This window comes from Rana temporaria, chromosome 9 (genome assembly GCF_905171775.1).
Source record: "Rana temporaria chromosome 9, aRanTem1.1, whole genome shotgun sequence".
Taxonomy (NCBI): domain Eukaryota; kingdom Metazoa; phylum Chordata; class Amphibia; order Anura; family Ranidae; genus Rana; species Rana temporaria.
The window spans coordinates 136,536,811-136,680,989 of NC_053497.1; the positions used below are offsets into that span (position 1 = coordinate 136,536,811).

The window sequence follows — 144,179 nt, forward strand, 5'->3', positions numbered from 1 at the left end:
TTCGCAGACTCGAGACGCATGAAGCTAATCAGGCTCAGGTGATGCGTTTCCTTCAGGATCTGGCTTCCCGCTTTGATCAGCTTCAGACCTCGTTGGGAACCCTGAATCCACAACCCCAAGTACAACCAGCAGCTGCGCCTGTCGCACCAGTTGCAGAGTCACATTCGCTGAAGCTACCACCTCCAATCCGTGTTTCTGGAGACTCCAAGGCCTGCAGGGGGTTTCTTAGCCAGTGCACCATCCATTTTGAACTTCAGCCTCAAAACTTCTTGTCTGATCAGGCAAAGGTAGCCTATAATATTTCCCTCCTTTCCGGTGAAGCTTTAGCCTGTGCTGCCCCTATGTGGGAGAGGAATGATCCAGTAGTTTCCAGCCTTTTCGACTTCCTAAAGCTCTTCCGGAACATGTTCGAAGAGCCGGCTCGGGCCTCTTCAGCGGCCAGTGCTCTTCTACGTCTCCACCAAGAATCCTGTTCAAGGACGAATTAGCGGGAAGAACCATCCCCGTCGGTCTGGACGATGTCATCTCCCTATGCAACCAGATCGATATTCGTTTTCAGGAGAGGTCCATAGAGAAAAGACGCCAGCACTCCCTAGGTCTTAGCCAGTCTGAGCTCCCCTCACTTTGTTCCGTGGACCATCCTCTGCCTGCTGAGGAACCTATGCAGCTGGGCCAGACCAGACTAACACCCGAAGAACGTGCTAGACGCAGAACTCTGGGCTTGTGCCTCTATTGTGGAGGCAAGGGCCACTGTCGTGACTCCTGTTCGCTTTGCCCGGGAAACGCTCGGGTCTAATACATTTAGAAGGTGGAGTATTGGACCCAGAAACATCACCTTCCCGTCTGCTTCTTCCGGTGTCCCTTCATGTAAGCACTTCTCCCCTATCGATCTCTGCATATCTGGATTCCGGGGCTGCCGGCAACTTTATGGACTGGAGAACTGCTTCTTCTATGAAGCTTACGCTTTCACCCCTTACTACGCCGCTGGTAGTCTCGGCAATTGATGGCACTATTCTCCCAGGGGTCCTATTCGCTTCCAGACACTACCTATTAGGATGTCGATAGGGATTCTCCACCAGGAGTGGATATCCTTTCTCATCCTACCCAAAGCCTCTACTCCCATTGTATTGGGCCTTCCTTGGCTACAGCTCCACTCTCCCCATGTGGACTGGGCTTTTGGGCAGATCCTGGCTTGGGGCCCTTCATGTTTCTCGTCATGTCTTTCCAAGGTGACTCCCAAGGAGAGACTTCCGGTTGCTACCACATCAGTATCTTCGGATCTTCCCACTGCATACAGCGATTACCAGGATGTGTTCTGTAAGAAATCAGCTGAGGTGCTTCCTCCCCACAGATCTTTTGACTGTGCCATTGACCTTGTTCCTGGAGCAATCCTGCCCAGGGGTCACACATACCCTTTTTCATTCCGGAGACCCAGGCCATGTCTGAGTATGTCGCAAAAAACCTTGAGAGAGGTTTCATTCGGAAATCGTCATCGCCTGCAGGAGCAGGGTTCTTTTTTGTTGCCAAGAAGGATGGTACCTTGAGACCCTGCATTGATTATCGAGGCTTAAACGCTGTTACTATTAAGAATCGTTACCCCTTACCCTTGATATCTGAGTTGTTCGATAGGTTGAGGGGTGCCTTCATTTTCACTAAGTTGGATCTCAGAGGGGCGTACAACCTCATTCGAATACGAGAAGGTGATGAGTGGAAGACTGCGTTTAACACTCGAGACGGCCATTATGAATATCTGGTCATGCCTTTTGAGTTGTGTAATGCCCCAGCTGTGTTTCAAAACGTTGTCAACGAAATCTTCAGGGACCTGATGTACCAGTTTGTTGTCATCTATCTGGATGACATTCTTATCTTTTCGGAAAATCTGTGTGTCCACAGAAACCATGTCCGCACTGTACTCCAGCGCCTTAGAGAGAATAATCTCTATGCCAAGCTGGAGAAATGTTCCTTTGAATGTTCTGGAGGTCCGGTTTCTAGGATGCTTTGTCTCAAGCTTGGGCCTTCGTATGGATCATGGGAAGGTCTTAGCCATTACCAACTGGCCTCTTCCTGCTAGCCTCAAGGCCACACAGCGCTTTCTTGGTTTCACAAATTATTATAGGCAGTTCATCAGGAATTACTCTTCCATTGCCGTGCCTATTATCGCTTTGACCAAGAAGGGTGCTAATGCCAAAGACTGGCCCCCCGAAGCTGTCTCTGCGTTTCACTATCTGAAACAGGCTTTTGTCTCTGGACCTCTCTTGAGGAGACCAAATCCTGAGGAGGCATTCTTTATTGAAGTGGACGCTTCTTCAGTGGGAGTGGGAGCGGTGCTTCTTCAACTCTTTGAGAAGAGACGTCAACCATGTGCGTTCTTTTCCAAAAAAAATTCTCAGGCAGAGAGAAATTATGCCATCGGTGACCGGGAACTTCTCGCAATCAAATTGGCGCTAGAAGAGTGGCGTCATCTTTTGGAGGGTTCCCCTCACTCCATAACGATCTTTACCGATCACAAGAATCTACAGTACTTACAGAATGCTAAACATCTGAATCCCAGACAGACCAGGTGGAGTCTCTTCTTTTCCCGTTTTAATTTCACGATTACGTACAAACCTGGTTCCTGCAATGGTCGGGCTGATGCACTCTTTAGGTCCTTTGACACTTTGGACGAAGAGCCCACTCTTGAACCTGAGCCGATCATTCCAACTTCATGCATTGTTGCCCATTCTACCACCCTGGACTCAAAAATTCCTCCTGGTAAGACCTTTGTCCCCACTGAGCTAAGATCCTTTGTTGAGGACATGATTCCAAGGTGGCGGGCCACGCTGGTTTCCTTCGGTTCTTCCTACTCATTAGTCGTCACTATTGGTAGCCTAATCTCCGTTCGGAGGTCAAAGACTATGTCAAGGCTTGTCATGTCTGTGCTCTGTCCAAATCCTCCACACAAGCTCCTGCTGGTCTCCTCATGCCCTTGCCCATTTCTAAGGAGCCCTAGGCTCACATTGCCATGGATTTTATCACCGATCTTCCACTGTCTGACGGTAATACGGTCATTTGGGTGGTAGTCGATCGGTTCTCCAAGATGGCACATTTTGTTCCCCTTCCTGGTCTTCCTTCTGCTCCTGCCTTGGTCCCCATTTTTGTTCGAGAAATTTTCCATCTCCATGTCGTTCCTTCTCATATTGTTTCTGACAGGGGTGTTCAATTTACGTCTCGCTTTTGGAGAGCCTTTTGCAAATCCCTCAATATTGCCTTGGATTTTTCCTCTTCTTACCATCCTCAATCCAATGGGCAGACGGAGAGGGTTAATCAGGAGTTAGAGGTTTTTCTTCGTACCTTAGTCTCCGCTCATTATGACGATTGGTCCTCTCTACTTCCATGGGCAGAATTTTCCCATAACAATCATGTAAATACCAGTTCGCAGAGAACACCCTTTTTCTCAGTTTATGGAAGACATCCTCAACTTCCGCTTCCCATGACCTGTTCTCCGGATATCCCAGCTTTGGCTTCGGCTCAGGAGTCCTTCAATTCCATCTGGAGTGACGTCCATGATTCCCTCCGGGCAGCTGCCGACAAATTCAAAGGCTTTGCTGACCGCCACAGGCGTAAACCGCCTTCTCTTCAACCAGGGGACAAAGTCTGGCTCTCCACCAGGAACATCAAGCTCCGAGTTCCTTCTCTGAAGTTTGCTCCAAGATTTATTGGTCCATACACCATCACGGCTAAACTGAATCCAGTTTGTTTCAAACTTCAGATTCCCAAAAGCCTCAAAATCTCTAACTCTTATCATGTTTCCCTTCTGAAGCCTTTAGTCCTCAATAAGTTCTCTCGTCCTCTCCCTACCATGGCGCCAGTCTCTGAGGATAATCAGGAATACGAGGTCAGTCAAGTTCTGGATTCCCGACTCTGTAGAGGCGCTCTTCAGTACCTCGTTCATTGGAAAGGCTTTGGTCCTGATGAGAGGTCTTGGGTTGGTTCCTGCATCAGAGGTCTTTGCACCTCGTCTATTGAAGAACTTTCATCTCAAGTTTCCCTCTAAACCCGGACCCAGGCGGGGAAGGGTGAGGCCTCGTAAGGGGGGGGGTACTGTCATGGATATGCAATAGCTGTCATGGATATGCAATAGCCTGGCAGCTTACCTGTGTTTCCATATGTTCAGTAGAGGCCTTACTCTGTTCTGGTTCCCTTTTTATCACTTCCTCTTCCTGTATGGCCCCACCCAGGCCAGCCCAGGAAGTCTTTATTAACTGTTGCTCTACAGGTCTGCAGTGCTGTTCAACAGTGTAGTTTGCTAGTTCCTGTTTCCAGTGTGCTACGATCATCTTTCCGTGTACCGTTTTGGCTTGTTCCTGACTTCTCCTGCTTGCCTGTGCCCCTGACCATTTGCCTGTCCCACGGTTATCCTTGTCTGCCTGTTACCCTGACCTCGGCCTACCCATCACCACCGTTTGTCCTGCTGGCTGCTTCCCCTCTCTCCCTGCGGAGCGTGACCTAGGGAATCTCGGGGACGTGACCTGGATCCAGTTGTGGCCAAGACCATCCCCACCATCAGGGGCCCTAGTGAATACAAAACTGGATCTTAGACTCCGCGCCCTGGGTGATCTTGGGTTCACACTTCGTTCCTGCTTGCAGCAGTCGGCTATAGGGTTCACCACCCTGTAGTGCATCCCGGACCCCAACGGGGTGCACTTGTCGCCTGGCCACAGGTGACCTGACAGGAACATGTGATAAGTGTGTGGGTCCACCAACATGTGAATGTTTTGTGTCATCCGCAGATGTCCAGGAGGGAGCTGGGCCATCTGGTGCCTCTGCCCATCCCACACCTTCATCCCCTGATCATCATGTCCCTGACCCCCTGGGAAGCCAAGAGGCATTGGTGGAGGGGAGTGGTGCCCAGACCTCCACTGAAGAGGTGATTGAGGAGGATGCGGAACATCTGGGTGAGGAGGTGTCCCTATATCTGGAAGAGTCCTCACTCTCGGCTGATCCGTCCTGGACGTCGAGCCTCATCTCATCCAGCCCCTCTGGATCCATCCCCAACCCACCCACTCCCTCAAGTCCCTCCCCCTATGCCAGGCCTCAAGCCTCTCCTGGCCCCAGGAAGGCAACCAGGAAGACCAGGGGGGTTCCTGACTTCCTGCCTGAAAATCTAACCAGGGCCCAGGACTCTCAGACCCGCCATATGGGTGAGATGGCCGTGGAGATGAGGCGAGTGGCAGACAGCCTGGCCTCCACGGGACACATCAATGACACCCTGCAAGATGTGTCTAGCAACACTGCAGCTGTGATCACCTGCCTGGGGGAGCTGCAGGTCACAACGGCTACCCTCGTGGCAGAGGTGAGGTCCCTAACTGAGGCCATCCAGGGCAACACAGCTGCCATTGAGGCGGAGGGGAGACAGTCGCGGCAGGTGCAGTCAGAGACTAACACCATCCTCACCCGCATTGCCGTGGCTTTAGAGGGCAGGCCTCCAGCCATGGAGAGACCAGTGGATGCTCCTCCACCTGATGCCCCCCCCCACCTGAGCCTTCTACCAGGCAGTTATGGAGCCGAGGCCGTGGCCATGGCAGCAGCCAGGGCAACTGATTTTTTTGGGTTTGCCTTTTTTTGTGCTCTGGTGAAGAGCATTTTTATTTATTTAGTGCTCTGGTGAACAGCGTTTTTATTTATTTTGTGCTCTGGTGAACAGCGTTTTTATTTATTTTGTGCTCTGGTGAAGAGCGTTTGTTTTGTTTCAATTACTGCACACAGTGAGACGTGGAGATTATAGTGTGACTGGTGTGTGAATGGGGGGGTGACACTCCTGCCAGCAAAGGGGTGTCACCCTTGGTCGTTGGGGAGAAGTTATCCTCACGACCCGTGTGAATGTGGTATGAATGGTCAGCGACATAATTGGAGCCTTGGCGTGGCGTTGCTGCTCCCAAGTCCTGCATGTTGGACTTAGGCTAATCCAATGTGATATGGATGTGGTGTGTGTGAGCTAGGGACCACAGTGGTGTGCATGCATGCATTCTCCTTGTGCCATGATGAATGTGTGTGTTTAACGTGCAAAGATACGTTCCACGAGACAACTCCTGACTGCTTTTCCCTCTGCAGACGGGGTAGCCTCGGGCAGGGGGGAATGTCTGGTTCGGGGGTCAGGTCATCACGTATGTCAATCTCCAGGCCCTTTCTCTCTGCAAAGTTGTGCAGAATGCAACATGCCCCGATGATCTGGCACACGAAGTTTGGGGAATACAACAGGGTCCCCCCAGACTTATCCAGGCATCGGAAACGGGACTTCAGGATGCCAAATGTGCGTTCCACCACTGCACGGGTATGTATGTGTGCAGCATTGTAGTTTTGCTCTCCTGTGGTTTGGGGATCCCGGAATGGAGTCATGAGATGGGGCCCAAATGCATATGCAGAGTCACCTGTAAGGGAAAAGACAGGAGGATGTTAGCCATGCATGTGCCCCTCGTGATGTCTGCATCATGGGGTCGGACAGTCATGCCTGACTCCCATGTCACTCACCAACCAGCCAGCTGTCCCTGTACATGTTCTGTTCAAATTCTGTTGGGATGGTGCTTTGACGGTATATGTAGCTGTCGTGGCTGGACCCTGGGTGTTTGGCACGGACGTGCCATATGAGGCCTTGGCCATCGACTATCACCTGTACGTTGATGGAATGCCAGTGCTTACGATTGCGGTATATGTGCTCTGTGGCAGGGGGGGCCGTAGTGCCACATGTGTGCAATCAATGGCCCCCACGGTGCGTGGGAATCCTGCAATTCTGACAAAATCCGCCATTGCCTTATTTCGCAGGTGCTCCTGGGTGGGTCTGATGATGTGGTGGGACATGCGTCTGAGGATTGCGGGGACAACCTGGTGCACACATCTGCTCATGCTGGTTTGTGACATCCCAGCCACAACTCCACTTGTACGCTGAAAAGATCCACTGGCAAGGAAATGGAGTGTTGCCAGTACCTTGACCAGTGGCTGCACTGCATGTGAGCGGTGTGTCTGGCTGATGATGTCATCCTGCAGGGTTGTGGCTAGTTCCACGATGGCATCAGTGTTGAATCTGAAGATGCGATACACCTCCGAATCACCCATGCCAAAGACGTTCATGCGTGTTCGGTATATCCTCTCCCGTGCCCTCCTCCTTCTACGCGCCTGGGCACACACTAGTAGTGCTATGACAATGCCTACCCCTGGCATGTTGGCATACAGATGTGTTGCCCTGCAAGTGTGGTTGCTCAGCTCGTCCCTAACGGTGCTGCTGAAGCTGCTCTCCAGCTGATCAGCACACGTCTGGTGCAAAGTTACCCCTGCTTTATGAGGGGTAACTTTAGGCCGGACGTACAGCTTACGCGCACCGCGCATAGCCTGCGTCGGGCGGACGTACGTTCGGGAATCGGTGTATCTCCCTCATTTGCATATTTGAATAGGAAATCAATGGGAGTGCAAGATGCGCCCAGCGTAAATATGGGCCCACGCTACGCCGGCGTAGAAAAGTTACGTTGGTCGGATGAAGCCTATTTTCATCATGTCCCTGACCCCCTGGGAAGCCAAGAGGCATTGGTGGAGGGGAGTGGTGCCCAGACCTCCACTGAAGAGGTGATTGAGGAGGATGCGGAACATCTGGGTGAGGAGGTGTCCCTATATCTGGAAGAGTCCTCACTCTCGGCTGATCCGTCCTGGACGTCGAGCCTCATCTCATCCAGCCCCTCTGGATCCATCCCCAACCCACCCACTCCCTCAAGTCCCTCCCCCTATGCCAGGCCTCAAGCCTCTCCTGGCCCCAGGAAGGCAACCAGGAAGACCAGGGGGGTTCCTGACTTCCTGCCTGAAAATCTAACCAGGGCCCAGGACTCTCAGACCCGCCATATGGGTGAGATGGCCGTGGAGATGAGGCGAGTGGCAGACAGCCTGGCCTCCACGGGACACATCAATGACACCCTGCAAGATGTGTCTAGCAACACTGCAGCTGTGATCACCTGCCTGGGGGAGCTGCAGGTCACAACGGCTACCCTCGTGGCAGAGGTGAGGTCCCTAACTGAGGCCATCCAGGGCAACACAGCTGCCATTGAGGCGGAGGGGAGACAGTCGCGGCAGGTGCAGTCAGAGACTAACACCATCCTCACCCGCATTGCCGTGGCTTTAGAGGGCAGGCCTCCAGCCATGGAGAGACCAGTGGATGCTCCTCCACCTGATGCCCCCCCCACCTGAGCCTTCTACCAGGCAGTTATGGAGCCGAGGCCGTGGCCATGGCAGCAGCCAGGGCAACTGATTTTTTTGGGTTTGCCTTTTTTTGTGCTCTGGTGAAGAGCATTTTTATTTATTTAGTGCTCTGGTGAACAGCGTTTTTATTTATTTTGTGCTCTGGTGAACAGCGTTTTTATTTATTTTGTGCTCTGGTGAAGAGCGTTTGTTTTGTTTCAATTACTGCACACAGTGAGACGTGGAGATTATAGTGTGACTGGTGTGTGAATGGGGGGGTGACACTCCTGCCAGCAAAGGGGTGTCATCCTTGGTCGTTGGGGAGAAGTTATCCTCACGACCCGTGTGAATGTGGTATGAATGGTCAGCGACATAATTGGAGCCTTGGCGTGGCGTTGCTGCTCCCAAGTCCTGCATGTTGGACTTAGGCTAATCCAATGTGATGTGGATGTGGTGTGTGTGAGCTAGGGACCACAGTGGTGTGCATGCATGCATTCTCCTTGTGCCATGATGAATGTGTGTGTTTAACGTGCAAAGATACGTTCCACGAGACAACTCCTGACTGCTTTTCCCTCTGCAGACGGGGTAGCCTCGGGCAGGGGGGAATGTCTGGTTCGGGGGTCAGGTCATCACGTATGTCAATCTCCAGGCCCTTTCTCTCTGCAAAGTTGTGCAGAATGCAACATGCCCCGATGATCTGGCACACGAAGTTTGGGGAATACAACAAAGTCCCCCCAGACTTATCCAGGCATCGGAAACGGGACTTCAGGATGCCAAATGTGCGTTCCACCACTGCACGGGTATGTATGTGTGCAGCATTGTAGTTTTGCTCTCCTGTGGTTTGGGGATCCCGGAATGGAGTCATGAGATGGGGCCCAAATGCATATGCAGAGTCACCTGTAAGGGAAAAGACAGGAGGATGTTAGCCATGCATGTGCCCCTCGTGATGTCTGCATCATGGGGTCGGACAGTCATGCCTGACTCCCATGTCACTCACCAACCAGCCAGCTGTCCCTGTACATGTTCTGTTCAAATTCTGTTGGGATGGTGCTTTGACGGTATATGTAGCTGTCGTGGCTGGACCCTGGGTGTTTGGCACGGACGTGCCATATGAGGCCTTGGCCATCGACTATCACCTGTACGTTGATGGAATGCCAGTGCTTACGATTGCGGTATATGTGCTCTGTGGCAGGGGGGGCCGTAGTGCCACATGTGTGCAATCAATGGCCCCCACGGTGCGTGGGAATCCTGCAATTCTGACAAAATCCGCCATTGCCTTATTTCGCAGGTGCTCCTGGGTGGGTCTGATGATGTGGTGGGACATGCGTCTGAGGATTGCGGGGACAACCTGGTGCACACATCTGCTCATGCTGGTTTGTGACATCCCAGCCACAACTCCACTTGTACGCTGAAAAGATCCACTGGCAAGGAAATGGAGTGTTGCCAGTACCTTGACCAGTGGCTGCACTGCATGTGAGCGGTGTGTCTGGCTGATGATGTCATCCTGCAGGGTTGTGGCTAGTTCCACGATGGCATCAGTGTTGAATCTGAAGATGCGATACACCTCCGAATCACCCATGCCAAAGACGTTCATGCGTGTTCGGTATATCCTCTCCCGTGCCCTCCTCCTTCTACGCGCCTGGGCACACACTAGTAGTGCTATGACAATGCCTACCCCTGGCATGTTGGCATACAGATGTGTTGCCCTGCAAGTGTGGTTGCTCAGCTCGTCCGTAACGGTGCTGCTGAAGCTGCTCTCCAGCTGATCAGCACACGTCTGGTGCAAAGTTACCCCTGCTTTATGAGGGGTAACTTTAGGCCGGACGTACAGCTTACGCGCACCGCGCATAGCCTGCGTCGGGCGGACGTACGTTCGGGAATCGGTGTATCTCCCTCATTTGCATATTTGAATAGGAAATCAATGGGAGTGCAAGATGCGCCCAGCGTAAATATGGGCCCACGCTACGCCGGCGTAGAAAAGTTACGTTGGTCGGATGAAGCCTATTTTCAGGCGTATCTGGTTCTGTGGGTACGGCGCATAGATACGCCGGCATATATATACACTTACGCTGCGCATCTCGAGATACGCTGGCATAACTTCTTTGAGAATCTGGGCCTAAGTGTTTTGCGGAAAATGCAGTACTTGCGGCGTGTTCATTTGGGATAGTGTCTGTTATTTGTTCAGTGCAGTGTCATAATAGAAGATACCTAATTAATATTTGTTATCTGGTAGGCTGCACCAGAGCAGAGATGGCCCTTTGGGACCTGCCGTCTCCTGACACTATTACGTGATTAAATAACAGCTCATTGCAGTCACTGACTATAAAAATACATAATGCTAACAATTGCCTTAAATCACCATTAACCATCGTAAACAGTATAAGAGGGATTCGCTATAATCAGTCAGAATTAGCTGTAAATGAGAAATCTCTGTTTGTATATTGTGTTTTTTTTTACAGCGTACGCCATACTTCCTGGGTGTGCAACTAGACTTAGATACCCAAGAAGATAAAGATGCCTTCTACGGTTTCCTCAACAGGAAGTTTCACTTCTATAAATTGCCTTCTAACGTTGAGGTAGAGGCATATTGCTGTGCTTATATATAGATTCAGACTTTACTGGTACCAACCTTCCAATACCATTAAAAAATGGGGATGCTTAACTCTATCCCGATCCTTCCATTCATATCTATATCTGAAACCAGACACATTTTCTTAGAAACTCAAAAAACTCAGATTATTGCTAAATGTCAGGGACCACCTTTCAACAGGAGATCCTTCTTCTTGTGTCCTGTGTCCTGTAGTAAAGCAGGAGCAGGTGCCAGAGCAAACAGCATCTCACATTGAAGACACTTTCAGGATGTTTTTTTCCTTTTAAAAGAGAAGTACAGTTTAACCTTGGATTATGAGCATAATCAGTTGCAGGAGAATGCTTGTAATCCAAAGTACTCGCATATCAAAGCAAGTTTCCCTATTGAAGTCAATGGAAATGAAAATAATTTGTTCCGAATTGACTTCAATGGCATGCAATACCGCATGCGGCCAGAGGTGGGGGCATCGGAGAGCCTCCGTAACGGCCGTAAAGGCCCAAGGACAGTTTAATACTCCGTTCACGAGCCTTTACGAAGGTTTGCCGAGGTCAGCCGAACTGTCCTCGTGCCTTTCCGGCAGTTTCTGATTGGCGCCGTTTGGCTTCGGTACCCCCCACCTCAGGCCAAACGCGGTACTGCATACCAATTTGGCCTAAATCCTGCTCGTTTTGCGAGACAACACTTGCAAACTAATTAATACAGTCTCCTATTGCGAAACGCTCGTTAACCTAACCGCGTTACTCGCAATCCGAGGTTCCACTGTATATCTAGAGCAATTTTGGTCATACTTTTCTTCTGGGCTACAGGAGTGCACTTATTTTTGCTCTCCTGTGACCCAGAGTCAGCTTATAGTAGGATAAAGCCCACTGTCAGCCAGGGCTGGACTGGGACAAAAATTTGGCCCTGGACTTCATCCAGACTGGACCACTTTGACAGGTCTCTCCCATGGCGGCCGGACAACTCCCGCACCCCCCCCTCCCCGGCCACCCAAGCCCCCTCTACCCCTTCACTAGCCACTAACCGTTCTACTTTATTAGAGTAGAACGGCTGGTACTGGTACTCTTATAGGCAGTACCAGTGGGGAAGCTAGACATTATTTCACCCGGGGCAAAGAATCAGTTTGGTGCCCCCCCTTATGGGACAAGATTAGGCAGAAATAAGAAACTCCCAGGCCATAGCTGTTGAGTCAGCTGTCTGTCCCCTCCCCAATGCTCCTCTGTCCCCCCCTGCTCCTCCCCCTGCTTCTTTGTTCCCCCCAGGTGAGCGCTGTGGGCAGGGAGTGGAGGTGAGCGCTGCAGGAAGGGAGAGACAGAGGAGCGGAGGGGGGCGGCGGTCGGCTGTCACTGAAGTCGGCCCACTGAGCCATCGGCCCACCGGGAAACTCCCTGTAGTCCCAATGGCCAGTCCATCCCTGCTGTCAGCTGATGTCACAGAGCTACTCCAAGCTCTGGAAAAACCTCAACCATATTGTTGGGTTGTACCTAGCTGCCTGACTGACAGCTGGTTCCGGGTTCCAGTGTGTGACAGAGCTTGAGCCAGCTGTGCTCATTCCCTCTCCAGCCTGGTGCTCCAGGGAGCTCTGGGGGGCAGAGTGGAGAACGGTGACTGATAGACACTGCTCTCCACTTTGACAAGAACTGAGTGATCAGCAGTCATGTGATCGCTCAGTTTCTTGGCTTAAATACGGTGGAGGATGGTTGCAGCATCACACCAATGCTGCAGCATAGAGGTACCTACATCAAATCTACACCCTAGTGAGGTCCTGTCCATTCGCTATGATGTTTGTGTTGCACATATGCTGAAAGTATGGTCAATAATTCCAATGTGCGAAGGGAGCGGGTCGGGGGAAACCAGAAGTGTTTTTATTGAAACGTTTCTGCAATGACACAAACACATGACCTTCAGACTGATACTTGGTAGCAACTGTTATTGTGTTCATACAAAATAATACACATCGATAGCTATAATAACATTCACATGTACAGGGATAATGTCCTTAAAGAAAATAAACAATTGTACATGTGTTGATTTGTTAATTATTCACACAATTAACCGCTTCCCGACCGCCGCATGTAGATATACGTCGGCAGAATGGCACGTACAGGCACATTGGCGTACCTGTACGTCCCTGCCTTTCCGCGGGTCGGGGGTCCGATCGGGAACCCCCCCCCCCCGCTACATGCGGCGGTCGGATTCCCTCAGGCAGCGATCCGGGACGACGGCGCGGCTATTCGTTTATAGCCGCTCCGTCGCGATCGCTCCCCGGAGCTGAAGAACGGGGAGAGCCGTATGTAAACACGGCTTCCCCATGCTTCACTGTGGCGGCGTATCCATCGAGTCATGCCTTTTATAGGGAGACTCGATCGATGATGTCAGTCCTACAGCCACACCCCCCTACAGTTGTAAACACACACTAGGTGAACATTAAATCCTAACTCCCAAACTGCAACTGTCATTTTCACAATAAACAATGCAATTTAAATGCATTTTTTGCTGTGAAAATGACAATGGTCCCAAAAATGTGTCAAAATTGTCCGAAGTGTCCGCCATAATGTCGCAGTCACGAAAAAAATCGCTGATCGCCGCCATTAGTAGTAAAAAAAAAAATAATAATAAAAATGCAATAAAACTATCCCCTATTTTGTAAACGCTATAAATGTTGCGCAAACCATTCGATAAACGTTTATTGCGATTTTTTTTTACCAAAAATAGGTAGAAGAATACGTATCGGCCTAAACTGAGGGACATTTTTTTTTTATATATACGTTTTTGGGGGATATTTATTATAGCAAAAAGTAAAAAATATTGCATTTTTTTTTCAAAATTGTCGCTCTATTTTTGTTTATAGCGCAAAAAATAAAAACCGCAGAGGTGATCAAATACCACCAAAAGAAAGCTCTATTTGTGGGGAAAAAAGGACGCCAATTTTGTTTGGGAGCCACGTCGCACGACCGCGCAATTGTCTGTTAAAGCAACGCAGTGCCGAATTGTAAAAACACCTTGGGTCTTTAGGCAGCATATTGGTCGGGTCCTTAAGTGGTTAAATCACTTTCACCCTGTTTATATCCTTAAATATGCTCCCTCTTACCTGCAATGACACAAACACATGACCTTCAGACTGATAGACTGGGTAGCAACTGCTATTGTGTTCCCACCAGGGCTGGACTGGGACAAAAATGTGGCCCTGGACTTCATTCAGACCGGCCCAGGGCACAACACATCAGGTTACAGTGCACATCAGGGCACGGTACAGAGCTCAGCACATCAGGATACAATACATCAGGGTACAGCACATCAGGGTACAGCACATCAGGGTACAGAGCCCAGCACATCAGGGCCCATCACAGCACATCAGGGCACACCACATTGAGGCACAGCACATTGGGCACGGGGCACATCAGATTACATCAGGGCATAGGCAACATCATACATCAGGGCAGGGGGCACATAGCACATCGGGGCACATAGCACCACAGGGCACATAGCACATCAGGGCATAGACACATAGCACATCAGGGCACATAGCACATCAGGGCACGGGGCACATAGCACATCAGGGCACACAGCACATCAGGGAATGGGGCACAGGGCACATAGCACATGAGGGCACATCAGGACATGGGGCACATAGCACATCAGGGCAGGGCACATAGCACATCAGGGCACATAGCACATCGGGGCACAGGGCACATAGCACATCAGGGCACAGAGCGCATCAGGGCATGGGGCACATAGCACATCAGAGCATGGGGCACAGGGCACATAGCACATGAGGACATGGGGCACAAAGCACATCAGGGCATGGGGCACATAGCACATTAGGGCATGGGGCGCAGGGCACATAGCACATGAGGGCACATGAGGACATGGGGCACATAGCACATCAGGGCATGGGGCACATAGCACATGAGGGCACGTAGCACATCAGGGCATGGGGCACATAGCACATCAGGGCATGGGGCACAGGGCACATCAGGACATGGGGCACATAGCACATCAGGGCATGGGGCACAGGGCACATAGCACATCAGGACATGGGGCACATAGCACATCAGGGCATGGGGCATGGGGCACATAGCACATGAGGGCACATAGCACATCAGGGCATGGGGCACATAGCACATCAGGACATGGGGCACATAGCACATGAGGGCATGGGGCACAGGGCACATCAGGGCATGGGGCACAGGGCACATATCACATGAGGACATGGGGCACATCAGGACATGAGGCACATAGCACATCAGGGCAGGGCATATAGCACATCAGGGCAGGCCACATAGCATATTGTTTACCAGCCAACATGCAGAGTAGCGCAGGTAGCGTGTCTAATAAGTTCTCTCTCATGTCACGGCACTGACGGCACGGCAGTCACGCTGCACCCCGGTGGCCCCTCCTCTCTTCTCATTCATCCCAGATGATGTCACAAGCAAATGGGGATGGACGAGAAGAGAGGAGGGGCCGCCGGGGAGCAGCGTGACTGCCGTGCTGTGCCATGAGAGAGAACTTATTAGACACGCTTCCTGCGCTACTCTGCAAGTTATCTAAATTTTTATCTGCCAGTCAGGCGCCAGCAGTCGGCGATTGACGGGTAGATCACTGCGGACCTCCGACCAGCCCACTGAGCCATCGGCCCACCGGAAATCTCCCTGTAGTCCAGATGGCCAGTCCATCGCTGGTTCCCACTAGGAACAAAGGTCAGTCTTTTGGTTCCCCTGCTATTAGCAATGGTCCCAATACAACGTGCTCTATGTCATTCAGGCTTTTCACTCTATGCTGCCATCTACTGGCGATTTACTAGAAATGCCATGAGTTTAACTTTCTCCATTAGCAAAACTTTAATCCTTTTTTTTATGGGGTACCTGATTTTGACATCCTTTACATTTGCCTTGAGTTGTTGAAGTTTCTTGCTCCGCCATATTACCACTAATTCGCAAGAAAACATTCTGACTCACCACCTTAATAAACCTAAATATGTACACCTAAGCAAGTCAACCCTGATAAACCCCTGTTGTAATCATCTTTATTAACCAGAAGAGCCTCTTCTGTGTTTTATTGTGTTACAGAATTAAGCCACTGATTGGACTGCAAAATAGCAGTTGTCATGGCTCAACCCTGTATGGGTCAGTTTCATTATGAGGGCTTTCAATTCCGTCTGCTGGAATTTTAGTTATTTCATATTATGGAGAGTGTAACGGTAGGAGCTGGAACACACACAGGTAGGCGGGAAAACACAAAAACCTCCTAGGCGGACAAGAACAGACTTGGGGATTGTGATTCGAAAATCAAATTTTTGGGGTATCCAAGCCTTAGAAAGACCAGCGGCTGATCAGGCCATCAGGCTTCACAAAATTTTTATTTTTTTAAGTGGTCTAACCTGTTAATGGCATGCAATTTAAATATTATAACGTTAAAACATTATTAAAAAAAAAAAAAAAGTGTCTATAAATTCTGCCCTGTATCAACAGCAAAAATCCACAACATATTGCCTTCTGTGCAGTTTATCAATCTCCTACTGAGACTCTCACTTTTATCTTGCTTTATAGGTCTCGTAAAATGACACAAGTTGTTCAGGTGTCAAACAAGGCTTTCCTTATAACCCATCAAATGTGAGATGTACCCGGCGGCTGAGCGCTAGTCACATTATACAACCAGTATATTAAGATAGATTGTGCTGGTTATGGCAAATTTAATGTACAGTAATTTCCTCCAGCACAATGTATACTTTCAAGAGAACTTTCCTTGCTTAATCACCTCAGCCCTGGGAGGATTAGCCCCCTACCTGACCAAAGCATTTTTTGCGATTCTGTACTGCATTGATTTAGCTGACAATTGCGGTCGTGCGACATTGTACACAAACAAAATTGATGTCCTTTTTTTCTCACAAATAGAGCTTTCTTTTGGTGGTATTTAACCCCTTCCCGACCGCCGCATGTACATATACGTCGGCAGAATGGCACGTACAGGCACATTGGCGTACCTGTACGTCCCTGCCTAGACGTGGGTCGGGGGTCCGATTGGGACCCCCCCGCGACTTGCGGCGGTCGGGTCCCCTCGGGGAGCGATCCGGGACGACGGCGCGGCTATTTGTTTCTAGCCGCTCCGTCGCGATCGCTCCCCGGAGCTGAAGAACGGGGAGAGCCGTATGTAAACACGGCTTCCCCGTGCTTCACTATGGCGCTGCATCGATCGAGTGCTCCCTTATATAGGGAGACTCGATCGATGACGTCATTCCTACAGCCACACCCCCCTACAGTTGTAAACACACACACAGTGTACACCAAATCCTACAGCGCCCCCTGTGGTTAACTCCCAAACTGCAACTGTCATTTTCACAATAAAGAATGCAATTTAAATGCATTTTTTGCTGTGAAAATGACAAAAATCCCAAAAATGTGTCAAAATTGTCCGAAGTGTCCGCCATAATGTCGCAGTCACGAAAAAAATCGCTGATCGCCGCCATTAGTAGTAAAAAAAAAAAAAATTAATAAAAATGCAATAAAACTATCCCCTATTTTGTAAACGCTATAAATTTTGCGCAAACCAATCGATAAACGCTTATTGCGATTTTTTTTACCAAAAATAGGTACAAGAATACGTATCGGCCTAAACTGAGGAAAAAAAAAAATTTTATATATGTTTTTGGGGGAAATTTATTATAGCAAAAAGTAAAAAATATTGCATTTTTTTCAAAATTGTCGCTCTATTTTTGTTTATAGCGCAAAAAATAAAAACCGCCAAGGTGATCAAATACCACCAAAAGAAATCTCTATTTGTGGGGAAAAAAGGACGCCAATTTTGTTTGGGAGCCACGTCGCACGACCGCGCAATTGTCTGTTAAAGCGACGCAGTCCCAAACTGTAAAAACACCTTGGGTCTTTGGGCAGCAATATGGTCCGGGGCTTAAGTGGTTAATCACCTCCGCAGTTTTTATTTTTTGCGATCTGGGGGTTATGGGCTTGGAGAAATAATGGAGAAGAGATAGCATCCAGACTTAGTAGCTCCTTATGTTGAGCCGGAGTAGTTGCAGACATAGGTGATGTCTCTTGGCTGACTAGTCCGGATCTGAGGAGGGAACCGTGAGCTAAGTATATTGAGAGACCCTGAGTCTTTGATTGCAGCAGGAAATGTTGCTGGATGGGTGCTCAGTTATGCGGCAAGTGGTGAGCTGGACTTGGAGCTCTTGGTGTCATCCAGATGGGCCGGTTAGGTTGGGTAGCTCTCCTGTCCTGCGCTCACAGAGCCATTGGTCGATCTGGATTGCCAGCGTAATTAACGCTTCCATGGTGTTGGGTACTCCAACCCAGGCAAATTTATTCTTAATATTTTCAGAAAGACCTAGGGGAACTGGTGTCGTTCCATTGGGTGTCCCCACTCCAATGTCTTAAATCTGTGACATAGTCCTCGGCTGCTTGACTGCCCTGTTGAAGTACATGAAGCGCTGCCTCGACTGTGGCTGTTCGCTGAGGTTCGTCGTACGATGATATTCCTTGGACTTGTGCATCATTTCTCTCTAGTAGTTGATGGGCCCAGGACCGAGGTTCCCCTTGTAGGAAAGCAACAATGAACCCAACCTTAGCAGCCTCTAGAGAGAATGTCCATGGTTGGAGGGCGAAATATAATTGCCACGCATTGCGAAAAGTCCTGAACTTGCTGCGATCTCCAGAGAATCGCTCAGGCATAGGGATTTTGGTTGGCAGCATCATCACGGTGGCTGGAGGCGTAGCCTGGGCTGTAGCCTGGGCTGTAGCCGAAACTGCCGCAGAACTGGTTGCGGTAGCTAAGGACTACACCCATTCCTCTAACTGTACATAGCCATCCTGTAGAGCCTTGACAGCCTGTGTAAGGGCGGAGAGATGCTGACAAATTTCATTCAGGGGAGAGGGTTCTCTGGCAGGCTCAGTCATGTTGTCTGATACTGTCATGTACCCTCAGATAGAGCCCGACGAGCTGAGGAAAGCCTCTCGTACAGCCCCGGTTCAAGGACCACTGAGGTTGCAACAGCGGCCACAAAAGCGTGGTGGGGTAGGAGTGCCTGCAGTGTTCTCCATTATTAGATATATAGGAGAGGCAGGTAGCAGCAGTAGCTGTGGATGCAGGTGTACTACGGATGCAGGGATGAGGCAGGTGCTGGGTGCTGCGGATGCAGGTGTACTGCGGATGCAAAGATGAGGCAGGTGCCAGGTGCTGCTGATGCAGGTGTACTGCAGATGCAGGAATGAGGCAGGTGCCAGGTACTGTGCATGCAGGTTGGTGGGGTTGAGAAGACTGGTGTAGAGTCAGATAAAGCCTCGTACACATGCACAGTTTTAGACCGACGAGATGTACTCTTGTGGCTAACAGAAGCCGGTGTCCAGAAAAGACTAGAAAAGCTTAACACAAAGGAATACACCCGAGAGTCCACAAAGTCTCATTCAGGTTATAGTTATTCCTAAGCTTTATGGACAGTATACTGACAGGAATGGTACCAGCTAATTGGTAAAAAGTTAATATTTATAGCACTAATCGCTGTAAAAATGACAATGGTGCCAAAAATGTATCAAAAGTGTCCAATGTGTCCGCCATAAAGTCGCAGTCACAATAAAAATCGATGATCGCCGCCATTACTAGTAAAAAAAATAAACTACTACATAAAACTACTCCCTATTTTCTAGACGTTGTAACTTTTGTATTAACAAATCAATATACGCTTATTGCGATTTTTTTTTACCAAAAATATGTAGAAAAATATGTATCAGCCTAAATTATGGAAAAATGTTTTTTTTATAGATTTTTGGGGGATATTTATTATAGCAAAAAAATAAAAAAAATTGAATTTTTTTTCAAAATTGTCGCTCTATTTTTGTTTATAGCGAAAAAAAAAAAAAAACACAGAGGTGATCAAATACCACCAAAAGAAAGCTCTATTTGTGGGGAAAAAAGGATGTCAATTTTGTTTGGAAGCCACATCGCATGACCGCACAATTGTCAATTAAAGCAATGCAGTGCCGGATCGCAAAAAATGCTCTGGTCTTTGGCCAGCGAAATGGTCAGGGGCTGAAGTGGTTAATGACATCTCCAAGAGATGAGCAGACAGAGAGAAACAATAGGTGACCAAATTAACAAAGGGAGTGAGGCACACCAATAGGGCAAATACACACACAACACCTTACCCAGATTATAGCAGTAGACCCCAGTATCTGGTTGCTTTGAACTAATGATATTACCATCTAGTCTGAGTCTCACAGTCTAAAGCAGCCATTGCATCTTTGGGTACTAAGGGGGTAATCCACAAAGAAGCGGCGCAACGTAATTTTTCCTATTTAAGTTACACCGCCGCAAAATTTCTACCTAAGTGCCCGATCCACAAAGCACTTACCTAGAAATTTTGAGCGGTGTAACTTAAATCCGGCCGGCGCAAGGCGTTCCTCTTCTCCAGGGGGCGATTCCCATTTAAATGAGGCGCGCTCCCGCGCCGGCCGTACTGCGCATGCTCGTGACGTCATTTTTCCGACGTGCATAGCGCGAAATTACGTTACGTCTGGCTTTGTGGATCGCGACGGGACAATAAAGTTGCGTCGGGTAAAAAAAAAGATACGGCGCCAAAAAAAAATTTAAAATAAAAAAAAAATTGCGTCGCTAGCAAGAAAGGTCTGTTTTTACAAGGTGTAAACAGTTTACACCTTGTAAAAGCAGCCCTAATTTTGCGTTTGCAAAATAAAACTTATGGAAGAAAAAACGAAGCTGAAAAGCTTCGTGGATCTCCGTAAGTCCTAATTTGCATACCCGAAGCGGCATTTCGACACAAAATGCCCCCAGCGGCGGATGCGGTACTGCATCCTAAGATCCGACAGTGTAATTCAATTACACATGTCGGATCTTCGTCCTAACTATGGGAAACTGATTCTGTGGATCAGTTCCATAGTTAGGACCAGGGATACGACGGAGTAACAGCAGTTACTCCTTCGTATCTCTTTTGAGGATTTGGCCCTAAGGCCCTAAATTTGTATCCTCGTCCTAGAGTCCATGTTTTTTTTCGGGAAGACATGGACCCAAATCTGTAGCAAGACCACTCCAAGGGTCTCCCAGGCACACACCTCCCAAAAATAGAACCCCCACAAAAGCCAAGGCCCATAGTCAGTAGGCAAGAGGCTACCCTGCAGTCCCCTCCAAAAGCCCCTGTTCTAGTTGGGTCTGTTACATGCATTAAAAATTGAATTGAATTTATTCCAGAGAAAAAACAATAATCATGTGAAAATAAATAAATAAATGTGGAACTGAAGTTCAGCTGTAGCAGAAAGCATGCAGTGTCTCTTTTGCAATAAAATTCCCCTACCTGCCTGCTCGCTGTCTCCTCCAGCACTGTAAACTGAGCTGCGCATGCACAGCTCAGCTTACAGTACATGTTGCCGAGAATGTGTTTCTAGCACGACAGCATCTCGCTGAGTCTCGGCGACATGGTGCCGACATCTCGCACTCGCTGGAATAGACAAAGCACATTCCAGCATCATAGAAGCAACGGGAGATCCGACTTGCATTCCCGCCAATTCTAGCTGCGGCATTTGGTACGCATTCCTGAGAGGGAGAACTCCACGCCAAATTTTAAATAAAAAACCGACATGGGTCCCCCCCCCCCCCAGGAGCATACCAGGCCCTTAGGTCTGGTATGGGTTGTAAGGAGACCCCCCTACGCCGAAAAACCGACGTAGGGGGTCCCCCTACAATCCATACCAGACCCGTATCCAAAGCACACTACCCGGCCGGCCAGGAAAGGAGTGGGGACGAGCGAGCGCCCCCCCCGAGCCGTACCAGGCCGCATGCCCTCAACATGGGGGGGTTGGGTGCTCTGGGGCAGGGGGGCGCACTGCGGGGCCCCCCTACCCCAGAGCACCCTGTCCCCATGTTGATAAGGACAGGGCCTCTTCCCGACAACCCTGGCCGTTGGTTGTCGGGGTGTCACGGAAGCATGAATCAGACGTACAACAATAGATAAATGAAATAGGAAGGCTTTATTGAAAACCAAACAGCAAGGTAAAAGTCCAAACGGATGATCAAACAGTGCAGTCTTCCACCGGAGCCAGGGATCAGGAGCCAGAAGGATAGTCCGAACGAAGCCAGGGATCAGGAGCCAGAAGGGTAGTCCGAACAAAGCCAGGGATCAGGAGCCAGAAGGGTAGTCCGTGGAAGCCGGGTCGGTAACCAAAAGCAGCAGCACAATCTCAGGAGCATGTGAATACAAGAGGACCAAGCAGGGAACTGAAGCAACAGACCTCCTATATATATGCAAGGCATCCAGCTCCTCCCAGTGGGAAGGAGGAGCCGCAGGGTGTGGTAAGTTATAAGAAGCCCAGAAACCAACATGGCCGCCAGCACATGTCAGATGAAAGAAGCCAGCAAGAGGTAAGACCATGACAGTACCTCCCCCTCAAGGGCCCCTCCTCCGCGGCGCAAAAAACAGTTTCTGGGGGAAGCGCGCATGGAAGGCTCGGAGAAAGGCAGGAGCATGGACATCTGCGGAGGGAACCCAGGAACGCTCCTCTGGACCATAACCACGCCAGTGGACCAAAAACTACACCCGACACCCGACCACTGACCAAGCGTGAGTCCAGGATATCGCACACCTCATACTCCTCATGATCGCCCACCTGGACCGGACGAGGCCGAGGAACCGAGGAGGTGAAGCGATTGCACACCAGTGGTTTCAACAGGAAAACGTGAAACACGTTGGAGATCCGCATGCCAGGTGGGAGCGCAAGGGCATAGGCAACCGAGTTTACCCTGCGAAGCACTCGGAAGGGACCAACAAAGCGAGGAGCCAGCTTGGGAGTGGGCACTCGAAGGTTGAGGTTGCGAGTGGACAACCATACACGGTCTCCGACCTGGTAGGAAGGAGCAGGTGCCCGTCTGCGATCAGCCTGGAGTTTCTGGCGCTGCGCAGAGACCTCAAAGGACCTCTGGATCTGTATCCAAGAAGCACGTAGAGCGGAAAGGTGATCCCCCACAGCCGGAATATCTTGGGGAGAGAATGACTCCGGTAACACGGCAGGTTGGAACCCATAATTGGCCATGAAGGGAGACGTCCCAGAGGAAGAGTTCACCGCCGTGTTCCTGGCAAACTCAGCCCAAGGCAGAAGGTCAACCCAATTGTCTTGATGATCGGAGACATAGCAACGAAGGAATTGCTCCAGGGCCTTATTGGATCGTTCTGCGGCCCCATTGGACTGAGGGTGGTAGGCCGAGGAGAAGGAGAGATGAATCCCCAACTGGGAGCAAAAGGCGCGCCAGAACCTGGACACAAACTGACTCCCCCGATCCGACACCATCTCCTTGGGCAAACCGTGCAACCGGAAGACCTCCCTGGCGAAAACCGTGGCCAACTCTTGTGCAGAGGGTAATTTCTTGAGAGGAACACAGTGGCACATTTTGGAAAACCGATCCACAATCATGAGAATGACCGTATGGCCTCGGGATGCAGGAAGGTCCACAATGAAGTCCATCCCAAGGTGTGACCATGGACGCTCCCCGGTAGCGATGGGTTGCAGAAGGCCCAACGGAAGGTGCCGAGGGGATTTACTCTGGGCACAAACAGAGCATGCCGCTACATATGCGGCGATGTCAGAACGTAGAGAAGGCCACCAGAACAAACGTGAGACAGCCCAGGACAGCTGATTCTTTCCAGGATGCCCCGCGGTCTTGGAGTTATGGTAGGTTCGCAACAACCGAGTGCGCAACTCCTCAGGCACAAAACATCTGCCGTTGGGTCTCCCAGAGGGAGCACCAGATTGGGCCGCCAAAATCTGCTCTCCAAGGGGAGAGGTCAGGCTGGTGCGAATGGCGGCCAGGATCTGATTAGGAGGTATGACCGAAGTCGGTATCGATTCCTCCCTGGACAGCTCGGAGTATTGACGTGATAAGGCATCCGCCCTGACGTTCTTGGAACCGGGTAGGTAAGAGACCACGTAATTAAAACGTGACAGGAACAGAGCCCATCTGGCCTGACGTGGTGTCAATCTCTTGGCCTCAGAAAGGTAAGTCAGATTCTTGTGGTCCGTCAGGATGAGAACCGGAACCACCGAACCCTCGAGCAAATGCCTCCACTCCTTGAGAGCCTGCACGATGGCCAACAACTCTCTGTCACCATTCTGGTAGTTGCACTACGCAGGAGACAGTTTCCGGGAGTAAAACCCACAGGGAAGCAGAGGACCCTCTGGTGTTCGACGCTAAGACAGAAGGGCGCCTACTCCCGTCTCAGACGCGTCCACCTCGAGAACAAAGGGCAACCCAGGGTTGGGATGAGACAGTATTGGAGCCGACACAAAGGCAGATTTTAGAGCCTCAAAAGCCCGGATGGCCTCGGGCGGCCAGACCTGGGAATTACTGCCCTTCCTGGTCAGATCCGTGAGAGGCTTGGCCAGCATGGAGAAATCCCTGATGAACTTCCGATAATAATTGGCGAAGCCCAAAAAGCACTGCAGGGAACGAAGACCACTGGGCTGGGCCACTGTAAGACAGCCGAAACCTTCTCAGGGTCCATGGAGAACCCTTCAGCGGAAATGATGTAACCTAAGAAGGTTACCTGGGACCGGTGAAATTCGCATTTCTCAAGCTTACCGAACAGCTTGTTCTCTCGTAACCGTTGCAACACTCGCTTGACATCCAGAATGTGGGCCTCCATGGATTCAGAATATACCAAGATGTCATCCAAATAGACCACCACACACTGCTGCAACAGGTCACGGAAAACATCATTGATGAATTCCTGAAAGACTGCAGGCGCATTGCACAACCCAAAGGGCATAACCAAGGATTCATAATGACCGGTCCTGGTGTTGAACGCGGTCTTCCACTCGTCACCAGCCTTGATCCTTACCAGGTTATATGCCGCCCTCAGGTCGAGTTTAGTAAAGACCGTGGCCCCTTTCAGGCGATCAAACAACTCGGAAATCAAGGGTATCGGGTATGCATTCTTGATCATGATGCGATTAAGGCCCCTATAGTCGATGCAAGGCCTCAACTCTCCGCCCTTCTTTTTCACAAAGAAAAATCCAGCCCCTGCCGGGGACGAGGATTTGCGAATGTGACCACGGGAAAGCGCCTCCTTCACGTACTCCTCCATGGCCTCATTCTCCGCAACCGACAGTGGATAGACCCTGCCACGAGGAGGAACGGCACCAGGTTGTAACTCTATGGCACAATCGTATGGGCGGTGCGGAGGCAGGGCAACAGCGCGCACCTTATCGAATACATCCCGGTACCCCTCGTATTCAGGAGGCAACACAGAGTCCGAGGAGGTACACAACAACTTGACAGGCCCATGGATGCAACTAGCCCCACACTGTGGTGACCACGAGAGGATCTCGGCCGATCTCCAATCGAAAGTCGGATTATGCTTCTGGAGCCAGGGGTACCCCAAGACCACCGAGTAGTGTGGAGACGAAATGACCTGAAGGCAGGCCGACTCCCTGTGAACGGCCCCAATGGCTATCCCCACTGGAAGGGTCTCATGAGTCACGTGTGACGGCTGGAGGGGTCTGCCGTCTATCGCCTCGAGAACCAGCGGGGAAACTCGAGCCTGCAGAGGAATGGAGTTGGCGGCAGCGAACTTACTATCAATGAAAAATCCACCAGCACCAGAGTCCACCAACGCCTGGGTCGTCACCGAGCCCCCGACCCAGGAGAGAACAACGGTGATCAGTGGTTTATCAGCACGGGAAACCGGGGACGAAGAGACTCCACCCAAGATCTGCCCCCGACAGGATCTCAGGTGCGAGCGTTTCCCGGACGGTTCGGACATGCCAACCGAAAATGCCCACCGAGACCACAGTACATGCATCGGCCCTCGCGTCTCCGGAGTGCCCTCTCCCCCTCGGACAGGCGAGCAAACCCCAGCTGCATGGGTTCACCCCCAGACATGTCAACTCCAGGAGGCGTGGGAGGAGAGGGAGGCACGGGTGGGACAGCAAACGTAGGCGCCAATCTGTTAGGAGACCTCCGCAGGCTCTCCTTAAAGGAAGGTCTCTCCCTGAGTCTGGTGTCAATCAATATCAGGAAAGAAATAAGAGCCTCGAGCTCCACTGGTAGGTCCTTAGCTGCAACCTCATCCTTCAAGGCATCCGAGAGACCATGGGAGAAAGCAGCGACCAGAGCCTCATTATTCCAGCCCACCTCTGCTGCCAGGGTACGAAACTCAATGGCGTACTCGGCTACCGATCGTGAACCCTGTCTGATGGACATAAGGAGCTTCGCAGCAGAGGCAGAGCGAGCCGGTACATCGAATACCTTCCGAAGAGAAGCAACAAAACCGGAAAACTCGGCAACCACCGGATTGTTGTTCTCCCATAAAGGGCTGGCCCAGGCCAAGGCCTTGTCCGAGAGCAGCGAGATCAAGAAGCCCACCTTAGATCTCTCAGTAGGAAAGTCATGTGGCAGCAACTCTAAATAAATGCCCACTTGGTTAAGGAAACCTTGGCACTGAGTTGGCTCTCCCCCAAAGCGCTGCGGAAGGGGGGCAGAACCGGTCATACCCCGAGACACCGCAGGCGCAACAGGTGTCGGGGTAGACTCTGGTGCAACAACCGGAGCGGCAGTAGGAGCGGACCCAGGAGCGACAACCGGCCTATCGGCAATGGGAGCGAGATGAGCCGTGCGTGCAAGCAGGGTTTGCAACGCCTGAGCGAACTGACCCAGCAGGTGATCCTGCTGATCAAGTCTGGCAACCAGCATGGGTAGCGAAGGTGGCCCTGTACCGTCAGAATTCATGGCTTGGTCCTAATGTCACGGAAGCATGAATCAGACGTACAACAATAGATAAATGAAATAGGAAGGCTTTATTGAAAACCAAACAGCAAGGTAAAAGTCCAAACGGATGATCAAACAGTGCAGAGTCTTCCACCGAAGCCAGGGATCAGGAGCCAGAAGGATAGTCCGAACGAAGCCAGGGATCAGGAGCCAGAAGGGTAGTCCGAACGAAGCCAGGGATCAGGAGCCAGAAGGGTAGTCCGTGGAAGCCGGGTCGGTAACCAAAAGCAGCAGCACAATCTCAGGAGCATGTGAATACAAGAGGACCAAGCAGGGAACTGAAGCAACAGACCTCCTATATATATGCAAGGCATCCAGCTCCTTCCAGTGGGAAGGAGGAACCGCAGGGTGTGGTAAGTTATAAGAAGCCCAGAAACCAACATGGCCGCCAGCACATGTCAGATGAAAGAAGCCAGCAAGAGGTAAGACCATGACACGGGGTCTGCGGGCGGGGGGCTTATCGGAATCTGGGAGCCCCCTCAAATAAGGGGGCGCCCAGATACCGGCCCCCCACCCTAAGTGAATGAATATGGGGTACATCGTACCCCTACCCATTCACCTGGAGGCAAAGTGTAAAAGTAAATAAACACCACGACACAGGGTTTTTAAAATAATTTATTAGTCTGCTCAGGGGGCCACGTGGGTAGGTACCGGAGCATGATGGGACTGTGACATCATAAGAGAGGCCTATATAAATCGGATGCAAACCGCGCACCCATCATTGCAGCAAAAAGAGGCGTTGTGTCAACATCGGGAGAAAGCAGAAGAAGAGAAGAGAAGAAGAAGACGTCACAGAAGAGCGGGCTGGCCGCTGCTAGTAATTGAGCTAACACACGAAGATAGCGGCGGCCAGCCCTGAAGGAGAAGGCACCGGACAGCGAGTGGGAGAAGAACCGGGGTGCGCCGAGTCAACAGCGGAGAGCGGAGAAGATAGAAGAAGACCCCCCGAGAGCGGAGAAGACCCCCCAGGGAGCGGAGAAGACCCCCAAGAGCGGAGAAGACCCCCCGGAGAGCGGAAGAGAACCAGACGGCGGTGAAGAAGAAGCCCCCCTGCGAAAAGAGCTAAAGAAGACAGGGGGGCCCCCGGAGCAGACTAATAAATTATTTTAAAAACCCTGTGTCGTGTGTTGATTTACTTTTACACTTTGCCTCCAGGTGAATGGGTAGGGGTACGATGTACCCCATATTCATTCACTTAGGGTGGGGGGCCGGTATCTGGGGGCCCCCTTATTTGAGGGGGCTCCCAGATTCCCATAAGCCCCCGCCCGCAGACCCCGACAACCAACGGCCAGGGTTGTCGGGAAGAGGCCCTGTCCTTATCAACATGGGGACAGGGTGCTCTGGGGTAGGGGGGCCCCGCAGTGCGCCCCCCTGCCCCAGAGCACCCAACCCCCCCATGTTGAGGGCATGCGGCCTGGTACGGCTCGGGGGGGCACTCGCTCGTCCTCACTCCTTTCCTGGCCGGCCGGGTAGCGTGCTTTGGATACGGGTCTGGTATGGATTGTAGGGGGACCCCCTACGTCGGTTTTTCGGCGTAGGGGGGGGTCTCCTTACAACCCACACCAGACCTAAGGGCCTGGTATGCTCCTGGGGGGGAACCCATGTCGGTTTTTTATTTAAAATTTGGCGTGGAGTTCTCCCTCTCAGGATGCATACCAAATGCCGCAGCTAGAATTGGCGGGAATCCAAGTCGGATCTCCCGTCGCTTCTATGACGGCTTTGTCTCCATCGCGGCAAGCCCGCTCGGCGCTGGCTCCCGTGATGGGGCTCGTAGGTGGTCAATCTCGCCGAGAAAGGGAGCGAGATTGACACAATATCGCGGTCACCTACTGTATAATGCAAAGCTGGTCTCTGTGTGCCAGAGTCATCCAGGTTGCCTGTTGGGGGATCAGGAAGATTATTTTCCCCTCCTGGAGCAAATTGGATTATGCTCGATTGCAGTGGCGGCCTGTCCATAGGGGCGCATGGGCGCCGCCCCCCCAAAGCTATTGGCTAAAAAAAAAATGAAAAAAAAAAGGTCCCTTTTTTTTTTTTTTTAAAGTGCTTTAAGTCTACTCTGCTCGGGCGCCGGCCCCAGTGCACTATGGGAGCGTCTTGTCACTTCAATCCCGTGATTGCAGGCGAGACGCTGTATTTGCGGGGTTTTGTGTTGCTTCGAGGCGCAGAGGTAATAGCCCCAGCATTCTCATTGGTCAGACTTCTGCCTGTCTTTGTATCTGACCATTAGCAATCACTGTAGGCCTTGGGAGGTGCTTTCCACCCGGCAGCCGTGTTACTTTCACTTTCTGTTCTAGTGAATTCGGGAAGACTGTAGCTGGAGGGACTATTTTTTTTTTAATTTCTGCTCCTATGTGGATTTACACTGGCTGCATTTGCCTGACTTGGCTCACACTGCCTGCCTCCTTCCTCCAACCATCTCCATGTGACAGAGAGCAGTTCACACTGAAAACAGAGAAGGTACAGTACACGGAGGGTCAGGACTGGGGGAAGCTATTGTCACTTATGACTCCTGCTACAGCAACATCTTTCACCTCCAACTTTAATCCCCCTACAAGTGTGTAAATCTTCCCTTTCAAACTGGTCACACTGATCTTCTCCCCCTCCTTCACTTTCTGCTGTTTTCTCTCCCCTCACATATATCTTCACTGCTCACATTTCCTGCATCCTCTGTATCAGATCTGACCATGTTGATCACTGCCTGACACACCCTTTCCATTCCAGATTACTTTATATCTCTTTTACCTGTTCAGCAGGGGCTCATTCACACAGTTGGGAGGGGCAGTACAAGCAGGCAGTTGAGCTGAAATTTTACCACCCCTGACCACCCCACCTGAAAAGAGATGCAGCCACTCAGTGCTGTTCAATGGCAAAAATTAAATGGCATTTCACCATGAATAGAATGCACCACAACTACCCTGCAATGAACATGGCTGGGGCATTTGATGGGGCACAGAGGGAGCATTTGATGGGGCACAGTGGTTGCATTTGATGGGGCACAGTGGGAGCATTTGATGGGGCACAGTGGCGGCATTTGATGGGCACAGTGGCTGTGTTTGATGGGCACAGTGGCTGCGTTTGATGGGCACAGTGGCTGCGTTTGATGGGCACAAGTGGCTGTGTTTGATGGGCACAGTGGCTGTGTTTGATGGGCACAGTGGCTGCGTTTGATGGGCACAGTGGCTGTATTTGATGGGCACAGTGGCTGCGTTTGATGGACACAAATGGCTGTGTTTGATGGGCACAGTGGCTGTGTTTGATGGGCACAGTGGCTGTGTTTGATGGGCACAAGTGGCTGTGTTTGATGGGCACAGTGGCTGTGTTTGATGGGCACAGTGGCTATGTTTGATGGCACAGTGAGGCTGCAATTGATGTGGGGTTTTTTTCCCCAGAATTTTTCAGTTTGCGCCCCCCCAAAAATTTTGAGCACCAGCCGTCACTGCTCGATTGGGTTTTTATTTTTCCTCTGGATCAACTGTGGGTATAGGATTGTATATATGGAGGTTTTTTACTTGTGTGTGTATGTGTTTTTTCCCCCTATGTTGGTTGAACTGGATAGACTTGTGTCTTTTTTCAACCAGATTAACTAAGTGGCTATGCAACTTCATCCTGCACCAGCCATTGAAGATGGGCAGAAATTAGCACACAGAAGAAGGTGCCGGTGCCAGCGAGGGAGCATTGGAAAGTTACGTTTAACCCATTTAGATCTGTTTTAAGTATTCTAAATAAAATAATAAAGGATCCAAAATATCTAAAGAATAAGTTCACCTTTGGAACATGTTGCATGTTCCACTTGTTTTTAGAGTGAAACATGTAACACTATTCAGAATCTGCCTCCCCCCCCCCCCCTCCGGGGATCTTCTCCCTGCACCTGCTGTCACAATATGTGTGTTAGCAGATGCTTATGGGGTGTTATTGAATGTATTTATGCTGTTGTATTCATTGCACTGTGCAGTTATGCAGATAGTTCAGGCTGCTCGGGATAGGAAGAGGTTAACTGTGTCTAGACTAATTTCCCTGGCTTTCTGAGCTGTAAACCACACAATTAAAGAGGAAGGCTCAGAGCCTTCTCTCTCTTCCACATGGGATTTTAGAGGAAGAATTGCCACATCATGTAGACCTACTGAAGCACATGGCCCCCTCCTGGGTCACCCTGTGGGCATTCTCCCTGGCCTACCATTACTGGACTTTTGCCTCCTCTTTCTCCCTGTAGCTGCACTGCAGGGGGGTTGGTTCTAGCACATGCACCCCTTTTATCTGCTGTCTGGGGGCCCCCCTGTGTGCCCCTTTCCCCCACAGTGCTGTCAGCATCCCTCCTTTCTCTGCTGGCAGCTTCTGAGGGCACACAGGGGGATGTATCAGGATGGAGAGTGGGGGTGGGGGCTGGTAAGTAATATAATAGTATTGAAACTTGATGATATTAATAAACGCACCACTATATATATATATATATATATATATATATATATATATATATATATATATATATATATATATATATATCAAGAAATACCCAAAGAGCAAGAAATTTCGTTTTAAGGTGCAGAAGAATTGATCAACATCAAATTATCAAATCTTTTTTTTTTTTATTTATTACAGATAATTTAAAATTACTAAAAATAAATCGGGCAGGAATGGCCCTACAGTCACAATACAAAATAATAGTTGCCTCTACATGTTTCACCACAAATGTGACTTCGTCTGGAGCTTCTGTAGGACCCTTTTAATACAATACCACCTTCAATAATAATAATGGTTCCAAATAATCCCTAAACTCCTCCAAGAGGTCTGACGTCTGTGCCAAAAACAGGAGGGAAGAACAAATACCCTCCAATTGAGCCTGTTATTTTAAAAAAAGGGACGTTTGACAAATTTGATCAGTCAATATCATTATCCTTTTTCGTAGTGAGAGCTTTTCGACAGCGACGGCAAGTTTCAAAGTGCTTGTACAATCTAGGCACTTTCCTTCCTTTCAAATTGCCCCTGTTCCTTGGTTTAGTGTCAACAAAACACCTATTAAACTGGGAAGATCAATATTGAAGTTGATCTAACCCAAGGGAATAATCCTTTTTAAACCAGTATTAGGAGCCTCACTGATAACAGGGTGAAATGGCCACAGACATCTCCCGTCTGACCTCTTGGAGGGGTTTACGGATTATTTGGAACCATAATCATTATTGAAGGTGGTATTGTATTAAAAAGGTCATACAGAAGCTCACGAAGAAGCCACATGTAGAGGAAACTATTCTTTTGTATTGTGACCGTAGGTGTAGGGCCATTCCTGCCCAATTATTTTTAGTAATTTTATATTATCTATGTAATAAAAATACATTTTTCAAATTTTTGATAATTTGATGTTTATCAATTCTTCTGCACCTTAACCACTTGACAACTGTGCACTTAAACCCCCTCAATAACCAGACCAATTTTCAGCTTTAAGTGATCTCACATTTTAAATGACAATTACTCAGTCATACAACACTGTACCCATATGACATTTTCTGCTTTTTTTTTTTTTTTTACACAAATAGAGCTTTCTTTTGGTGGTATTTGATCACCTCTGGGTTTTATTTTTTTTGTGCTATAAATGAAAAAAGACCAAAAATTTTGTGAAAAAATGAATTTTTCTTAATTTCTATTATCACACCTGATGTATCGACAGCCTATCTCATTTCTTGAGACCCTAATAAGCCAGTAAAGTACAAATACCCCCAAAATGGCCCCTTTTTGAAAAGTAGACATTCCAAGGTAGTTCGTAAGAGGCATAGTTAGTTTTTTAAAGTTGTCATTTTTTTCCCACAATTCTTTGCAAAATTAAGATTTTTATTTTTTTTCTCACCAAATTGTCATTATAACAGGTTATTTCTCTGACATGGCATGTACATTCCACAAATTACACCCCAAAATATATTCTGCTGCTCCCCCTGAGTATGGCGATACCACATGTGAGACTTTTACACAGCCTGGCCCTGGCCACATACAGAGGCCCAACACTGAAGTAGCAACTTCAGGCGTTCTAGGAGCATAAATTACACATCTATAGCTAGATTCAGGATGGCGAGCGCATACTTGCGGCGGTGTAGCTTATGGCATTTATGCTACGCCGCCGTAAGTTAGCGAGGCAAGTACATGATTCACAATGTACTTGCCTGCTAAGTTACAGCAGCGTAGCCTAAAGCGGGCGGCCGTAAGGGCGCCTAATTCAAATTAGGCTGAGGGGGCGTGTTTTATGATAATTAGGCTTGACCCGACGTGATTGACGTTTTTTTGGAACTGCGAATGCGCCATGCACCTACATTTCCCAGTGTGCATTGCGGCTAAGTCCGCCGCACGGGCCTATTGATTTCGACGTGGACGTAAACGACGTAAATCCCTATACACGGACGACTTACGCAAACAACGTAAAATTTTCGAATTTCGATGCGGGAAAGGCAGCCATACTTAACATTACTATTCCATCTATTTGATGGAATTACTTTAGGCCTGCTAATGCGTTAGGTAAACGCCGTATCTGTACTGCGTCGGCCGGGCGTACGTTCGGGAATAGGCGTATCTACTGAAAAAAATTACACTTTAGGATACGAGGGTGTAAGACACTTACGCCACTCGTATCTGAGCCTAATTTAAGCGTATCTGGTTACCAGAATACGCTTAAATTAGCGCCGACGCAAATTCTGACTTAGGCTGGCGTATCTACTGATACGCCAGCCTAAGTCTCTCTGAATCTAGCTACTAATCTCTCAACCATCTATTACACTTTTGAAGGTCCTAGAGCACCAGGACAATGGAAACACTCACAAACTGACCCCATTTTGCAAAGCTAACACCCCAACGTATAACATATGAGGCATAATGAGTCTTTTGAACGGTTCTTTTCTTTCCAGATGTTTTTGGAAAATGTGGAAAAATAAATGAAAACCCCCTTTTTTTTTAAACAAAGTTGTATATTTATAAGATATTTCCAACACATAGCATGTACATAGCAAAAATGACACCCCAAAATATATTTTGCTACTCCTCCTGCGTATGGCGATACCACATGTGTGAGACTTTTTAACAACCTGGCCACAATAAGGCCCAACATCCAAGGAGCATCAGGTGTTCTAGGGACATAAATTACACATCCAACTTCCTTACAATCTATCACATTTTTGAAGGCCCTTCATATTTCTAACACAGCATGTACTGTACATACCAAGAATTGCACCCTAAAATACATTCTGCTGAGTAAAGGGTAAAAAAAAGATTACCTTTGGTTTTAGTAATGCAATTCTCCACCGGAGGAGAGCCCTGATCCAGGCAGCAGGCAGGGATGTGGTCAGCGACAGTGAATGGAATTGTCCAGGCAGCAGGCAGGCATATTGTCCATAGTCAGTACAGGCAGGAATACTGTCCATATACAGTCCAGGGTCAGTGCAAGTAGAGACATTGCCAGCAGTGCCAAAATATTGGTTCTGGTAGTACGCAGGGACATGGTCAAAGTAGCAGGTCAGGAAACAATGGGGACAGGGGTAGAGGCTTCTCCCACCCAAATCTCTTTGAAGCCTCCGAGTTTCCAGACCCTAATCCGGGAATGAGAAAACTAAAAAAATATTTTTCTTCATCCAGAAAAACAATTCTGGAGCCCCTCACATATGTGAGACCCCTGCGTTCCCACTAGCATTGCAGGGTAAAAGATCAATCCAAGCGGCAGGCAAAAAACTTGGTCAAACAGTCCATGGTCAGTTTCAGAGCAGGCAGAGGTAGGTAGAGTTTAGCGTTAGGCAGAAGCTTGGTCGTAAAACAGGCCAGGGTCGGTTCCGGAGAAGTCAGAGGTATGTACAGTTCAGTGCAGTGACCTAAGGGGTGTGGAGGAAAATGACAGGAAATGAGAATTGCGTTTACCATACTTCCCTAATAATGTAGAGAAGTATGGTAACAGCGGAAACAGTCACCTATACAGAGGCCTGGTTGGGAAGGACAACCGGGACAATAATACACAGTGTCTTTTCGAATTCCTCCTTTGGAGCACACCCGGCATTTCTTCTGACGTCTGTAGCCTGTTTCACGGGTGGCGGCTTTCTCACGGAATCAGAGCAAATTTTTTCTGGTGGACTTTCAGAATACAAAAAGGCGGAGATAACTTCTTCTTGGTAGTGCAGATAGGATACGGTGTTTTCTGTAGATTTTTAGTAAATAACATAAGTGTTATACATGGCCAAACTAAAAAAATAAATAGACACTTTTTTATACCAGTGACGGGATTTTTTTGTGGGAAGGTAGGGTTCAATTATCTGATCGTTGAAGTCCACTCCCCCCATAAACAAATTATAGTCATAGACACTTGTTGGTTTCTGGATTGTGCTGTTTCTTTTGGGGACTTCCACGTAGGTGTCGTTATTATGGAACATTGTGAGCATGTGGACGTTTGACAGCCAATAGCTCCTGGTTCCTCAAAGATGCCGTCTCCCCTCATTGTAGCTTTTCATTGAATAGTTTTTTTGGGAAGCCCTTTCTATTGGCTCTTACTGTGCCACATGCTGGGGTGTCCCTCCGGTGAAGATTGCGGAAGAGGGGCAAGCTAGTATAAAAATTATCCACATAAAAGGTGGTATCCCTTTCCAAGGAGTGGATAGATAAGCTCCCAGACCACTTTTTCACTGGCTCCGATGTACTCTGGGCATTCAGGGGGATGCAGTTGGGAGTCCTTCCCTTCGTACACCAGAAAGGCGTAGATGTACCCTGTGGCTCGGTCACAAAGTTTGTACATTTTAACCTTATATCGGGCCCTTTTGCTGGGGATAAACTGTTTAATGCCCAGCCTGCCTGAGAATTTTACAAGGGACTCATCCACGGAGATATTCTGTTCAGGCATATATAACTGGGAAAAAATTTCAGAGATTTTTTTTTTAGGTGTGGCCAAATTTTAAATAGTTTGTCAAAAGCTGGGTCATTTAGGGGAGTGCACTGGGTGTTGTCATTATAGTCGAGGAACCGCATAATCATTAGGTATCTTGATCTTGGCATAAGGGATAAGAAGAGTGGCATGTGGTGGATGGGTTTGGTAGACCAGTAGGAGTACAATTGTTTTTTTTTTTGAGCGTCCCATAGTAAAAGTAAGGCCTAAGAAAATGTTCAATTCCTCTACGGTTAGTTCTCTCCACTCAAAGGGACGGGCGTAACTAGAACCAGGGTTGCTTACTATGTACTGCTGTGTGTAGAGGCTGCACTGGGCCACAATGGATGATAGTAAGTCTTTGGTGAAAATCAAATGAAAAAAATCAAGCATGGCAAAATCTTCAGTGTTCACCTGGACACCTGGCTGGGCAGTGAAAAGGGGGATATTTGCTGCTCCGGAATTAGGGGGAAGCCACAGGGGGTTTTGAAGGCCATAGGGAAGGCTGGCATGACCCCTATTCCTTTGGGGCTGAGATGACACCCTACTGGTGCCTGGCCTTTGTTGCAGTGGCACTGCGCTTGAGGTGGATGGCACTGCTCTCGAGGTGGACGGCACTGCTCTTGAGGTGGATGGCACTGCGCTCGAGGTGGACGGCACTGCGCTGCTGGTAGTAGGCTGCTTCTCCACACCAGCACCCCATCTTTTCACGGGCACACGTTCCTTTTCGGATTCTGTATCAGACCCACTGCCTGTAACAGGTTCGTAGGCCGAATCGGACTGAGACTCCCTGCTGCTCTCATCGGTCATGATTAGACGCTGGTAGGCCTCATTACTATTAAATATTTTTTTTGCCATACTGGTGGCTGGTGAGGCTGCACTGCAGAGCACTGTTGTGGCACTGGTGGACACAGGCGGCACAGGTGTGGCTCTGGTTGCACTGGTGTGGCACTAATTAGCACACAGGCGGCACTGAAGTGGCGCAGATGAGCACTGATGGTCACAGGTGACACTAATTTGGCACTGGTGTGCACTGTAGTGGCACAGATGGCACTGTTGTGGCACTATTGGGTACTTTTGTGGCACTCTTGGGCACAGCTGGGCATTGCTAAAAGCTAAGTAACTCACAGTTTGGCATAGATGTCTCTCCTCTCCTGCTGCATTGATGTGAGGAGAGGAGAGAGATGAACTTGTTTTGACCCTGCTGTGTTTACATTTGTGATCGCGCCGTTATTGGACGACGCGATCACGTGGTAAAGGGCCTGCTGTCATTGTCCCTTTACCATGATCCGTGTTGCTCTGGGTCCCGTGAACACGGCGAGCACAGATGTTCCCGTGTGTGCACCCCAGGGGGCGCGTAGGAACGATTCTCTGGGAGGACGATATATAACGCCCTCCCAGAGTTAAGGGACCGCCTTGTAGCCGTTATTCGGCTATAGGTGGTGGTTAAGTGGTTAAAACTTAATTTTTTGCTCTTTGGGGGCTGGTAAATGTTGTTTACTGGCCCCTTCCTTTCCTGATGAACATAGTGATTGATTGGTACCAATCAGTTCTGTGTCCATTCCTCACTGATGCATAGTAAATTGTGTTTACTATGCTTCAATGTGTGAAAGAGCAGGAAGCTTCAGAGTGCTTCTTATTCATTAATTTGTGCAACTGAGGCTTCAAAGGACAAGTCTAATAAATCTACAGTATGTCACTTTCAGCCAGGGAACCCTGTCAGGTAGGCTGTATGGGGCCTGTGATTTCTAACAGCAGCTCTGAGTAACTGCCTGCCCCATAGGCGTGCGCACAGGGTGTGCCAGGTGTGCCTGGGCACACACTAATCACCCTGCGCTGTGCAGTTTCCCCATGCTGCTTGGCTACAGAGGAAGGGACTGGGGAATCTGTCTTCAGTTCCTTTCTCTGTCTAAAAAGTGGGACATCAGGGGTCTGTTTGGACCCTAGATATATCACCAAAGCCCCCAACGGGTTTCCTGAAAGAAAAACTGTTGTAAAAAATAATACAATTGTAAATACATAATAAATAAATAATACAAATTATAAAAAATAAACTACTTACACCAACCTCTGCCCTACTTACACCATCCAGTGCTCTACTTACACCAACCTCTACCCTACTTACACCATCCAGTGCTCTACTTACACCAACCTCTGCCCTACTTACACCATCCAGTGCTCTACTTACATCCACCTCTGCCCTACTTACATCATCCAGTGCTCTACTGACACCAACCTCTGCCCTACTTACACCATCCAGTGCTCTACTGACACCAACCTCTGCCCTACTGACACTGTCCATTGGCCTACTACTATATATTTATTTATATACAGGTGTGACGGTATCGGTATGATATCCCCGTCAACGTTCCCTTCTTCCCATAACGAAAATCACCCCAATATTCCACGAGGAGGGATATCCCTGGAATCGCCCAGAAAGCCACACATGAGACAAGCTTACTGCTTGAACAACACAGACTTTAATGTTATAACACACACAGCTTATATGTCATTTCCAAAACTGTTACAATGACAAATCTCCGCCCCCCTCACACTGGGGCTTCCATACAGATGACTAGGTAGACACGACGGGGCCGATGCTGAAACACATTTTCTTTAGACAATGACATCAATGACGCTGAGCACTAGCTGTACTGAATACATCAACCAGACCGCTCGACCCCGCATATAGAGAGATAATTACCACAATGAAGCAATCAGAATAATTAACACAAGCCACTTAAACCCAGCTCTCCTTCACACAACACAATAGATCAATTAACCTTTAGAAATAGTGAGGGGACATTAGCACATCAATAACCTGGCTAGCAGGGAGCAGTAAACTGAGACATATAGGCAAATGTATCACAATGGCCCCCCTTTTGCTCCCTGCTCCGGCAAACCCGGTTGGACCTTCCCTGGTCCAGTAGGGTTGACGGGTTCAGAGCTATTAGTCAGAGGTTAACTCCGTTTGGCATGACTGACCTCCCTTGGCAACTGCTTCAGACTCAGGTATGTCACCGGGTCGTCAGATCACACGCCGGTCAGTCCCCAAGTCTTTGTGCGATCTGCAAAGTCACCAGAAGTCAGTGTGAAGACAGCGAATGGGTCTGTGCGCCGCCGTCTAGGTGTCCCGCTATGGGAGGGGGCAGGTTATGGCTCTGAAGTGACAATCCCAGGAGATTCATAAAAAGAAAAAGTTATATTTGTTGAAATGCTGTAGCACTGGTGCTCAGAGTCCGGGGGGGGAGGGGAATCAGAGCCCCATAAGGTCAGCCACCCCCTGCTCCCTCCGCAGCCGCCGGTTCTCCTCTTGGAGCTTCTCCAGCTCCATCTCCAGTTCATGCTGCTGTGACCTCAGGTGGTTGTTCTCCTCCTCCATGCGGCTTATGCACTCCTCCAGCTCTATGTACTCACGGATCAGCTCCTGCTTGCTCATGTCCTGCAGGCTCTCCACATGGTCCTTCATCATCAGGAACTGGGTGGTGGTGTAAGGGGCCACCGGTGGGCCCTTGGCGAACATCTCGGCACGCATCTGGGACGCCCGCTGCGACTCCCTCTCCTCCAGTCGCTTCTTCTCCTCCCAGGTCAGCTTGTTATACGGCTTCCAGGGCCTCTTCTTCTTGAAGGGTGGCCGGCGGTGCCTCTTTCTGTCCAGCTCCCTCCAGGGCCCCTCCGGCTCAGGGCTGTCGCCCATGACCAGCTGACAATGGTGTTCCCTGTTGTCCGTAATAACAGATTGTACCATGAGGGCTTCGTAAGGGGTGCCCAATGGTTCTTCCTGACCCAGCTCCTTTGGATCCCAAGCCGAGTCTACACAATGGGCTGCTGCTGGTGGGCGGTACCCAGGTTGAGACCAATTTGACCTGGTGTTGTCATTCATGGGGCAATTCTGCTTGAAGTGACCCAGCTGTTTGCACCGGAAGCAGCGTTGTTCGTTGCCCTCCTGGCGATGATAGCGATGGCTAGAGGTCACCGGTCTGTTAGGAGGTTGGTATCTAGCGGCTGGTGGGTGTGAGGGCGCCGTTGGTCGTGGAGGTTGTACCCGTGGTGTGACCTGGTTTGTCTTGCGAGTATCCGCATATTCATCCGCCAACTTCGCGGCCTCTGGTAGAGTCATGGGCCTGCGATCTCTCACCCAATCTTTGACATCCGTCTGGATGTGATTGTAAAATTGCTCCAGGAGCATTAGTTGCAAAATGTCCTCTGCGGTGGTGGCCTGGCTGCTGTTAGCCCAGTTAGAGGCCGACCGGGACAATTGGCATGCCCATTCCGCATAAGAGTCTTTCGTGGTTTTGCGTGAGTCCCTGAACTTCTGTTGGTGGGACTCTGGGGTTACTGCATAACGAGCCAGGAGCACTTCTTTAACCCGGGCGTAGCTATGAATATCCTGATCTGGCACGGTCCGGAAAGCATCAGAAGCTTTGCCTGACAGTTTGCCTGACAATATTGCAACCCAGTCTCCTCTAGCTATTCGGTGCAGGTTACATTGTCGCTCAAAATCCGCCAGGAAGTTATCAATCTCACAGTCCTTTTCATCAAAAGCTTTAAAAGCGCTAAACGGAATCTTCCTTGCGTCTGCTGTGCTGTACTCACTGTTTGGAGAATGTGCGGCTGCTTGTTGGACTGCTGCCAGTTTTAACTGTAGTTCTGCGTCCCTTATTTGTTTATCCTTCTGTAGTTCTGCGTCCCTTATTTGTTTATCCTCCTGTAGCTCTGCGTCTCTTATTTGTTTATCCTTCTGTAGCTCTGCGTTTACTAACAGGTCCATCACTTTCAGCACCACATCTGGCGTTGGGTTCGGGCCGAACCACGCTAGCTTCTCTCTCATTAGCTTGTTGGCTGGCGATTCCTCCTCCTGAATCCCTGGTGTCTCCATCTCTTGTACTGCTGGCGTTGCTGCAATCCCGTCCTCCTGGTCTAGCTCCATTGATTCTGCTATGATGACCCGCTTGGTTTTGTTGCTAGCAATCCTTCCACGAACTTCCAGTAGTTCTTCCAGTGTCTGCTTGGAATCCGGGTGTGAAGGGGAATAGAAGGGAAAAATCCCACTGCTACCAACCAATTGTGACGGTATCGGTATGATATCCCCGTCAACGTTCCCTTCTTCCCATAACGAAAATCACCCCAATATTCCACGAGGAGGGATATCCCTGGAATCGCCCAGAAAGCCACACATGAGACAAGCTTACTGCTTGAACAACACAGACTTTAATGTTATAACACACACAGATTATATGTCATTTCCAAAACTGTTACAATGACAAATCTCCGCCCCCCTCACACTGGGGCTTCCATACAGATGACTAGGTAGACACGACGGGGCCGATGCTGAAACACATTTTCTTTAGACAATGACATCAATGACACTGAGCACTAGCTGTACTGAATACATCAACCAGACCGCTCGACCCCGCATATAGAGAGATAATTACCACAATGAAGCAATCAGAATAATTAACACAAGCCACTTAAACCCAGCTCTCCTTCACACAACACAATAGATCAATTAACCTTTAGAAATAGTGAGGGGACATTAGCACATCAATAACCTGGCTAGCAGGGAGCAGTAAACTGAGACATATAGGCAAATGTATCACAACAGGCATACCCCGCTTTAAGTACACTCACTTTACATACACTCGCGAGTAAGGACATACCCGTGAGTGTATGTAAAGTGCCTTACAAGTACTGTACAGACATTTTGCAGCCGCAGTAGAAGGAGCTGAAGCTCCAAAAGCATAGCCTTCCCTATTCCAGTGTGCCCCTGACACCTCCACTACAGCCCCTGAGACCTCAACTACAGCTCCTGACACCCCTACTACAGTCCCTGACCCCCCACTATACCCTAGAAGTGAAAAAAGTTATTGTTTCACTTTAAGTACATTTTCGTTTTACATACATGCTCTGGTCCCACTGTGTACTTAAAAGTGGGGTATGCCTGTATATATATATATATATATATATATATATATATATATATATATATATATATATATATATATATATATATATATATATACTGTACACACGCGCATTCAAGTTTGATTCTTTGGGGTGCACACCCTAATGCAATAGGCTGTGCACACCTATGGCCTGCCCTTATTGGAGGTACGAGCAGTCTGCAGGAGTCGAGCATTCCACCCACAGTCTGCTGATCATGGGTAGATTGCTCTGCAGGCACCCGAGAAAAAAATAATAAATGCACTTTTTTTTACCTGCAAAAAAATATGCATTTTTTTTTAGAAGATGAACTTATCCTTTTTAAAACTCTGTACAATTCACTGATCATGCTAATGTACCATGAGCTGTAGGTGTAATTATTTTTAGCAAGGGTTTCCCGGAGACCTTAAAAATATTTCAAGTGTATCTTGGGTGTAAAATTAGATCTGCAGGCGTACGAGGATGAATGCAGTAAAAATCTTTTGCAATTCTTTAGTGCAGAACTGCCGTCAGCCATGTAAAAACTACACTACCCAGGACGCCCTCAGTACAGCGGCGGAAATGTTGTGTGTAAGACCAGCTTGATATGCAGGCAGGACCTGCAGCTGTACAGAGAATGAGTAGGGGGAGAGAGGGGTCGGAAGCACATGGGATGCAGCAGCAGCAAGGAGAGGAGACAGAGCAGGCAAGCAGCAGCCTGGGACTTCCTTGAAGGCAAGGACAAGTGTCACCCTCAGGGAGGTTGACTGTCACAAAACTTGATCTTGCACTGTCTCCTTCATCACTGTACGTGACAGCACCAGCTCCTATCACAGCACCCCCTTGGTTGGCTGATGGGTGAGTAATCCATCCTGCAAAGGGTCCCTCCCTAGGGGGAGTGGAGAGGTCTGTCAGCACAAGATAGGTCTGTGATCAGTCTCTTGCTCTTTCAAAGTTTCCTGTGCTGGCAGCAGCACAGGGTGGAGTGTCTCAGTTACAGAAGTGACAGTGACATTATAAGATGCATTGACCAGGACAAACCCGATACAATGCAGATGGGAGGGTGAAGAGACCCTCTAATGGGATCCCCTGCGTACCCCACAGCACGCTTCTCGCTGTCATAGATGCTGCAAGTGACAGATGATTGCAACAGGACTTGTGAGCGAAAAAAAAGAAAAAAGAAAAGTGCAGGCTAATCCCCCCCTTCAATTATTCTGCTCTCAACAGGAATCCAGACGAGGACAGGAGACGGATCGTGTGGCAGGCAACGATCTGCGAGCACCCAAGGAGACTCTGTGCATCTGCATGCCAGCAAACAAACAGGTACTTAATATTCCATATTTTATTTATGGCTGTTGGGTCACTAGTAACGCTCCCTCCTTAGTTTCCGCTTGCCCTCTAGATGCCTTTCATTGCATCCGAATTAACTGCAAATTGGGTTAAGATCTGCAGCCCTTGAAATACAGGAGCTTTACGTTGGCTTGCCTGCGATATGACCAGCTGTATGGTGTTTTTTTTTTTTATTTGAACCCCAGTTCCCTCTGCTGCCTCTCTATGCTTTGCACAGCATTGCAGATGCATTTTAATTATTGTGGGAGACACATAACAGTATGGTGTTTTCCCCGGCTCTGCAAGTAGAGCTGCTGCATTATGCTACAGCGGTTCTGCCACTGTGAAATGCTGATTCTGAATGTACTCAGTATTGTCACATCAGCTGAATGGGCTCAATAGCTTTTGCTCAGTCTGGTGCACCAATTGCATTGACGCCTAGAAAGGAATAACATGCAGATGCAGATTCATTCTCTTCTGAGAGCAAAAAAGATTTAAAAGGAAACACTGGTGATTTTATGTGCAAGTGCATGCTCTGAGTATCAATTGTAACACAGATCAGAAGTTGTTGGTAATGTTACGTTTGCATTTTCATTTGCTTTCTGTTCCATATTTTGATTATTATATTTCATATATATGTTTGTAAATGCGCCCTCTTGTGGTCATCTGTAGGTAGTACACTTAAAAGGACAATTCCGCTTTTAGTAAAGTTCCATGATACTCCCTCATAACAAATATTCTTACTAACCTATGTAATAAAGATTATATAATATTTACCTATTTGCATGCTGCTCCAGTTGGGTCATGTGATCGGCTTCCCTGTTCTCAGCTAGAGGGGGCTTGAGGGGAGAGGATGGAGCACCGACAATGGATGGGCCATTAAAGTCTGTGGGTGACGTCGCCACTCTTGCTTTACCAGCCATTGTTAAGCATTCTCTTCTCCCCTGCAGCTGCCTCTGGCTGACACAGGGGATTTCCTATGACTGGACCGTAGTAGGCTAAAAATAAGTATATATATATATATATATATATATATATATATATATATATATATATATATATATATATATATAGCTTTCTTACACAAACAAGTAAAGTTGTTAGGAGAGACATTTTTTGAAGATTAGTTATCTACAATTCTATTATAAGTCTCTCCCCCACTTTAGTGAAAGTCACCTACCTAAACACTTACCTTCTCGAGATCTTTACTGCAGTGTTTCCCAACTCCAGTCCTCAATGCACACCAACAGGTCATGTTTTCAGGATTTCCCTCAGATAAAACGGCTGTGGTAATTACTAAGGCAGTGAAACTGATCAAATCACCTGTGCAAAATAATGGAAAGCCTGAAAACATGACCTGTTGGTGTGCCTTGAGGACTGGAGTTGGGAAACACTGCTTTACTGTGTGGCATTACTTGGCACCACATGGCTTTAGCACAAAAAGTACAGCCAAACTGTATGCCTACTGCACTTGCACCCTGCTCACCCCATTCATTCATATTCCTCTAAATGTCTGGGGGTGATATGCACAGAGCCAATTAGCCTGGGCGAGCCGTATGCATGCGCAGTAGTACCTAGACATGGTCTGGACTTTTTTTTATATAAAGGCTGTGCTGTGCTGGACAGGGTCACAATGTGGAGATCTTTGGAGGAAGCCTAAGTCAAAAGTACTGTATATCCATATGTGACGACTTCTAAGGAGGCTGGGGTAGATAGAAAGGGAAACTTCACAAAGAGATATTGTTGTTTAATAGCCCTGTTGTACAAGGGTTGCCAGTTGCCTGGCTCTTTCTGGGTTCACTATTCTGAGATAATGGCCTGGAACAGATGCAGAACGCTTTATCTCAATACTTGTTAGTTTGGCAACTAGAACTTAACAAAAGCCATTTGATCAGCATATCAGCTAGAGAAGTGACCCGGGAGGTATTGAAGATATTGGATGAGCATGACAGCCAGGCAGCCAGCACTTTCAGACAGAGAGGCCAGCAATGGCAGCATACGTGTTGCAACATTACTAGTATCCAGCAAACCATGCAGCTGTACTCAAATTAGAAAGTTCTTCCAGTTTATGGTAAAGTGTACAGTATGTAAACCTTAAAGGGGTTGTAAAGGTTCGTTTTTTATTTTCTAAATAGGTTACTTTTAGCTAGTTTCCCTTCTAAATATATTTTTTCTTTGTTTTCTTTGTCTGAATTTCTCACTTCCTGTTCCTCCTCGGTAAGGTGTGTAGTAAGCTGTTCTAAATGACTTTCCACTGCTCGAAAAATGGTGGAAAGCTTACTGAGGAAAAACAGGAAGTGAGAAATTCAAACAAAGAAAAAAAACATTTAGAAGGGAAATTGAAGGAAAAGGTAAGTGCACCAACAATGCACCAGATTAAAGGAACCCATTTAGAAAATAAAAGACAAACCTTTACAACCCCTTTAACAATGAACCTCTTGTATTTGCAATATTTTGTTCCATTGACTATGCCATTGAAAATGGGTTCTTACATCTAGCCAATAAGTGCAAAAGCCCATTGATCCTGCCAGAAATCCAGTACTTTCCATTGCACTCTGCACTTTTATCTCAAGGCCTTGTCTTAGCCCTGCCCAGTTCACCTCTGTAAATTACAGAACACCTCCCCCTATATTATGGAGAAGAAACACCCACTCCGCTTGATGTCCTAGGGTGACAACGCTGCTCCTCCATAGGTGAGTGTTGTCACCATAGGACAGAAAGTGTGTTACTGGCAGGATCACCAAGCGAAAATAAAGGAAAGAAAGCCTGAAAAATGAAGCCACTGCATGTAAGAACTGGCATTTTTCAATATATTGAATTTCTATTCCTGGGTTTAGTTTTACTTTAATACTCTCTCTGTTATCCACTGCAGGCAAACTCCAGAGAGTACCCCATTGGGTCACTGGCAGTGTACTTCCTGAGTCCTGCGTTGTGTCCTCCCTCTACTTTCTGTATGAATATTCACATTTAACACATGGTTCAGTTATATTGGTGGCGGTGAAATACATTTTATTAGTAGTATTTTTTTATATCAAGCCTTCTGTAGGTGAATGAGGGCAAAAAAATTGTTTTGGGTGTGTTTTAGAATAGCTTACCCATATCACTGTGTTTTTCTGCTACCTCCGTAAACTCCCAAGCCTCTCCTTTACCCCATCACTGCTCTATGGACACTACACATCCCATAGTCCATCTAAAGGAATGATGAAGAGTGGATGGCTATGTTCCTACAGTGGGACCATGGAGAATGAAGGTAGCCAGTCTCTAACAGGAAACCACATCACAGCAGAAAAAAAAGAGATTTGGAAGAGGCTGACAGCAATAGAAGCGACTTTTTGAGCTATTACTATTATACAGGATTTACGATATAGTGCCAACAGTTTGCGCAGCGCTTTACAATTTAGAGGGGGGACAGTACAATTACAATACAGTTCAATACAGAAGGGACAGGAGGGCCCTGCTCCTGGCGCTTACAATCTAAAGTTAAAGGGGCTGTAAAGGTTTGTTTTTTATTTTCTAAATAGGTTCCTTTAAGCTAGTGCATTGTTGGTTCACTTACCTTTTCCTTCGATTTCCCTTCTAAATGTTTATTTTCTTTGTTTTCTTTGTCTGAATTTCTCACTCCCTGTTCCTCCCCAGTTAGCTGTTCTGGCTGACTAACCCCCAGCCAGAACAGCTCGGATGAGCTTACCGAGGAGAAACAGGAAGTGAAAGAAGAAAAAAAACATTTAGAAGGGAAATCGAAGGAAAAGGTAAGTGAACCAACAATGCAATAGCTTAAAGGAACCTATTTAGAAAATAAAAACAAACCTTTACAACCCCTTTAACAGGCAGGTGATTGGTTGCTAGGACTGCCCCGCATCCTAGCATTAAATCGCCGTCTTTTTACCTTGAAAAGCATGTCCCGCGCTCTGTCTGGACATGCCGTGCCTTCTACCTGCTAGATTTGTCGGGTTGAAAATTCTGTGATGCATACTCACCCCCGGCAGTATGTAGCACAGGCCCCACACCACTCCCCGCGCTCTGCCTCAACCAATCCTGTCGCTTGCTGTGGCTCAACCACTCTCGGCCTCAACCAATCGCGGCGCTCGCTCGGCCTCAACCAATCACGGCGCTCGCTCGGCCTCAACCAATCGCGACGCTCGCTCGGCCACAACCAATGAAGTATTTCAGTGCAGACTGCTCGCCCGCCCGCTGTTTACATCAGTGCGATTTTGCATACAGCGAGCCTGTGTAACAGCGGGGCGGGAGACTTATGAGGAGGAAACAAATGTGCAGAATGGGGATGAATTGGCTTTGTTGGGGGCACAGTTGTTAGTGTGGCGGGGGGTGTGGAGTTGATTGCTCTGAAGGGGACACAGTTGTGGAAGGGACTTAGTCCGACGGACTTAGAACATGTTCTCTTTTTTTTCCGACGGAAATTCCGTTTGTCTGTATTGAATTCAGACGGAGAAACAATTTCGATGCATGCTCGGAAGCATTGAACTTCCTTATTCTAGGCTTGTCGTAGTGTTGTACGTCACCGCGTTTTCAACGGTCGGAATTTGGTGTGTCCGTGTGTATGCAAGACAGCTTGAGCAGAATTCCGTCGGAAAAACCAGTCAGAGATTATTCCGACGGGAAATCCTATCGGGTGTATGGGGCATTAATCTTATTTCTACAGCCAGGTTTAGGTTTTCAGGACAGCAAAATGATCAACATTATCAAAAGAGTTTGTATACCCTCCAAAAGCTGAAAGAGAACCCCCATCATTGAACTGCACAAATAGCAAAGGGGTCAAATTTATGGTTCCAAAAAATAAAAGAGATAGACAAATGCACTCCCTAAAGAGTTAACCACAATGTTTATTAAAGCTATATCAAAAATATACATACCGTATTTATCGGCGTATACCGCGCACTTTCTTGCCCTTAAAATCAGGGCAAAATCGTGGGTGCGCGATATACGCCGATACCCGCGCTGTGTTTGAACCACCCCGCCGACATATACCGAGCGCAGTACACTCGGGTATAGTCGGGCAAGCTCGGCTCCGCTCGCGGTCACGTCCTGTGTGTCCTTTACGCGAGAGGAGCCGAGCCTGTCCGAGTATACCCGAGTGTACTGCGCTCGATATATGTCGGCGGAGTGGTTCAAACACAGCGTGGGAAGCGGGGATTGGCTGAAAAACACAGCGGGGAGGACACCACGATGGCCGCAGAAGGGCGCCGGACCAGACAAGGCCGCCGATGGATGCCGGGCAAGACAACGACGAGGGGCATCCAAACTGTAAGGCCGCATACACACGGTCATTCCAAACCGATGAGAATGGTCCGACGGGCCATTTCCATCGGTTCACCGCTGAAGTGGCCTGATGGTCTGATGTGCGTACACACCATCATTCCAAAAACCGATCGTGTCAGAACGCGGTGACGTCAAACACACGATGTGCTGAATAAAACGAAGTTCAATGCTTCCAAGCATGCGTCGACTTGATTCTGAGCATGCGTGGGTTTTGAACCGATGCTTTCTGTACTAACCATCGGTTTGGACCGATCGTGCAGCGGTCCATCGGTTCGATTTTAAAGCATGTTTTAAAATTTTGGACCAAAGGAAAACAGACCGATGGGCTATACACACGGTCGGTTTGGACCGATGAAACTGAACCTCCGTCCATTCTCATCGGTTTTGTCCGACCGTGTGTACGCGGCCTAAGTATTTCTTTTTTTTCCAGGAATTTTCCTTCTAGGTTGGGGGTGCGCGCTATACGCCGGGGCCCGTTATAGGAAGATAAATACGGTAAGACATAAAAACTGGTCCCCTATAAAAAATAGGTGAACCTACCAAGATCATTCCCCATAAGTAAAACCCAGTGACGGCATATGTTGGTAACTAAATTAAAATCAATTCCCCTTGAATACAGTGCATCCAGAAAGTATTCACAGTGCTTCACTTTTTCCACATTTTGTTATGTTACAGCCTTATTCCAGAATGGATTAAATGCATTATTTTCTTCAAAATTATACAAACAATTCCCCATAATCACAACATGAAAGAGGTTTGAAATCTTTGCAAATTTATATATATATAAAAAAAAAGAATCACATAAATTTTCAAAACCCCTGCTCAATACTTTGTTGAAGCACCTTTGGCACCAATTACAGCCTCAGGTCTTTTTGAGTATGATGCTACAAGCTTGACACACCTATTTTTGGGCAGTTTCTCCCATTCTTCTTTGCAGGACCTCTCAAGCTTCATCGGGTAGGATGGGGAGCGTCGGTGCACAGCCATTTCCAGATCTCTCCAGAGATGCTCAATCAGGTTCAAGTCTGGGCTCTGGCTGGGCCACTCAAGGACATTCACAGAGTTGTCCCATAGCCACTCCTTTGTTATCTTGGCTGTGTGCTTAGGGTGGTTGTCCTGTTGGAAGATGAACCTTTGCCCCAGTCTGAGGTCCAAAGATCTCTGGAGCAGGTTTTCATTAAGGATGTCTCTGTACATTGCTGAATTCATTTTCCCCCTAGATCCTGTCTCACAGTTCCTGCCGCTAAAAACATCCCCACAGCATGATGCTGCCACCACCATGCTTCACTGTAGGGATGGTATTGGCCAGGTGATGAGCAGTGCCTGGTTTCCTCCAGACATGACGCTTGCCATTCAGGACAAAAATTCAATCGTTGTTTCATCAGACGAGAGAATTTTGTTTCTCATGGTCTCAGAGTCATTTAGAGTCCTTCAGATGGGCTGTCATGTGCCTTTTACTGAGGAGTGGCTTCCGTCTGGCTCCTCTACCGTACAGGCCTGATTGGTGGAATGCTGCAGAGATGGTTGTTCTTCTGGAAGGTTCGCCTCTCTCCACAGAGAAACGCTGGAGCTCTGTCAGAGTGACTATCGGGTTCTTGGTCACCTCCCATGACTAAGGCTCTTCTCCTCGATCGCTCAGTTTGGCCAGGCTGCCTGCTCTAGAAAGAGTCCTGATGGTTCCAAACTTCTTCCATTTATGGATGATGGAGGCCACTGTGTCCATTGGGACCTTCAATGCTGCAGAAAATGTTCTGTACACTTCCCCAGATCTGTGCCTCGATACAATCCTGTCTTGAAGGTCTACAGACAATTCCTTGGACTTCATGGTTTGGTTTGTGCTCCGACATGCACACACACACACACATGGTGGACTCCAATCAAGTTGTAGAAACATCTGTGGAAACCGGATGCATCTGAGCTCAATTTTGAGTGTCTTGGCAAAGGATGTGAATACTTATGTACATGTGATTTTTTTGTTTATTTTTAATAAATTTGCAAAGATTTCAAACAAACTTCTTTCACGTTGTCATTACGGGGTATTGTTTGTCGAATTTTGAGGAAAATAATGAATTGAATCCATTTTAGAATAAGACTAGAACATAATTAAATGTTGAAAAAGTGAAGCGTTTTGAATACTTTCCGGGTTTGCACTGTACACTATCCTATATCCACAGTTGATCCAGATGAAGGCACATTGTCTAACACTTCCCTTCCCCCTGCCCAATGATATGAAGAGAGAGAAAGCTGTTTATAGTTCAAATCAGTAGAGCAGTCTATGGTGACAACACTGCTCCTTCATAGATACAGTACATACAGGAGTGTTGTCATGCTAGGACAGGAAGTGTGTTAATGGCTCCATAACCAGGTGAAATTAAAGAAGTAAAATACATGGTAAAAATGCAGCCACTTTATGTAAGGGCTGGTAGGCTGTAATATATTGTATTTTTTTCTTTGGGTTTAAAAGGGTAAGTTCACCTTTTCACAAAAAAATGAAAAGGTGAACTACAGATATCCTGGCCACCCCTCCTGACCCCGCTGCACATAACAGTCATGATGCCCCCTGCTGTCAGTGTAGGGGTCCACACACTGCACACCACAATACACAGCCCCGGATAGAGTACCTATCATAATGCTTGCAATAACAAGTGCTCATTGGTTGAGCAGCTACGTGAACATGCTAACCAATGAGAATCACATCTGAGGCTTTTTCTTCCAGTAAGGTCTCCCAGAAGAAATAAGATCTTCTCATTGGTCAGAGCGGTCATGTTATTCAATGAGCTAACCAATGAGTACCGTATTTAACGGCGTATAACACGCACAGGCGTATAACACGCACCCTAACTTTTAGAGGGAAGTTTCAGGAAAAAAACTTTCCACAGCCCCCTGCGTATAACACGCAGGCACAGTTTACCCTCTATTTTCAGGGTAAAAAAGTGAGCGTTATACGCCAATAAATACAGTACTTGCCATTGCGAGCATTAAGGTGGATACTCACTCTAGGACTGTGTAGTGCGGTGTACAGACTGCTACACCTGCAACATGGGGCATCATGGCCACTATTTGCAGAGGGGTCTGGAGGAGTGCTAGGATATTTAGAGTTAGTTTATCTTTAAATTTTCGAAGAAAAGGGGAAGTTACGCTTTAACCTTAGTAAGACCTCATCTGGAATATGCAGTTCAGTTTTGGGCACCAGTTCTCAAAAAGGATATCGGGGAACTGGAGAAAGTGCAGAGAAGGGCAACCAAACTGATAAGAGGCATGGAGGAGCTCAGCTGTGAGGAAAGATTAGAGGAGCTGAATTTATTCACTCTTGAAAAGAGGAGAATAAGGGGGGATATGATCCACATGTACAAATATATAAGGGGTCCATATAGTGAACTTGGTGTTGACTGAGTTATTCACTTTACGGTCAACACTGAGGACAAGGGGGCACTCTTTACGTCTAGAGGAAAACAGATTTCATCTTCAAATATGGAAAGGTTTCTTCACAGTAAGAGCTGTGAAAATGTGGAATAGACTCCCTCCAGAGGTGGTTCTGGCCAGCTCAGTAGATTGCTTTAAAGCGGGGTTCCTATTACATTTAAATTTTTTTAAAAATATCACCTTTCATCTTGCGTTGTACATCTCTCTATAGTCTCACTTACTATTTGCAAAAGGCCCGCCGTTCCGCCGAGCTATTTAAAACAAATAGTTTATATTCCTCTCTGCTGAGCGTTTTCATTTTGCTTGTGGGCATTGTGAAGCCCACAAGCAATTACTTCCGGGAATACTGGGGATGACTATTTGAAAGGGCCGCCCGTCCCGCCCCATTCTCGTGCGTCCGCAATAGACCTGCAGCGCGGCGTCGTCAAACACTTGGGTTGCCATCACAATGAGCGGCGACGAAAGTGCCCGCCGTTGTGATGGCAACGCATAAACATCAACAAGCTGGGAGACACAGGGGAAGGCAAATTTTGTGGGACCGCATACCAACAGGCATTTCGAGGTGAGTAAAACATTTTTTTTTTCCTTTTCAGGTCTAAGCTACAATATAAAGCAAAGTTATATTTTTGATGGAACCTCCACTTTAAGAAAGGCCTGGATACTTTCCTAAATGTACATAGTATAACTGAGTACTAAGATTTGTAGGTAAAGTTGATCCAGGATAAATCCGATTGCCTCTCGGGGGATCAGGAAGGAATTTTTTACCCTGCTGTAGCAAATTGGATCATGCTCTGCTGGTTTTTTTTTTCCTTCCTCTGGATCAACTGTGGGTATGGAGTTGGGTGGATGGGATTTGTACTATGTTTTTTATGTTTTTTTGTTTGTTTATTTTTTTTGTGGTTTAACTGGATGGACTTGTGTCTTTTTTCAACCTGACCAACTATGTAACCTTTTTGCTTCCACCAACTAAGATACAAAGAGGAAGCATTCTTATCAAATATAGTAGCCTTAATTGTATGTTCACAATACAGTAAGCCAATCAGGACCAGGGAACAGTGTTAATTTTGTCGACAAAAACATTTTAGTCGACTAAATGAATACTATTTTAGTTGACTAAAATACGACTAAAAAAATAAAACAATTGAGATGACTAAAATACGTGTAAAACTAAAATGGCATTTTAGTCAAGACTAAAATGGGACTAAAACTAAAATGGCATTTTAGTCAAAAGACTATGACTAAAACTAAATTGAAATTTGACTTCAAAATTAACATATTCGATTTTTCACTCCAGCAGTATATAATGAGTTTGGAAATTGTAGAGAAATGTTAACTAATGCATTACAATTTAATTACACCCATTCAATTTTAGACTAAAATGTACTGGAGATTTTAGTCTACTAAAACATAGGACATTTTAGTCGACTAAAATATAATGGAGATTTAGTCGACAAAATACAACTAAAACTTAGGCCTCGTACACACGACCGGATCTATCCGCTGGGATTGATCCGCGGATCAGTTCCAGCGGACAAATCCGGTCGTCTGTATGGCCTAGCGGATATTTATCCGTGGAGATTCCTCCGGCCGATCGATTTCAAGCGGATAGAAATTTCTTAGCATGCTAAGAAATCTATCCGCTTGAATCGTGTCCAGCGGATTGATCCGGTCGTCTGTACAGACTCACCGGATCAATCCGTCTGCTCCCCTCCCTCGCATGTGTCGTAATGATTCGACGCATGCGTGGAAGTACTTCCAGCGTCGCGCACGTCGCTGTGTCATCGTCGCGGCGACGGCGCGGCACGTCACCGCGGATGTATTCCACGTGGATTTTGATCCGATGGTGTGTACAAGCCATCGGATCAAAATCCGGAGGAGGAATCTCCGCTGGAAACGGTCCGGCGGACCGTTTCCAGCGGAGATCCCCTCGTGTGTACGGGGCCTAAAACAATTGCAGAATACTAAAATGGGACTAAAACTAAAATGCCATTTTAGTCCTAAGGCCTCGTACAGACGACCGGATCTATCCGCTGGGATTGATCCGCGGATCAGTTCCAGCAGATAGATCGGGTCGTGTGTACGGCCTAGCGGACATTTCCCCGTGGATTAAAATCCAGCCGATCGATTTCAAGCGGATAAAAATTTCTTAGCATGCTAAGAAATCTATCCGCTTGAATCGTGTCCAGCGGATTGATCCGGTCGTCTGTACAGACTCACCGGATCAATCCGTCCGCTCCCATCCCTCGCATGCGTTGTAATGATTCGACGCATGCGTGGAAGTAGTTGCCTTCCAGCGTCGCGCACGTCGCCACGTCATCGTCGCGGCGACGGCGCAACACGTCACCGCGGATGTATTCCGCGCGGATTTTGATCTGATGGTGTGTACAGCCATCAGATCCAAATCCGCCAGAGGATTTATCCGCTGGAAACGGTCCGGCGGACCGTTTCCAGCGGATATCCTCTGGTGTGTACGAGGCCTAAGACTAATGCCGCATACGCGGTCGTTTTCCGTCATGAAAAAAAAAAACTACGTTTTTCAGCATGTCCAAAAAACGAAGTTTTTCCAACTTCATCATTAAAAACAATGTTGCCCACACACCACCGTTTTAAAAAAATTATGAACAAAGCGCGGTGGCGTACAACACGTACGACGGCACTCTGAAGGGGAAGTTCTATTCGCCTTTGGGCTGCTTTTAGCTGATTCCTTGTTAGTAAAAGTCGATTCACGCTTTTTTGTCTGTTACAGCGTGATGAATGTGCTTACTCCATTATGAATGGTAGTTTTACCAGAACGAGCGCTCCCATCTCATAACTCGCTTCTGGGCATGTGCGGGTTTAAAACGTTGTTTTAGCCCACACACGATCATTTTTTACAACCCGAAAAACGACATTTTAAAAAACGACGTTAAAAAATGCAGCATGTTAGAAAAAAAATTTGGTCGTTTTTCAGAAGCCGAAAAACGATGTGAAGGCCCACACACGATCATTTTAAATGACGTTTTTAAAAACGCAGTTTTTTTCATGCCGAAAAATGATCGTGTGTACGCGGCATAAGACTAAAACTAAATCGAAATTTGCTGCCAAAATTAACACTGCCAGGGAAGCAAGAAAATGTAAAAGAGATGATCCAAGCAGAGGGCAATCTTTGGCCACCAATGGCTGTGTGCCTATAGGATCCCACCATTCCCTAAAAGATATAAGAAGCTGCCAAGTGTTTTAACTCTCCAGCATCTACCTAACCCTGAAATATCCATTTTGAAATCCATTTAAATGGCCGTGTGTTAAAGCTGGAGCTGGGCCCTGGCAATATCATCCATATTTTCATGTAATCTAAGAGACAAACTAGTGAAGGTCAGTAAATAAAATAATCAGATTTAGTATGACTCATAGAAGTTAATCACAGAGGTCATATTTTTAATTACCACATTGCACCGCTATCTATTTAATGGGTAACCTGGCCCAGCTGAAAGCATAAGCGATTTTTCTTAATCACTTTATCTTTTATTATTAATTCACGTTAATATCATTTTAATATATGAAATTAGACTTCATCTCTAATCAAGTGATCTGTTCTATTTGGAAAACAGGATATTGGTTTACACTAATGCCACGTACACACGGTTGTAATTTCTGACAACGAATGTTCAATGGGAGCTTGTTGTCGGAAATTCCGTGTGTAGGCCCCATCGGACATTTGCGATGATTTGCCAATAATTCCAAAGGGAAATGATATCAAGACAATTTTGAGCCAGAATCCGTCGGAAAAAAATCCACGGTTTTGTTGTAGGAATTATCGATTGTCTATAAGCAGCATTAGGAGTTTTTGAAATCAATACATATAATCAATTACCATTTTGACCTGCTTTGCATTCAGCTGGAAGTCTTGACTGAGAAAATACACTGGCTGCCATTGTTGTGCTCTGCTTTTGAAAAGACCAATTGCCTGGCTGTTATGTTACTCTAAAACCCTTTATATTTTCATTTTCAGAGTCATTGTCCTGTAAAAACAGGAAAGTACTGTGAGTTCTGATCGTCTCTGATTCACTAGCTGCTTGCTTGTAATGGAATAATGACTGAGAAAGTATTGAGAACTAGTATTTTAAGCAATGGCAGTCTACATAGTTTACAAAGTATAGGTTTAGCTGAGATAAAATAAGGGACAGGCTTGGGTTCTACCTAATCTCAGTATTGTCCTGGTAAAACTCGACGGAAATCTTAACAAGCACTGAATTGGTTGGAGAAGAACCAATTTGGTGATCATATTAAGTCACTGATGTCACGAGAATCCCCCCCTTTCTGTACGTGAAGCTGCAGGGTGGCAATCTCCCACCCAAATCTCATAGGCCCAGCACTGACAGCTGCCTTCCAAGTTCGGCTGCATCCAAGCTCATCTCTACATAAAATTTAAGGAATGCCCACTGTAATAAATAATGGAGTTGTGGGGAATTGGAGAAATAATGGACTATAAATGATAAAGTATTTGTACAAAAAAAATTCACTTCCTGTCCTGGAGGCACAACAGGAAGATAGAAGAAAGCTGTCCAAATTCTCATGGCCTGTGGTCACCTTAACCACGTAAGGACTGACTAATGTCGATATACGTCGGCAGAATGGCACGGCTGGGCACAAGCACATACAGGTACATTGCCCTTTAAATGCTCAGCCATGGGTCGTGCGGGGCGCTCGCGACTTGGTCCGAAGCTCCGTCACCGCGCCCAGGGGACCCGCAGACCCGGTCGCCGCCGGTGTCCCGCGATCGGGTCACAGGAGCTGAAGAACGAGGAGAGGTGAGTGTAAACAAAACTTCCCCATTCTTTGTGGCTTGTCACTGATTGTTCCCTGTCATAGGGAACGACGATCATTGACGTCACACGTCCAGCCATGCCCCCCCTACAGTAAGAAACACACACTAGGACACACTTAACCCCTTTAGCCGCCCCTAGTGGTTAACCCCTTCACTGCCATTGCCATTTTCACAGTAATCAGTGCATTTCCATAGCACTTTTCGCTGTGAAAATGACAATGGTCCCAAAAATGTGTCAAAAGTGTCCAATGTGGCCGCCATAATGTTGCAGTCACGTAAAAAAAAAAAAAAAACGCTGATCGCCGCCATTACTAGTAAAAAATAAATAAAATAAAAATATTAATAAAAATGCCATAAAACTATCCCCTATTTTGTAAACACTATGGCCACGATTCAGATACATTGTCGTAGCTTTGAGCGGGCGTAACACATCTTCTATGCGCTACGCCGACGTAACATTGAGAGGCAAGTACTGTATTTAGAAAGCACTTGCTCCCAAAGTTACGTCGGCGCACCGTAAATGGGCCGGCGTAAGCCCGCGTAATTCAAAGTAGCAAGGCAGTGGGCGTGTTGTATTGTAATGAAGCGTGACCCCATGTAAATTCATGTCCGATCGAACGGCGCATGCTCAGGATCACGTCGCAAATACTCCCTAAGATACGTCGGCTCAATGCTTTGTCGTCGTGAACGTAACCTACGCCCAGCCCCATTCACGTACGACTTACGCAAACGATGTAAAATACGACGCTGTTCCGACGTTTCCGACATCCGTACCTTAACATAACTTACCCCTGCTTTATGAGGGGTAAACTTACGCCGGACCAACGCCTTATGTAAACGGCGTAGCTAAATCCGACGGGCGCAAGTACGTTTCTGAATCGGCGTATCTAGGTCATTTGCATATTTGACGCGTAAATCAACGGAAGCACCCCTAACGGCCAGCGTAAATATGCACCCAAGATACGACGGCGTAAGAGACTTACGTCGGTCGTATCTTGGCCAAATTCAGGCGTAACTGCCTTTCTAAATAAGCGCATAGATACGACAGCGCTCATTTGGACTTACGACGGCGTATCTGCAGATACGCCGTCGTAAGTCCTTTTTTTTTTATAACTTTTGCGCAAACCAATCAATAAATGCTTTGTGCGATTTTTTTTTTTTACCAAAAATATGCAGAAGAATATGTATCGGCCTAAACTGAGGAAAAAATATGTTTTTTTAGATATTTTTTGGGGATATTTATAATGGCAAAAAGTAAAAAATATTGATATTTTTTCAAAATTGTCGCTCTATGTTTGTTAATAGCGCAAAAAATAAAAACCGCAGAGGTGATCAAATACCATCAAAAGAAAGCTCTATTTGTGGGAAAAAAGGACGCCAATTTTGTTTGGGAGCCACGTCGCACGACCGCGCAATTGTCAGTTCAAGCGACGCAGTGCCGAATCGCAAAAAGGGACCAGGTCCTTTACCTGCATAATGGTCCGGGTCTTAAGTGGTTAACAGGTATCTATTTGTGTCCTGTTTCAGTGACAACTGTTACATTTTAGATTCCTAATTACTTCCTGTCCTGGTGAAAATGGTGATCAGGACAATTAGAGAGAGGATATCTCTTCAGTGGGTGCAAAAAAGGTGATAAAAAGCTGACTCGAGTTCTGACAATTTCACACTCTATCAAAGAAAAAAAAAAATCTTTTGACTAGGGACACTCCTTAACCAATTCTAAACTTTAGGGGCCAGATTCACAGAAAAAGTACGCCGGGGTATCTGCTGATACTCCGGCGTACTTTCAAATTTGCCACGTCGTATCTTTATTTGTAATTCACAAACAAAGATACAACGGCATTTGGCTAAGATCCGACAGGCGTACGGCTTTGTACGCCTTCGGATCTTAGGATGTAATACTTCCGCGACCGCTGGGTGGAGTTTGCGTTGTTTTCCGCGTCGGGTATGCAAATTAGCTGTTTACAGCGATCAACGAAGGTACGCGCGTTTGTCGCATTCTCTTACGTCGTCGCTAGTCGGTTTTTCCCGTCGTAAAGTTGCACTTGCTATTTAGGTGGTGTAATATTAGACAGCCCATGTTAAAGTATGGCCGTCGTTCCCGCGTCGAAATTTTCAATTATTATTTTTTTTTGCGTAAGACGTCCGGGAATACGAAAGGACGTAACGCACATCGCCGTTCAAAAAACACGTCGGGGCGCCGTAATTTCGCACAAAGCACGGCGGAAAATTTCCTAACGGAGCATGCGCAGAACGTTCGGCACGGGAACGCGCCTAATTTAAATGGTACACGCCCCATTTGAATTAGGCGGGCTTGCGCCGGACGGATTTACGTTACGCCGCTGCAAGTTTACAGGCAAGTGCTTTGTGAATCAAGCACTTATGCTTAAAACTTGCGGCGGTGTAACGTAAATGACATACGTTAAGCCGCAGCGCAAGTACGTGAATCTGGCCCTAGGTGTATCACATACACCCTGAAAAACTTGATCTAAACTCTTTAGGTGTGTGTGGTACAGCTTGCTTCTCTTCTCCCCTGGCTGCATTTATCAGCAAATCCCAGATGTCATTTTGACAGCCAGCAATTGTACAGTAACACAAGGGGCAGCTTTTGCCTTTCTTATGTAAACTGCAACTTTCAGAACAGTGTCTGTGTTGTCAGGAAGAGTTACAATGTAGGTAAATAAAAAAATATTGTTCTGGCCAATTGAAGGAATTGACGCCCAAGGGCTTGACATGCCTAAACGTGACTTGAGTTTACAACCAAGTGTTTTTTTATGCCAAAACCCTACGGCCAGGAGAAACATCCAGTGCACATGAGGCCTTGCACACAAGAACCATATAACTTTCACCCAGGATTCACACATTTTTCTAATTTTTAATACCCCAAAAAAACAAAAATCCTCAACACTTGTCTCTGTGTTAAAATAAAAAATAAAAAGCATATTTATTAGACCATGGAGTACAGTGATGTTTTGCTTAAAGCAAAAGCTCTCCCTTCATCCCTCTTTTCAGAGCTGCCATATTTAATTAAGATCTGGACCATGCACACCGTGAGCCTCAGGCCCCATACACACCATAGAATCTATCCGCAGATAAATCCCATCAAATGGGTTTCTGCGGATAGATTCTATGGTGTGTACACTCCGTCGGATATTTATCCGCGGATAAATCTCCCCTGGGATGGATTTCCAGCAGATGGATATTTGCTGACATGCTCAACAAATCCATCTGCTGGAATCCATCCCAACGGATGGATCCGCTCGTCTGTACAGACTCACCGGATCCATCCGTCCAAAGGGATTCCCCGCACGTGTCGTAATGATTTGACGCATGCGTGGAATTCCTTATATGACAGCGTCGCGCCCGTCGCCGCGTCATAATCGCGGCGACGGCGCGACGCGTCATCGCCAGAGGATTTCCGCGCGGATTTCAATGCGATGGTGTGTACACGCCATCGCATAGAAATCTGCTGAAATCCTCGAGAGGATTTATCCGCGGATACGGTCCGCTGGACCGTATCCGCGGATAAATCCTCTCGTGTGTATGGGGCCTGACAGTTTTCAAGCAGAGACCCCATAGTGTGCGTGTGCACATGTGTGAAAACTCGCAAACAGCTCCTGGAATGGACATGGTGCATATGCCAGGAGGCGGTTTATAAAATGTTGCAAATGCGCAAACACACAGAGAAATGCGCCATATATTAATTTAAGATGCGTCTTACATCATTTTAACCTAGGTTGCTAAGGCTGTAAAAAAAGTTTTTACCTATTAAATGTATTTTTTTTTTTGCTAATGTGCAAGAGGAAGGGGAGAGGAGGCAGAAAAGAGGACCTTAAAAATTGGTAAAGTTCCACTTTAACTTGATTCTTATCACAACTTTCACTTCTGTTTCGTCTTAGACATTGAAACAAGATTGTTGTTAAAGGGACACTAAAGGTTCCCGTGTTTAAAAAAAATAAAAACATGTTATACTTGCCTCCACTGTGCAGCTCGTTTTACACACACAGTGGTCCCTATCCTCGTCTTCTGGGGTCCCTCGGCTGCTGTCTTGGCTCCTCACCGCAAGAACTAACCCCCTTCATGGGAGCTCTCTCCCATGGGGGTTAGTTCTTGCGGGTGCACTCCCGTGATACAGCCGGTGGCTATAGCCGCCGACTTTATCACTCGGCCCCGCCCCCCGGGGCACCACGTCATGGGATGTGAGTAACAGCAGCGCGAGCCAACGGCTGCGCTGCTATCAATCCATCCAATCTAGCCAATCAACGGCCAGACTGAGTTGAGTAGAGGATGTCGAGGCGAGTGCAGCAGGTGAACGGGCTAGAGTAAGTAAAACGAGGGGGCTGGGGGGGCGTCATTGCCAGTTTTTTTCTCACCTTAAAGGGGTTGTAAAGGAATTTTTTTCCCTAAATAGCTTCCTTTACCTTAGTGCAGTCCTCCTTCACTTACCTCATCTGTCCATTTTGCTTTTAAATGTCCTTATTTCTTCTGAGAAATGCTCACTTCCTGTTCTTCTGTCTGTAACTCACCACCGTAATGCAAGGCTTTCTTCCTGGTGTGGAGAAAGCCTCTTGAGGGGGGAGGGGGCGAGCAGGCAAGTCAGGACACTCTGCAGATAGAGAAAGGAGCTTTGTGTTAGTGGGCGTCCTGACACTCCTGCTCGCCCCCCCCCCCTCAAGAGGCTTTCTCCACACCAGGGAGAAAGCCTTGCATTACGGTGGTGAGTTACAGACAGAAGAACAGGAAGTGAGCATTTCTCAGAAGAAATAAGGACATTTAAAAGCAAAATGGAAGGATGAGGTAAGTGAAGGAGGACTGCACTAAGGTAAAGGACGGTATTTAGGGAAAAAAATAATTCCTTTACAACCCCTTTAATGCATAGGATGCATTAAGGTGAAAAAAAACTAAACTTTACAACACTTTTAAAGTGGATGTAAACCCACTCTCATCCTTTCTAAACTACTGCCATGGTGCTGATCTATAAGAATATAGATGTCTCCTGCATGTATCCTTACCTTTAAAATGTCTGTTATGAGAACTGAAAAACTGCAGATTCTGTGGGTGGATCAAGTTTGCATGTGCTGCACTATATAAGTTTTCATTCATTCATCTGTTGTCTGGAGCTCGTGGGTGGAGTCGTGATGTCAGTAGACTGCCCCGCCCTCCTCTACACTCCCCTTGTCAACATGCATTTTGTCCTATGTATTTCTTACACTAAATTCTGCTATGATCAGTAACATCCAGTCAAAATCTAGAAAAGTAACCACATGACTTCAGAAAAAGAGTGGGGGTGGGAATTAAAAAATAATGGCCCAGATTCAGGTACATTTGCGCGATATTTGCGGGGGAGCAGGGCAACGATTTTGCCCTGCGCCCCCGCAAATATTTTGCGCTGCCCTCGATTCACGGAGCAGTAGCTCCGTAAATTGCGAGGGCGCGCCGGCAAAATTGCCCGGCGTAAGCACGCGCAATGTAAATGATCCCGCCCCCTAGCGGCCCACGCAAGAATGCAGCCTAAAATCTGCATGGCATAAGAGCCTTATGCCGTGCAGATTTTAGGCTGCAGTCGGTGTAACGAGGTTCCTGAATCAGGAGCACTCGTTACACCGGAGCAAGTAAGCAATTGCGCCGTGTAACCTATGGTTACACAGGCGCAATTGCTTCTTGAATCTGGGCCAATGCCCGTCTCCAAGCTAGTGCATGAGATATGTAAATAATCTGTCACTCACAGCAAGGGGGCGGAACGGACTACGGTTTTTCTCTGTTAGATCCGTTTTATCTCACTGAACAATAAAAAAGGATTGCTCAGAGCTGGATTAACTATGTGTGGCAAGACTGGGCACAGATGATAGGAAATCTTTTACTCTACATTGTGACGGCAAAAAATAAATAATAATTCGGGTTTACATCCACTTTAAAGCCTGTTTGCTTTCTTGATTGGAGTTACTCTTTAACTATTTCTCTGACATGCAGTAAACTGAATTAATGTATTTATTATGAAAAACTTTTTTTTTCTTTCTGCATTTAGAATTCTTTGTGATTCTCTACAGCGTATAAGAAATGTCACACATTGATGTTTCTGCTTTTATCTTTCATGTTAACACCTGTCACCACAACTTCTTATTTCTTCATTCTGTGTTATCTGAAAACTGCCCTATATATCTCGTCAGATATCGGATCCTGAAAGGCTTTTAACTATTTTTAACTCTCCCTCTTCTGTTACTGGAAACCTCTCAGCAATGCCAGTGGCACCCTATGCAAATAAGAACGAGGACGCCAGTTCAGGAGGCAGCTCTGCCGTTAGTAGGGCTCTGCCCCCTACCTAGCTCTGGGCACCATCCCTTGTTTTCACCCCTTGTCCACCTCCCAGTACTGCCCCTTATATAGAATACAGAACCAAATATAATTTTGTGCTACCAAGTCATTTGTATGGAATGTGTTAATAACAGCAAGAAAGATGAACAGTAAAACAGTGAGCAACAATAGTCCCAGCAAGAGTAGACCTCTCCAGCAACAATAGACCCCCCTCCACAACAATAGATTCCCCAAGTAATAATGGACCCCATCCGCAACAAAATACCACGCCAGCAATAATAGACTCCTAGAAGCAACAACAGATCTCCCAGCAACCAGCACCAATAGTTCCTCCAGCAGCCAGCAACAATAGACCTCTCCCTCAATGGTAGATCCCTCCCAGCAACAATTGACCCCCCCAGCAACATAAGAGCCCCCCCACCGGCAACAATAGACCTACCTGGTAACAATAGACCCCCACACAAAAATAGATCCCCACCAGCAACGAAAGATTCCCCAGCAGTAGCCAGCATCAATAGACCCTTCCAGCATACCCCAAAGACTCCTTGCCATTATATACTTTCAGTGCTGGAGGTGCCGGTACTGCGTTTCCCAACGTTCCCGCTGAAAGAAAGCCCTGGCAGTTAGTAAAAGAAAGCAAACAGTTTGAAACAGCACTGTAGAATCGGGTCCTTTGTGTATTCTTAGCAATGAGTGGTTTCAAAAGGTGGCAAATCTTAATGTTTCAAATATACCGATTCTCCTAAGCATATACAAAGGATTTCTCTACACCAAAAGGCCAAATGTATGTGGACATCTCTCCAAATAAAGAAGTTTAGGTGTTTCCACAGAAGGATCTTGTGCTACAGAATACAATGAAGGCCCCTTGATCCCAAAGGGTAAGGGAGCCTTGACTGCAGGGAGCATGGTTTAGAGACAGGAGTGTAATCAAGAGCTATGAATCCAATTCATTCATACGATTGGCTAGTTGGGCACGGGATGAGGGGCTGGGCATGAAATCTATAAACGTTCCTCTCTGATGTAAAATCTTCACGCACCGTTGGAAGAGCAGAAAGAAGAGTTGCCCGCCTGCCCCAACTTTTCTTTCTTTTCAGGTCGGTTGACACAGCTTCCCTGGTGGTTTTTACCTTGCCATCGGTACATTTTTCATTTATTGGGTTATGCCCTTCAGTGGAGGTTTGACCAGTCTAATGTCTATCTGGAACTTATAGTAAAGACAGGCCTTTTAGACTAGGTCCAGGTAAGGCCTCAAGCGGTGCCCAAAGTACAACTGTAACTGCCACTGGTTCAATGTTTATGTTGGAAAATTGCTTCTCTGGAAAAGTTTAATAAAGTTGTGGCTTTGCACTTTCCAACGTAACTTGTCTGAGCGTCGTTTATTGGGCAAGGTTATTGGTAGATATGGTTATTTCTGGCTTTAGGCCTATTCTCCCCAGCAGTCAAGACTTTGTAGACAGTGGGCTTTCATTGGCAACAGTTTGTGAAAGGCCTGTTATTATTGCAGTAAATCCATTTCCATAAAGACATGGTTTGGTGTGGAGGAACTTAACCACTTCATTACTGGGCACTTAAACCCCCTTCATGCCCAGACCAATTTTCAGCTTTCAGCGCTGACGCATTTTGAATGACAATTGCGCGGTCATACAACACTGTACCCATATTATATTTTTATAATTTTTTTTCCACAATTAGAGCTTTCTTTTGGTGGTATTTGATCATCTCTGAGATTTTTATTTTTTGCGCTATAAACAAAAAAAGAGAACATTTTGAATAATATTTTTTACTTTTTGTTATAATAATATGCCATTTAAAAAAAAAAAAAAAAAAATTCCCTCGGTTTAGGCCGATACGTATTCTTCTACATATTTTTGTTTAAAAAAATCACAATAAGCGTATATTGATTGGTTTACGCAAAAGTTATAGCGCCTACAAAATAGGGGATAGATTTATGTTTTTTTTTTTTTACTAGTAATGGCGGCGATGAGCGATTTTTTTGTTAGGCCTGCGATATTGCGGCGGACGTATTGGACACTTTTGACACAATTATGGGACCATTCACATTTATACAGCGATCAGTGCTATAAAAATGCACTAATTACTGTATAAATGTGACTGACAGTGAAGGGGTTAACACTAGGGGGTGAGGAAGGGGTTAAATGTGTATTCTGGGTGTGTTCTTACTGTGTGGGGGGAGGGGACTGACTGGGGGAGGTGACCGATGCTGTGTCCCTATGTACAAGGGACACAGATCGGTCTCCTCTCTCCCTGACAGGACATGGAGCTCTGTGTTTACACACAGAGCTCCACGTCCCTGCTGTCACCGCCGATCGCGGGTACCTGGCAGACATCGCGGCCGCCAGGCACACGCATTGGCTTCCCAGCGATGCGCCGGGCACGTTGTTTCCCCACTGCGTGCCCCCAGCGGCGCGCACAGGGAATGTCAACAACAGGACGTCCAGGGACGTCCACTCGGCACTTGAGAGCCGCGCTGTGGACGTCATTCGTCTATAGCGCGGATCTCAAGTGTTCAAAGAAGGGTTCCGCTCCCCCACCAAAAAATTTTAAGTCAGCAGCTACAAATACTGTAGCTGCTGACTTTCAATATTAGGACACTAACCTGTCCAGGAAACCCACGATGTTGGCACCCCAACTAATTTTTCCCATTGGCTCTTGGGTGCTGTTGTCGCCATTCATAGTAAGGGATCCCGGCAGTGAAGCCTTTCTGCGTCACAGCCGGTTCCCTACTGCACATGCACAAAGCGCACTGTGCTTTTTAACTGGCCCAGTGGTGGAGGAAGGAGGAGGGGGGCTGAGGTACCCGTTCCCCCCGAAAAGTGCCAAATGTGGCACCAGAGGAGGGAGCAGACAGATAAGTGGAGCTTCCACTTTTGGGTGGAACTCCGCTTTAAGTGACCTGCACAGAGCCCTGACCTTAAGGCCCCATACAAACAGGCCCAATATTGGCATGAAATCAGCCATTACTGTAGAAACCATCTGACTTTCGGCTCATGTGCACAGCTGCTATCTGACAGAAGTTGATCTCGCGAACCAGCTTTCGTCAAATGAGCATGCTTGAAAATCAGCAGCTGATCAGCTCTTGCAGCCAATGGCTGCGAGCGCTGATCGGTGTGTTCTGGCAGAGAGGCTTTCCTGAACATTTGGTCATTACAGCAGAGCGTTAACAGTGTAAAGTTCAATCTGGAGCCAGTTGTTCGTTTGGAGAAGGGAGAAGGGAGGAGCAGGAGAGTGCCTTGCCATTCTAGGCTATGGGGCTTTTTGTCTCCATTGTTGAACACAGTGTAGGGAGACACAACTCTAGTCCCTACATGCAAGGATGACTTCATAGGACACTACAAGACAAAAGAGCCATCCTGAAACATGGGGCATCAGTCAAAGCTGGAACAAAGACAAGGATTAGAGCCGGTTCACACTGGGGCGACTCGTCAGGCGACTCAGCCCCCTGACAAGTCGCGTCCCATTGTATTCAATAGAACCGGTCTAATAGGAGCGACGCAAGTCACTCCGACTTAGAAAAAGGTTCTTGTACGACTTCCGGGGTGACTTGCATTGACTTCTATACAGAAGTAATTTTGCAAGTCACCTCTGAAGTCGTCTTCAGGACGCCTTGCCGAGTCGCCCCCGAAGTTGTGCCGCCCTAGTGTGAACCGGCTCTCAAAAGATAAAGAAGCTACATACTCAGTAAGGACTCATTCACATGTGCAGCTATTAGCATTCAAGTACGATCAGTGATGGATAGCTTTTCAAAGCTGGCAGGTGGTGGGGAGGCGATACGTTACCTCCTCATGGCCTGTTTTAACTCTAAAAATGGTGACCAGCAACGGCACAACTGCGTGGCGCGCGGTTGCAGGATTGCTACGTCGTGGGCCCATTTGACATGCTGATCCACCCGCTTTTACCCGACACCCCCCTACTCATCGAACATGCCTAAACGTGTCTAGCATTAATGCGCATGTATGCATGTTCCAACATTTTTTCTACCCATATGCTCCTTTTCTAAACTTGCTGGTGATCAGCAGTAAACGTATACATGGACACATAGGATAACATTGCATTTATAGGCTGAAAAAATAAATGCCAAATGCTTTTTTTTTATGCCCAGTATGCATCATGCTAAAAAATACAGTACAGGTGAGAGCACAGAAAGCTAACAAGATTTCTGGCAGGATCAACTGGAATTTTACGCATTTAACCAACAAATATAATGAAACACTTTTAATGGTAGATTTAAGGAAGAACGTCACCTGGTCATGTGAAAATGAAATGCAAGCTGCTACAAATACTGTAGTTGCTGACTTTTAATTAACAGATTCCTCTCAGTCCACTAAGTCCAGTGCTGTTTTCCTTGCAGCCAATTCCTCTAAGGGTTTTAGATCTTCTGCACTGCCATATTGGCTTTAGGAGCTAGCTGTCACTTCCTGATGACTTACAGCTGGCCCCCTACTGCCTATGTGGTAAAACTGCTGTGAGACTGGTACTTTAGCCTCCTGGAATGTGTAATGTTATTCAAGTAGGACGCAAGTGGGAAATGGCGGGTGTTATCCTCACCTAGGTGAGGAATGAGGAAGTGGGAGCAGGCACTATCAAAAGTGTAGCACCCCCTATGACACCGCAAAGGCAGGATAGTACCTACATAGGTCAGTGACAGGCTAGCATTAAACCCCAGGGCTCAATGGCTAAAATGGGGGGACTGATAAAGGATATTGAGCACCAGTCACTTTTGTCTTTTTAAAGTTTTATTGCAGAAAGGTTAAGGAGGTAAGGATTAGGGGTCCCAGATACCATGGCAGTCACTTACCGACACTCCAGATCCAGATAAATGTTCAGCTTTCTGAGAGACAGGCATTCTTCCTGACTCTCTCCAGCATGGACCCTTCCCTAGGTTTCAACCTTGGGACAGCTTCCTCCAGACCAGGCAGGACAGCTTCAGCACAAATTAAGCCCCAAAACAGACTATTGAAACTAACAGCATACAATAGCAATATCCTAGACCACAGCCCAGGGGAAAAGAGCAAGCACACGGCCTGTCCACAATACTTATCCTCTCCCAGCATGCACCAGTGGCAAACACCTCCTACTGGATTGGCTGAAGGAAATATAAATATTCATAACTTAGTTTTGTTTGTGAAATCTCATACTATGACCAGTGATACCAGTGACATCTACTGGTGATGGTGAAAAATCACAAGCCAACTTAAAGTAGAACTATAGGCAAAACTATTTTTTACTTTTTGCTATAATAAATATCCTCCAAAAATATATATATATAAAAATGTTTTCCTCGGTTTCACGTATTCTTCTACATATTTTGGTAAAAAAAAAACGCAATAAGCGATTGATTGGTTTGCGCAAAAGTTATAGCGTCTACAAAATAGAGGATAGTTTTATGGCATTTTTTTTTTTTTTTTTTACTAGTAATTGCGGTGATCTGCGATTTTTATTATGACTGCGAATTTATGGTGGACACATCAGACACTTGACACCATTTTGGGACTATTTAAATTTTTGCAGCGATCAGTGCTATAAAATGCACCGATTACTGTAAAAATTACACTGGCAGTGAAGGGGTTAAACTGTAGGGGACGCTGAAGGGGTTAAGTGTGACCTAGGGAGTGCTTCTAACTGTTAGGGGGCGTGGCTTGCCGTAACACATCACTGATCGCTGTTCCCGATGACAGGGAACAGACGATCAGTGACATGTCACTAGGAAGAACGGGGAGATGTTGTGTTTACATTAACATCTCCCAGTTCTTTAGCTCTGTGACCCGATCGCGGGACATCGGCAGACATGGAGTCCGCGGGTCCCGCGGGCATGGTCAGGGAGCTTGCGATAGGGTCGTGAGCGTGCCACACGGCCGGCAAATGAAAGGGGATGTATATATACGCCCATTTGCCCAGCCGTGCCATTCTGTTGACGTAAATAGGCATGCGGCAGTCCTTAAGCGGTTACACTTAGGGGAAAACCAGGTGAAAAACTATACAGTCTGAGCCCAGCCAAAAACTAAACTGACATACAGTAAAAGCCCCCATTTATAAAAAGGGCCTACAAAACCCTGTTTCTAGCAAGAACTCATCTATGTGGTCTTTTATTTATTTTTATTTTTTTTGTAAAATATTTATTTAAAGGACAAATAAACGTCAATACAAGTTGCAAATTAGTTGTGGTACATGGCTGTTACTTCTAATCAGAACCGGACATTGTATGGCAGTGATATCAGAAGTCAGTACCCTTTGAAAGGATACCAGGCAACCCGCTGGCAGTTGTGCCAGAAGAGGGGGGCCAAGTCGGCCTCCATCAAACGTCAATACAAGTTGCAAATTAGTCGTGGTACATGGCTGTTACTTCTAATCAGAACCGGACATTGTATGGCAGTGATATCAGAAGTCAGTACCCTTTGAAAGGATACCAGGCAACCCGCTGGCAGTTGTGCCAGAAGAGGGGGGCCAAGTCGGCCTCCATCAAACCTCCTCGGGCTCAGCGCCCAATACGGGAACCCCTAAGGCAAACAGTTGGCAAACAGTCAGTAAGACACCATCCCTCGCAGCAACAAGACAATGTGGCCATAGGTCCATTTAGTACAAAACAAATAAATTAACAATCCAAAATCATGTAGCCAAGAGGCTGCAAATAGTTGAGAAGAAACTAGAGGGAGAGAGAAAAGAAAAGGGTAGGTTAGTGGCGAGATGGAAAAAGAAAGGGGAGAGAGGAGTCAGAGCAGACCTGCGAATCAATGTGGAGTCTTCAAGTCTGCATCGAGCGAGCCACATCTGGACCGGGTCATCACCAGAGGGAGCAGAGGGGGGTTTTTATGATGCCAGAGCGCCGCCGCCCCTGCGGGATCTAAGGGATGGTTCTGTCAGCTCTAACAACGCCAAGTTTAGACTAGAGGATACATGTTCTGGGTTGGCCACATGGGCCATCCAAGGTGACCATACAATATTGAAGCGTTCCAGGGTACACCTGCAGGTCACTATCATGTGGTCTTTTATTAAAATTCTCCAGTATCTTCCCTATAACTATCTATATAAGTTAAACTAACAGGTCTATAGTTACTTTGTAAAGACTTTGATCCCTTTTTAAATATAGGCAACACATTGGCCTTACCCCAATCCAGTGCTACCATTCCAGTCATAAAAGATTCCCTAAAAATGAGAAACAATAGCTTTAAAATGACAGAGCTTAATTTTTAAAGGATCCGTGGGTGGATGCCATCTGGTCCTGGTGCTATATTCTTCTTTATTCTATCTAAATATTTCTGGACCATATCACTTTTTAGCCATTGTGGATCATTTGGGGCAATACTATACCCATTATGGACATGGTCTCCCCCATGCTCCTTTGTATACACAGAGCTGAAGAAATTATTTAGTACATTTGCCTTCTCTTTGTCCCCAGTCACCCACTCTAGATTATTTTGTAAAGGGCCTACATGCTCAGACCTGACCTTTTTACTATTAATATATTTGAAGACTTTTTTGGGGTTTGTCCTACAAACTTTTGCATAATTTGTTATATTCTTTGTAACATTTAAATGGGTTGTTAAAGCGGGAGTTCACCCCAAAAAAATGTTTTAGCATTAGATTGAGGCTCATTTTGTCAAGGGGAATCGGGTGTTTTTTTTTTTTAATCGAAGCAGTACTTACCGTTTTAGAGATAGATCTTCTCCGCCGCTTCCGGGTATGCCAACCTGCCGCCGTATAACTGCGGCGGCTGGTCGGCAAGCAGTTAACAGTTCCAGCAGTGCTATTACTCCAGTCAAAATCCAGGTAGTTAAAATCCCCCATTATTATCACTGTCCCAGCCTTTCCTATCTGTGCAAGGAGCGCATTAACACTGAGAGGTCTATAACAAACTCCAATGACAACCTTTGTAGTACGCACACCCATCTACAGTTCCACCCATAATGCTTCAGACTCGCTTTACACTCGCTTTGAGATCACTTCTCACATAGTGAGTCAGGCCTCGTACACACAATAGGTTAAACAGAGGACAACGGTCTGATGGATAAATTTAACCGATGGATTCCTAACCGATAGGTCAAAAACGATCATTAGTAGGCACAACCATCGGTTAAAAATCATTGAACTTTGTTTTTTTCAGTACGTCGTTGTGTTTTACGTCACCGCGTTCTGACACGATTGTTTTTTTAACCGATGGTGTGTAGGCGCGATGGACCATTAGTCAGCTTCATCGGTTAACCAATTAAAACGCTCCATCAGACCGTTCTCATCGGATGGACTGATCGTGTGTATGTGGCTTTAGACACCACCACCCCTCTGTTTTACCCCGTCTTTCCGAAAGAGATCATAGCCAGGATTATTACTAGCCCAGTCATGTGAAGAATAAAGCAAAGATTCAGAAATACAAATTAAATCATAGTTCTTCTCGTGAAACAGAGCTTCTAACTCACCTATTTTTCTTGGCAGACTTTTAGCATTGGGGAACAAACACTTTAATTCATCGTCACATTTTGTACACTTATTTTGCATATTTTTTATTTTAGTACAAACAGTACCATTTCCAATGGTTGTGTTTAACACGGGAACCTTCATTTCACTTGGTTGCACCCAATGCTGTATCCTGGCCTAGGCCAACAAAGCCCAGGCCTAGGGCAGCACTTTGCAGGGGGGCAGCACAGACAGTGTCCCCGCCGGCTTGCGCTATACTGTTAGGCAAATTAGTTTAGCGCCCCCACAAATCAGCCGCACTGCTTCCAGTATGTGGGCGTTTGGAATTCTGCCACTGTGGGGGGGGAGGGGACGCGTCGCTTTAAATTTTTTACCATCCCTGTCCCATTGCAGAGATTTCCCTTCACTTCCTGTCCCATAGCCAAACAGGAAGTGAGGAAATCTATGCAAATTAAGGGAATCCATTGCCCCCCCCCAGGCCATCAGAACTAGTGTCCCCACTTGAAAATGTCAGGGTGGGTCTTAAACCGCAAGGGGTGTGGCCTTGACAGGAAGGGGTGGGTCATATTTAAATTAGGGGGTGCACGAGTTTAGTCAGGCCTAGGGCAGCACAAAACCTAAATACATCCCTGGTTGCACCCCAATGAAAGATCAGCCCAGTGCTCTAAAAACCCAAATCCCTCCTTTTTACACCGGGTCTTTAGCCATGCATTTAGTTCTCGAATATCCCTCTGTCTTTCCTGTTTTGCACATGGCTCAGGCAATATTTCAAAAAATATCACCTTGGCGGTCCTTCCCTTCAACTTGCAGCCTAGTTCATTAAATTGGTTCTTAAAGGGGTTGTAAAGGTACAATTTTTTTTCCTAAATAGCTTCCTTTACCTTAGTGCAGTCCTCCTTCACTTACCTCATCCTTCGATTGTGCTTTTAAATGTCCTTATTTCTTCTGAGAAATCCTCACTTTCTGTTCTTCTGTCTGTAACTCCACACAGTAATGCAAGGCTTTCTCCCTGATGTGGAGTGTCGTGCTCGCCCCCTCCCTTGGACTACAGGAGAGCCAGGACACCCACTAACAGCTCCTTTCTCTATCTGCAACGTAGAGAGTGTCCTGAGTCTCCAGTAGTCCAAGGGAGGGGGCGAGCACGACGCTACACACCAGGGAGAAAGCTTTGACATTATTGTCAGAGCGGTTCCATTGAACAGAGCGGAGCGCAACTTGTAAGGCGGCTGAGTCGCCTGACGAGTCACCCCTGTGTGAACCGGGTCTAAAGGTGTTTAAAAAGCTGCAAGGAAAGAACCCTCAAAAAAAAATGTAAACACAGCTATCACCAGCAGTCAAAAGCAAAACTGTTTTTCACTCTCTGCTCAAATTTCCCACTCTTTACCTTCCGACCAGCAAAATCTTCCATATAGTAATACATGATACCCACATGAAACCATAGAAAGTTAACATCACTGACAAAATCTAATTTGCCACAGTACAAAGCACTAAAAAGATTATGAGTGAATAATATATGACTTCAAGAAATGTATTCAGCAAGGTCACTTAGTTGTGTTTATCAAGAGTCTCCAGTTTGACCCTGTGTGTAATTTACTGCAGTTGAAAGTCATGATGGCATTTTGTTCTCTCCCGTGGATACCGATTTTGAGACATGGGTTACATGTTTCCCATGACTATAGTAAGTCAGATAAACCTCCCATTTCCATATTACCCAAAATTATACCTCAACTTATAAATATACAGGCGACATTCATTTTGGAGTAAAATTGGCTGCTTGGCCATTTTATTAACAAATTAACCATAACAAATTAATCCAACATCTTTATTTCACTAAACTATCCTTCACAGATACAATTGCCACCCTGTTAGGAGATGATTAAAGGCATTGAACAAATTTCCCTTGTACAAGTGTGGCCTTCCAAGATCCCAGTCGCAATGTGCTCAAGGACCATAGCACTCTGAACCTTCCCCACGCTGATACCCATCAACCGATGCCAGCTAAACCATGGTTAGCTGGCATCAACCAATGGCTCAGCAATCTTCTGTGACCTGTGACGTGTCCCACAGGATTTCAGGGAGGAAGGGGGAGAGAAGGAGTCGCCTAGGCGGCGCGAGCGGAAATGGAAACTGGGTACCTGTCAAAACTAGGTACACCCCCCCCCCCCAAAAAAAAAACGTGTGGCATGTCAGGGGGATGAAGATACCTTAAAGTGGAAGTTCCACTTTTGAGTGGAACTCCTCTTTAACAATATGCAGCACAAAACCACAGAACACTAACAAGATTTCTGACAGGATCAACTGGATTTTTTATGCATTTCCAAATATAATGAAACTCTTAGTGGCAGATTTAAGGACTTGGTCTTGTCAAAGTTAAAATGCCAGCTGCTACAAATACTGTAGTTGCTGACTTTTAAGAAACAGATCCCTACCAGCCCATGAAATCCAGTGCTGTGTTTATCGCAGCCAATTCTTTTCAAGGTTTCAGATTTCCTGCACTGCCATCTTTGGCTTCAGGAGCTAGCTGATGGTGGCATTTTGTTCTCTCCTGTGGATAGCAATTTTGAGACATGGGTAACATGTTTCCCATTATGTCCCCAATGACTGGCAAGTGAACCTCCCAGTGGCTGACATGCTGCCTACTCCCTGGCAGGATGCAGTGGAGGGGTTATATTATACGGTAGGGGTTACAAGATTTAACTGGAGGGGAAGGATAGATGCACAACAAGGGTAAAGTGTTGTTGATGTTGGAGCAAAGGGGAGCACTGGGGGAGAGAAAAAGTGTAACATAGATGGGGAAGAAGTGTAACAATACCGGAGGACACTCAAGGGGGAACTGAGCTTAACTACAAATGGATGCTGAAGGGGCAAAGAGAAACAATGCAAGGAGGATGGGGAGGAGAGACCCAATACAGGTGCAATACAGGGTGGATGCCAGAGAGGAAGGAGAGTCATGCCCTGTACACACAACTGGTTTTCCTGACATGCCAAAACCCAACGATTTTCCCAACGTGATTCCTCTCAAGCCTGCCTTGCATACACACGTTCAGTCAAAAAAACACTCAACCAAAACGCGGTGACGTCCAATGGCACTATAAAGGGGGCATTCCATTCAAATGGCACCACCCTTTGGGCTGCTTTTGCTGATCCTTGTGTTAGTAAAAGTTTGGTGAGAAACGATTTGCGCTTTTCAGCCTTGTGCTTTTCAGTCCGTTACAGCGTGACGAATGTGCTATCTCCATTACAAATGCTAGTTTTACCAGAACGAGCACTCCCGTCTCATAGTTGATCCTGAGCATGCATGTTTTTTTCCCCCTCGGAAAAGCATACACACAAGCGCTTTTCATGACAAGAAAAAGACTGACGGTAAACATGACAGAAAAAAAATAGAGCAGGTTCAATTTTTTTTGCGGGCAGTTTTCTCTTCTGGAAAAGTTCTATGGAGCATACACACGACCGGTTTTCCCGTCGGGAAAATCGTTCGTGTGTACGAGGCATCACAGTGCAGGGAGGATGCTGTACGGGGGAGCAGAGCAGTTGTATATGGGGGTTCTCTGGATGAGGAAGTGGATGAAAGTGGGGGATCCTAGAGAAGGAAAGGCACTACACTGGAGATACTGGATGAGAAGGAGGCATAGTATGTGGGGGGGGGGGGGGGACTGGATGTGGACAAGAGGACTCTACTTCTAGGCCCTGCCCAGAGTACAAAATAGATGCTGATTGGATGCTAGGGGTATCACAATAAACAGCTGAATGACAGGTAATGACAGTTAATGACAACTACTATTCTTCACTGCTAAACTAACAATATTGCTTATTCCAGGTACCCAGCGGGGCAATCCTGGAACCGGCACATAGCTGGCATCTCTGAGATGCTCCTCATTCCATCTCTATGGATATAGCAAAGGAAATCTACCACGTCAGCTACAGCCGTCAGGACGAGGTCTCATCCAGCTGTGACTTGGATGGAAAGAAGAACATCTTGGTCTCCATGAGTCGTCTTCCTCAAGACTGCCTGAGCCTTCTAGAGATTGCCCTGGTGCTAAATACCATGGGGTGCATCCACAGTCTAAGCTGCAAGCCCAAGGTCTTTCGAGAGTCCATTTCTGTCCTAGACATCAAAGCCACCATTGACTCCATGCCAACAAGGATTGATGAGTCATCTAGTGTCGTGCTGAGATACAGGACACCCCACTTCCGAGCCACCGCTGAAGTCTTAGTGCCTCCAATTACCGGGAAGGAGACCTGGAGGGTGGGATGGATTCAGGCCTGCAACCATATGAAGTTCTACAACTACTATGGAGACTTGGGCATGTAAGTGTAAACCAAAGCAGATTTGGGGACAAATATAACATTAACCCAAATTCAATTATTTTTCTTACTTCACTACTTAGTGCGCTTACTTCACTAACTGGAAAAAGATTCACATTTTTGTGTAAAGCATTTTTTTCTGGTCAGCAACACAGCTAGTAGTAAAGTGAAAAAGGAGTTGTAAAGGTTTGTTTTTTTTATTTTCTAAATAGGTTCCTTTAAGCTAGTGCATTGTTGGTTCACTTACCTTTTCCTTCAATTTTCCTTCTAAATGTTTTTTTTTCTTTTTCTGAATTTCTCACTTCCTGTTTCTCATCAGTAAGCTTGCCCCCGTCATCCGAGCCGCTCTGGCTGGGGGTTAGTCACTGTGCTCGCCCCCTCCCTTGGGACTACATCCCTGCGGGGAGACAGCTTCTCACATCTCATTCCCCACCCCGTAGATGAATCCATGCATACCCAATGTATACGTGTGGCTGAGGGATGGGGAATTCCCTGGCCACAGATGACTGGCCCAGTACAGTGCCCAGCTTCATGGCGGGTTCAGACTAATATCTGAACATTCCTGAGCTCATCACTATTTGTAACCCTACTGCTTAAAATAAACTTATTTTAGAGCAGTATGTAGCCTGCCACTGCTGACATCCTGAAAAATTCTAGTTGCTTGGCTGCTTTGCTGATCCTGGAGTTATTTCGGGAGTTTTTTCTTCTTTAGAAAACGCCAGTAAAACGCCTATGCGCTTTTGCAGCATTTGCAGTGCAGTTTTTAAAGGACAGGTGACTGCACCAATTGCATGCTTAGTGGGGGCATTTTTGATGCGATTCCCGTTCATTTCAATGGGGAGGAACGTTTTTTGGGGCAGTTTTTTAACTCCCCAAACATGCTCCAAAATTGTTGCAAGCAGGAATGGAATGCAATGGACGAGCTGCAATGGAAGCAGGTTGAGGTTTTCAGGTGCTTTTTTAACGCAAAATCTCTTGAAAAACTTCTCAGTTCAAAAGCAGTCTAAAGGTAAAGTTTTTTTTTTCATTCTGGGTAGAGTAAGAGAGGGTTATAACCCCTATTAGGCCTTTAGTTTTACTTTGGGCTAGGCTTATATATACAGGGTAGTTTTAAGTGCAGTACAGTTTCCATTTAGCAGTTCAGGTGCGATTCTGGCGAAAATTTGATACTTGCAGTGCTTGTAAAGTCTCTTTTTTTTGTTAAATAACAAACATGTTATACTTATCTGCTTTGTGCAGTGGATTTGCACAGAGCAGACAGAATATTCCTCTTCTCGGGTCCATCTTTGCTGCTCCTGGCCCCTCCCTCCTGTTGAGTGCCCCCACAGCAAGCAGCTTGCTATGGAGGCACATGAGCAGAGTGACAGCTCCCTGTGTCCATTCAGACACGGAGCTGCCATTCTTGATTGGCTGACGGACTTTGATTGACAGCCTTGGGAGCCAATGGTGCCACTGCTGTGTCTCAGCAAATCAGGAGGAGAGTCCCAGACGACCGAGGGACTTGTGGACATTGCTGGTGATTGAGGGGGCTCAGGTGAGTATTAGGGAGACTGGGGAGGCTGCTGCACACAGAAGGCTTTTTATCTTAAAGCTTAGAATGTATCAAGATAAAAAGCCTTTACATCTCCTTTATATCACACCTAAACCAGACTGAAAAAACACACAGGACCCTTTTTTCCATTGCACCGCAACTATATAACTGTGAACAGGCTCCATTAAAAGCCGGTCTAGTTCACATGTTAGGCGAATCAAATGTGGTTAAAAATGCATCCGATTCGCATATATGTGAACCAAGTCGAAGGCCCCATACACACGATAGAATCCATCCGCTGAAAAATCCCAGCGAATGGGTTTCAGCGGATAGATCCTATGGTGTGTACACTCCAGCGGATCTGTTTCCGCGGATATTTATCCCCTGGGATGGATTTCCAGCAGATAAATATTTGATGACATGCTATCAAATCTATCCGCTGGAATCCATCCCAACGGATGGATCCGCTGGTCTGTATAGACTCACCGGATCCATCCGTCCGAAGGGATCCCCCGCATGCATCGTAATGATTCGACGCATGCGTGGAATTCCTTATATGACAGCGTCGCGCACGTCGCCGCGTCATAATCGCGGCGACGGCGCGACACGTCATCGCCAGAGGATTTCGGCGCGGATTTCAATGCGATGGTGAGTACACTCCATCGCATGGAAATCCGCACAAATCCTCGAGAGGATTTATCCGCGGAAACGGTCCGCTGGACCGTATTCGCGGATAAATCCTCTCGTGTGTATGGGGCCTTAAAGTTTGAATCTGATCGGTGGCTACATGGTTCTTTGTAGGAACCTGTTAATACTTAAACAAGCATGAAGCCAGTGGGACATAGTTGCTATGGCCAAGCCCTGTAGTCTGCAGCTCAAACACAAGTCAGCAATAGCAACTTTATTTATTACAGGTACAGCGCCATCAATTTATGCAGCGCTTTACATATTTATTCTACATTTACATCAGTCTCTGTTCTCAAGGAGCTTTCAATCTAAGGTCCCGAACTCACATTCATACATACACATACTGGGGCCAATTTAGATATGAGCCAATTAACCTACCAGCATGTCCCACGCAGGCGCAGGGAGATCATGCAAACTCCAGGCAGGTAGTGTGGTTGCGATCCAAACCGACGACCCTAGTGCTGCTAATCAGAAGGGCTAACCACTTAGCCACTGTTCTGCCCATTTATATTCCTATCCTGGTAGGTTTGCTGAGTGGGCACACTGGACCCAGCTCCGCACTGTCACGCTGTAGTCCCACTCCAGAAGTTATGTAGCAGGTTTGCCTCCTCCTGGGTCACATTGACGTCTAAAGGAAAATATCATTTTCATGGCTGTAGATGGCTCAACTCCAGCAATGAAACCCAATAAAATTATTAGAAACAATCAATTTCTGAAATGGAGCTTGAAACAAGCAGGATATGAATAAGCAGTGGAATTAAATCCTCAAGGCTCTTGTCATGCCAGTGATTGCAGCCTCAGGGATCGTGTTTTCATTATCTTTTTCATCGACTTTTCCTGCGTGTTCTGGGAATTAGATTTTTTTTTTCTGACCTTCTTACACATTCTAAAATGCTCGGCTTCGACCTTCGAGTGGTCAGGTTTAGCAGAGACGCCTTAATTTCCCCTTGTTAGAAGAAATTAAAATAAATGCTGTAAATCATAACTGCATTAAAAGGGACAGTCCGCCTAAATACACATCAGGAGGAAAAGCTTATAAAAAACAAAGCTACGTCTGCTAATGAGAACTACGTATGCAGTAATTCCACTTATATATACTGTACACAGAACTACGTATGCGTCATCTTAACCACTTCAGCCCCGGAAGATTTGGCTGCTCAATGACCAGGCCATGTTTGGCGATACGGCACTATGTCGCTTTAACTGACAATTGCATGGTCATGCGACGCTGTACCCAAACAAAATTGATGTCCTTCAAATAGAGCTTTATTTTGGTGGTATTTGATCATCTCTGTGGTTTTTATTTTTTGAGCTATAAACAAAAAAAACAGCGACTATTTTGAAAGAAATACAATATTTTGTACTTTTTACTATAATGTATATCCCGATTTTTTCCCTCAGTTTAGGCCGATACGTATTCTTATACATACTTTTGTTAATAAAAATCGCAATAAGTTTATATTGATTGGTTTGCGCAAAAGTTATAGCGTCTACAAAATTGGGAATAGATTTATGGCATTTTTATTATTATTATTTGTTTTACTAGTAATGGCGGCGATCTGCGACTTTTATCAGTACTGCGACACATCGGACACTTTTGACAAATTTTTGGGACCATTGGAATTTATACAGCGATTAGTGCTATAAAAATGCATTGATTACTGTATAAATGTCACTGGTAGGGAAGGGGTTAACACTGTGGGTGATCAAAGGGTTAACTGTGTTCCCTAGTGTGTTCTAACTGTGGGGGCAGGGGACACACTATAGAAGATGCCAGATAGTGGTTCCCAGCTTGTAGGAACTCATGATCTGCATCTCCTCTCAGAACAGAACAGGGATGTGTGTGTTTACATACACACATCCCTGTTCTGCCTCTCGATCGCTTGCAACCGCCAGTCACAAGCTTTGGTACCCCCGTAGTGCAGCGTGCGCCCCCGCTATCCTGCTTAAACGGCACCCCCGTACAGCTACGACGGTTCACGGGATCGTGCCTACCTGCCACAGTATAATGACGGTGGCAGGTCTGCAAGTGGTTAAAAAGAACCAGCCATGTATGGGCTTATGCAATAGATGGAACATTAAAAGCAAAACTGCAGTGTGGCCAAGGCTAGGCAGCCATTGGCATTATGGCAGACTCACCTTAGTGTCAGTAAAAAAAAAAAAAAACTTTCATTCCAAAATCAAATGTTAAATGCATGTTTTACTTTACCACATGACCTCCGGAAGATTTACCCCCCTTCATGACCAGGCCGATTTTTGCAAAACGGCACTGCATTACTTTAACAATTGTACTCAAATAAAATTGATGTCCTTTTTTTCCCAGCAATAGAGTTTTCTTTTTGTAGTATTTGATCACCTCTGCATTTTTTATTGTTTGTGCTATAAACAAAAAAAGAGCAACAATTTTGAAAAAGAAAACAAAAATATTTTTTACGTTCTGCTATAAAACCAAGTAACAATTTGTAACAAATCGAATTTCTTTATAAATTCAGGACAGTATGTATTCTGCTACATATTTTTGGTAAAAAAGCCCAATAAGCGTATGTAGATTGGTTTGCGCAAAAGTTATAGCATCTACAAACTATGGGATATTTTTATTTATTTACTAATAATGGCCGCGATCAACGACTTATTGCGGCGAACATTCGGACACTAACTGACACTTTTGACAGTGGCCAGGGACACTAATACAGTGATCAGTGCTAAAAATATGCACTGTCACTGTACTAATGACACTGGCTAGGAAGGGGTTAATGTCAGCGGTGATAAAAGGGTTAACTGAGTGACGAAATGTCATCAGCACAACAAGGATTCCTCGAATGGGTCCAAAGCTTTATTCCGTGATCACATGAAAAATATTTAGCAACGTTTCGGAGCCACGCAGGGCCCCTTCGTCAGGAAAGTGACGTGCTGTACTAATGACAATGGATAGGAAGGGGTTAACATCAGGGGCGATCAAAGGGTTAACTATGTGTCTGGCCATTGTTTATATGTACTGTGGGAGGTGCTTTTACTAGGGGAAGATATGGATCCTAGTCCCTGCTTTGCAGAGACACAGGACCTATGCCAGTGATGGCGAACCTTGGCACCCTAGATGTTTTGAAACATTAGCATTATGGGAAATGTAGTTTCAAAACATCTGGTGTGCCAAGGTTTGCCATCACTGATATATGCCTTGCCTCCTGTCAGAACGGTGATATGCCTTGTTTACATAGGCAGAACGCAGTTCTGCCTCTCTGCTGGATGATCAGCGGATGCACACGGACTTCGAGTCTGTGGTACCCGCCACTGAGCTCCCGCTGTGTGCGATAGCATGAGCACCCCCTACCCAGAAGAGCCAGATCATGTATACATGATCAGGCGCAGGGGTGCCGTCCTGTAGCAGTAAAACTGCTATAGGGCAGACCTAAAGTGGTTAAGTAAGAGGGGCATTCAAATCAAACCAGGACTTTTATTTTACAGGTATAATAAGGGACGCTAGCATGGCAGTACTACACACAGTAGTAAGTGGCAAGTGTGTCCTATTACCGATATGCGCACACATGCAAGTTTCTTATAAACGAAGGAGTAAAACACGCGGATATCTACAGAAGATTTCAAGCACAGTACGGTGACGAGACGCAGTAAGAAATTTGAATGGTGTAAACTTTTCAAAGATGGCCGTACATCCGTCAGTGATGATTCCATCCGTAGTGGTTCCCAGCCCACAGCAGTCATTCCTGTGAACATTCAGGATGCGGAAAGCCTGATCCTCGATAATCAACGCATAACCTGTTGTGAAATTGAGATGAGATGAATCTTTCTGTGGGAACGGCGAATCATTTCCGAACATTTGCATTTTCAAAAAGTTAGCGCACGCTGGGTACCAAGACAGTTTTTCGCTTACTGTAAAAATAACCCTGCGCTGCCTGTATGCGATTAGCAGCTAACACGGCTAATTAGATAATAGCAAAAATGTGAATAGAAGTGTAGCGCTTGGAATGATAAATATTAATGAGTGGGTGTGAAGCCCAAAATTTATAAATTCACTGTGAAAATTAAACAGTATCAAAATTACAGTGCAAACATGAAGGCCCAGATTCACAAAGCACTTACGCCGACGTATAACAAGTTACGCCGACGTAAGTGCAACTGTGCGCCGTCCCCACAAACAGATATGCGCCTAAAACCAGGCTACACCCTGGCGACGTAGTTTGCTTACGCCGGCGTAGGGTGGGCGCACATTTAGGCTGGGTGCATGGTGCCGCTCCCATTGATTAGCCATTCAAACATGTAAATGAGGGAAATACGGCGATTCATGAACCTGCGCGCACCCGACACAGGCTACGCGAGGTGCGCGTAAGTTGTACGTCCAGTGTAAAGTTATTCCCCATAAAGGAGGTGCAACCCAGCAGCAGACATGCAAAGGTCTGCACCAGAGAACACAAGCCGGCGTATTTTACGTTGGACGTGTGTCTGGCTGGGCGTAGGTTACATTCACGCCGTACGCAATGATCCGGCGTAGTTTAGGCAGTTTTTCCGACGTGGTTGTGAGCAGGCGCAGGGGGATGCGTCCACAACACGGCGCATGCGCAGTACGTGATACGTATCTGTCTGGTGCTTGGCCCATCATTTGCATGGGGTCACGCCTCATTTGCATGGGTCACGCCCACTTCCACCTACGCCGGCGTACGCCTTCGAATCCCACGCCACCCTGGCGCAGCGTTGGGAGCACTGGCTTGCTGAATGCATTGCTTGCCTCTCTGCGCTGCGTTGGCGTAGCGTACATTGGTTACTCTACGGCGGCGCAATGTGCGCCTTGCTCTTTGTGAATCTGGCCCGAAATCTACACACGACACATGTATATAACTTGTCCATATATAATGTGTCAACTTCAAAGTGCAGTACAGATTTCTGAATGATGAACAAGGACTGTTATATGTAGTAAGCTGACCCACCACCAATAAAAGTGCAGGCTTACCGGGCGTTTTGAACTCTGGGGAACGTACGTTTCCATGAGTCGAATGAGGCGTGTGTTGTCAAAAGCCAACAAGATGGAGACTTGTAAATCCTCAGCGGTTAAACCTTATGGCGTCCAGACATTCATGTGGACATGTAAAGATTGGTAGGAGAAAGAGAAGAAAAAGGCCACATCGTGTGATTCCATATAAAAAAAATTACAAAACTTTTGTAAGACTGATAAACTCACATTTAGCAGAAAATTTCAAGCGCTTAGGAGGACTCCACTGCTGCCATATTTTAATCTAAGCGCTTAAAAATTCCTGCTAAATGTGAGTTTATCAGTTTTAATACATTTTTGTACATTTTTTTATATGGAATCACGAGATGTGGCCATTTTCTTCTCATATTCCCCTATCAATCTTTACATCACTGCCGTGAGTTGTGATAACATTCATTGTTGAATTATCCATTCAATTCCATGGATTGTGTGAATATATCCCATGAATGTCTGGATGCCAAAAGGTTTAACCGCTGTGGATTTCCAAGTCTCCATCTTGTTGGCTTTTGACAACACACGCCTCATTTGACTCACGGAAACGTATGTTCCCTGAGTTCAAAACGTCTGGTAAGCCTGCACTTTTATCGATGGTGGGTCAGCTTCCTACATATAACAGTCCCTGTTCACCTTTCAGTAGTCTGTACAGCACTTTGAAGTTGTTGGTGTTCCCTCTTCACAATTTCCGTGTTGATACACGGTGGACTTTTGCACGGTTTATTTTTTTTCAATTTATTTTTACTTTATATATGGACTTTTGAAGTTATATACATGTGCTGTGTGTAGATTTCATGTTTGCACTGTAATTTTGATACCGTTTCATTTTCACAGTGAATTTATACATTTTGGGCTTTACACTCACTCATTAATATTTATCGTTTGGGTTTCACCTTTCTGATATAGATATCTAAGCGCTACATTTCCATTCACTCTTGTTTTTCGCTTACGGTCATGTTCTGAGTGATGTGCATATTCGTCTGCGGAAACAATGGCCTGGTTTGATCACTACGGACGTTTTATGTCTCCAGGACAATGCACAAGCTCATACTGCTCACCACACTAGGTCCACATTACAGCAACTCAACTGGGAGGTATTGCCACATCCCTCTTATAGCCCGGACCTCTCTCTGAGTGACTTCCACCTGTTTGGACCCCTAAAAGAGTTCCTCGGAGATGAGCATTTCAGCACATATGACGCAGTGAAGCAAGCTGTCCTAGGATGGTTCAAGCGTACTGACAAATCTTTCTATGCCAAAGCTTTCCAGGCATTTAACGCTGGGATAAGTGTATGTAGCACCCTCTTACTAGTGTGCTAGGTGTAAATGCTGTGAAAAACGTAAAAAACTAATTTTATTATTACACAAAGTTAACATATATTAAATACAAAATGCAGATTTAAGATTAATTCATTTATTAAGGCAAAAAAGCTGTCCAAACCTGCCTGGCTTCATGTGAAAAAGTAATTACCCCCTAAACCTAATAACTGGTTGTGCCACCCTTGGTAGCAACAACTGCAATCAAGCATTTGTGATAACTGGCAATGAGTCTTTCACATTGCTGTGGAGCAATTTTGGCCCACTCTTCTTTGCAGAATTGTTTTAATTCAGCCACATTGGAGGGTTTTCCAGCATGAACAGCATGTATAAGGTCAAGATAAAGAATCTTAATTGGATTTTTATATATACAAAATGTGTCCTGCGCTTAAGATATTTGTATGAAAAAGGCTGCTGCCCCCCCTATTAAATTCCCCAAAGGGGAACCTGGGGTAGAAGGAAAAAAAGGTAAGTGGGGGGAGTGGCGCTGCCTGACCGGGACACAATAGCTACGGGGACCTGCAAAGGGTTAACCGTGCTGTGTCCTAAGCTTAATTAAGTGATAATCCCTCACCATCCGTGTGAATAGATACCAGGGACCAAATGTGCACCTGTATAACTATAATACTGGGGTGCCTGAATGTCTATTCAGTATTATTCATAAAGAGTGAGACCTCTAGTCATACCTCCTTAGGAGAATATGGTGAGTAAATAGAATGAAAATAAAATAAAATAAATACGACAGCCAAAGCTGCTGACTAGTGCCTCAAGTGGTTGAAACAATATATAAGTTATGGTCATATATATGTGCACATGTAACAAGTAAGTATATAAAGCAAAGATATATCAAACAATATCTATAAAAAACAGGAAATGTGTAAACAAAGTAAAAAATAAGTGAAAGTCCAATCACAGGTGTATATAAAGTCCCATAAATGACTCTTTTGGGATTCCTTTCGTCAATATCCAAAAGCCAGTGAAAAAGTCTCACAATGCAAATGAATAGTGAAACAAAGTGATCTTGAAGTGAATACAGGTGCTCTTGAAGTGTTAGCGGTGCTCCCCCACATGGGTCCCCACTCACCAGATCCAATCACCCCTCCAGGAGTATAATGTGTATAGGATAAAACTCCTGGATCTCCACTCCTCTGTTTCTCCACTTGCCAGACTGGTTGTTTGGGAAAGAGGAAGTATCAGGCTTATCAGGATGTAGGCAGTGATGTATATCCAGTGTCCTCAGAAAAAGAAAAGTAAGGCTTCCATGGTGTAGTATGTAAAAATATATTTATTCCAAAAACACCAACAAAAAGTACAGGAGAATGGTGTACTACAATATAAAAAGGTTAAAAAGTGTCATTTATGGGACTTTATATACACCTGTGATTGGACTTTCACTTATTTTGTACTTTGTTTACACATTTCCTGTTTTTTATAGATATTTTTTGATATATCTTTGCTTTATATACTTACTTGTTACATGTGCACATATATATGACCATAACTTATATATTGTTTCAACCACTCGAGGCACTAGTCAGCAGCTTTGGCTGTCGTATTTATTTTATTTTATTTTATATTCATTCTACTTAGGCCCCTTTCACACAGGGCGGATCAGTAATGATCCGCCCCGTGAACCTCCGATTGCTCAGCTCCGTTGATCCACGCTGAGCCGGCGGATGACAGGGTGGTCCCCGCACACTGTGCAGGGACCGCCCTGTCTTTTCTCCGCTCTCCCTGTCTGTCCGTGTTCACCCGATCCGCCAGAGGGATGGAAAAGTAGGTTTTTCCTCCGTCACACTTTGGCGGATCGGAGCGGGTCTGATGTCAGCGAGCATATCACCGCTGACATCCGCGGCTCCATAGAGGAGCACGGAGCGCCCGTTCATGTCTGCCTAAAAAACTGTGAAAGAGCCCTTACTCACCATATTCTCCTAAGGAGGTATGACTAGAGATCTCACTCTTTATGAATAATACTGAATAGACATTCAGGCACCCCAGTATTATAGTTATACAGGTGCACATTTGGTCCCTGGTATCTATTCACACGGATGGTGAGGGATAATCACTTAATTAAGCTTAGGACACAGCACGGTTAAACCTTTGCAGGTCCACGTAGCTATTGTGTCCCGGTTAGGCAGCGCCACTACCCCCACTTACCTTTTTTTCCTTAATTGGATTTGACTAGGCCACTCCAAAAACCTAAATTTTGCTTTGTTTGAACCAATTGGAAGTGGACTTTCTTTTGTGTTTCGGATCATTGTCCTGCTGCATAACCCAAGTGCACTTGAGGTCACGAACTAATGGCTGGACATTGTCCTTTAAGATTTTCTGGTAGAACTCAGAATTCATGGTTCCATCAATTATGGTAAGTCGTCCAGGTCCTGAAGCTGCAAAGCAGACCATCACGCTACCACCACCATGTCTGACTGTTGATGTTCTTGTTATGGAATGCTGTATTAGTTTTATGCCAGATGTAACAGGACGCACATCATGGATGCCATTTTGCCCAGTCTTTTTCTTATTGTTGAATCATGAACACTGATCTTACCTGAGGCCTGAAGTTCTTTATATGTTGTTCTGGGTTCTTTTATGACCTCCTGGATGAGTAGTCGTCATGCCCTTGGAGTCATTTTTGTATGCCGGTCACTCCTGGGAAGGTTCACCACTGTTCCAAAGCCTTAGAAATGGCTTTGAAACCATTCCTAGAATGATATATGTACATTACTTTGTTTCTCAACTGATGTGTGGCTTTTTGTGATCTGTTAGCATTCTCCACTTTGTCAGACAGCTTCTATTTATGTGATTTCCTGATTCAACAGGTCTGGCAGTAATCAGGCCTGGGTGTAGCAAATGAAATTTAGCTCAGCTTTTCCAAAAAATTAGGTTACCGTAATCATTCATGATTCAGCATGGGAGGGGGTAATACATTTTTCACATAGGGCCAGGCAGTTTGAACAGCTTTTTTCCCTTAATAACTGAAATAATAATTTTAAAACTGCATCCTGGATTTACTCTGGTTATCTTTGTATAATATGAAATTAGTTTAATGATCTGAATCATTTAAGTGTGAGAAATGTTCAAAAAATAAATAAAAAAATCAGGAAGGGAACAAATACCTTTTCACAACACTGTAGGTTTTGTTAGCGTAGGCAAATTGGTTTGGCTGAGAGCCAGGCTTGGGTTGAATCTGGGTCAGGGTTTAGTGACTCAGGGAGGCTGAATGACTCAGCAAGCAGCATCTCTTTGTGCCTCCCTGTTTTCTGAGGAAGGAAGTGAGGAAAGGACAGCAGGAGCAAGTCAGCATGTCTGGGAGATCTCCTGAGAAGTCAGCCGGGTGGGCTGGTGAGTGCTCAGTCTGGGAGGACTGTGGAGGAGTTAGCCAGGAGGGCTAGTGAAAGGGGCAGCTAAAGCCAGGCGGGTTGGCACTACCTGAAGAAGTGGTGCTGGGATCAGTAATCACAGGAATGTATGCTGGGCACTGAAATGTTTTGCTACATACCAAGGGGCCTCGGGTTCCTGCTAATAACAGGCTTTTGCTTTAAATCTGACTGAGTTCTGTGTCAGATTTGCCAGTGGAGTACTGCAAGCAAGTGAGTGCTGGAGGAAACAGAGGAGTGTATATAGACTGTATAGAGGAAAAGTTGTCCCTGGAATTGTTCTGAAGTCAAGTGGGCATCCCATAATACCCCTATCCCCATCCAAGTTCATATCCCTCAATAAAACAAAACAAAAAACAAAACAACAGTACTGGACTGTTCTCTGACTCTAAATGCCTGTGGAAATTTGGTGTGCCTGGGTGTGGAGGGTGGGGGATCCCAATCTACTTGCAACTCCTTAGGGGGTGCGCTACATGCAGGGCCTGACTTACCTTTGGGCTTGACTGGACTCAAGCCCATGGGCCCCGCCCAATAGGGGGCCCCCCTTTTTTTTTTTTTTTAGGGGTCCGGAGGTCCACAGGGGCCCAAAGGCCCCCAGGGCCCCGGACAGCAACCACCCTTTTTTTTATAATGTATATTATTATTATTATTATTATTATTATTATTATTATTATTAAAGGGCCCAGGGGTCTCCAGTGCCCCCGGATGGCAACCCACCTTTTTTTTTTTTTTTTTTTTTTTATAAAAAAATTTACATTTTTTTTATATATATATATATTTTTTTTTATTAAAGGGCTCAGAGGTCCCCAGGGCCCCATGTGGCAACCCCCCCTTTTTTTTATTTTTTTTTATAAATGTTTATTTTTTTATTTTTGTTTATATTTTTTATTTTTTATTAAAAGGCCCAGAGGTCCCCAGGGGCCCAGAGGCAACCTCCCTTTTTTTATGTATTTTTTTATAAATGTTTATTTTTTTATTAAAGGGCCCAGAGGTTTATTTTTTCTTTTTATTAAAGGAAGGGCCCAGAGGTCCCCAGGGCCCCAAATGGCTACCCCCCTTTTTATATATATATAGATATATATATCTTTATATATATATATATATATTTTTTTTCTTTATTTCTTCTTTTTTTTGTAAAGGCGGTTCTCTGCTCCAGGGGGCCCATGCCTTAAGCTGTGTAAGGGGCCCCAAAATTCCTGATGGCGGCCCTGCGCATACCTCCCAACACGCACGGATTCTGCAGGACTTTCAAACACAGACAACTTCTTCCCACAGTCCCGCAAAAGGGTTAATTTTCCTGCATTTCAAGAGGAGGCAGCAAGGAAGCAGGAGGAACCGGAGTGGTGTGTGGAGGACTGTGGCTGCTGAAGGGAAGAAAGCTGAGAGCCGGGCTAATGACAGTCTGTGGCCCCGGCTGTTGGCACAGGTGAGAGGCACTCCCCCCCCGCTCAACAACTGCAAACCCCCCCGCTCAACAACTTTAAAACTTTAATGCGCCCCCCCCCTTGCGCTCAATAACTTAAATTCGCTCCCCCGCTCAACAACTTCGACCCCCCCCCCAATTCTCGGATCCAGGGGGCCCCTTCAACACTCAAGCCCAGGGGCCCCCACCACCCCAAGTCCTGCCCTGGCTACATGTATAAATGTAGCAGGATAGTATGTCGAAATATAAATACAGTTTCCACTCCTTGAAATTTGTTATTTTATTACATAAATTCAAAAGTCCTGGTTTGTCTTGACGATCCTCGTACCTTCGAATTACATTTGTACAAATGAACTGATGAAAATTTTTGTAGAAAGTTTTGTACAAAAAAATGTGTGAACAATGGTTTGAAAATCTACTAGCTAGTTTGGAGAACCACATAAATCCGGGGCAGGATGTAGGTGCCTTGATGTCTTTCCCCTGGTATCCCAAGCTCACCATGCATTGAACTGCAGGGTCCATTTTAAAGTCACTCAGCTTAACACTGTTGCAGAGACTTCTTTCCTGACCTTCGATCTGAACTTTCAGAGGAAGAGCCATTAGAACAATAGGGAAGTCCCTGTGCGGGATACCTAGTGGAAAATTCCAGTAGTGATATCCTTCTCCGGATGTCACATAGCACATTCCCCTCCATTGTGTTGCAGTCATTCATTTTAGGACTGACGGGCAATGTGAAGAACTGTTTGAATTGTCTGTATTTAGTTTAACGTTTACACTGATGGCCCTGAATCACGTTCTTTGGTGGATGTCTGGCAATGTCTGTGTTTTGTCTGTGTCAGGGGTTATCTGGTGAAGCGACTCTAAGAAAATTGTGATGGAAATATCAGTTTTGGCCCCTGATGCTGTGCTACTAATAGAATGGGCCAGGAAGCGCTGTCACTCCCAGGCTACTTGACCATGTAGAAGATTTTTTTTTTTGGTCTTCCGCTCATCTTCTAAAACTGGGCATACAATAGTAGAAACAAAAATCCTGGGGATCAAAGACACATACATCCCAGGGAAGTTCGTAGGGTTCAATATTGAGTTGGCCCATGGTCCATAAAGAGATAGATAACAGAGTGGAGACTGCGAGCCAGGCTCTCATCCACATCAGTCGCTCACCTCACAAATTTACTTGTGGAGGAATGGTCAAACATTCCCATAGACACACTCCTAAACGTTGTGGACAGCCTTCCCAGAAGAGTTGAAGCTGTTATAGCTGCAAAGGGTGGGCCAACACAATATTGAACCCTACAGACTATTACTGGGATACCATTAACCGCTTGCCACCTGCCGCACGCAGATATACGTCTGCAGCATGGCACAGGCAGGCAAAAGGACGTGCGCCTCATGACTCCGACCCCGGGTCCCACGATTGTGTCACGTGAGGAAAAAGGGGGAAGTGACAGGACAGTGACCACAGCTTCCTGTAATCGGAAGCGGTGATCACTGTCCTGTCACACAGCCCATCCCCCCTACAATTAGAAGCACTCCCTAGGGCACACTTAACCCCTACAGCGCCACCTAGTGGTTAACCCCTTCACTGCCAGTGTCATTTTCACAGTAATCAGTGCATTTTTATAGCACTGATCGCTGTAAATATGACAATGGTCCAAAAAATTTGTCAAAAGTGTCCAATGTGGCAGTCATGATAAAAATCGATCATTACTAGTAAAAAAAAAATATTAATAAAAATGCCATAAAACTATCCCCTATTTTGTAGACGCTATAACTTTTGCGCAAAACCGATCAATAAATGCTTATTGCGTTTCTTTAACCAAAAATATGTAGAATACGTATCGGCCTAAACTGAGGGAAAAAAATGTTTTTTATAATTTATGGGGATATTTAAAAAGTAAAAAATTTGGATTTTTTTTCAAAATTGTCGCTCTATTTTTGTTTTGTAGCACAAAAAAATAAAAACCAGAGGTGAGCAATTATCACCAAAAGAAAGCTCTATTTTTGGGGAAAAAAGGACGTAAATTTTGTTTGGGAGCCACGTCGCATGACCGCGCAATTGTCAGTTAAGGTGACACAGTGCCGAATCGCAAAAAGTGGCCTGGTCTTTGATCAGCAAAATGGTCCGGGGCTTAAGTGGTTAAAGTTCATGTGCGTGTAACGGCAGGCATCCCAATACTTTTGGTAATATAGTGTAGTGTATATCATAAAACATTTTTTTTATTATACTCCAACATTAAAAATATGTAAATACACACAAATGTTAAAAACAAGCAAGGAATATCGTATACAAATTCTTATGCTCCTCACTCAACATGTTTCGTCAATCGGCTTCTTCAGGAGCTGCAAAGCGTTATATGTATTGTCATAACATTGATGTTCAAGAGATTGATTAACCAGCCTTTGCAAGGAGTCACAAAGAAGCCAGCTCCATCAGTACTCGATGGCCATAGGGGGAGCAAATGGAAACCAGGAAGATCCCTCCATAAACTTAAATTGATCCAAGGTTAACTTATATTTAATAGATTGGTGGAAACATCATGGGGGAAAGGTAATAATATTTAGGGTAACTTGGAAATTTCACAAGGTTTAGGGACCAGGCAATTAAGGCAACTCCAAGTCGGGGCAATAATGGTCCCCAGATCATGGATAGAACCTCGATAAGGATCCCCCACCCCCCTGCAGATGCCATACAATAGTAGAAGTTTGTTAAAAAAAATCATTTTAGGAACATTTGCTCGGGTTTCTAATCGTTAGTGGAGTCAACTTTATATTAATTATCTACCACAGTTACAAGAAAATTTCAAAAGAGCAGGATGGCATTTTTTCCTAACAGTGATTGTGGTTTTCCTTCAGGAAATAAAATAAATTATAAAAAAATCCCCAGGCTGTTAAACAGCACAGAAGACAGAAAGAATATCACACCATAGAGAAATAAGTAGAGCTGCTGCTACCTATGCATGCAATCACTATACACATAAAAAAAACAATTAATCAGATAAAAAGTGACACACTCCACGTTACAAACCTAAAAATAAATATGAGGCATCAAAAAAAATATGATAATACAAATAAAAATAAGTCCTAAATGCCACATACGTAAAAAAAAGTAAAAGTCCCATACACAGTCTAGGACACCTCTCAATGACCATGTAGAGAGGCTCCTTCCCAGCTCCCGAGCTCCAGACCCAAGTTTACCCCCCTTCAAGGGCCAGACAGTCTAACAATCCATCATTCAGTTCTTCCACCCGACAACCCTGCCACAGCAGGCTGATCATGGGTATATATAGGAGGCCTACCCGCCTGCCAATCCTAGTTGGGGAGTGGTCAAGGCTCCCAAATACACATACATGTCACTCCAGCCCTCTGCCCTGCTTCTTTTCCAGAACCCTCTGGAAACAAAAGAGGCGCCAGAGAGATGAAGGACATGTCAGTCACCTGCCGCTACACTAAACCACTCCCCAGCCCCAGATCAAAAACAAACAGGCCTGGCTCACAACTAGTCCTGTCTAAATTTACCTACACTGGCAGTACAAACAAAAACACTACTCTAGAAACCTACCTACCTGAGGTAGAGGGTGCTACACACATATTTATACTTACAGATACAAAGACAAGTCTAAAATTAAAGAGGCACATACTGTATGTGTGTCTTTGATTTATGTAGCATACCGATCTGTAAACCCACGCAAGGGCCATGTGCACCCACAACTCCCTAGCATTTCTGGCCATGGCCATTTTGAGTAAGGGCAAATGATTTATGTAGCATTTACTTCCTGGACTCCATCTGCCCTTAGCTCAGGCACGCATACATGAAAGTGTGCTTAACTGAAAAAAAACCTCCTCCTCTCCTCCTGAAGAGTCCTGTGATGTATGACATAATTTGCCAGGCAAGATATCTGGAAGTAACTGAAGAAAGATGAAATTGTTTAAAACAAGTAAATATGATATACTTTCCTATCTATTTACAAATGCAGCATCAGAATAAAAAAAAAGCGATGTTCATTGGGAGAGAGAAGTTCCACTTTAACCGCTTTCCGACCAGCCGCGGTCATTATACTGCGGCAAGTTGGCACAGCTGTGAATCGCTGTAGGCATATGTCGGCCACTTTAAAAGCTCTAGGGGGCACGTGCAGCGTGACGCTGGAGGCGATGCGCCTGGCCGGCAGCGGCGATGTCTGCCGGCGACCTGCAATCACACCTCAGAGAGCCAGAACAGGAATCTGTCAATGTAAACAGGCAGATCCCTGTTCTGACAGGGGAGTGGAGAGCAATCTCTCTCCTCCTTCAGTCACTACACTCCCCAAAGTTAGAAATACCTCCCTAGGGAACACTTAACCCCTTGCTCACCCCCTAGCATTAACCCCTTCCCTGCCAGTGATATTTATACAGCAATAAGTGGCTATTTTTAGCTCTCATCGCTGTCTACATGTCAATGGTCCCAAAAAAGAGTCCGATCTGTCCGCTGCAGTCCTGCAAAAAAAATAAAAAATCAATGATCACCGCCATTAGTAAAAAAAATGAAAATAAAAATGGCATAAATATATCCCCTATTTTGTAGATGCTATAACTTTTGCGCAAACCAATCAATATGTGCTTATTGCGATTTTTTTTATCAAAAACATGTGGAAGAATACATACTGGCCTAAACTGAAGAATTTTTTTTATATTTTTTGGGGATATTTATTATAGGAAAAAGTTAAAAATATATATTTTTTTTCAAAATTTACGCTCTTTTTTTGTTTATAGCGCAAAAAATTTAAACCGCAGAGGTGATCAAATACCACCAAAAGAAAGCTCTATTTGTGGGAAAAAGGGGCATAAATTCTGCTTGGGTACAACGTCGCACAACCACGCAATTGTCAGTTAAAGCGACGCAGTGCCATATCGCAAAAAAACATTAAGGGGGCAAATCATTCCGGTCCTTAAGTGGTTGAAGGGGTTGTAAACCCTTGTGTTTTTTCACCTTAATGCATAGGAAAAAACTTCTGGCAGTGACCGGCCCCCCAATATTACTTACCTAAGCCCGTTCATTACCTCGGCAGAGACACGCTCTCCCTCTCTGCACGGGGTCCCAGCTCTTGATTGAATAGATGGATAGCAGCGCAGCCATTGGCTCCTGCTGCTGTCAATCAAATCCAATGACACGGGCGCCGGGGGGCAGGGCCGAGTCTGGTATTCGTGTCTATGGACGCAAATGCAGGATTCGGGAGTACGCCCACAAGGTTACCCCCCCCCCCCCCGGGAGAGCGCTTCTTACAGGGGTTTATCTAATGCAAGGAGGAGCCACGAGAGCCCTCAGAAGAGGAGGATCGGGCCACTCTGTGCAAAACGAGTTGTACAGTGGAGGTAAGAATGAGTCTCTTATTTAAAAATAAATAAAACACGAAGGTTTACAATCACAGGAATCACAGGTGAAGCACAGGAAGAGAACAACAAAGCACATCCTTCTGTCTTATCTGCTGCAAGATGGCATAATAACTGCTTTGGTTTACTCTCCTTTTTCAGCATTATATTGATAATTCCCGTCCACTCTAGTTACATTTTCTAGATGCTGCGCTCCCCATTCAAGGCTCATATTATAGCTGTCCTCAAATCTCTCCTACAACAGGAAGTGCTGCTTGTATCCGGAAGCCTCCTGTACATAGCAGGACACAGGAAGACCGGTTAGAATAGCGGAGGGGGGGGGGGGGGAGAAAAAAAGAAGGGAATCTGTAAAATCTCATCCACTATGAAGAATCTGTCTTTGACGGAACAGGATGTCTTTATCATTGTGACACACGTCCTTCTAAGGCTTTTATATTTGGAAAGGAAAGGAAATCATGACAGCTGAAGCATAAACGCACAAACTACCTATGGACAGGAAGGGGGTAAAAATAGGTGGCTAAACCATGGTTATATCACGGTTGCCTGCCCGAATTCTGACATTACAGCCTGACAAGGCTGTACACATGCCTTGGCTGTGATGCTTTGCTTGGCGGCTGCAGCATTTTGAACTCGGGCTGCAAAGTTTGACAGGCAGCACCTCTTGCCAAACTTGCCTATTGAGATCAATGAGGGCGCACAGTAACTGCGATCCAAACGTTTGGTTTGCAGTTGTGATATGGTTCTGCAATGTAAACATACCTCCCAACATTTTAAAAATCCACTGCGGGACAGTTGTTCAGCGGGGGAGGGCGAATTGAAGTTGTTGGGGGGGGCGCATTAAAGTTGTTGAGCAGGGGGGCGGGGGTTGCCTCTCACCTGTGCTCTCTTCCCTTCAGCAGTCATCCACACACAGGGGGAGTCCCTCTCACCTGTACCGACAGCCGGCCAGGGGCTGCCGGCTCTTTTCCCTTCAGCAGCCACAGTCCTTCACACAACTGCTTCCGTGCTGCCTCCTCTTCCAGTGCAGGAAAATTAACCCTTTCGCGGGAATGCAGGAAGATGCTGTCTGTGCTGGAAAGTCCCACAGAATCCATGCGTGTTGGGGGGTATGATGTAAAAGTTATAAAAAAAAACATCAGGAGACTGTAGTAGCGCCCCCTGGATGACTGTCAGGCCCCGTACACACGACCGAGTTTCTCGGCAGAATTCAGCCAGAAACTCGATCGGAGCTGGATTCTACCGAGAAACTCGGTCGTGTGTACACTTTTCAGCGAGGAAGCCGACGAGGAACTCGTCGGGCCAAATAGAGAACATGTTCTCTATTTCCTCGTTGTTCAATGAGGAAAGTCGGCCCGCCGAGATCCTCGGCGGCTTCAACACTGAACTCGACGAGGAACTCGATGTGTTTGGCACGTCGAGTTCCTCGGACGTGTGTACGGGGCCTCAGACGCTGCTATACTGCCCTCTGAAAAGTGATGTCTTTCAGAAAGCGGTAGGCATGTGCAAAAGGGAAAAATTTGTTTAGTTTAGTTTTAATTCGTTATTTAATTAATTTCGTTAAGTTAGATTCGTTACATGTGTTAAATTCGTTTTCGGAATTCGTTCGTTTTCGACCGAATTTCAAAAAATCCGGTCAAATTCGAAAATATTTCGACCGTTTTCGGAATTCGTTAGTTTTCGACCGAATTTCGAAAAATCTGGTCGAATTCGAAAATATTTCGACCGGATTCGAAAACAAATAGTCTCTTTTCGAATAGAACGTGTTTTCGAATTCGATTCGAAAAGATTTTTTTTTCTCAGAGCTTTCTTGCCGAGTAAACCGTGCGTGTATACGATGCTTTGAGGTTTCTCGTCAAGAAAACTGCCCAGAATTTAGACGAGAAAAACAGAGAACCTGCTTTTTATTTTCTCGTCGTGATCCTCGGCAGTGTTTTCCTGCTGAGAAACCCGAGCGTCTGTATACTTACCTGTCGCTGCGGAAACTCGCGCATGCTTAAAATGACTTTGATGCATGCGTGGTAGCTTCCAAGGCATAGGTAGGGCGTAGACAAGCGCATGCTCGTCATAGTCGATGACATCACTGCGTTCGTGCCATTCAAAAGAACGGCGGTTCTTTTGAATGGAGTGTTTGTAAAAGAATCTTGCCAAGAATCTCGTCAGGAAAAACAAAGTTTTTTCCTGACGAGATTCTGGGCTGTGTGTACAGGGCTTAACACGAGCAACATGTATTGTCTGCTAACCACCTAGAAAGACTGGCATCTTTGGGCTTGTTTAAATTTGCTTTTTATAGAGCATTTAACAGGCGATGAGGCATTATGTTGCTTCCTTACTGCCTGATTTAACCATGTATATGCCACACAGCTGCATGCTTTGCAGGGAGATTGCAGCATGGCCCCACAGACTTGCACTGGTCACAGTCGCCAACATGCTTTTTCATTTTTTTCTGCCATGTATACAGCTCAATTGCCTGGTTTAACCGTCTCCTGGCCACTTATGTGCACAAGCCCTCATAGACAACAATTGATCAGAGAACAATATAAACTTGACATTTCAGCTCTCAGAAATTGTAGGGAAGCTTGCCATTACGATACAATCATTATGGCCACTGAGCAACTCGGGCTGAATGGTTAGTGGTGTGGCCCTTCTCAGATCGGAGTATACAGTACTGCACAAACAACAAAAAACAGAAAGGGCGCAAATCTCCTGCACTTTATTAAGGGATATGAAATAGTACATGTTATACTCAAAAAGCAAAATGTAATGGTGGTCTATTCCAGATACAGAGTCCAGAGGTCTGTTCTCCAACCTCATGTTAGTATACAGATGACAGAGCTTTGCTTTGAAGAAGGGGCTAGTCCCCGATACGCTTCTATAGTGGGTGCCCTGCACTTCTCACCAGCCGCCGCCGGAAACGACACAGGCTCTCACAAGGGAGAGAAACCTGTCAGCTCCTGCAGGGGAAATCCTCCCTCCCTCCTCCTCGCATTACACTGTGTGCGAGCCGTGCTGGCAGAGAGACCAGCCGCCTGTTCTGTTCTCTCCCCTGCTTCCCTATTGGCAGGTGCAGGGAACCAATGAAACGTGAGGAGTACTGCAGCAAACATTGTGCGACATATAGCCCCAATACAAATGGCCCCATAACAGTCCATAGGGGGACAAACTACACACCCCAGCATACACACAGACCAGAGAAGTAAAGGACCCCAAGAGGCTGCCTGGGAGCAGGGCAGAGACCCAGAGGCAAGGGAGAAGACCAGACCCAGAGGAGAAGTGCTGCCCCTTGGGTCAGCGTGCCGTTCTTTGCACAGATCCACGGCTGGTCGGGGACATTCTGCCTGATAGTGGGATCCCAGGTGCATTTTCTAGGCTCACCTGAACAGATGGCATAAAGCATTTTGGTTCTAAGGTAGCCAGTCAGTCTACCTGAAGAGCCTTCCTGTTCTAGGCACTTCGTTTGGGCCTTAACCGCAGGATTGGTGAGCGGGCACTTGCTCGTTTTACAAAGGATACAGAGACACTGCATGCAGACAATGTTGCCTATTTTGCCTACACCTGTAGGGCCTGAGTCATACTTACAGCCTGTTGAGCAGCCACAGTGTCCACCCTGCTACTGTATCTGGATGCTGCCAGCATTCTGCATTTTTACTCTACTGAACAGGATATCTAAGTGCACCAACTAAAGATGCTAGCAGAAGTTTCAAGGCCTTCTTCTTGCAAGGGAGTGCCATACAGGCACACACACACATACCCAGGGCTCTGTATATGTAGTGCATGAGTGGGGTAATCTGAATTTGGGGTTACATTATTAAACACTGCATGAGTGTTTACTGTTTTCTAGGCCTATGGAGTCAGGGGACAGACGGGAGAGGTCTGACATAAGAAAGGGTCACTCCTCTGCTCTCCTCCTAGCTGGACTCATACAGCCCAATAAATAGAGTGGTGGGCAATCTGTTACAGTGTCTGCTATATTGTGATCTATCAATTGTTAAGAGTGTTTGTCTCTGCTCTCGGTCTCGGAAAAAAAGATCGTGTGTATGGGCATAAAGGAGAAATTTCAGTTAACTTTGACTACAGTATACTACAGCACACACAGTGGACGCATCGATTAGTAATGTAGTATTTTTGGTCCAACTTGGACCATACAAACTATTTTCTTTATTAATTAATGCGGCCGCTGTGTGTGCTGTAGCATTAGCTACATACAGTATAGGGTGCTGTGTTCCACAGCAGTACAGGCAACATCCTATCTGCTGCTGGAACTAAATTGAGTTGGCCTGAATGCTTCTCCACCATTTAGGAGAATCCTTGTATTTTTATCAATGAAAGGCTTCCCCTGATTGGCCAAGGTGAAAATCATAATGTCATGCATCCTCCTCACCTTGGGCAATGAGAGAAAGCCTTGCATCTATTGATAGAAATACACAGTTTCTCCTAAATGACGGAGAAGCTGACTCAATTTAGTTGCAGCAACAGACGAGAAGTGCACCATATTGCTGCCAGAACACAACGTAGCTCACTAGTTTTGCGGCATTAATAATAGATTGTTTGGCCACCTTGGCTCAAACCCACTATTTAAAGTAAACCTGGAATTCTATGTTAAACCTCTGGTAAATTTTTATTACTAACTGTGCCCCTGTTATGTTTCTCAAACTGTAACTTGAAGGGAGGCTGAATTCCCCCTGGGGTCACATATAGAGCCAGGGCCGGCCCTATGATGCGACCGGCTGGTACCATGGGTACTAGGCAGCACTTTTAGGGGGGCAGCATATTTTTTGTGCTATAAATATATATATTTTTTAACTTTTTGCTATAATAAATATCCCCAAAATTTTGAAAAATAAACTATTTTCTTCAGTTTAGGCCAATATGTATTCTTCTACATATTTTTGGTACCAAAAAAAACCAAACACAATTAGCGTACATTGATTAGTTTGCGCAAAAGACATTGTGGCCGCCTGCAATTCACAAAGTCCCTTTATACTCCTGGATACATGTATAGAGCCATGGCAGGTCCTTTTATATGCCTATATGCAAGTATAGAGCCATGACAGGCCCTCTTTATACATCTATAGAGCCATGACAGGCCCTCGTTATACTCCTTTATACATGTATAGAGCCATGACAGGTCCTCTTTATACTCCTATATACATTTATAGAGCCATGGCAGGTCCTCTTTATATTCCTTTACATGTAAAGAGTGTCGACAGGTACTCTATATACATGTATAGAGCCATGACAGGCCCTCGTTATACTCCTTTATACATTTATAGAGCCATGTCAAGTACTCTTTATAGTCCTATATACATTTATAGAGCCATGACAGGTCCTCTTAATATTCCTTTACATGTAAAGAGTAATGACAGGTCCTCTTTATACTCCTTTATACATGTATAGAGCCATGATGGGTCCCCTTTAGTTATCATGATATAAAATAATGAATGTGGGGGCCTTTTGGTTGGCGTGATTTTTTTTCTGGGGGGGGGCAGCATTTCATTCTTAGTCCCAGGCAGCACAATGTCTTGGGCCGGCACTGCATAGAGCATTACAAACTCTGCAAAGGTTCTAACCTTTTCACACCCTATCAAAAACAAAATTTAAGATGTTTTGTCTGATGTTTCAGTCTTGAGTCAGTTAAGTAGACAATAGGGATCTAAAGCTTGCATATGTTTCCGGAACCTCTCTTTTTTTGACAATACAGGTATTAAAGCCTTTCACTAACAATGTTCTCTTGTTTTCAGGTCCAGCTGGGAACTGCCTGATCTGGAAAATGGTAAAATCCCAGCAATTAGTGACTCAGATGGAGTCAACTACCCCTGGTATGGCAACACTACTGAAACCTGCACTGTTACTGGCCCCACCAAAAGGGACACCAAATTTACCGTCAGTATGAATGATAATTTCTATCCCAGTGTGACGTGGGCTGTGCCTGTTAGCGATTCCAACGTGCCTATGTTGACGGGCATCCGGAGGGACCAAAGTTTTACTACTTGGTTGGTGGCCATCAACATGGCCAGTGGTGAACTTGTTATCCTACATACCATCAAGTGGAGGATGAAACTGGAGATTGATGTCAAACCCACCTTACCACTGGGTCAGCGCGCCAAACTGCAGGAACCCTGTGGTCAGGAGCAACCACAAGTGCTCAACAAAAATGAACCCATCCCTCCCAGCGCCCTCGTGAAACCGAATGCCAATGACGCACAGGTCCTTATGTGGAGGCCAAAAAACAAACCGGCAGTAGTTGTGATACCCCCAAAACGTCGGTGAATCTGAGAAAATAGATACAAGCTGCTAAAAAACATGTAATAATACCAAAAAGAGGAAAGGTCAAATAACTATTTTTGCTTTATTGAATCCTTGGGTATCACTGTGTTATTTTTTACGCAAGAACACTGTTACGTGGCTGAGTTACAAGGAGGTATATCAGGAATGCACAACTTATGCAGATACCTTCTCAGACCTTCAACCAGCTTTCATGTAAACACACTGTTGTTACATCAGTACTGGATCCATTTCATTTCAGGTTGGAATTATGATCCAAAATGTTACAGATCTGCTCTTGGTTTGAGCCTTCTAAGTTCTTCTTGAGATTATTTTTTCATTAGGATGTGTTATTTATGAAGAATCAATACCTCCAACAAACTTTCTTCTTATGGTTTGAAAGTTGCCAAAATGTCTCCATTACCCCATTGCCCCTAAAAGGCACTTTTTTTGTGTGCTGCCTTTGTTGAAGGATTACAGACTAGTTTTGGTGACTGACAAGCTGACAGAATATACCATATTTTTGTGACATGGCAAAATGGCACCGGCTTATTGTGTGCAGTTTGGCTCTTTTATGAAAAACAAAGGAACATATACGTTGCCTGTAGGATCCACTCCTGCACTATCAAAACAGAACCTGATTGGTTGCTACGGGCAAAGCCTCCACTGGTTTGCTCCTTTTTTAATAGAAGAGTCCTAGATAGTAAAAAGACAAACTCAGGGGTAGAATAGCTAGTAGCCTAGCTACTGAAGGGATATGTCTGCATTGCTGGCCAGTGCTATTGTATTCCTCTATCAGTACAGCTGCTTTTCTTAAAAAGAGTAGCTATGGTACATATTGTAAGTCTTCTTTTAACAAAAAGTGATTTGTTATTAGAAAAGAGCTTCAAGAGTTTCATATGGATACGTCTGTTCACAATTGATAAAGTAACTTTGTACGGATACCATAAAGATCAATCACCTTCTGGCTACTTATAATATTCAGGCACACTGGTGGAAAGAAACTTCTTATGACGTTGTGGCTCCATTTGACTTCAAGGACTTGCGTAGGCCATCAAATGAGCCATGTGGTATTGCAGCTTAGGCTGGAGTCACCATATAGAGAATCCGGCAGGTGGCACAAATTAGGTCACCACGGGTCAGAAGGAGGAAGCAACCAGGAAATAAAGAGACACTTCCTTTGCCAGGATCTTAAAATTATATAAGTAACTAGCCAGCAGATGATTAAGTCTATCTACAACTCAAAAGTGAATTATCAGCATAGAATGCTTAGCAAGGCGATGAACCTGCTGGTGTTCGCCCAAAGCTGGGTTATCCGTTTTGAACAGACTTCACATTTAAAGTGGTTGTAAACCCTTACATATACCCATGACTGGCCTCAGGTGATAGACAGAGATAAAACAAATCCTCTTACATAAGTTGTACCTATTTATCTACAGTTTTCTCTTCTCTACACCTGTTCTAAGTGCTAAATGTATAATGCTTTTCTGGGATTTCACAAAAAAGGGGGTGGAGAGCTGAAGTTACACTCTGCAGAGCTCAATGAAGAGAGCTCTGAGAGCTGATTGGAGGGAAGGGACACACAGCTCAAAGGAATTGAGCTGATGCTGTCAATCTGGTGGAGGTCCCTCCCCTGTCACCATTTTTCTCTTGGTGTCAGGAAAACTTCAGAAGTGATTCATGCTAAACAGCAGAGGAACGAAGCAGCAGACAGAAATGACACAGTGTTCTTTATTGAGACAAGTACACATTTTAGAGGGATATGCTATGTTTATATTTCATGTCTGGGGTTTACAACCACTTTAAGCCTTTAAATGCAAATTAAAGGTTACTCACCTAATGTGGTTTACAGAAATAATCTAAGGAACTGCACACCAGCACATTTTAGGTAATCCTTAAAGCCGTTTTCCGAGATGGACAACAATTCCACACTCCCTCTCCTTCCATATATTACAGAGTGGTTAGAAACCAAGACTTCAGATTTTGCCTTCATGGCAAATAAAACTTGATATTTTGCCATGGTCATGGGGATGTGATGACCCTCCACCACTTTATATCCCAAAGGCTGATCTAAGTCCACTTAGCAAACATAATAAGAAGCAGAATAAGGGGTTCTGTTTCTCAAAGTGATAAAAGAGGGTAGTAGTAGTGGGGTAGTTCTTAAGAAACTGTGATAAGTGAAGCCTGTTATACTGTAGAAAATAGAAGTTCTCCTTGGTTATCTCCATGTTGATTGTTTTTAAAGCTGAATTCCAGGTAGATTGTAAAAAACACCAGCTGATAAAGTTATGCCATTGTATTTTAAATGCAGCAATAGACATGTGCAATTGGTTTTGTTCCGAATCCGTTTTTTAACACATTTTGACAAATTCATTAATTTTGAAATATCCAAATTAAAGAAAATCCTGTTTAACTAATCTTTCCGTAAATTCGAAAACTCTAAAATCTGAAATAATAACTAATAACAACTTAACTACTTGCCAACCTGCCGCCGTCATTCTATGGCAGCAGGTTGGCTCTCCTGCGCGAGAGCCCTTAGCTCGACTCCCGTGCGCGTGCCCGGCAGGCGCGATCGCCGCCGTGCACACGCGATCGCTCGTTACAGAGTGGGGACCGGGAGCGCTCCCGGTCCTGTCAAGGGGGGAAATGCCGGGAAATGCTAATCCTCTGTTCATACAATGTATGAACAGAAGATCAGTGATTTCCCCTAGTGAGGCCACCCCCCCCCCACAGTAAGAACACACCCAGGGACATACTTAACCCCTTTCCCGCCCCCTAGTGTTAACCCCTTCACTGCCAGTGGCATTTTTATAGTAATCCAATGCATTTTTATAGCACTGATCGCTATAAAAATGCCAATGGTCCCAAAAATGTGTCAAAAGTGTCCGAAGTGTCCGCCATAATGTCGCAGTACCGAAAAAAATAGCTGATCACCGCCATTACTAGTAAAAAAAAAATATTAATAAAAATGCCATAAAAATACACCCTATTTTGTAAACGCTATAACTTTTGCGCGAACCAATCAATAAACGCTTTTTGCGATTTTTTTTTTACGAATAATATGTAGAAGAATACGTATCGGCCTAAACTGAGGAAAAAAATCGTTTTTTTATATATTTTTGGGGGATATTTATTATAGCAAAAAGTAAAAAATATTCATTTTTTTCAAAATTGTCGCTCTATTTTTGTTTATAGTGCAAAAACGAAAAACCGCAGAGGTGATCAAATACCACCAAAAGAAAGCTCTATTTGTGGGAAAAAAAGGACGCCAATTTTGTTTGGGAGCCACGACGCACGACCGCGCAATTGTCAGTTAAAGCGATGCAGTGCCGAATCGCAAAAAGTACTCTGGTCTTTGACCAGCAATATGGTCCGGGGGTTAAGTGGTTAACTACTACTAATAAATTATAGGTATTGGAATTTCCTTTCAAATTTGGCTGTCAGTGAATGTAACGAATATGAATTTATCCAAAGTTACGAAATATCCAAAATAGCGAATGGAACTTAACTTTAAATAAATAACAATAATAATAAAAACATTTTATTATTATTATTTATTATTAATTTGTTACGTTCCATTTGTTTAGATGCAGGATTTGTTATTTCGGATAATTTGTAACTTCGGAACAATTCGTATTCGTTATGTTCACTAACAAGCCAAATTTGAAAGGAAATTCCAATACCTACAGTATAATTTTATAGTTATCATTAGTTAGTTATCATTTAGAATTTTCAGATCTTCGTACTTTTGAATTTTCAGATTTACGAATTTTCTAATTTACAAATTTTCTAATTCACGAATTACGATCATAATGAATGACCCGAAAAATGAAAAAAAATTAAATTAAATTAAACGAAAACAAAAACAAACCAATTTTTCGGCAGTGCACATGTCATGCAGCATGTAAAATATCTGACTTGCTTTCAGCCTGCTGTAATCTCCTGTACAGCAGCATTCAGACTGGGAGAGGTGGTGGCGGCACTCTGAGCCAATCGGGTGTCCTGCATTTACATCTGCTGTCAAGGAACATGCCGACAGGAGGAGAAGAAAAAAAATATATAAAAAAGACATTTTTTTTCCTCAGTTTAGGCCTATACGTATTCTTCTACATATTTTTGGTAAAAAAAATTGCATAAAGAATTTATTGATCGGTTTGCGCAAAAGTTATAGAGTCTTCAAAATAGGGGATAGTTTTATGGCATTTTTATTAATATATATATTTTCTTACTAGTAATGGCGGCGATCAGCGATTTTTATCGTGACTGCGACATTATGGCGGACACATCGGACACTTTTGACTCATTTTTGGGGCAATTGTCATTTTTACAGCGATCAGTGCTATAAAAATGCACTAATTTCGGTGAAAATGGCACTGGCAGTGAAGGGGTTAACCACTAGGTGGCGCTGTAGGGGTTAAGTGTGCCCTAGTGACTGATTCTTACTGTAGGGGTGTGGGGCCTGGCGTGACATGATCGTCGTTTCTGATGACAGGGAACAGACGATCACTGACACTGCCACTAGTAAGAATGGGGAAAGGTGTGTTTACAATTACCTCTCCCTGTTCTTCAGCTCTGTGACCCGATCGCGGGACACCGGCAGCGATCGGGTCCGCGGGCGTGATCACGGAGCTCAGGACCGCGCTAGGATCGTAAAGGGGACATACCTGTACGCCCTTTTGCCCAGCCGTGCCATTCTGCCGATGTACATTGGCGTGCGGCGGTCCTTCTCTGGTTAAGCTAATGCATTGTTGGTTCACTTACCTTTTCCTTCAATTTCCCATCTTTTTTTTTCTCCTGCCCCCCCCCCCCCCTCTTTTTTTTTTTTTTTTTCGTATCCAAAAGAAACAAGTATATATTTTGTTTACTTTTACACAATTATTAAACTTTTCTACCTTTATTATTATAACCCTTCTGCCCCCCCACTTCCCTCCCCCCCACTTCCCTCCCTCTGGACCTCCAGTTACCTTTCTGTATCTTCTGATCATTCTTATTTTCTATCTTATTACCTTTCTTATGTTGTATCTAACCTTAAAATTCTAAAAAGTCTAACAAGGCCCTATGCCCTATGCACCCATTAGCTCCGCAAATACCATGGAATGTTTAAACTCTAACCACTTAGACCAGGTATTTTCATATTCCTCCAAGCCGTCTATGTCACTTAACCTTAAGAATTCTAAATTTTTAATGGAATTTATTTTGTTGCACCATTCTTTAATTCAATTTCCCTTCTAATTTTTTTTTCTTTGTTTTCTTTGTCTGAATTTCTCACTTCCTATTCCTCCTCAGTAAGCTGTTCTGGCTGACTAACCCCCAGGGGGTGATGGGGGCAAGCTTATAGGAAGTGATAAATTCAGACAAAGAAAAAAAAAACATTTAGAAGGGAAATGGAAAGAAAAAGGTAAGTGAACCAACAATGCACTAGCTTAAAGGAACCCATTTAGAAAATAAAAAACAAACCTTTACAACCCCTTTAAAGGGGTTGTAAAGGTAAAAGTTTTTTTACCTTAACCTCCCTGGCGGTATGATTCTTTCAGAAAAAACATGCTGAAAGCGGTACCATTATTTGCAAGGAAATTTGGCGTTTTATATTGTAGGTCTGTAATTTTTAGAAATAACTCACTTAAATCTGACCAAACAAGATTCTAATAGGCATCCCGGGTATGACATTTTTTTAAAAACAAAATTATAAATTATAATATAATAAATAATTATAAATAATTATAACAAATAATAATATAATTATAATAAAAATTATTCAATAATGTAATCAAATTAAAATCACTGAAATTTGCTCAGTTGCAGAATTGTTGCTGTCATTATTTTTTATTTTTTATGACGAATTTCCCCACAAATCGCTATCGCACAATTCTGCAAGTGATTATAATTTATTATCGCTGTGTTTTAGCTGATCTAAAACTATTTTTGACATAAAGGGACACTTTTGGTTGCTATGGACAATCTACAGTTTGCAGGGAGAAAGAAACGTTTTTATTATATAAAATGACATGCATGACACAGGACAGACCACTAGGGACAAGGGGTGTGTGTTTTTTTACATACAGTACTGTAATCTATAAGATTACAGTATACTGTATGTAAGGTGTTTGTTTACGTTTTTGAATTTGGCGCCGTTCTCCGTCCCCGTGCGTCGTAACGTCGCAGGGAACGGAGATCGGCGTCACACGGAGGCACTATGTGAATCGAGCGAGGTCCCGCTCGCTCACACAGCGCGGTGGCATCGCTGGATCCAGGGACAAGGTAAGTAAAAAGTGCCTGTGGATCTAGCGAGGCAAGCCCGAGTCTGACTCGGGGTTACCGATCGTAGCAGGAAAATCTAACCCCGAGTCAGTCTCGGGAACACCGCCAGGCAGGTTAATGCATCCCAGAAGACAGGATTCGGGGCCACTCTGTGCAAAACGAGCTGCACAGTGGAGGTAAGTATAACATATTTGTTATTTAAAAAAAAATAATTCTGCCTTTAACTACAGCCAAGGACAGTCCATTTACCTGGCTGGTTGTGTTGGGTGTTAGAGCTGTGTAAATCCCAGGTGTGGATGGACAGATACAAATAAAATCATTTGCAGGGTAAGACATTTCCCATGTATGCATTTTAACTTTGTATTTAGGTATTTGCCTGGAGTTCAGCTTTTAAATGTCTCACTTGCTGGGGAGAAATTTTCAGGTAAATAAGTATGAAACAAGCTGCTTGTTAACAAATATTTGCTATAATCACATGCACTCGTTATGCTGTAAATAGTCAGTAAGTACATACAAGAGTGGCTAAGCAAATGTAATCACCTAGAAGCCTTTTCATCCCCTCAATTCATGTAGCTGGTGGTACAGTACTCTTGAAGCTGCAGGTTTGATCTTCTCTAAAAGCTGCATTATGCAATGCTTGTGAAACTGAACTGAAACTTCCATATTACTGTACTTGTGAAACTGCACAAATGGTAAATTCAAAGAAATGATGAGCTTTCTAAATAAACAAAGGAAAAAAAGTACAGGTCTTTGCTAAAAATTTAACCAGAAAGTGCTGTGATGTGCTAAATTAAAGGGAAATGACAGTGTCCTATGTGAGTACGAATAGTGAGTTATTATTGTACAGTTCTGCTGACAGTCATTTTTGAGAAAACTTTCATATTTTTAGGGTCTTGTTGTTCCATATTTTGTTCATTATATTTCATAGATTTGTAAATACTCCCTCTAGTGGTCATCAGTATATCAAAGAATTGGATTGAAGCCCATTTCACACTAATGCATTTTTGCTGCACTTTTCCAGGGCGACAAAAGGGCATGAAAACTATTTGCCAATAAATCAAATCCTATGTAATGCAGGTGCGCTGCGCTTTGAAAAGTCCTATAATGCTGCATCTTTGGTGCAGTTTTTTAAAAAGGCACCTTCTATTGTAAGTCTGTGGGAACGCATCAAAAGCTCATCAGTGTGAAAGGTCCCTAAAGCCCTGTACACACGTTCGGTTTGTCTGATGAAAACAGACTGTTTTCATCGGACAAACCGATTGTGTGTGGGCCCCATCGTTTTTTTTCCCATCGGTGAAAAAAATAGAACATGTTTTACATTTTTCCTATGGATAAAAAAACGATAGAAAACAAAACGATCCTCTGTGTGGAAGTCCATCGGTCAAAAATCCACGCATGCTCAGAATCAAGTCGACGCATGCTCGGAAGCATTGAACTTCATTTTTCTCAGCACGTCATAGTGTTTTACGTCACCGCGTTTGGACACGGCTGGATTTTTGACCGATGGTGTGTAGGCAAGACTGATGAAAGTCAGCTTCATCGGATATCCAATGAAAAAATCCATCGGATTAGATTCCATCCGATCGTGTGTACGAGGCTTTAATGTGTTTTTTACCCCAACAGTTCATATTCCTGATATGTGCCTGCTGTACTTGTATGAGAAAGTATCCTGTTCTCTTTGTATTGCTTCTTTTATGTGAAATAACTGGCGTTCTTGCTAGTTTCCTTGCTTTTCCTATTAAAACTGACCACACTAAGCAGGGGAGCTCAGCACGGTCAGTCTTCTAGCTGTGCTAGGAACACAGCCAATGATCAGACTTGTCCTGACACACCCCACCTACACAGCCTTTCACTGGACAGCTCTGTGTACTGCTGCTTCTCCATCTCCTCCCTCACTCTTATGCAGTTGAGAACAGAGGGAATGTGATCATTTATAAGAAAGGAAAAAAAGGTATTTATAATGTTTTTTTATATCTATACAAAAATGTTTTGCCTTTCATTTCTATTTTAAACTGAATGGGCCGTTTTACAAAGTGATCATTTACAATCACATTAAGCCAAACTCCACTTTTTAGAGAAATTAGAAAAATTCCAGCATGAAAAATAAAAAAAGCAGCTTTGCCTGCAATACTCACCTCTCTGGAGCTCATCACTCCTGGCTGTTGCTCCTCATTGGTTTCAATGAGCCACTTGTGTGGGCCCTGGCCATCATGGGCATGTCCCCCTGAAGAGCAGCGTCATGCCAACCATGGCTCACAGTACTGCTGCACATAATGACATGTGTGCACCAACCTGCCCAGGAGTAAGGACCACCATCGAAGAAAAGGTAGGTCCTATAATGTCAACAGACCGGTCTGAAGAATTCAGGAAAAATGCATAAATGTTTGATGTTTACCAAAAGTGGAGTTGAGCTTTAAAAGAGAAGTATGTTTTTTTTAATGCGGAATTCAGTTTATACTTACCATGTGGATGGAGCATCAGACCGATGCTGCAGCTGTCCCCCGACGGCTCTTCACTGAAAACCAGGCCACCGTACACCACCGATGGCTCGTTTCTCACTCCTCCCCGAGTGGAAAGTGATGCTGCTTTTCAGTCAGCATCTCTCCTGCTCTGATCCTCCTCGCTCATTGGAGCTGAGACGCGGAAACTGCTAGTCAAGGCTAGGGATGAGCTTCATGTTCGACTCGAACATTGCCTGTTCGCCGAACAGCGAACAATTTGGGGTGTTCGCGACAAATTCGAAAAGCCACAGAGACACCCTGAAAAAGTCTATGGGAGAAATCTAAAGTGCTAATTTTAAAGGCTTATATGCAAGTTATTGTAATAAAAAGTGTTTGGGGACCCGGGTCCTGCCCCAGGGGACATGTATCAATGCAAATTTTTTTTTAAAAAAACGTCCTTTTTTTGGGAGCAGTGATTTTAATAATGCTTAAAGTGAAACAATAAAAGTGAAATATTCCTTTAAATTTCATACCTAGGGGGTGTGTAAAGTATGCCTGTAGAGCAGCGCTTGTTTCCCATGCTTAGAACTGTCCCTGCACAAAGTGTCAAAGTAATTTAAAATCACTGCTCCCAAAAAAACTGCAGTTTTTAAAACTTTTTTTTGCATTGATACATGTCCCCAGGAGCAGGCCCGGGTCCCGAGTCACTTTTTAGGACAACAACTTGCATATTAGCCTTTAAAATTAGCACTTTAGATTTCAAATATTTGAGTCCCATAGACTTTAATGGGGTTCTAAAGTTCACACAAACTTTTGGTCTGTTCCAGGTTCTGGTGCACACCGAACGGGGGGGGGGGGGGGGGGTTGTTCGGCTCATCCCTAGTCAAGGCAGCTGATGGATCCAGACCTGGGAAGTCGGGATGATGCGGTGCCTCGACTGATGGCAGTGAGGTCAGCTGAGAGTGGAATTCAGACCGCTCTCTGCTGAAAACGGGTCACAAGAGAGCAAAACGAATTGCACTCCTGTGACTGAGAGGAGAGGCCCAGCCTAAAAAGCTCAGGCTGAACTTTTCCTTTAACTATCTTGCTTTTGAGATAAACTTGTCAAACACAAGGCCTGAGGGGCAAATCTGGTCCTCCAGGCTGTTTCATGTGGCCCTCGCACCTCTCCTGCAGCTGCAGGAGAGCTCCAGCCCTCCTCTGTTCCTCCTCCAGACCGCTACTTTCTGCTTTCAAGCAATGCATCCAGCTACATTTAATCTTACAGATACAACTGGCCCTTTTGAGGACAATCATAATGCTGATGCGGCCCACAATGAAATTGAGTTTGACACCCCTGCTGTAGAGAGTCTGTTATTTTCAGGTAGGTCAGAGGTGACCCACAACCCTGCACTGAGAGGTCTTAGCAGTGAAGCACTGTCAATGTGCAGCACCTAGTAAAGGAAACCGGGGAGGACAGAAGTAAGTAAGCTTCAAGCCATCAGTTTTAAGGATACAAACTCCAAGACTGTCGTCCTGATCCTGGTATTACTACCTAGTGAGTGGCCTGGAACAAGCATGCAGCTAGTGAAGTCTAAACGCCCAACTTTGACCTTGTTCAAGTCAACAGCGTCAGATCAGACAACTTTATTTTAACAGGCTTCTTTTAAGCAGAGTCTGCATAAAAAATAACTGCCTCCATGTTCATATATATGTACAAGCTGTGCACCCGAACATGTTTTTATAAAGCATTAGTACATTTTGATATGATTATTTACATACTGTTTACGTAAATGTAAACCAGTTGCCTATACAGGGCAAAGCATCAGAATCATTTCACTCTTCTCTTTCAGTAATATTCCCCTTTCCCTTTCTCTCTGCCACCAGGAGCAAGGGAAGCTGTCATGTTTAACCACTTCAATACTTGGCACTTTCACCCCCTTCTGCCCAGGCCATATTTCAAGTTTCAGAGCTGTCACATTTTGAATGATAATTGCGCGGTCATGCAACACTGTACTTAAACAATTTTTTTTATAATTATCTTCCCACAAATAGAAATTTATTTTGGTGGTATTTGATCACCAATGGGTTTTTCATTTTTTGCGCTATAAATAAAAAAAGGCAGAAAATTTGAATATTTTTTTTTCCGTTTCTGTTATAAAATTTTGTAAATAAGTACATTTTCTCCTTCACTGATGAGCACAGATGAGGCTGCACTGACAGACACTTTTGAGGTGGGACTGATAATGAGGCACTTATATGTAGCACTGATTGACACTGATAAGCAGCACTGGTGAGCACTGATAGGTGGCACTAATATGCAGCACCGATGGGCACTCATAGGCAGCGCTGAAAGGCAGTGCTGTGCTGAAGGGCGTCACTGATAGATGGCACAGATAGGCAGCACTGATTAGGAGGCACTGACAGGCAATCGATGATGGGCACAGATTGGCATTTCTAATGGGCACGATTGGCATCCCCAGTGGGCTCTAGTGGGCATCCCTGGTGAGCTCTAGTGGGTATCTCTGGTGAGCTCTAGTGGGCATCCTCGATGGGTCTCACTGATAATCAATGCAATGATTATCAGTGCAGACCCCCCTGTCACGAGAGCAGCTGATCGTCTCTCCTCTACTCGTGCCTTGTCAGTGCGAGTAGAGGAAAAGCCAACAAACGGCACTTCCTGGTTATGTAATCAGCTGTGATTGGACACAGCTGATCACATGGTAAAGAGCCTACGTCATAGGCTCTTTACAGGGATTGTCAGACTGACACACCACACCACCGATCATCGCACTGCTTGCCCCCGCGCTGGCGGCTTATCCTGCTGGAAGTCATATGATGCCCAGTCAGGATAATACAGCCACTATCCGGCCGCCATTCTGCTATATGGCAGGTGGGAAGTGGTTAAAGGCTAATTTCACCTTTTGGAAAAAAATAATAAATGCATGTATTTTTGCAGAAAATATGTGCATTTAATATTTTTTCCCTCAGGAGCCTGCAAAGCATTGCAGCTGTGAGCAGTAAATCATGACCAGTGTAATTCGGATAGCCCAATTACCCCCCGAAAACCAACCACATTGTTACCATTACCTTACCCCCCCCCTACTATATAAACGAGAGACACAAGTTGTTGGAGTTAAATTTGGCCACGACAGCCAAAATTTTTATTTTACCACAAAATAATATTAAATAAAATACTTAAATCAACAAACTTTTCCTTTAACACTTTAATAACCACTTTTAATAATAATAATCCAGCCTATTGGTCTTTGACGGTACCCGGCTTAAACTTCCTTTATTTAACCTTACACTGCGGAAACCATTAACCATAACCGGCCCCCAGCCGACCCAGCTCGGAGACGAACCTTTTCCCACCGCAGTGCAACCATACCCGTATTCCAGCGGACACCGTTCCACTGGAATAATCCCCCATAAGGGTCCCATCCCACCGATGAGCCCACCACCATTTTCATCCCGTCTGTAACTGCCACCATCAAAGACCACCGAACACCGCCGACCACTCGGCCACCGCTGTCATGACGAACATATCCCTCCGACCTGAAATAGAGAAAACACACAAACGACACCAAACACAACAAAAATAGGGAGGGTGGGTGGGAAAAACCTGCCTCCTCTGGTCGTTCCTTCCCGCACTTTCCTCCTTGGTCCACGCCTCCCCCTTTTATAATACTCCTCCCCTCTCTGCAAGTCCCTGCATTTTTCCTTCCACCAACCAGCTTCCTTCCTTCTTTAACCCTTTCTTGTCCTACCTCCCCACAGTCATGCCCGGCCCTGCGTTATTGTTTTCTGGCTTTACTCTGGGCCTCACTGGAGTGCAATGTTGGGCTCCTGCAGCATTTAGCCTGTACTTCTGATACTGTTTACAAGCTGCAGAGCTTGTGAATGAACTACAAGAGTGCTCATCAGTGCTAGAGTTGGACTGAACACCCCCTGGTTCAGTTCGCGCCAGAACTCTGAAACATCGCAAAAGTTTGAATCCTCATTAGTTATTGGCCATAAAAAGGGTATTGAGACCCGGGTACTGCACTGGGGAACATTCATCAATGCAAAAAAAGTTTTTTTAAAAAAGATCGTTTTTGAAGGAGCAGTGATTTTAATGATGCTTAAAGCAAAACAATAAAAATGAAAAACTCCTTTAAATATAGTGCCTGGGGGGTCCCGTGAGTCTGTCTGTAAAGTGGCTGCAAGCTTTTAAACCAGTGCCAAAAAAAAGAAGCTCTGCTTGTGACGAAGGCTACTGCAGTCTACCTGCTCCCCCGTGTCACAGTTCTTAAATAGGTAAGGGGCGGGGCCATCTGGCGATTTCACCTGGTGGCCCTGCGCCCTTGTGACGTCACTGACCCAGCATGCACCGGTCAGTGACGTAACATGGGGCGGTGCCACCAGCTGGCCCCGCTCCCTATTTAAGAACTGTCACACGGCAGAGCAGGCAGATAGCGGGGAGCCTTTGTCCAGGGCAGGCATCATGATGGACGATGGATCTACTTCGGGAAACATTGGGCCAGATTCACAAAGAGTTACGCCGGCGTATCAGTAGATACACCGACGTAACTCGCAATCTAAGCCCGTCGCATGTTTAAGTGTATGCTCAAACTGAGATACACTTAAACCTGCCTAAGATACGACGGCCTGCGCCGTCGTATCTTAGGGTGCAATATTTCCGCTGCCCGCTAGGTGGCGCTTCCATTGAGTTCAGCGTAGAATATGCAAATTAGTAGATACGCAGATTCAGGAACGTACGCTTGCCCATCGCAGTAAAGATACGCCGTTTCCGTAAGAGGTATGCCGGTGTAAAGATAAAGCTGCCCCCTAGGTGGCGTATCCAATGTTAAGTATGGCCGTCATTCCCGCGTCGCAATTTGAAAATATTACGTCGTTTGCATAACGCGTCCGTGAATGGGGCTGGACGTCAATTACGTTCACGGCGAAACCAATGACGTCCTTGCGACGTCATTTGGAGCAATGCACCCTGGGAAATTTTACAGGCGGCGCATGCGCAGTTCGTTCGGCGCGGGGACGCGCATCATTTAAATGATACACGCCCCCTACCCGCCAAATTTTAATTCCGCCGGGTGATTTACGCTACGCCGCCGCAACTTTACAGGCAAGTGCTTTGTGAATAAAGCACTTGCCTGAAATACTTGCGGCGGCGTAACGTAAATGAGATACGTTACGCCAGCAGAAAGGTCCGCTGATCTTTCTGAATCTGGCCCATTGTTTTTTTTTCTTCATTAATAAAGGAATTGTCAAAAACTGTGTGTTTGTATTTCTTTTCAACACTTTTTGGTGAATGAGTAGGAGTACAATTTACCCCATACTCATTCACATAGGAGGGGGGACCGTGTCTGTGGGCCTCCTTGTTAATGGGGGCTTCCAGATTCCGATAAGCCTCCTGCCTGCAGACCCCCTCAACCACTGCCCAGGGTTGTGGGGAAGAGGCCCATGTACCCATTAACATGTTGAGGGCATGCAGACTGGTATGGTTCAGGAGAGGGGGAGCTTGATTGTTCCCCCCTTTTCTGGCCTGCCAGGCCGCATGCTCGAATAAGGGTCTGGTATGGATTTTGGGAGGACACCACACATTTTTTATTTTGGGGTGCGGTTTCTCTTAAAATCCATACCGGACTCAAAGGACATGGTATCGATTGGGGGGGACTCCCATCAGTTTTTTTTTGGGCGTGAGGGTCCCCTGAAAATCCATAACATAAAATAAATGTAATGTAATGCTGTTAAACACTGCACTACACTATGCTCACACTACACTATAATCACACTAGAATGCACTGTGCGGCGTTCAAACAGGCGATGTTGGGGCCGAACTTTTGCTCAGCTCAAACTGTTCGCCCAACTCTAATCAGCCCTCTTCCAGTTCATTGAGAACTACAAGCCATCTACCTCAATGGATGACAGTACTTGTAGTTCTCTCATTCACAGATCGTGTTTCATAATTTTTTTTTACCGAAACACGCAAGTTGCTGTATTTTGCACACTATACCCTTTATCAATAAAGTACTTTTATCAGGAGGACGAGTTGCTGGTTCTTCACCTTATACTTTCATGTTGTCTGGAGCATGTTACACCCAAATTATAGCTCAGGGGCTAGATTCAGGTAGGGGCGCGCATTGTTACGGCGGCGCAGCGTATCGTATTTACGCTACGCCGCCGTAAGTTAGAGAGGCAAGTGCTGTATTCACAAAGGCGGCGTAGCGTAAATGGGGACGGCGTAAGTGCGCGTATTTCAAATGTACATGAGGGGGCGTGTTTTATGCTAATTCTTGGTGACTCTACGTGATTGACGTTTTTCCCGAACGGCGCATGCGCCGTCCGTGGAATTTCCCAGTGTGCATTGCTCCAAAGTACGCCGCAAGGACGTCATTGGTTTCAACGTGAACGTAAATTACGCCCAGCCCTAACGACGGCCATACTTAACATTGCATGCGCCTCCTAATAGCAGGAGTAACCTTACGCCGAAAAAGCCTAACGTAAACAACGTAAAAAAATAGCACCGGGCGTACGTAAATTTGTGAATCGGCGTATCTAGGTCATTTGCATATTCTACGCCAAAAACGACGGAAGCGCCACCTAGCAGCCAGCGTAAATATGCACCCTAAGATACGACGGTGTAAGAGACTTACGCCAGTCGGATCTTAGGCTAATGTCGGTGTATCTTGCTTTCTGAATACAGAAAAAAGATACGCCGGCGCAGCTTTGAATTTACGCTGCGTGGGCTAGATTCACATACAATGGCGGATCTTTATGCTGGCGTAGTGCATCTTTTTTCCGCTGCACCGGACCAGCGCTGAGAGGCCTGTACATGATTCACAAAAAAAATTCTCACCCAGATGCACCAGCGTATTTTAGATGGCGTAAGGCGGCGTAACTGTAAGTGGGCGTCACCCTATGCTAATGAAGCTCCGACGGTGGCGCAGGGAGATACGTCGGGCGCAACTTTTACTGCACATGCTCAGTGACATCGACGGGCTGACTGCCCCCATCTGCACATGCTCAGAACTGCGCCCCGGCGTGACCCCTAAGATACGCCAGCCCACTGCCTCCGCCCAGTCCATAAATACACCCAGACATGCGCCCTACAAGTGCAAAAGTACCCAAGCATTTTTGGTTCCTGCTAGGTCTTTTGCACTTGTTTTTTGGGGGAATTATGGCTGCTGGAGATCCTCATGTTGGCACACAGATGTGTTGTCCAGCAAGTGTGGTTGCTCAGGTCGTCTGTAACAGTGCTGCTGCAGCTGCTCTCCAGCTGACCTGTGCAAGTGTGGTGCAAAGTTACCCCTGCTCTATGAGGGGTAACTTTGCGCCGGAATTTCCAGTTACACGCACTGGGAGTAGCCTGCGCAAGCCAAACGTACTTTTCTGAATCGGCGTATCTCCCTCATTTGCATATTTAAAACCAAAAAACCATGGCCGTGCCAGATCCGTCCAGCGTAAATATGCGCCAACGCCGCTCCGGCATAGAAAAGTTACGCCGGTAGGAGGAAGTCTATTTTGAGGCGTATCTGGTTCTGTGGGTACGGCGCAGAGATACGACGGTGCACATTTAGACTTACGCCGCGCATCTCGAGATACGCCGGCGTAAGTGCTACATGAATCTGGCCCCGTATCTATAGATACACCCGCGTAAATCAATGCTGAATCTAGCCCCTGGTGTTTGGTGATTGACCCATTGCTGTCACATGCTCTTCCACACCTGGAAGTACTAGGTATTTTCTTGGCTACCACCCCCAACTTGCTACAGGAGTGGAAGTATTAGGCCTAGTTTACACATATGCCACTGTTACTGCCACTGCTCTGAAAAGCCATCCAGGATTGGATGGCTTTTCAGAGATGCTTGACAGACAGTGAAGAGGTGATATGTCACCTCCTGTTTTAACCCTATAAATGGCGCACTGCAAGAGAGCATGCGTGGGTTGGCTTAGAAGATTTTGACAGGAACAGCCTAATTGGCGATATCTTGCTGGATTGTGAACAGATGAGTATAAAGCCTCGTACACACGGTCGGAAATTCGACAAACTTTCCCTTGGATTTTTGTCCGAAGTGAGTTGTCCGGTCACACCTATAGCATACACACGCTCTGACTTTTCTGCAAACTTTTCTAAAAATTTCCCAACATCACATGGTTTTTCTGCTCTTTTCTGCTCTTTACCACCACCCTTTGGTTAACTTCTGCTGTTGTTGGTTGATTTTAATATTGGTTCTGAGAATGCGTATTTGCACTTTGTACAAAAGTTTTTTTACGTAAAGTTTTTCCGTTTGCAGACCAAACTTTTTGTCTGATGAAACCCGAAAAAGTTGGTCCGATGGAGCGTACACATGATCAGACAAAATTGAAAACTTGCAGATTTTGAAGTTTGTTGGTCGAAAGTCCGACCGTGTGTACGGGCCTTAAGAATGGAGGAGGAAGCACTACAGAATCATTGTGACTACAAAAAAAATGTAGACTGTAGTTACACTTTAAATTACTGGTGCCCAACCTGCGGCCCGTTTGATATTTGTAGTGCAGCCCCTGGGCCCCAGCAGTCTGTCTGGAGCATTGATTTGTAAAGGGGCCCTTAATAGGTCTAGTGCTTTAATGCAACATGTCCCTTTTTTCTGACTGTCACCTATAACATGACTTTACTCTCCCAACCACTCCTGAATAACCATCTCCTCTAGAAAATCTTCAGCCTGTGACAGTTTTTTGTAGCATTACATCTAATACATATTATATGTGACCCTTTGAAGACATTGGCGGTCACATTTGATGCTCTCTCTACCTTGCAAGTTGACAAGCACTGCTTTAAACCAACTGATGTGAAAGCCTGTGTAACACTACCCCCGTAGGAGCTGCAAGTGACAGGGTTCCCCATGGCTGCACAGCCAGTGACATAACATTTTCAACTTGCATCCAGACACAGAAAACTGTCCTTGAGCTTTGATTTTGTTGTTTTATTCAGGGAATAACAACTTGGGTGGGGTTAGGAATTAAGCCTGATTTGATCCTCTGTACAGCTCTGCTTGTTTTACTCTCTTTAGAAATTAATAATCTTTTGCTAGCTTAGCAACAGCCCCTTACAGGCTAAGAACTTTCAGTCCTTTAGGAAAGTAGTAGTGAACTGCATCCTGGTGCACCTCCACTCCCTTGTAGACACTGATCCCAGCTCTACCACTACAGAAAATGCTAGCCCATATGCCTACCTCTTCACCAGTCCACCTGGCTGCTTTTTCTACCCAGCAGGGGCGTCGGGAGGGGGTGACTAGCTGTGGCTGAATCCCCGAATATGACCCCATAAAGCCCAGAGTCTCACGGTGGCAAGACTGCATTATTAGCCCCGAGCCACCGAGTGAGTGGCGAGCGCCGGGATCGATCTGATCCCGAGCACCGCCGAGTGTGGCTGAGTCCCATAACAGGTCCCGCCTTCTGGAGCCTGCACAACGCCTATGATGGACGCTCCACTGGTCCAATGCCGCGACCGCGGGACGTGTGACATTCATCATAGGCGCTGCACTGGCTCCAGAAGGCGGGACTTACAATACAGCCGGTGCTCGGGCGGGCATCAGGCGGCTCTCCTCTCCTCCAGGGCTCTTCTCTCCTCAAGGCTCCTCGGCTCTCCTCCACTCCAGCCAGGCTCCTCGGCTCTCTGACGGAATGACTGCCTGCTGCTGTGACACCGCTGAGCTGAGGTAGGTCAGAACTGTCAGACAGTGTAATAATGTCAGCATATGTCAGTAGGTCAGTGTATGTAGGTCAGTGTAGGTCAGTAACTACCGTCAGTGCAGGTAGGTCAGTGTATGTTGGTCTGTGTATGTCAGGTAGGTCAGTGTATGTAGGTCACTACCGTCAGTGTATGTAGGTCAGGTAGGTCACGCGCTAACCAAAAAAAAAAAAGCCATCGTCACATACAAACCACCCCCCCCCCCCTGGTTCCCGGCCTTGGATTTCGGGCTGAAGCCCCTGGTCTTTTTGCCACCTAGCAACGCCCCTGCTACCCAGTCTACCCAACTGACATTCTGCACCAGTCCACCTGACTGACCCTCTGGAGATCTCCCAGGGCAAGGCTGTCTTCAAGAGAGACCTGCTACATGTGGCAGTTTCTCCCCTTTTCAGTCCTTGCACTGTGCTGATCTACTCACACTGCTCTTCTTTGCTCACACTGCCTCTCAGGAAAGCCTCCACCAATTTCTTCCAAGCCAGCCACCTGAGCTTCGGCCAGCCCAAGATAAAACTCCTCTCCTGCAGGGGTCTTTCGAGGGCCACCGACAGTCTCCCTCAGCACTGCATCTCCATCTTTCACTCCCGATTCCCCCTGCCAGCATGACTCATGTCTATTTTTGGGCTCACTTAGTCTGCTGCCAGGCCCACTTCCTGGGGATTGGCTAAGGGGCCCTAAATATGCAGGACAACCCTCCTAGCCTCTGCCCTCTAGCTTCCAGAACATTCTCCAATATTCCAGAACAGGGGAGGGCACCAGAGAGCTGCCTGTATGAGTCATGCTGCCCTGAACTTTAGTAAACCCTGACCCAGATTCTATGGCTCAGGCTTAGCCCTGAGTCAGACTATAGTTTACCTGCTCTCACTCTAGTAGCACACAAGAGGGTGCTTTACCTGTCTCTGGTAGTTATAGGTCTACATAGCTCCCAAATGTCTGTGATTTTGAGGGGGCTGTCCCTCATTTGGAACAAAGTCCCTCTGTCCCTCTTTTCTCCTCGTTGGTTTCTCATTTTGGTGACATTTGGTACTATTGCTTTATGTATTTTTGGCAAAGTTAGGAGGGTTCTGCTTAACAGTTGAGATACAGGACACTTGCTGAGTGCCACAACCCTGTCTGCACTCTCTATATCCAATTACTTTTAACTCTATGGACAATTGTGAAGTATACACTGCAATATATAGTACTGAGAACTCAAAAGAGCACCTGAACTTCATGCTGCACTCCCGTAAAGCAAAGACATGTTCACCAGAAGGAACTATCCTCGGTGGAAAAAGGGGATTAGTAATGGGGATAATGTTTTGAACCACCATGGCTACTGCTGTATAATTTACTATAACTCTGTGTTCTCTTGAATAATTGGCTACTCACCTCTGGCTGCATCAGTTCTTGTATTCCCAGACAAATGGGTAATCACAGGATGGTAATCTTAGTGAAAAGCAGTCAGGCCTTTACTGACAAATAGGACACCTGCACCATGCATGTTACTGACCCAGAACAATGTACGTTAAAAACTTTGCACACCTGCACTATCCATGTAACTGATCCCCAGACCCCTGAACTATGTATACATTACCCACCCTGGAAGCCTGCACGTCCACTACTCACACCGGGCCCCTGAACTCGGTACATATTCCTGACCCTTGCACTCTGTATGTAGGCTTAAGTTTAAAGCACCTCCTATTGTTAGTGAAATGTTTCCACACCCACCATTTGTGTGGCGCCATTTGCTGTGACCACAAATTATGATTTTTAAAAGATCCCAGGTATGAGGAGGGAGAAACATTGTACCAAGAGATGAGCTTAACATTTAGATTACATTTTTTTTGTTGGTGGGGGGTTAATTCAGGGGTTAAATGTTGCAGACTCCCTTGCCAGTAATATTTCAACAACATACCTCCCATACGATTATATGTGCATTGAACCTATTTTCTGCATGTTTTTATTTATTTTTTTAATCTGTAAAGGTCTTCCTTCTATAGACATTCAGAAGCCCTAAGACTGCTGCCTGTTGTCTTCCCTAATTTCAGATCCTTCTGCTATATGCAGGACAAACACCAAAGACAAATCAGACCTAACAGCTTGGCCTTCTGGCTTGTCAGAGTCAAGCTGGCTGGAATAGCCCCATGTGAATCTCTAGTTACTAAACCACAGCTAAATTAGAAAGCCTATTTATATAGGGGAGTGTTGCCTGACAACAGCAGTGTTACATTAGGAAACATATTCTATAGCTCAGATAAACTATTTTACACATCTATGTAGCAATGACAATTTGATATGCAGTACCTTACCAAGAGGAAGACTCATCGGTCTGCAAAAGACCTTTTGGGTAACTTGTGGGAGGGAAACACTGAGAGAGCATACAAACATACGAGCGCAGCTGCGCTCGCTCGACCTCCTGGCTCTTTTTTTAACATCCTCCAATCCACGGGGATGTTAAGGAATGAGCCTGGATGCCGCCCGAGGTTCGGAAATTTTCGTGGGCTTCGTCTGCGCCTGCGCAGTCAGGCAGGGAACCATCACGATAGGGGAACTAGATCGACAAGACACTGGCAGTACTCAATGATGCAAAGAGCAGTGGTGACATCAACGTTGCTGTCTGAGCCATTGGACAGTAGAAGCAGGGCACCATGGTGACACCTAAACAAATGATGCTGGACGTTATTCAACTTAGAAGACTGAGGTAATCTTGTGTTGGAGAAGAGGTACTGCAGGAGACAACACTAAAGGTAAATGTTGCAGTAGGGCTCGGTTCACATATATGCAAACCGGATTTTCAACCGCATCCGATTCGAATGACATTAAATTCGAGTGAATTAAACCGGCTTTCTATGGAGCCGGTTCACATATGTGCGGTGTAGCAGCGCAAATTCACTGTGACGTCACCGACCGATGCATGCTGGGCCGGTGATGTTACAAGGGGGCGGTGCCACCAGCTGATGTCGCTTACCAACTGTATATAAGAATTGTCAGATGTTGGGGCAGGCAGACAGCGGTAGCCTTCACTGTGGGCCTAGCTTCTTTTTTATGGGGGTCTGGCGAGTGCCGTGATCGACGATGGATCCACATCGAGGGACATTTTTTTTATTTTTAATAAAGGAATAGTCAAAAACTGTCTGTGTTTTTATTTGTTTTTGACACTTTTTTTAAGACAATGTACCCCATACTCATTCACATATGGGGGGGCTGGGTTCTGGGGGCACACAACCACCACCCAGAGTTGTGGGGAAGGGGCCCTTGTCCCATCAACATGAGGACGTTTTTTGGAGTGGGGGGGCAGAGGCGCCCCTGCCCCAAAGCACCCCCATGTTGAGGGCATGTGGCCTGGTATGCTTGCATGCTCGAATACAAGTCTGGTATGGATTTTGGGGGGGACCCCACACCATTTTCTTTAATATTTTGGCATTGGGGTTTCCCTCAAAATATATACCAGACCCTTATTTTTTTCACGATTTGTTATGCCAGCAATGTTTTTGTTACATTCAGCTGTCAGTGGGTAACCCCTGCTGACAGCTGATGAGTCATCTGTTGTGAAGGATGCAGCGGTCGGCTTCCCGGCCCGCTCTTTAACAACCAGCTAGTGTTGAAGACACTGGTGGCCTCCAGCTCCAAAAATTTGCATCTGCACAGCATCTAAATTTGCAGCTGAACCACTGATTAGGAAATTCACAGTGAAAATGAAGGGAAAATTTGCACCGGACATGTGTGAACCTAGCCCAAGAGCTGCTTTGTTAGTTTAACCACTTCCCATCTTTTGGCTACAGCATGGGCATTAATTGCCGGGAGGGCGTCAATAGACATCCTCCCATGCATGAGCTGCCTGCGCGCCTGCTGTGGGGCACACACGACACTCTCTGTGATTACTGAGTCAATGAGACTCAGATGATCACAGATCTGAGTTAGGGGCCGATCCCTGCCCCTTACCACATGATCAGCTGTCAGCCAATGCCCACCAGTGCCACCTTTCAATGCCTATCAGTGCTGCCAATCAGTGTCCATCAGTGCCTCATCATCAGTGCCACCTATCAGTGCTGCCTATCAGTGTCACCTACCAGTGCCCATCAGTGCCACCCATCAGTACCACCTTTTGGGGGCACCTATCAGTGCCACCATATCAGTTGAGCCTATCAGTGCAGCCTTATCAGCTCACATCAATGTTTTTCAAACTTTTCTGTCTTTTTTTGTGTTTTTTAGCAAAAAAAAAACAGCAGTGAATTAATACCACCAAACAAAAGCTCTATTTGTGGGGGAGTGTTGCATGACTACGCAATTGTCATTCAAAGAGTGACAGCGCTGAAAGCTGAAAATTGGCCTGGGCAGGAAGGAGGTTTAAGTGCCCAGTAAGCAAGTGGTTTAGCTCACTGCACTTGCTTACTGGTACCAATAACTATATAGTATAAGAATATACCTGATTTGATAGAAATTCATTGGATAGTTTAGACAGGTCCTCACATTTTTTTTTCAGCTATGCCATGCTTAAATTGTAGCTCTGAGCTTGTGACAGTGGATCCTGTCATACAATATAATGTTTGTTTAGCGCCTCTGTACTTTTCAGTACAGGTGCTATGTCAAATTTAGTGGGATGAGAGAGTTATTTGCTCTCATCTATGTTGATTTGTTTAAATTCGGTGGTTGCCAGTCCTGAACTGTCCTGTGGGTCGTCCTGTGCTTCAGAGATGTAGTTCGATCTCTGGATGGCAGGTGGCACCAGAGGGGTTCAGGCGGAGGCGCCCTTTCTCCAGCAGCCAATTAGAGGAGTGTTTCCCTCGAGGGGCATGCTGGGGGAGGGTATTTCTGTGGCGGATGCCATTTTCCGGGGTTCTTCGCGGGTTCCTGGTTCCAGGTGCGGCACCCACCTTTAGGGTGTGCGCACACCATGGGCCCCGGCGATATGGCCTGCCAGGCCAGGGCGCACGTGCTACGCGGAGTTCCTGACTCTGGGCCCTCATGGCCCGGAGCAACTGATGCTGCCAAGGGGCCCCAGTGACTTACTGGGTCCTCCATCTCTATTAAGAAGATCCCAAGCGAGTTGTGCTGTTCGGTGGGGAGTCGGTCTGAGGTGAACCCGGAGGCAGGTGATCCAACAGGGCTTGGACGAACCATTGGGGATCTGGGTGACCGGACACTGAGAGGTTGTATGCTGCAAACTGTCAGTCGGTGGCCCCAAATATAACAAGTCTACCTGAGGGAGATTCAGGCCAATTATTGACTGGGAGGATTCACTCTACTATCCATGTTTCTCAAGTGCTAGGCCTGTGGCAGAGGTCTCATCACAAATCCTAATTCTATTCGAGCCAAGTCGGTGGCAGAGACTTTTTCCTTCCCAGAAGTTCTGAGTGACGCTCTGGTAGGGTGACCACGTGTCTTGGATTGCCTGGGACAGTCCCGCATTTTGCAGGTCTGTCCCGGGCACCTTCATGCCAGGACAATACAGTGTCCCAGAATGAAACTGACACAGCTACACCCCGGGCCAAGCTGATGTCCCCAAAGAAGGCCGCCACATCACCGCTTTACTCACTGACAGTACTTGTCCTGGTCGGGAATGCCTGGAGGAGCACAGTCCCCGCCCTTAGCTGCTTGTGATTGGAGAAATCATAAATCCCGCCTCTTGTTTCCATAACTGTGCTGTGATTTGTTACAGCACAAGCTGATTTTTGGAAAGGGGGGTGTCCCTGAATGGTAGTTTGGAAATGTGGTCACCCTACGCTCTGGCTGCCAAGCCTGTGAGGGGGACCTGTCCAGGGGAACTTTACCCACTTCGGCTGGAGTGGCGACGAGGAAAGAGTTGCTATTAGAAGCAGAACTGCTTCTGTTTATCCATAGGCCTGGATCTGCAAAAGTTCTCCTTTTCACCAACCTACTTCTATCTACCTCAGTTGACTGTTGGTCGCGTTGGACCAGTAATAAAGCATAGAAAACGTCACCCTGCTATCTGGACATTCCATTATTGCTTCTCACCATCATCATCATCCCTAGACACATCACAGAAGTAACATTATTACGCCGATCCCAAATCTAACCAGCAGCCCCTGAGAGGGTAGCGCTACATTAGACTCCTTCTGCACATTAACATACACTCTGGCCACTACTGTAGTACTCTGTGTTGGGTGCCATGTCCACTTTGAATACAACGTATATAGCGGACCTAAGGAGATTTCCTTTTACCCAGCAAAAGCAGAGGTTTGCTTTTAGGGAATGTGTCGAAATTTCTAGAAGGGCCTGGGGGGGGGGGGGGGAACTTGTGAGATAAGGGGCACTATGGAGGGCCGGAGGCTCTGCAGGAGGCTGGGAGGTACTGTGGGCCACTATGGGGGATTTGGAAGCACTATTGGGAGCTGAGAGGCACGTCTGGAGGTTAAGGGATCTGCAACTGACTGGAGGCCTAGGAGAAGGGATGCCAAGGTCCAGCAGCCTTAGCCTGGGCCATAGCCTAGTGGTTGTGCTTTCACACTGCACACTTCACAAGCAGTTTCTTTGCAGTGCTTTAGGAGTGGTGAATAAACCGCTCCTAAAGCGCCCCTTCCCATTGAAATTAATGCGCCCCGCTAGTGCCCGAAAAGCGATGCTAGTTTTAGCGGCACTTTACCAGTGTTTTTTGGGCACTGGCAGTGTGAAAAGGCTCTTAGCATTCCAGTTGGCTCCTCCCTCAGCAGCTATATCAAATGTTATATAGAGAGGCTAGAGGAGGGCCAGAAGAGCATGGCCAGCACAGACAGAAATTACACCACCAACTCCTCCGTCGCTTCTACCCAGGGATCCCTGGCCACAAACCTTAATACCTTCCGATTGAGTCGGGAAACTATGAGGTCCACGTCTGGCGTGGCCCATCTCAGGCAAAGGAGTTGGAACACATCCGGGTGTAGTGACCATTCTCCTTGGGCCAGCGTCTGGCGACTCCGGTAGTCTGCCTGCCAGATTTCTACGCCGATAGAGCCGGCACGCTCCTTCCTGCCCACATCAGGATTTGAGCGACCTCTGATGCTGCCGCCAAGCTTCTTGTTCCTCCTAGATGGTTGACATATGCCACCACCATGGTGTCGTCCGACTGGATCCTAACTGGACGCCCCTGTGGACTCTGTGACCATATGGGGAGGTACTGCCTGATCATTTGAAGTTCCAGTACATTGATCGGCAGGCGGGATTTCTCCTGTGTCCAGCGACCTTGTGTCGACTGAACCCCCGAAACACCCCCTCAACCGGTCAGGCTGGCGTCTGTAGTGATCACTGTCCAGAGAAAGAGAAGGAATGACTTTCCGGACTGAAGGGCCGGAGACCTCAGCCACCAGACCAGGGAAGCCCTGACTAGTTGGCTCCCCCAGATTTCACAATCCAGGGACACCAGAGACTTGTCCCATTCGGACAGAATCTCCTATTGTAAATCTCGAGTTTGGAATTGAACATACGGTACCGCCTCGAAGGAGGCCACTATGAGACCCAGGACTCGCATGCAAAAGCTCAGCGACGATTAACTGCGGGATGCCAACAGCTTCACTGCCATCTGAAGAGTCTGCAATTTCATTAAAAGGGAGAAAAAACTCGCCTCCGAGGAGTCCAGATTCAAGTCTCGGTAACCCAGGCGCAGAGTCGGCATCAACACCGACTTCTGGAGGTTCAGTACCCAACCAAATTCTTAAAGGGTCTGACTGGCAATCGCCACATTCTCCCTTAATTGTGAGTCTGAAGCAGCTCTCAGAAGGAGGTTGACAAAGTAGCCCATGATAGCGATTCCTCGCTGTCTCAGCAAGGCCAGAATCAAGGCGAGCACCCTGGTGAAAACCCTTGGTGCCGACGCCAGGCCAAAGGGGAGAGCCACAAATTGATAGCGCAGGAACCTCAGATGCCTGACGCAGATGGGGACATGCCAGTATGCGTCCCTGATGTCCAATGGACGCCAGAAAATCCCCCGGATAGAGTGCAGTGACCACAGAGCGGACTGATTCCATCCTGAACTTCCGAACCTTCACAAAGGCATTGAGGGCCTTGAGGTCCAGGATTGGGCGAAGCCCGTCCTTTTTTGGGACCACAGATTCAAGTAGAATCCCTGAAACCTTTCCTGCAGTGGCAAAGGCAACATTTCAGCAAGTCCTGTACTGCCCCTGTCAGGGCATTCCGACAAGCCGGAAGGAGAGGAAGGTCTGAGGGAAAGAATCTGTTTGGTGAACAAGAAAGAAATTTTATTTTGTACCCTGGTGCGACTACTTCACAAATCCACTGGCCGGAAAGCAGGGAGGACCACCGAGCTACAAACTCGCAAAGACGTCCCCCCCACCCAAGAATCGGGTGGGGGCCAAACTTTTATGCGGTAGCATGTTTGTTCGCTGGCTTGTTTGGCTTGCAAACCCAGGGACGCTTCTGTCCCCCAGATGACCTGGGGGACAGGCCCTGACTGATGAAAATACCACTTTTGCGTGGCTCTTTACCTTTTCTGGACTGAGGGAGGAGCGTGCTCTTACTCCAGTGACATCTTTAATAATGTCATCCAACGAGGCTCCAAATAGCCTCTCTCCCTGGAAGGGCAAATCCGCCAAAGCTTTCTTGGAATCCTGGTCTGCGGACCAGCATTTTAGCCAGATCATGCGGCGCAATACAACTGCAGATACTAAGGCATTTCAGCAAATGGTCAGCCAGTTCCAGGCAGTTAGGGGAACGTGATGCTCCTCCAACTCCCGGTGCAACATATTTTCCCAGTCAGTGAGAGTCTGGGACAACAATGCCACAGCCAACATAGGCCGCAATGCTGACCCCAGCATTGCGAACATGGAGCGCTCACCTCCTCGGACCTCCTATCTGCAGGGTCCTTAAATGCAGGGGTCCCCTATACCGGCACAGTGGTTACCTTGTTTTACCTTGATACCGTGGGGTCTACAACCAGGGCAGATGCTCATTTTTTCAGAAGGCTCTCTTCAAACGGGTAACGGACCGCCAACCCAAAAGGGACCGACACCTCAGTGGATGCCCCCCCTTATTGCGGTGATGTGTGCTCCAACAAGTGCTCTGTCCTGTGCCAAATCGGATGAGGAGACCTTTCATATGGTCCTGGTCCGCATCCTCTGACACTCAGGGGTCCTGTGCCACAGCCAGGCCCGAGTCTGAGTCAGAGCATTTCCCAGAAAATGGTGGGGGCGCTTTTTACCCCCTTACGCCCCACTTTCACTCTGGCAACAAATTACTTTAGGACCGCCGACAAAGTGTCCATAGGTACCGCAGGTGCAGAGGCACCGATTGCTACCACTGGAATGTCTGGGGAAGAAAACGCCAGCTTCTGACGCAATGCTGACCCACTGACAGGGACTAAGTCAAGGCACTTCCACAAAAAGATTCCCACCCTCCTTGCTGCTCTGACGGGGGGGGGGGGGGTTACCCGGGGAACTCACCACCCAGGTCAGCACCGCGGTCCGCTCTCTCTCCACACACAGCGTGTGTCTGAGGTGTTCTCAATGGGAAAAATAAACACAGCAGCAGGCAACAAGAAAATGGTGCCGGCGCTACCAAAAATGGCTCCCAAACATACTGAGGTGGACGAGAAGGCCACGAAGATGCCGAGCGGAGGCTTCATAAGTGGCAGACCACTCCCCCAGAGAGCAGACCCGGGGACCCCCACAGCCCCCAACCGGGACCCGGAGTCCCCCTACAGGTACACACCGGTCGCACACAGCAGGCCCCCCATGCATGGGGAGGAGGAAAAAGGGGAGAGGAAAGGGAGGACAGGGGACCCCCTAATCGACCCCCCCCCAGGAAGGCCCAGCCGTTCCATCCTGCCAAGACAGGATGAAAGTACTTACCCGTCCTGCGAGGACTGCTGGCGCGTTCCTGACAGACCTACATCCGAGCAGTACGGAGTAGCTGTCGGCCAGGGTTCACTTTAACTTAGACAGCAGTAGCCCAGTCATATGTGAATACCGGAGCAAATAGCTCACCGGCCACCCCTGGAGCCATGGGGTATGTCGTGGCTGACCCAGCGCGTAGCTAAGGCCTGCTCAAGCTCGATGGCCGGACTGGGGGGACTACAAGGATCTATATTATCCAGCCTGTCACCCAGCCGGCATTTGATAGAAGATCTCAGGATCAAAAAATTAAATAAAGAATAAAAATAAAAAATAAAATGTCTTCAGGACCATGGGCTCAAAAGGAGCCAGCCGGGTCCTTATTCTCTACTAGGCAGAAAAAAACTGAGCTGCTGAGTGCAGTGTGAGGGGTTATGACCAGAGGGACCGCCTCTGTTCAGCTTTGCTAAAGTTACATGTTTTAAATGTCTAACATGTCTGCCTAGTCCTCTCCTAATAGATGGAACATAACCCTACAGTCAAGAGTATAAGGAAGCTGTGTCCGTCAATGGATGAAAGAGAAATACGTGATTTCTCTGTGCTTTTGTGTGCCGTTTATGAAGTTGGTGGCAGGAACTCTTTTTGAAAACACCTAAAGGAACGCTTCATGTGCCCATCAACACCAAAACCTGTTAGCACAGTTCCTTGAAAGGAATAGGGGATTGGGAAAGGGAGTCATTGACAGAGCAGATAACCCAGCTAAAATAAATTTGTAGCATGCTGCCCTTGGGGACTGCTTGGATTTACCTGTTCATCTGTATCACCATGACCCTGTGAACATTCCAACCCACCTGACCCTCTATGTTCAGACATCCTTGCAACACCTTAGAGCAAAAAGACAGCACTCAATGAGCCAGATTGAGGTAGCATGGCGTATTGTTGAGCGGGCGTAGCACATCTTATATGCGCTACGCCAACGTAACTCTGAGAGGCAAGAGCAGTATTCACAAAGCACTTGCTCCCTAAGTTACGCCGGCGTAGCATAAATGGGCCGCCTAATTCAAATTTGGAAGGTATTGGGCGTGTTGTATTAACATTAACCGTGACCCCATGTAAATGAATGGCCGAACGAACAGCGCATACGCGCGCATGCTCAGAATCACGTCGCATATACTCCCTAAGAAACGACGGCTCAATGCGTATGACGTGAACGTAACCTACGCCCAGCCCCATTCACGTACGACTTACGTAAACAATGTAAAATACGACGGCTGTTCCGACGTCCATACCCTAACATGACTTACCCCTGCTTTAGGTGGGATAACTTTACGTCGGACGTACGCCTTAAGTAAATGGCGTAGCTTACTGCGATGGGCGCAAGTACGTTCGTGAATCGGCGTATCTAGGTCAATTACATATTCGACGCGTAAATCAATGGAAGCGCCCCTAGCGGCCAGCGTAAATATGCACCCAAGATACGACGGCGTAGGAGACTTACGTCGGTCGGATGGAGCCAGAATTCAGGCGTATCTGGTTTCAAGAATACAGCGCATCCGTGAACTTATGTGGCGTATAAGAAGATACGTTGGCGTAAGTCCTATGTGAATCTGGCTCAATATGTTTATAATCTGTTAACGTTTACTGGAATGCTTCAGATAAGATATAGTTGAACAAGAGGGGTAATGGTTCAACTGAGCTTTGGATAAGAGCACCAGCTCAGTAAAGCGATTCCCCCAGTAAAACAGTTAAGACAGTTAGCAACAACAAGATACTATATAATATATATATATATATATATATATATATATATATATATATATATATATAAAATGTACAATGGAATATCACTTGGACATAACCTGAAAGTATAATCAGAGTTAAACATAGATTTTGACAATACTTCTAAAAAGTGAAACCCAGGCCAACCTGTTAAACCTTTTTCCTAATGAGAGATGAAGCTAGACAAGGATGGTATAAGGACCCTTTAAACAGCAATGACAGAATATCCCCTTTGCAGATCTAATGGTCCTCACCGGCAGTCGGAGCTCATTTACTGTATCCAATAAGGTGTAGTAACAGAGTTGTAGCATATCTTGGGCTTAATGCAGGTAAAGATGCCTATGTACAGTGTTCAAATAGAAGTGCAGTGAAGTGTTCCCAAAGTAAAGCTGGATGCATGCGCTCGCACCTGGATCCATGGAGCCAGAAATGGCGTAGACTTCAATGATGGTGTTCTTAAAAGAGGAGCTACGCTTTACATCTGGAAAGCAATGTAAATCATAGGAAAAAAAAGAAGGCCTCCACATATTCAAATACAAAATATAAAACAGTACAATCATCGCATCAGATGTGTACAATTCGTGATCACAAGGTAGATAAAAAAAGCATGGCGTTTTATATTTTCTATTTGAATACATTTTTTACGTTGGATTCATCTACACCAAGGATCCTCAAACTACGGCCCTCCAGCTGTTGCGGAACTACACATCCCATGAGGCATTGTAACACACTGACATTCACAGACATGACTAGGCATGATGGGAATTGTAGTTCCTGAACAACTGGAGGGCCGTAGTTTGAAGACCCATGATCTACACTATGTGGAGGCCTTCATTTTTTCCCTATGATTTATGTTGCTTTCCAGAAGTAAAGAGTATATCCTCTATCAAGAACACCATCATTGAAGTCTATGCCATTTTTGGCTCCATGGATCCAGGTGCGAGCGCATGCTAACCACTCTAAATGATTTATGGGTGGAAATTGAGTTCCTGCCCATTATCTATGCTCATTTGACACACTGTTGCTGGCGTGTGCGTCTACGGTTTGGGGCAAGAGTACCCACCCTCCTTCCCTGGTGTTGGATGCACGCTTGTTGGTGCTGTGTGTGAATACCACCTTGCATATCTCAGCTTCAGCATTTCACCTCATGAACTATAACATAATGTTACTATGTCTAAGGAATTGAACATGCGATTTTGAACTTTTTCCTTCAGGGATCCTTATATGGTAATTCAAGTTTTTTTAGCTGTGTTTTTTAGAAGTTTTCTTCTCCAACACCATTCATATACTTCATTCTTGGTTTATTTATGCATGTACATGTGTGTCTGTGCCAATGCACTACTTATTTTCACTTATATGAATATCTATTGCTATTATAAATATAAGAGCACTGTACGTAACACTTTAGCGTATCACTGATTTCTTTTAATATATATGCACTTGCCACTTTGTATAGTAGCCAGGGCCGATCCACCCTATAGGCTCACTATGCAAGCCGCTTAGGGCCCCCCAAAGCTGCGGAGGGCCCCCCAAATTACTAGAGGCCCCACCTGGTGAGAAGTAATTTTCGCCCCTCACCCCGCTTCTCAACTCGCTGGCTGCAGCATCAACTTTAATCTTTAATGTGACATGTCATTTTGCTTAGGGCCCCAGGGAGGTCAGGATCGGCACTGATAGTAGCCTACAAATATCTCTAGACATCATTCTGAGGTATTCATCTATCTTATAGTGCCGCTTCCCAGCAATGTTCCTGATGGTAGCAAAGATCCCGGGGATATGTGGTCCGGGCGTATAGCCATGCAGGGGAATAGCCACCTGGTGGAACTATCAATCCCACAATCCCTTTGGTTGGGCTCACAAATAAGATGTCAGTTTAGTAACACTGGGCAATAGAGGGATAATATAATATACAGATAAGGCAGGGAATAACTGTTTGTTTCAATTGTAGTCCATGTTGCTACATATTATTCTTCAGAAAGACAAGACCTCGGAACACACATACAGACAAAATAATGAAAAACTTTCTTTGAAAATTATATCTAATAGTCCTCTAAAGCCACAATCTATCACATGTTGATTGTTTGCAGGGGAAAGCGGAAGGTTACCAAGGAACTTGCAGAATGAACATGCTGAAAATAAACTTTGGCAGAGCAGTGTGACGTAAAGAAAAAAGGAAATAAAAAGTGCTTGAGAGTGGTTGTGGCTTTGTGTTGTATAGACTATTATCACAATGGTATTATCAGTGTTAAGAAGAGAGGAGGCACAAACATGGGGACCAGGGACAAGGAGCGTTTATAACAGCTTACAGGTGCATCTCATAGACATAGAATATCATCAAAAAGCTAATTTGCAATTCAAAATGTGAAATTCCCATATGATGTAGCACCCTGGTGTTTAGGCAGGGTTGCTAGTAAATTTAGTTTGCCAAGCAGTAGTTGACCTGGTTAATTGTTAGTAGATCAACTGATTCCTCTCTTATTCTGGACTTGCTGCACCTTCTCTCTTCTGTCGCTAGGTGGCGGTATGTTGGTGACATCATTAGATTAAATAGACAAGGGCTTAGCAAGGTCAAGTTACGAATGGATGGGGTTTTTCAGCCAATGGGCAGGGGTTTCTTTAAGCCCCTAGGCCTGCTAGGGAAGCCTATTTATTTGGGTGGAGTCAGGTGATCGGGGTTCTGTGCCACCCGGACGGCTGTCTGGATGGACATGCATTATGCTGCCCTGGGCTGCTAGGCCGGAAGCCTGAGGCCTATCCCAGGAACATCTGACTGCTAGGCTGTCTGAGGCCTATCCAGAATAAGGAAAAGCAGTGCAGGGTTGGAGTCTAACTGAGAGTAAAGGTTTAGCCGGATGGGGAAACAGTTGATGTCAGAGGTAGAGGGGAAGCTGCCGCCACTAAGGGACCATCCACCTTGTTGACAGAGACCACTGTGAGAGAACTGGAGCTAGTACCAGAGCAGTGTTCTTATAAGCTGGGGACGGTGAAGAAGTGGGAAAACTTCAGAAAGTGCCAAGTCAGGGACCTAGCGGGTCAGCAGGGGTGATGCTTGAAGAGTATCTGTGAGTGCCAAAACATGAACCCAGCAGGGAAGCGGGGGTGACACTTGAGGAAGATACTATTAGTACTATTAGTATTAGATAGTATAGTATACTAGATAGTATTTAAACTGGAAGAGCTCAAGGGATCCAGTGACAATTGGGTCTGAGAGTCTAATAAGAGACTGGGAGCTCAGTGAAGACCTACAGTGAGAGACTGTAGCGTGTGAGGAGAACTATCTGTGTTACCAATAGTTGAGTACAATTACAGTTACTGACTGTTTGTTGCCACATGAGACAGCGGTCCTACCTATACGTACAGACGTGTTATCCGGCTGGAGGCCTTCCCCTGTATAGCTGTCTACCTATAGAAGTCTCAGAGTCTGCTAATTATCATTGCATGTACTTAAGGGTGTCCTGGCCCTAACCCTCTAATGCCGCGTACACACGGTCATTTTTTGTGATGAAATAAAACAACGTTTTTAAAAACGTCATTTAAAATGATCGTGTGTGGGCTTCACATCGTTTTTTGTCTTAAAAAAAACGACCAAAAAAAAATTCGAACATGCTTCAATTTTTTATGTCGTTTTTCAAAATGTCGTTTTTTGTGTCATAAAAAATTATCGTGTGTCGGCTAAAACGACGTTTTAAACCTGTGCATGCTCAGAAGCAAGTTATGAGACGGGAGCTTGAATGGAACAGAGTGCCGTCGTACGTGTTGTACGTAACCGCGCTTTGCTGGAGCATTTTCAGAAAATGATGGTGTGTGGGCAACGTCGTTTTTTATGATGAAGTTATAGAAACGTAGTTTTTTTCATGATGAAAAACGTTGTTTTATTTCATCACAAAAAACGACCGTGTGTACGCGGCATTAGTTCTTGTTCAAGAGACAATAAATCTCTTTGCATTGAAAACGTGTCTGGTGCCCATCACTTCAGCTTGTATTACACCCACCATGCCTTGTAACCCACTCTACCAAGAAGGATGTCAGCTCTCCCTGACTCTGGAGGTCATCATTAGGCCTCTAGAGGTTCTGGACCTTGCTACGATTATTTAGATGGGTTACACACATAGTTATATATTTCAAGCATTTCTTTATTTTAATTTTAATGATTATGGCTTACAGTTAGTGAAAACCTAAAATTCAGTATCTCCGAAAATTTGAATATTACATAAGACCAATAAAAAAAAAGGATTTTTAATACAGAAATGTTGGCTTACTGAAAAGTAATTCACTCAATGCTTGGTAGGGGTTCCTTTTGCATGAGTTACTGCATTAATGCGGCGTGGCATAGAGGTGATCAGGCGGTGGCACTGCTGAGGTGTTATGGAAGCCCAGGTTTCTTTGATAGAGGCCCTTAGCTTATCTGCATTGTTAGGTCTGGTGTCTCATCTACCCTTTGACAATACCCCATAGATTCTCTATGGGGTTTAGGTCAGGCGAGTTTGCTGCCCAATCAAGCACAGTGATACCATGATCCTTAAAGGGGTTGTAAAAGTTTGTGTTTTTTCACCTTAATGCATCCTATGCAATAAGTTGAAAAAACACCTGGCAATGATGGCCCCCCAGCCCCCGTTTTACTTACCTGAGCCCGTTCACATGCTTGGCTCGTCCCGGGCGTCCTCTTCTCCACTGCTTCCGGTGTTGATTGGATAGATTGATAGCAGCGAAGCCATTGGCTCGAGCTGCTGTCAATCAAATCCAATGACATGGCAGCCGGGGGGCAGGACCTAGACATACACTCTGGGGGTAATCCACAAAGATCCGGCGTAACTTAATTTTTTCCATTTAAGTTACACTGCCTTAAAATTTCTACCTAAGTGCCCGATCCACAAAGCACTTACCTAGAAATTTTGGGCTGTGTAACTTAAATTCCGCCGGCGCAAGGCGTTCCTATTTTCATGGGGGCGATTCCCATTTAAATTAGGCGCGCTCCCGCGCCGGCCGTACTGCGCATGCTCGTGACGTCATTTTCCCGACGTGCATAGCGCGAAATTACGTTACGCCGAGCTTTGTGGATTGCGATGGGTCAATAAAGTTGCGTCGGGAAAAAAAAAAGATACGGCGCAAAAAAAAAAATCCAAAATTAAAAAAAATCGCGTCGCTGGACAGAAAGGTCTGTTTTTACAAGGTGTAAACAGTTTACACTTTGTAAAAGCAGCCCTAATTTTGCGTTTGCAAACTAAAACTTACGGAGAAAAAACGAAGCTGAAAAGCTTTGTGGATCTCCGTAAGTGCTAATTTGCATACCCGAGGCGGCATTTCGACACGATACTGCATCCTAAGATCCGGCAGTGTAAGTCCCTTACACATGCCGGATCTTCTGCCTAACTATGGAAAACTGATTCTGTGGATCAGTTCCATAGTTAGGAACAGGGATACGACGGCGTAACAGCAGTTACGCCGTCGTATCCCTTTTGTGGATCTGGCCCTCTGTGTCTGAGGACGCAGAGTGTATGAGGCGGGAGTGCACCCGCAAGGTAATCCCCTTGGGAGAGAGCTTCCAGAGGGGGTTAGCTATTGCGGGGAGGAGCCAAGACAGCCACCGAGGGACCCCAGAACAGGACCGTGCAAAACTTACTGCACAGTGGAGGTAAGTATGATATGTTTGTTATTAAAAAAAGAAAAAAAATGAAAGCTTTACATCCCCTTAAAACCAGGTAATGGAACTTTTGACTGTGTGGGCAGGTGCCAAGTCCTGCTGGAAAATGAAATCAGCATCTCCATAAAGCTGGTCAGCAGAGGGAAGCATGAAGTGCTCTAGAACTGTGGAAAGGTTTGCATTTCATTTGGAAATTAAGGTCCCAGTCTCTGGAAGAAGAGTGGAGAGGTACAGAATCCAAGTTGCATGAGGTCCAGTGTGAAGTTTCCACAGTCAGTGAAGTGAGGCCCGAAACAGAAAGTATAAAATACAATAGTGGAGGGCCGGGCATGATGGTGTGTGCACGACACACAGGGGTTAATATATTGGGGGTGGCTTGGTTATAGGGAAAGGCAGGCTGGGGGGACTGGCCCGATAACTTCCTGTTCTCGCCTACACTATTTAACAGTTGCCAGGACTAGTTAGTGGAGGAGGCAGATTTTACACTGCTCCTCCAACATGGCTTCAATAGACCTCCTTTTAGGATGGCTACGGGCGACGGCGGCAGACAAGGGGCCAGGTTGGTTAGAGCAAGGCATCGCGGGCCTGCTCAAAGATCAGGTGGGTGGATCCGGTGGAGGAACGAGCAGGGACGGGACCCCACGCTATTCACCTAGCCTGGCTTCCAGGGTACAGAGGCAGGTGAGGAGTCCCCCGGGGGGTCGATCTGCCCCCCCAGGAAAGAAAAACCAGCGGGAGGAGAGCGCGGGGCCTGGGACGCTTGCACGCGGCCAGGCGAGTACTGGGGGCGGGGCCACAGGCCATGTAGGTGCCACTTCCCCGAGCACAATCCGCGGGGATTTATTGAACATTCCCTCCTGGTCGGGGTCGGGTACATCACGGGGGGTGCCCGGCAGAACTCACACACCGGCATGGCCGCAGGGTCCTCTCCACGTGGGGCCGGAGGTTCCGCGGGTGGGCGTGGCCTAGCGGATAGGAAAGGGAGGGACCCAAGATGGTGGTGGGGACAGTCGCAGAAGCACACCGGGGCGGCCGAGAAGATGCAGCATGGACGGGTGGAGAGGCAGAGGCGGGCCAACCTGATTGGAGGGAGGCCTCCATGGCCTCCAGGTTCGGTTCACCGGGGGTGCTGACAGCGCCACCGATCCCAGTCGGGGAGGACAGATATGAAGGCGAACTGTCGGGGGGAGAAGAGGAGGTGTTGGTGCGGGAGACAGTGATGGAGGTCCACACAACGGCCGTAGGGGCGGAGCCTGGTCGGCCTGGTAAGTCCACTTCACGTTCTAATGCTACATTGTCTGATGCTTTGTGTGATTTACTGGGTGTTGCAAGAGGGGGGGCGGCAGGGGTGGCCGCAACTCTGCCGCCGCTGGCGGCTGCTGGGCCTGGGTCGGTGGGCAGTGCCCCTGCCGTCTCAGGGTCAGATGCGCTGCTGCAGGATTTGCTGGGGGGACTTCTGGATTTTGTGGGCCAGGTGGCTGCGGGGCAGGGTTCGGCTCCTCAGGCGGCCCCCTGGGCGCCGGCAGTCAGTGCGGCTGGTGGGGGCGGCGGTTGCGCCCCCGGTTCCATTGGCGCCGCTGGTGGTGCCGGTCCAGGCTGGGGCGGGGGTTGAGAAGGCAAGAGGGACACCTGAGGCGGCTGGTAAGTCTGACCTGGTGCGTATTGCGGACGCAGCTAAGTGTGAGGTCTATGTTTGTTTTGAGGGTCCGTTGGGGGCGCACTTGAAGCAGTAGGTTCGGGACAAGATCTGCAAGGGTGAGTACGTTGAAATTTTTTCGCTCTTGCCTTTGGAGAAATTTAATCTGGACAGGGTGAAGCCGGACGATTCTAAAAAGGAGGACGAGGAGAAAAGGCGGTATCGGCTGATTCCACGCACGTTCGTGAATTGGCTCCAGGCTTTTGCTATCATGGCTAGCGTTATAGGGGAAAAAAAACCCGAACATTGTTCGGCGTTGTTTTGCTATATGGACGCGATCGGGGAAGCCCACAGAGTGTATGGGGGTTCGGCGTGGTTGTGGTACGACAAACAGTTTAGGCAGCAGAGGGCGGTGAGGCCTTCTCTGCGCTGGGACCATAAGGACATCAGCTTATGGATGCGGCTCATGGCGTCGGCAAGAACTCCTGCACATCGGTTTCAAGGGGGGCCGGGGGTGCGAGTTCCTCAGGATCGTCGGCTGGGAAAAAATGGGGTATGTGCTGGCAGTTCAACGAGAACTCCTGTAAATTCGGGGGGTCCTGCAAATTCAAACATGAGTGTTCAGGGTGTGGGGGATCTCACCCCCTGTCCAAGTGTTTCAAAAAGGGAAAGCGTGCCGGCGACTCTGCTCAGAAGAGGGATGACTACGGTGATGGGGGAAAGGATGCAGCCTGTTCTAAGTAGGTACCCTAATAGGGCTGTGGCACAGCTACTGGCAGCGGGTTTTCGGGACTGGTTTCGGATCCCTTGTTGATTGGCGGTGGTACCGCCGGTGGCGCGGAATTTGAAATCTGCTCTGCTTCACTCGGGGGTTGTAGGGGACAAGTTGGCGAAGGAGGTGGCGCTGGGCCACATAGGGGGAACGTTCGCGGTCCCGCCGTTGCCAGACCTTGTTGTATCTCCATTGGGGGTGGTGAAGGAGCTGAACAAGTTCCGGCTTATACACCACTTGTCTTTTCCTAAAGGGGGTTCGGTGAATGATTTAATTGACGGTATCTTACACATCGTTCGACGCGGCGGTCAGCTGGGTTTGGCGATACGGGCGTGGGGCACTGATGGCCAAGTCTGACATTGAATCGGCATTCAGGCTGCTGCCGGTGCACCCGGATAGCTTTCGGCTGTTGGGTTGTTGCTGGGGGGGCCAGTTCTACGTGGATCGGTGTTTGCCCATGGGCTGCTCCATTACATGTGCCATGTTCGAGGCATTCAGTTCCTTTTTGGAGTGGGTAGTGAGGGATGTGTTGGGTCTGGATTCAGTGATTCACTACCTGGACGACTTTCTTTGCGTGTGTGTCTCTGGTGTGTGTGCGACTCTCCTGTCAATGTTGCAGCACATCGCGGGACGTTTTGGGGTGCCGTTGGCAGCCGACAAGACGGAAGGCCCCACAATGGAGATTAGTTTCCTGGGTATCGTGATCGACTCAGGGGCCATGGAGTGTCGACTGCCCAGGGATAAGCTGGAGTCGTTGCAGGTGGAGGTGAGGGCGTTTCAGGGCTTGCGGAAGGTGCAGTTGAGGGCGTTGCAATCGTTAATGGGGAAACTGAACTTTGCGTGTAGGATTATACCTATGGGCAGGGTTTTTAGCCAGCTGCTGTCGGCGGCAACGGCGAGGGGTGAAGGCCCCCACTCACTTCATTCGCTTGACGAGGGAACATCGGGAGGATCTGAAGGTATGGTATGAGTTCCTGGCATCCTATAATGGCAGATCGGTGTGGATGTCCGGTGTGATGCATTTGCCTATATGTCTCAGTTTACTGCTCCCTGCTAGCCATATGGGTAGAGGTAGAAAGGAATTTCATGTGTGATTCATTCCTCTGACAGGTTATTGACGTGCTAATGTCCCCTCACTATTCTAAACGTTAATTGATCTATTGTGTTGTGTGAAGAAGATCTGTGTTTACCCTTAAAAGATGTGTATTGTATCATCAAGCTAAATGATTAGAGAAGTAGTATGTTAATTATTCTGATTGCTTCAGTGTATTAATTAACTCCACTGATGTCTTTATCTAAAGAAACGTGTCTGCATGGTCGGCTCCGACTTGTCTCCTATAATCTGTATGGGAAACCCCACTGTGTGAGGGGGGCGTTCCTAACAGGCTGTAACCACATATAAGCTGAGTTTTTGTGCCATTAAAGTGTCTTGTTCTAGCAGTAAGCTTGGCATGTGTGGCTTTCTGGGCGATTCCAGGGATATCCCTCCTCGTGGAATATTGGGGTGATTTTCGTTATGGGAAGAAGGGAACGTTGACGGGGATATCATACCGATACCGTCACAATTGGTTGGTAGCAGTGGGATTTTCCCTTCTATTCCCCTTCACACCCGGATTCCAAGCAGACACTGGAAGAACTACTGGAAGTTCGTGGAAGGATTGCTAGCAACAAAACCAAGCGGGTCATCATAGCAGAAGTAATGGAGCTAGACCAGGAGAACGTGATTGCAGCAACGCCAGCAGTACAAGAGATGGAGACACCAGGGATTCAGGAAGAGGAATCACCAGCCAACAAGCTAATGAGAGAGAAGCTAGCGTGGTTCGGCCCGAACCCAACGCCGGATGTGGTGCTGAAAGTGATGGACCTGTTAGTAAACGCAGAGCTACAGAAGGATAAACAAATAAGAGATGCAGAACTACAGAAGGATAAACAAATAAGAGACGCAGAGCTACAGTTAAAACTGGCAGCAGTCCAACAAGCAGCCGCACATTCTCCAAACAGTGAGTACAGCACAGCAGACGCAAGGAAGATTCCGTTTAGCGCTTTTAAAGCTTTTGATGAAAAGGACTGTGAAATTGATAACTACCTGGCGGATTTTGAGCGACAATGTAACCTGCACCGAATAGCTAGAAGAGACTGGGTTTCAATATTGTCAGGCAAACTGTCAGGCAAAGCTTCTGATGCTTTCCGGACCGTGCCAGATCAGGATATCCATAGCTACGCCCGGGTTAAAGAAGTGCTCCTGGCTCGTTATGCCGTAACCCCAGAGTCCCACCGACAGAAGTTCAGGGACTCACGCAAAACCACGAAAGACTCTTACGCAGAATGGGCATGCCAGTTGTCCCTGTCTGCCTCTAACTGGGTTAACAGCAGCCAGGCCACCACCGCAGAGGACATTTTGCAACTAATGCTCCTGGAGCAATTTTACAATCACATCCAGACGGACGTCAAGGATTGGGTGAGAGATCGCAGGCCCATGACTCTACCAGAGGCCGCGAAGTTGGCGGATGAATATGCGGATACTCGCAAGACAAACCAGGTCACACCACGGGTACAACCTCCACGACCAACGGCGCCCTTACACCCACCAGCCGCTAGATACCAACCGCCTAACAGACCGATGACATCTAGCCCTCGCTATCCACGCCAGGAGGACAACGAACAACACTGCTTTAGGTGCAAACAGCTCGGTCACTTCAAGCAGAATTGCCCAATGAATGACAACACCAGGTCAAATTGGTCTCAACCTGGGTACCGCCCACCAGCAGCAGCCCATTGTGTAGACTCGGCTTGGGTTCCCCAGGAGCTGGGTCAGGAAGAACCATTGGGCACCCCTTACGAAGCCCTCATGGTACAATCTGTTATTACGGACAACAGGGAACACCATTGTCAGCTGGTCATGGGCGACAGCCATGAGCCGGAGGGGCCTTGGAGGGAGCTGGGCAGAAAGAGGCACCGCCAGCTACCCTCCAAGAAGAAGAGGTCCTGGAAGTCATATAACCAGCGGACCTGGAAGGAGAAGAAGCGACTGGAGGAGATGGAATCGCAGCGGGCGCCCCAGATGCGGGCCGAGATGTTCGCCAAGGGCCCACCGGTGGCCCCTTACACCACCACCCAGTTCCTGATGATGAAGGACCACGTGGAAAGCCTGCAGGACATGAGCAAGCAGGATCTGATCCGTGAGTACATAGAGCTGGAGGAGTGCATAAGCCGCATGGAGGAGGAGAACAACCACCTGAGGTCACAGCGGGCTGACCCCCCCAGGCTCCATGAACTGGAGATGGAGCTGGAGAAGCTCAAAGAGGAGAACCGGCGGCTGCGGAGGGAGCAGGGGGTGGCTGACCTTATGGGGCTCTGAGTCCCCTCTCCCCCCCCCCCGGACTCTGAGCACCAGTACTACAGCATTTCAACAAATATAACTTTTTCTTTTTATGAATCTCCTGGGATTGTCACTTCAGAGCCATAACCTGCCCCCTCCCATAGCGGGACACCTAGACGGCGGCACACAGACCCATTCGCTGTCTTCACACTGACTTCTGGTGACTTTGCAGATCGCACAAAGACTTGGGGACTGACCGGCGTGTGATCTGACGACCCGGTGACATACCTGAGTCTGAAGCAGTTGTCAAGGGAGGTCAGTCATGCCAAACGGAGTTAACCTCGGACTAAAAGCTCTGAACCCGTCAACCCTGCTGGACCAGGGAAGGTCCAACCGGGTTTGCCGGAGCAGGGAGCAAAAGGGGGGGCCATTGTGATGCATTTGCCTATATGTCTCAGTTTACTGCTCCCTGCTAGCCATATGGGTAGAGGTAGAAAGGAATTTCATGTGTGATTCATTCCTCTGACAGGTTATTGACGTGCTAATGTCCCCTCACTATTCTAAACGTTAATTGATCTATTGTGTTGTGTGAAGAAGATCTGTGTTTACCCTTAAAAGATGTGTATTGTATCATCAAGCTAAATGATTAGAGAAGTAGTATGTTAATTATTCTGATTGCTTCAGTGTATTAATTAACTCCACTGATGTCTTTATCTAAAGAAACGTGTCTGCATGGTCGGCTCCGACTTGTCTCCTATAATCTGTATGGGAAACCCCACTGTGTGAGGGGGGCGTTCCTAACAGGCTGTAACCACATATAAGCTGAGTTTTTGTGCCATTAAAGTATCTTGTTCTAGCAGTAAGCTTGGCATGTGTGGCTTTCTGGGCGATTCCAGGGATATCCCTCCTCGTGGAATATTGGGGTGATTTTCGTTATGGGAAGAAGGGAACGTTGACGGGGATATCATACCGATACCGTCACATCCGGCCTGGTGAGTAATTTTGATGTAGAACTGGTCACGGATGCGGAGGGTTCTACGGGTTACGGGGCCTTTTTTCAAGGGCAGTGGAGTGCGGAGACTTGGCAGCCATCTTGGGTGGAGGCTGGGTTTCTGCGTAATTTGGTGTTGCTGGAGCTCTTTCCAGTGGTGCTGGCCATTGAGCTTTGGGGGGAGTCTTGCCGTAACTTAAAACTGCGGCTGAATTGTAACAACATTAGCGTGGTTCAGGTGGTGAACCGCATGGCCGCGTCCTCACAACCAGTCATTCAGATGCTGCGACATTTGCTGTTGAGGTGTCTGCAATTGAACATTTTCATCTATGCCGTTCATCTACCAGGCATCGATAACACGCTGGCTGACTCCTTGTCTCGATTTCAGTGGGACAAGTTCAAAGAGCTGGCCTCCGCTGTGGAGGCGGTCGGGGTTCCATGCCCGGGTTGGATTTGGGAGCTGGCTTTGGAATTGCCGCAGGATGGATCCAGCAGTCGGTAAGCGAGGCTACATGGGCTGCCTACGCCAAGGTATGGAAAGAATGGTTGGACTTGGAGGCCGAGGCGGGGTCCGTGTGTCAGGGGATGGAGGTGAGGTTGCGGGTGGTGTACTTTGTGGCTAGAAACATGGAGTGGGGCATGTCTGTGTCGGGAATTGAGAAGAAGCTGGCTGGTTTAGCTTTTTTCTTTAAGCTGTTAGGGGGTGAGGACTGGACGAAGGATTTTTGGGTTAAACAGGCCGTGAAAGGGTACAAGAAAATCCATAGGTTTAAGGATACGAGAAGGCCGGTCACTTTTTCCAATTTGTTGGCTATCTGCGGCACGCTGGAAGGGGTGTGCACGGGGCGGTATGAGTGTCTGATATTTACGACGGCTTTTTCGCTTGCATTTTATGGCATTTTATGGTGCGTTTCGCATCGGCGAACTGGTTAGCCCCTCTCGGCGGCTGGCCGGTGGGTTATTGGAACAGGACGTACGGGTGTCGGAGGACAGGGTGTGTGTACGGCTGAGGCGGTCAAAGACCAATCAAGCGGGCAAGAGGGTTGAGGTAGTCCTATTCTCGTTGCCAGGCTCTCGGGTGTGCCCGGTGGTTGCAGTTAAGGAATTTTTGGCGGTTCGGATGGTCGGGGGGGGGGGGGGGGGTGGTGGTCCGCTGTTAATTCATAGGGATGTTTGTCGCGGTTCCAGTTCGTTGCCGTATTTCGGAAGTGCTTGCAGAAAATCGGTTTGGAGGGCTCTGACTATGCTTCGCACTCCTTTCGCATCGGGGCGGCTACTGAAGCTGCCAGGTGTGGGCTGGATGAAGCTGCAGTGCGGAGAATTGGGAGGTGGGAATCTATGAGATTCCGTTCTTATGTGCGGCCGCACTTAGTGTTTGAATGGAAAAAAAATTGGAGACTAGCGGGGTCAAGGGAATTTTCAGATCTGTCAGTTGGGCCGCCGGTTACAGGGCTGGGTTTTTTGGTCATGGGGGGGTGTGTTTGATGTTTGGGGTTTTTACTTTGTGATTTCTAGCGGGTCCCGTTTGTCTCTTTCAGATGGAGGGTCTACACGCCTTGTCTGGATACTTGGCCACTTGTATGTCTGTTGGGAGGGCAGGAGAGCAGATGTGAGACCTGATGGCCGCCAATCGGGCGTTTCAAGGAGGGAGGCCGTGGTGAGGTGGTTGGGAGTTCCTGGCATG

At 46.4% G+C, this 144,179-nt stretch overlaps 1 protein-coding gene across 2 annotated transcripts; it reads left to right on the plus strand.

Moving 5' to 3' along the window:
- The first annotated feature begins 41,962 nt into the window (after positions 1–41,962).
- On the plus strand, positions 41,963–102,519 carry FAM78A (family with sequence similarity 78 member A). 2 transcript variants are annotated; one of them, XM_040324618.1, is made up of 4 exons: positions 41,963–42,215; positions 42,585–42,680; positions 74,750–75,240; positions 99,667–102,519. In XM_040324618.1, exons 3-4 carry the CDS (start codon positions 74,819–74,821, stop codon positions 100,193–100,195), a joined length of 951 nt encoding a protein of 316 aa, XP_040180552.1. In that variant the 5' UTR covers positions 41,963–42,215; positions 42,585–42,680; positions 74,750–74,818; the 3' UTR covers positions 100,196–102,519. The 2 variants fall into 2 exon arrangements, with proteins under 2 accessions (XP_040180552.1, XP_040180551.1); XM_040324617.1 differs by lacking the exon at positions 41,963–42,215 and having other exon boundaries at positions 42,253–42,680.
- The last annotated feature ends 41,660 nt before the right edge of the window (positions 102,520–144,179 follow it).

Coding starts and splice junctions, on each gene's coding strand:
- FAM78A (XM_040324618.1), top strand. CDS start 74,819: ATGGATATAGCAAAGGAAATCTACCACGTCAGCTACAGCCGTCAGGAC. Junction 75,241..99,666: donor TACTATGGAGACTTGGGCAT/GTAAGTGTAAAC, acceptor TCTTGTTTTCAG/GTCCAGCTGGGAACTGCCTG.